A 144,179-nucleotide genomic window follows, 5' to 3' on the forward strand; every position below is an offset into this window, starting at 1 on the left:
ATTTTAAAGATAAAGTAGCTCCCTGCAGCTGCCTGCCCCCCCGTTCAGCTCCAGGGTGATGGGATTAAGATATGGCCCTCAGGACATGATAGGATTAGCCCTCTACCCATCTAGCAACAGTACTTACCACATGGTACCTGGGGAGATTGCATCACTCAGCAAGATTCAACTAAGCCTGGGACTCAAGACAACCTACAAAGTTACCCCTGCATGGCCCCATGGGAGTCTGACAACCAAACAGAATACATTTCTTACACAGGAACAGGAAGCTCCAAGGCAGGGCCCAAGAGAGTCTGGGTGAGAATCTCTCTCTCTCACCCATGTGCTCATTTTGCCCAGGACCCAAAAAACCCATGTGTCCTGTCCACCAGTAAACCATCTTTCCAAATAGCCTCCATGCTTCCAACGTCTTTCTCCCTACTTGGAACTGAACCCAGATGGACATTTCTTCCAACAACTGAGACAGTAGAACAAAAGAGAAAGAATCACAAAATATAGAGACCTATAAATGGAAGTAAAACAATTATGGCAAGAGATAGCAAAAAATAATGCCATTAGTAATAGACCTCTTGGGTGCAATCCAGGGGTGGGTTCTATTTACCTTTACTACTGGTTCGCAGCAGGACCGCACGCATGCTCTTCTGCGCAAGCGCAGAAGCATTTTGATGACGTCGGGGTTGGTGGGCGGAACCTCCCGCTGGTTTTACTACCGGTTCTATAGAACCGGGGGCAACCCACCACTGGTACAATCCCAAAACATCTGGAGCACCACTTGAAATATCACCATCAGTCAATTGCAAAAGGCACTTTTACTTAGAACAGTTTATATTCTGTGACATTACCTTTAACACTATCAAACAACAACTTTCGTCTATCCCGAGTTCCTAGGAAGGACTCAATTACTGGATAAAAATGCTAAATCGAGTCTAAATATCTGGCTGACTGTGCATCAAATCCTGACAAATCATAATACCATTTTGCGGGGAACAATTAAAGAGGCGCAAAGGAGTGTGAAACTTTTGTACTTTCTCAGAATTCATCAGGCTAAACATTATTAAAAGCACGGGTTAGGGAAGACCCAAAAAGTTTAAATATTTGACAAGATGTTTCAGCCACAAGAGCTGTATCTCATGGTCAATCTCAAGACCGAACACATGAATTCATGATAGGTTTTATCAATTGTAGGCAGACTGTATAATGGCAAAAAAACCAGGAATCTGCTAGCATATTTTTTAATTAATGAATATTATTAAAAGGCATACATTTTGCAAGCTACAGCTCACTTCATCAGATGTTATCAGAAGAATAACTTTATTGTCACTTTGAACATACACTGATTGGCATATATTAAAATGAAATTTCATTGCATACAGCTCTCAAAGGGTAATCACCTCCAATATACACTACATAAGCAAATACATGACAAAATAAATAAATAAATAAATAAATACATACATACATACATACATACATACATACATACAGGTACATATGACACAGAGAAATAACACAGTCTAGTCTGGATGTACATGGAGAGAAAAACGAATCTTGTGAGTTTACCAGACGGATGGTATAGGGAACAAAGCTGTTACAGAATCTGGTAGTCCTGTTAGAAATACTTCAAAACCTCCTCCCAGAGGGTAGCAACAGAAACAGACTGTGAAGTGGGTGTGTGGAGTCTCCAACAGTGCTTTGAGTTCTAAGCACATAGTGCTTATAAGCAGTATCCTGAATAACAGGAAGTGAGCTTCTTATAATTTTCTCTCGGCTGTTCTTACCTCTCTCTATATGGACTTTGTATCTGAGGCACTGCTGCCACCAAATCCAACAGTGATGCAGTTTGTTAAAACACTCTCAATTATGCCTCTGTAAAACGTGGCCAGGACAGAAGGAGAAAGATGTGCTCTCCTCATTCGACACAGGAAATGCAGACACAAAATAGATTATATCCAGTATTTAGGGAAGAAGAAAACCAAGTCCATTAGTCCTTAATCTGTCTCTTGTTGTAAGTGAAGCTGGTAAGATTCTGATCTGGCAGAGAGCAGCAGGATGTACTGTAGGAAAATTACGGTATAGTCCTTATCTGACCATGGTCATCACAAAACATTAAGCAGGGTCAGACTTGGTTAATATTTATATGACAGAGCACCAAATAACCCCAGCGTTGTGGGCAAATTGGAAAGTTGAAAAAATATTCTGAGAAAAAACCCAAAAACAAATAATTTCTATATCGTTTCCAGGAAAGCAATATGGACATGACCATGAATGGTTTTCAGGAATTGAGCTCAAATCAAGGTATGATTTTACTGTCTTTTACTTACAGGGGATATTTCTTATTCTTATGCTCATATAGCCCTAAGGCTGTGTAATTCTCCTTAATAAAAATCCAATTTATTTCATTGAGGATCAATACAGCTCATTCCCAGCAAAGTGCACTGATGATGATGTCAGCTAGTTGGTAATGAAACATCTGCAAAAACAACCAAGCTCAAAGAGCATCAAAGACTACACGGTTCAAACCTTAGCTACAAATATTCTCTTTTATTGTTGGATTATATGATTACACATTGCATAATTATGAAATCTCAAGTCAAACGGAGACTGCCTGAAAAATCATACAGAGAAATGTCTTTGCTCAGCTCTCGTTGTAAAGCTCCTCTACATAATGCAAAGAAAAGTAGCTTTTGGGAGATTTCATTGACCACTCCTTTAATCATTCCTGATCCTGCAATTCTGGTATGAAACGAGCAGGAGGGGGTTGGGGTGGTGGGGGTGGTGGGGGTGGTGGAAGCATGCTGGGTTGGATCTGATGAGACTGTAGACAAACTGACTCTCCATGACAGAGAATCTCAGTCAACTCTCAGTCACTCAGAGTCACAGTCTTAAGCAGTGGTGGGATTCAAGTAATTTAACAACCGGTTCTCTGCCCTAATGATTTCTTCCAACAACCAGTTTTCCAAACTGCTCAGAAAGTTAACAACCGGTTCTCCCGAAGTGGTGCGAACCAGCTGAATCCCACCACTGGTCTTAAGTCTACCTGGCAAGGTTATTGTGAGGATAAAAGAAAAGACTTATTTTGCACTGTTTTAAATTTATTGGAGAAAACATGGAGCGAAAAGACACAAAAAAGAGCTTCTGCTTCTACAGGTAGTAGAGATTTCAAGTATATGTCAGAATGTTCGTACCTCACCTATAATACAATGATTTTTGTTTCAGGAAGCTGTCCTTTAGATATATTTATTTTTCAAAAGTGTCTTTTGTCCTTTATTTTGGTCATTTAACTTTTACCAAAATAGTACCACAGTCACTCTGTGAGTGAGATGGGTGGTGACCAAATTTGATAATAAATAAATAAAACAAACAAACAACTTGATGCACAGTCTTTCACATTCATGTGAAAAATACTGAAATTGGCTTGTCTTTTTAAGCTAAATAAACATACAGTTAAGTATACTGTTGGATTTTAGATATTTTTATTAGTGTATGCATTTTTGTTTTTCTTGGCTGTGCTCTTGAATTTTCCTTTGTGAAGCAAAGTTATAAGCAAACTATTTTTTAAGCCTTATAAACCTCTTTGAGTTGTCCCTTTTTCAGGTTTACCCTTTATTTTTTCCCAAGAAAATATGGCCTCCATACCTATAATGGATATGAAACGTTCTAGATGTGACAAATAATATGTTTTTAAAAGTCTTCTGAGTTCATTCAGCATTTCAACCTCACCATTTAGCCGCTAGAGGGTGGCAAAGGCACAAAATATACAGACTGGGCATCCCAGATTTAAAAGCAAAGCATGTTATAATATAAGACAGCCTTTTCTTTAACTGTATTGACACAGGATAATTGAATGTATAGTAGGTTGAGGACAACAATCTACACTTAATCTTCTTTGTGTTCCATTAGGTTAGGAATAATTTTCCTACCAATTGGCAAGAAGTTGATAATAACATACTGTAGGTGCATGGACACAAAACCCAGATTACCAAACAAGAGTAAAATGAGAAAAGTTTAAAAGGAAGATGGGGCTCAGTGATTTATTACTTAAGTGAGAGCAGGTAAACAAGCATGGGGCAAAGCAACTGCCCTTTGCTGCAAAAGAATTGCACAAATGAGTAAATTTCAGAACTGGCACTCAGATTAACTAAGTGAACCTGGTACAAAATGGAATATTCTGAGCTCAGAGAATTTATTCTCATCAGCAGAATTGAATGGAGCTCATAGTTCTTCCCATATAAAAATCTACTAATAAACACAGTGTTTCTTGCATTTGGTAGTGGTAGTAGAAGAAGATGATGGTGAGTTTACCAGGGAATCCTGATTTATCTCCTGTCCTTTTCTGAGTTTTATACATTATAATAAACTCTGGTTATATATCTTTACGAAATTGTGTTAAAAATAACTCCATCTCCCTTCTATATTCATTCACTCTAGGCAAAGGTCTATCTGTCTGTGTGTCCATCCATCCATCCATCCATCCATCCATCCATCCATCCATATCTATCTATCTATCTATCTATCTATCTATCTATCTATCTATCTATCTATCTATCTATCTATCTATCTATCTAATGTAGATAGCAGCCCAGCTCAATCTTTGTGACTCTGGGAAGCTCACAATAGCACACATAAAAACAGGAAATAATTAAACAACATTACAGTATAAAGCCAAGGCCCTAAAACCTAAAAATCAAAGCACCGTTCTATGTCAAACTCTACTGACAATCTGGCCCCATCACCACCTCTTCAAGGTTTTTCAGGATTGGGGTTTTCTGGATCTTCAGGAGGATACAATTTTCTTGGCTAATTGTCATGCAAAGGCACTTTTCCCACTGGATGTCACCTTTTACACAAAGGGAGCCATAGCTACAGTAGCATACCTGCCCTGATACACCTGATAGACAATTTCAAAAGAAGTAAATAGGTACACTGAAGTACCTTAACACTGCCAGTGGTGCTGTATTCTGAACCAACTGAAGTTTTTGAAGGTCAGCCCCATGAAGAAAGCATTGCAAAAGACCAGCCAGCAAGTCACTAAGGCATGAGTGACCATGAACATTGCCTTCCAGACTAGGAATGGATGCAATTGGTGCACAAGGTGGATTGTTGCAAATGTTCCTGGCCACAGCTGCCATCTGTACCTCAAACAGAAACTGCAAGTCCAGAAGGACGCACAGATTGCATACCCATTTTACCTGGAAGAAAATTACCTCCTCAAGAGTTAATGATGGAAAACATCTAGACGCAGGAAGCCTTAAAACCCACAACCACCTAGACCTGTGATGGCAAACCTATGGCACACCTGCCACAGGTTGCACAAGGAGCTATTTGTGTGGACATGCGAGCCATCACCCTAGGTAGCTCCACTGCACATGTGCACGAGCCTCCCACTGGCCAGCTGATTTTCAGGTCTCTGCCATGTATGCAGTAAACACGCATGCATGGCCATGCCGCCCCTCCCCTCCCAGGATTCTCCACGCAGCCCATTTTGAATGCCAGGTAAGTACAGGGCTCATGTGGAGGCTCTGGGAGGGCAAAAAATGGGCCAACCGGAAGTCTGGAAACAGGCCATTTCCGGCCTCTGGAGGGCCAGGGAAGGCCGTTTTCACCTTCCTGGAGATTCCAGGAAAGCCTCCGGAGCCTGTGGAGGGCAAAAAACAGGTCTCCCGGAAGTACCGGAAGTCTGGAAACAGGTCATTTCCAACCTCCGAAGGCTTCATGGAGGCAGGGCATGGAGGGGTCGCGCAAGCCTGCGTGGAGGGGTGGGGGAGCACAGGGGTCGTGAAGCCAGCGCAGGAGGGCGGGACAATGCAGGGGGGTTGCGCACGCATACACAGGGGGTGGGACGTGTGTGGGGGGCATTGCATCATAGGTATGGGCACATGCGCGCTATTGCGTGCGCGCACACATTTTTGGCACCCAAGGAAAAAAAGGTTAGACATCACTGGTGTAGGGTCTCCTGCTTGGGTGGGGGGGTTGGACTAGAAGACCTACAAGGTCCCTTCCATTCCAATTCTGTTAATTTGTTAAAACTGTTAATTTCCTTGGCTATAATGTAGAAGTAGATTGCCATGGATTTGTTCCTGAATGGTTTTTCAACTTTCAAGTTGCAACTACTCTACAGATTTGCAATTCCCTGGATGTCTACACATCTGATTCAGCTTAGCTTCCCAGTTCAGACAAGGCAGTCCAGGACCGCCACCATCTCCAATCTCCTCCACCAAATGCAGGAATGAGAGCAGCATTGTTCAGTTTTTCTTTTTCTCTTTGTTATAGAGGCTATGTGTTTGTGTTCATTATGTTTAAAGTTAACTTAGTTTTGTTTGTGTTGGTTTCCATGCTACAGATAAAGAGAGATTCTTGATGACCTGGAAAGAGAGAACTTCATCTCTGGCTACCACACATAGGAAAGGAGGAATCTCAAGGTATAGGCATTTTATTCCAGTTATTCTCAAAATTAGGTCCGGATATTATTCTGTCATTTCCAGTCAGAATGAGCAATTGTCAGTGGTGATGGCAGCCATCAGGTGATTTATGATTGGAAGCCATCATGTTTCCTCTTTTAAGGTTTTTCAATTTTGGAAGGGGCAATTCAATCCATGTTTGTAGAAGGGAGATTTCCTTTAGTGGAATTGTTTAGTGATATAGCTAATCCAGGTAATGCACATTTAGCAGCCACAATTGGGACTATCCTCTGGATCATTAAATGAAGCAGTCACTAAATGAAACAGCAACTGTGCCTATGATCTTGCTTCATCTTTCATTTGTTTGCAGACCTGCAAAAGTCATACATATGAGGATTGATCACAAAGTTACTTTTTCATCACTATTGTCACCAAGAACGGTAGCTGCATGAGACAGTCACTAAAGAGGACTACCTATACCTCTTTAACCAGTAATAACATTACATCCAAGTGATCTTGTTTCAGCTATTGCATTAAGATCTATTTTCCATGTTTCTTTCTCTCTCTCTCTGAAAATAGGTGTAAGGAGAAGCAAGTACCTGAAGTTCAAATACAGACAATAGCACAAGTGGTATATATACAGTTCTCATTTTAGTGCATCAGTATTACTTTATAGTATAAATAATCCTCAATTTATGACTACAGCTGGGACCAAAGTTTCTGTTGCTAAACAAGAGAGTTGTTAAGTGGATCATGCCCAATTTTATGACTTTTTTTTGCTACATTTTTTAAGCAAATCACTCACTATGCAGTTGGTAGGTGATCATGCAGTCGTTAAGCAAATGCAGCTTTCCCCATTGACTCTGCATGTTGGAAACCAACTAGGAAAGTTGCAAATGGTAATCAGATGGCCCCAGGAGTTGTAAATATATACTGGTTGCCAAGCACCCACATTTTGATCACATAACTGGGAATGGTACAATAGTTGTAAGCATGAGATTTGTAAATCACTTTTTCTAGACTGTTGTAACTTGGAATGGTTACTAAACAAATGGTTATAAATCGAGGACTACCTGTTTGCTTTATGCAGGATTTATATTCAGGTTTTGGAGATAGTGGGCAACTGCTTTTCGTATCTCCTATTGCTGGCCAAATTCCTGGCCCCATATCTTACATAAACCTTAAATAGGACTCTTATGCAGACCTTATATCATTTTTGAACCTTGCATCTGTTGTGTGGGGAATGAGTTGCATTAAGAAATTCCTTTCTTATTGCTTCAATTGCGATTTCTCCATTTCTCTCATTTGAATAGAAGTGATCCCTTGAATGCATTCTTGGACTTGCCTTCAATATTTTCTCTTATTTTATATAACCGAAAGTGGGTGGGGTTTTTTTTTTTTTTTTTTTTTTTTGGCATCATCTAGCAGTAGAAAGGTCATAAAATGGGGGCAAAACTCACTTAACAACTGTCTTGCTTAGCAACAGAACTTTTTGGCTCAATTGTGGTTGTCAAGGTCTACTTACACTACAAATCAAGGAGTCAACAAGAGGAATCTGGTTGCTTAATTACTCGAACAGATAGAAGCTGGGGGATACTCTTGCAATAGTATCTCTAAGTATTTTTTTTTTTCCAGATTCTTCCATAAAAGCAAATGACTTTACTTTTCTCCCTGGAGGAAAATGAAAAAGCCACAGCAATTTGAGGAAGCCATTATGGTAGCACTAACACTGCTCTCTGCCCTGGATACTAGATAAACTCATTGGCAAGGATCTCGGGCATGTTAAATACTTACAGTATCTTGTGTATCTATGTGTACAGAACACATAACATTTACACTTATATGCCGCCCCATAGTGCTCTACAGCACTTTCTGGATGGTTCACAATGTAAGCATTATTTGCGTATTGCCCCCAACAATCTGGATCCTTATTTTACTGACCTCAGGAGGATGGAAGCGTCTTCATAAAAAGCCTCTTTAAGATACTTGCACTATATAAACTCCAGGTACATTCATCCACCTATCGTACCGATGATCACTTTTACGAGGAAGTAATGATTAATCCTGTTGACTTGGCAGCTTTTTGCTCCTAGAGGAGGAGGAGAAGGGCAGGGATGACTGGCAACGCAAAAAGGAAGTGGGTGTGGCAGAGAGAGCCCTGCTATCAAGACGACGGTTCAGAAGTCATAAACTATGGACAGCTCCTGCTGAACTGGAGTTGTCGGTCATTTCTCTTGCCTTCCATCCAGGCTGGGACAGTGAAGAATCTCTGAGATAGAAACTCAGAATCTCCTTCCTTATCAGGGTGAGTCTGCCCCTGCCTTGGGATTTCTTTTACAGAGTATAGCTCCTTTGCTTCTCAGGAATCTTTACTTCCAAGCTCATCCCTTTGCAGCTAGATCAGATTTTTTTCACAGTCAGGCCCAAAACACCCCTCCTCTCATTTTTTTAAACCTCTGTTACATAGGAAATCTACATCCTTGAAATGTTGTTGTTTGTTTTCTAGTCAGACATACTCTCTGTGTTATTACAACCCTCTCCCTATAAAGGAGACAGCTTTTGTCTGCAGGAAATCCTTGTGTAAAGTTTGTCTAGTTTGTGCTTTTGTGAGGAAGAGTTAAAAGCTTATTCTCTCTCTTCCTCCCTCCTTAATACTTCCTGGGGTGATGCCAAAAAGCATAAACGGAGAGGCAGATGTGTGTGTGTTTGTGTGTTATTATTTATATATAGTCAAGGACATGCTAATTAAAAAAGAAAGCACGAAGAGAAAGCAATCTGCTTCTGGAGCTTGATTGTACCTAATTTCTTAATAAAGGAGGTGTGGAGATCAAGTGTACAGTGGTGGCAACCACAATTCTGGTTTCAGTGTTAAATACATAGTAGGCACAGATTTTGATTAGTCGGCAATGCAGAAAAAGATTTTTTTTTCTTCTCTTTCTTACTGATGTAACCTTTTAGGACAATGGTTTCTTAGCTGAGCAAGTTACGGTTAGATGACATGGTTTCCCAATGGTTGAATAATATGCAGAGGGCCATCTATGTAGAAGGATGTAGCCTCTGGATGAGAGAAAAGATGGAGATCAGGGCATGTCCAGTGTGATTAGCCATAAGTTGGTGGCAAAAAAGAAACATGTGAATATGGGCTTTGCAGGCAGAGGAAAAGGCTGAAGTCTGTGGGCAGCAGCATCAACAATCTCAAGTAACTCACAGCTCATCAAAAGACAACATTTTCCTTAGAGCAGGTGAGAGGTTGCATAAACAACATGCCTGTGTTCTTTCAATGCATGGTTGGAACCAATTTTCTGAGATGTATGACAGAAATCTTGCGGTGGATTAGCCAAATTGCTAAACCAAGTCAGAATTCTGGTTTTTAAAATGCTGAACCTGAAGCTTGGAGGGAGTTCTCTGCTGAGAAATAATGTACAAATAGTGGAAGCGAATAATGCTAGTAGAGGTATGCTTGTCTACCAATATAGCCTTTTATTCATATTCAAGAAATTATTTATTTGGGGTTAATGGGTTGACCTAGCTAGAATTGTTGTTCTACAATGACTGTTTTCATTCATAAATACTCAAAGCATATTATTTTGGAAATAATATTTCCCAGAATGTGTTTTCAATAGCTGCAGTGAATGTTAGAATCTGTAAATAAAGCAGTTGTAAATAAAGCTATGATGGTCTGTAAGTGAGAAATTCCAACATGGAAAACTATTTCCTTTCCCCCTTTCACCCTTCCCCCTTTCCCCCCTTCCCCCCTTTCCCTCTCCTCTCCTCTCCTCTCCTCTCCTCTCCTCTCCTCTCCTCTCCTCTCCTCTCCTCTCCTCTCCTCTCCTCTCCTCGATCCTGAGGCGGCAGTATATTCTTAATACATGTTTATGTGTATTCTTTTCCTTTAGCCAATTTAATTTTTTCTTCTTAAAGGAACTGAAAGTAAAACAATCAAGGGTTAGTGCTAGTTCAGTTTTGTGACAAGAATGTTGTGCCAATACACAAGGTGAGCCTAAGCAAAGGGAAACTAGCATATGAGGACAAGTATTACTTCCTTACATCAGAGAGAAAAAGAGATTGTTATTTCTGCCTCTTTCAGCTAAATGACTAGGACAATGAACTTGCCATTTCTCTCCACTCCCGGCCATTCATCTTTCTCCTGCTCAGAAGTAGAACAATAAAGTGTCTTCCTGAAATTCGGCAGCTGTTCACCACTTGTAGGCATTTGTATTACTTCTTTTGTATTACCTAATTCAGCAAAGCCAACAATAATTAACTATGTTAATGGCTTCAGTCTGTAATGTTTAGCCTAAAGAGCCCTTTAATCATAAGGATACAAGAACATGATTGAGCTTTGCCTGTACTGGAGAACTTTGACTTGTTCATTCCCATTATCACCCATCAGATTTAAGAAGACTAATTATGTTCACGCTGCACACATGCTTTCTCCAAAAGTAAGCATGAGGCACTTCTTTGTTTCTGTGAGAATGACCTCCCTCTTAGGGTGGAATGCCGTGGCTTTCAGGAAGCGAAGCCAAGATTATACAGGTAGTCCTCGATTTACGACCACAACTGAGCCCAAGGTTTCTATTGCTAAATGAAACTTTTGTTAAGCGAATTTTATTTGTTTGTTTGTTTGTTTTATTTTATTTTATTTTAGGAAATTTATATTGCCGCCTATTCGCACATGGCGACTCAAGCCGGATTACAGAAATATAAATACTTCATATATAAAACAATAAAACGAATAAAAGAGAATAATCATATAATAAATTAATATAATAAAATAACGCCACGCCCCGTCAACAACACGTCACAAGAGCCCTTTAATGGACTCTATCCCGCTCTGCGTTCCCCAGGCCTGCTGGCACAACCAGGTGTTCAGCACCTTCCAGAAGAGTGTTAGAGTGGGGGCCATTCTAATCTCTGGGGGAATGATGTTCTAGAGACAAGGAGCCACATGGAGAAGGCCCTTTTTCTGGGTCCCACCAGGTGTATCTGCCTAGGGGATGGGACCCGCAACATTCCTTGCCTCCCCACTCTGGTGGGTCAGGTAGATGTGACCGGCAAAAGACAGTCCCTCAGATAACCTGGTCCCAAGCCATGAAGGGCTTTAAAAGTGACAACCAACACCTTGAATTGCAAATCGTAAATCGGTGACTATTTTACCCCATTTTACAACCTTTCTTGCCACAGTCGATAAGTGAATCACTGCAGTTGATAAGTTAGTAACCTGGTTGTTAAGTGAATCTGGTTTCCCCACTGACTTTGCTTGTCAGAAGGTCACAAAGGGGCAAGGCATTGCAACAGCCATAAATATGAATCAGTTGCCAAGCATCTGAATTTTGATCACGCGACCACACGGATGCTGTAACGATTATATCAAAAATGGTCATGTCACTTTTTCCAGTGCCGTTCTAACTTGGAATGGTCACTAAATGAACTGTTGTGAGTCGAGGGCTACCTGTACTCCATCTCCATCTCTCTTTCCTGTCCAGTGAGCTGTTGTCCATCCTTCCTCTGATTCTGACTTAAAGATAGATTCTGGGCTGCAAAAAGCTGGACAACAAATTATTAATGTTTTCTACATATCTAGCTGCCCAGAGTTACTCCATGGTAAGATGGGTGGCCAATAAATTATGATAGATAGATAGATAGATAGATAGATAGATAGATAGATAGATAGATAGATAGATAGATAGATGATAGATAGATGATAGATAGATGATAGATAGATAGATAGATAGATAGATAGATAGATAGATAGATAGATAGATAGATAGATAGATAGATAGATAGATCTAATGGCCATTTGGACTTTTGCAGCCAAGATCTGATAGATCTACCTATTCTCTGTGTAATCTCATGGATGCCAGACATTCACCCTTCCACCAAGAGCTTAAAGCCTACAATATATGTCTGAAGCTGGAGGGTCCATAGCTTGCATCCATGACAAGAGAAAAATAGACCTAAAATAGTTTCTGCTCTGTAAGCTGCTGCATGCTACACAGGTAGTCCTCGACTTACGACCAAAATTTATGTTGTTAAACAAGGCAGTTGTTCAGTGAGTTTTGCCCCATTTTATGACTTTTCTTGCCACAGTTGATAAGTGAACCACTACAGTTTGTTAAGTTAGTAACAAGGTTGTTAAGTGAACCTGACTTCCCCATTGACTTTGCTTGTCAGAAGGTCACAAAAAGTGACCCCCAAGGCACTGCGACCGTCATAAATACGAGCCAGTTACCAAGCGGCCAAATTTTGATCACATGACCATGGGAATCCTGAAACGGTTGTGTGAAAAATGGACATAAGTCACTTTTTTCAGTGCCGTTGTAAGTTTCAACGGTCACTAAATGAACAGTTTTAAGTTGAGGGCTACCTGTACTGTAAATTGCACAAGGGATTTCTTGCAAACTAGATAATGACATCCTCTTCCTTCATTCCTGGCTGTTGCCAGGGGAGTAAAGTATTACTTATTGCAGTTGGAGAGTTTATTTAAGCAAACCAGATAAGGTTATTGAAATATTATGGCTATGTGCGAAGTCCAGGATAACCTGACAAATCAAAGGTGAAGGCTGGCAGTTTTATGAAGTGCTATAAAGTAGGTGGTGCTCTAAAAAGATAGCTGATGGTATGTTGATCTTGGAACACTTGTAAGAATAAGTGCGTTTCTTTTCTTTCTTCTTTTAAAATTTTTCTTTATTCTTAAATTTATTTTTTTTTACTTAGTGAATTTTTGCTTTTTTAAAATTTTGTATGTTTTTTGGTACATTTTATTTTGTACAAAATTTTGTTTTGTAGTCCCTCCCCCCATTTTCCTATTCCCCTCCCCCCCCAGCTTTTTCTATTTAAGTTATGTGTTTTTGAAATATAAAAAGGAAGGAAGGAAGGCAACCATTATGTACAGATAATCAGGTATTTATCACAGATGGGCACTGGTGGGAGTGCTTCTTGCTTTCTAGCAAATGAAGATCTCTAGGCTTTCATGCAATTTTTCAGGGGCTTTTTCAACTCAAAGAATCGCAGGCTGTCAAGCTGGGAGAGACCCCTGCCCTCTCCTCCTAGAGCAAAGAGGAAGGTCCTATGTTGGTGGGGCTGTGGGTAGGGCTCCTGCAGTTCAGCAGTTCTGCACCCATGTGAAAAGAGTGGCCAGTCATTGGCCAGATGCCAATCTTCCCCAACTTGCCCTCTCCTGATACATTAGGATTATAGCTCTCAGAAAGAAAAGGGGAGGTCAACTTATTTTTCAAAACACTTGAGGGCAGGACAAGAAACAATGGATGGAAACTAATCAAGGAGAGAAGCCACCTGGAACTAAGGAGACATTTCCTCCCTTATATAAAACAGAATCAAGGCAGAGTTATGCTGAGGTTCTTTCTCATGTAAGTTCTCCTTTCCCAGCATTGAGCTGTTGTTTATTTAATGCTTTTGGCATTCTATTCCTCAAGGTTATCTCTATAGTCCTCTGAATAAAAGCAGGTCGAGTCAGTTACCATGATTGAATGATTGATTATGCGCCATCAAGATTTATTTTTTTTTTTGACTCCTAGTGACCCCATAGTTTCTACACCAGGCTGGTCTCCTTGGTGACAATGGCAAAGGCTTCATACTACACTGGAAGAGACAATAATCAACTGCTCCCTTTTTTCTTTTTACCAAGAAAACCACAAGGATAGGAAGTTACACTTAAGACTTCAATAATCTAAATCATGACTAAGAGGCAGTAAAAAGTTGGCTTTTTCTGACTCTCTTTGATCCCAGGTAATGGTCAGGTTAAGTTTTGTAGCCCAGCTACGATAGCTTTCAAGTGAAGTGCAACAATTAGTCCTTGACTTACAACCACTCATTTAGGGACTAAAATTACAACGGCACTGAGGAAAGTGACTTATGACTGTTTTTCATACGACCATTGCATCCCAATGGTCACGTGGTCAAAATTTGGGAGCTGGGCAACTGGCAAATATTTAAGGATGGTTGTAATGTCCCTGGGGTCACTGTGACCTTTTGACAAGCAAAATCAATGGGGAAGCCAGATTCATTGAAGAATTATGATAAGAAAACTTGTAAAATGGGGCAAAACTCATGTAACAACTGTCTTGCTTAATAACAGACATTTTGAGCTCAGCTGTGGTCGTAAGTCAAGGATTACCTATATTTTGTTGTAGGGCCAAAACATATTGTTAAATATGCACTTGATGTATAATAACCTTCTTGTTTTGCACACACATATACTACTGATATCCTGTTGAACATCCTGGTATTTGCTTGTGGTAGAGGCACCAGATTGTGTAAGTGTATTGTCTGAGCTTTTTTACTGGAAAGGTGATTCAAAACTATTGTTAGCTACCTCACAACAAAATCCTTCTTTTAAACACAGAGTATTCCCCTTTCCTTATTACAGATTTGTCCCCTTCGTTGTCAGTTTAGCTGAAGCTAAATTTTTGCCACATCTACTGTACTTTGTGTTACAACAATTTGGCAAAGGCGCCCAAAAAGTCTAGTCGTTTCAGAGAAGAGCAAGTGAGATAAGAAATAGTTTGGCATCCAAAAGACAGGGGAAATTTGCAGAAGAAGAGGAAGGAGTTAACTTTCCTCCAGAAGAGAAATCTCTAGAGCCTCTTTTTTTTTTTTTTTGTTAACATTGAGACACAGCAAGTTTAGCTTGAATTAAAGGAAAAGGAATTACTGGTCTAATTTCCTATCTATAACAATATGCATGAAATGGGATAAGTTGTCAGAGGAAATTGGAAGATATATTGTAAATAGGGTGAACAAAAGAACTTGAAAAGGAAGCCTAGCAGCCAATCCTCATATAAAGAATTGTCTCTCTGTCTCCATGCCTCACTGTCATTTTCTGATAGCCTCTCTCAATTTGTCCTCTTTTGAATTAGTTATAATTTGCATATAATCCAAGTGTCAAACACAACTGAATGGATAACCTCATCATTACATGTAATGGCAAAGGGGTTTTGGGGTAAGTGGAATGTGAAAAGAGAGCTCCCTTGCTTATTCAAAGGAATTTCTACAGGATGAAAAACTAATATCTAGATAGGTTTTGGGTGGATTTTCCTATATACAATATTTGTTTATATACACAGATAGTCCTCGACTTACAATCATAATTGAGCCCATAATTTTGGTTGTAAGTGTGCAGGTTAAGCGGGTCACCACATGACCTTGACTGATTTTATGATTTTTTTTAATGTGATGGCAATGGATGCTAAGTGAACCAGTGGTGGGTTCCACCCGGTTCCGCCTGGTTCCGCCAAGCTAGTAGTGGTGACAATATGATATCACCGAAGCAGTTCTCCCCTCCTGCCCCCCCCACCCCTGCGTTAGTCTTACCTTTTATTTGGTCCTACCCCCAATCTATTGCTGCCTCCTGAGTCCCAGCTGATGGCTAGAGGGAAAAAAACTCTTGTTTAAACTCTTGTCGCGGGGCTTCAAAGGGCCGCCCTACAGCTGATCAGTGTTAAAAGAAAACAAATAGACTGGTGCCTGCAAAAATACATGAGTAGATCAGTGCCTGCAAAAATAAATGGGTAGACCAGTGCCTGCAAAAATACATGAGTAGATCAGTGCCTGCAAAAATAAATGGGTAGATCGGTACAGCTCTGCAAGCAGTTAAAAGCCTGGTAGACCAGTACCTCTGCTAAATCCTAAATAATTGTCACATGATCATCAAGCCACACCCACAAAATAAGCCACACCCACAGAACCGGTAGTAAAAAAATTTAGAACCCACCCCTGAAGTGAACCCATTGTACAATGGGAAGTAAATGCCAGTTGGCAACAAATGTTGTAAATCACAATCACACAACTGCGGGATGTTGCAAATGACCATACATGCCGCATGACATGGGGGTGGACAGATGTCAGAACTTCAAAACCAGATTGTAAGTAACTCGGGGAAAGTCAATCATAACTTTGAATGGCTGCTAAGCGATCAGTTGTTAAAGTGAGGATTATCTGTATGTACAAATATTCTGTATGTTCTATATGGGGGTCTTGTAAGCCAATTATGGCAGGCAACCTTATGCAAAATGAACAAGCCCATAAAACGAACAAACCACATTGTAGCTTGGTGCAATGTATGAATTCTGTTAGCATAAGGTAGCTAAAAGTAGAACCTTACATCATGTAATTATGTTCTATAAATGGCTCTAACCATTTCAATTTTTAGTAAGTGATCTTTTATATCAAGGTCAAATGGAATTTGTTCGGATTCTAACATTCAACAATTCTGCCCTCTTGCCTCTAAAACGTCATGCTTAATTTGAAATTTGCTTCCCAGTCAGTATCTAAAAAGACTCTTAAGCTTGGCTGATGAATCTTGAGGTAATAATGTTAAAATGGAATGGTCAACTCAATTTTACTATACGCATATCTCATAATTAATTTTTTACAGTCGGCATTTGAAAACAAGAATGTTGAATCATATCCTTGAATTTATTTACTTGCTCAAATCCTCCTTCCAGTTTGTTTTGGTTTTATTTCACGTTTAAGCAGCACAACAATCTCTAACCAGGCAACCTGGTGGCTGGCTGTAAATTTCTGGAATGTATACTGTCAATACACATAGAGGACATTCTGTTGGCAGTCTTTATATGAAATATTAATTTGTGTGATCATAGGCCCACACACTAAGCCTGTCTAATATAATGTGCATGAGAAGGCTGCAATGAAAAGGTATTTCAGCTGTGTATTTTTTTCCTTCCAGCTGGCAGGTATCGAGACATACAATTTTTAGAAAAATTATAATTTCAAGAATTTATTAAAAAATTCTTTCTGTTTGGATCTGTGGTACTGGCAGTTGCAGTCTGCATTTGCGTATGCATGTATATTTTTTTCCCTTAGGATGCTGACTAAGGGTGAAATGGGAGAGCAGGGAGCCAAGGCAGACATTTTCCTGGCATGGCTTCACCATCCTTATGCAATCTTACTTAGCAAAGCATTTAGCCCTTGTCTAAGTTGAGTCAGTGGTTATTTACTCAAGAGAAGATTCAGCAAGAAAGTACGATAAAGCTCTGTCAGCAGCACTAATCGACTGGTCCCTCTTAACACGGTCATTAGAGCGGCCATAAAAGATCTTTATCACCAGAAAACAGATTGGATACTGCCATTTCCCAGTGGTAGTTTGTGCAATTCCTAGGTGAAAAAAGCCCATCCCTTTATATACTGAAGAACCTGTTTGGTAGACTTCAGAATATGGGTTGGTGCAAGGGTGAAATCTACTTACTTTCCCTACTGGTTTGGAAGTGCATGCATGCATGCGGACCCTCTGCGCATATGCAAATGATGACCAGGTGGGTGGGCGGAGCCTCATGCTGCTGTCGCTACCAGTTCTCTGAACCACCCGCCGCCATCGCTACTGGTTCAGCTGAACCAGTCCGAACCAATAGCATTTCACCCCTGGGTTGGTGATACTGAACATTACAGAGAGCAGAATCAGTGCAGGAGCTGGATTAGCTGAGCGGGAAGGTATTGCTTTTGAATTATTGCAGAATCCTTCTGGTCTGTGGCTTCCATCTAATAAAGCAGGGGAGAAATGTGATCGCTCAAGACTTTTTGAGGAGTGGTTCATAGCAGCGATGGCATTTTGGTTCTTTCAGAAGAACCAAAAGTAGAGGAAAGTAAGGATTTACACTTAGGCAGAAAAAACCAAATGTATAAGGACAGATTAGGTGAAATCTGGCTCAAAAGCAATAACTGTGAAAGGGGTATTGGCAGTGGTGGGTTGCCCTCGGTTCGCACCAGTTCGCAAGAACCAGTAGTAAAAATTTGTAGTAGTTCGGAGAACCGGTAATAACATTGGCTGGCCACGTCCCCGAACTGGTCCCCGGCCCGGTCACCTGCTCACTTACCCCGCCACCTCATCAGAGGCTTTTTTTTTTTTTTTACTTTTAAAAGCATTTTTTCTACAACCTCTTCGGCCAAAAAAATGCTTTTAAAAGTAAAAAAAAAAAAGCCTCTGATGATCGCGCAGCTCAGCTGGGATTGCCAGAGGCTTTTAAAGGCATTTTTTTTTCTACAAAAAAAAAAAAAAATGTAGGAAAACAAATGCCTTTAAAAGCCTCTGGCGATCCCAGCTCAGTTGCCTGATCGTCAGAGGCTCCTAAAAGCATTTTTTTTCTGCAACCTCTTAAGGTTGTAGAAAAAATGCTTTTAAAAGTTAAAAAAAAAAAAGTTGGCCACGCCCACCAAGTCACATTACACCCACCAAGCCACGTCCACAAAATAAGCCACGCCCACAGATCCGGTAGTAAAAAATTTTAGAACCCACCCCTGGGTCTTGGAGTCCTGGTGGACAATCATATAAATATGAGCCAGCAGTGTGCCAGAGCAGCCAAAACAGCTAATGCAATCCTTGGTTGCTAATGCTGGTAAAGAAGGAGGGATAGAGGCAAGATCACATGAAGTATTAGTACCACTTTATAAAACCTTAGTAAGACCACACCTGGAATGCTGCATCCAGTTTTGGTCACCACATTATTAAAAAGATGTTACGACTTTGGAAAGAATGCAGAGAAAAGCAACAAAGATAATTAGGATCCTGGAGATAACATATATGAAGAAAGGTTGCAGGAATTGGCTATGGCTAGTCTAGAGAAAAGAAGGACTAAGGGTGACATGATAGCAATGTTCTAATATTTGAGGGGCTGCCACAAAGAAGAGGACTAGTCAACCTAGTCTCCAAAGCAACCAGAAGGCAAGACAAGAAACAATGGATGGAAACTAATCAAGGAGAAAAGCGACCTAGAACTAAGGAGAAATTTCCTGACAGTGAGAACATTTAACCAGAGGAACGACTTGCCTTCAGAAGTTGTAGATGCTTCATCACTGGAGGCTTTTAAAAAAAGACTGGACAGCCACTTGTCTGAATAGTTTCTGCTTGAACAGGGGTTGGACTAGAAGATCTCCAAGATCCCTTCCAACTCTATTATTCTGTAGAAGCAGCAATACATTTTGGCGAGCACAGCCCACCTTCTAATACACCTTCTTGTAAAGATAAAATTCGGGAAGTGAACCAGGCTTCTTGGAAAAAAGGCAGGATAAAAATAATTACAGGATTCAAATCATTGTTCTCTAGTGGAGAGAGGGGGAACACTCTGCATGTTTGATAACTGCATCGTGGGCAAAAATGTGATGCTGAAACTATTTCTGGCATGGATATTCAGCAATGAAAAAAGCTTCAGCTGTGCGGTATAGTAGACATTAACGGCTGTCATTTGATTTATATACATTACTTCAGCTTTAACAACAAAACAGCTTTGATTGCTAATTCATTTCTGGCTCCAGTACAGGAGGATGGTATTTTCCTTTGAAGACTCCACATAGCTTGAGAGCAAAAGGAATCCTTTTCTTTAAGGCAAGCTGTCCAGTGACTTAAGTACTTCTACCAAAGTTCTAAGGGGTTTTTTTTCCTTTGGAAATGTATCTGTCAGGGCCAAGAAGACCGCTTTTTCAGTGGTGGACCCCAGCTTCTCAAATATTCTTGGCTAAGAAAGTGTGCCAAACATGTCTATAGTAGCCGTTAGACACTGTAGGAAAACATTTTTACTTAAGCATTTTAAAATCGCTGTTTCTCAACGTTGGGCTTGATTCTGAAGCTTTTTGATAGACATGGCTTATCACATGTTGTGATTTTTTGGGAAGTCTTATTGGACAAATGATGGAATAAAAATAATGTATATAATAATTTAGCAATATCCCGAAAGAAACCCCTCTTCTTGGGGTTCTGCGGTTCAAAGTGTATCAAGGCTCCCAGATAAGCTAAAATAATTGGATGTTAGGGCTTAAGATCTGTGGATGAGTTTGAGATTTCTATTCTGTCTTGGCGGTAGGCCCTTGCAGCATCCTTGGAGGGGCAGGCAAGAAGGAACCAAGCTGTCAAAAGCAGCATCACAGTGTCTCAATGCAAGTCCCGCCACTTTCCAAGTGCATTGTGGAGTCCTACACAGGCCCCCAAAGGGTGGAGCTTTCAACTGATGCCACAATTCTGCTTTCAATCTTTTGCTGAAGCCAACAGGATCCTGCAGATACAGCTGGTAGCAGTAGTGGGTTCCACTTACCTTTGCTACTGGTTTGGAACGGGGAGCGCTCACATGAGCGCGTGAGCATGGGGCACTTCTGCGCATGCACAAAACCTTCTGCACATGCACAGAGCATCCGTGATGATGTCCAGGTGGGTGGGTGGAGCCTCCTACCGCCACCACTACCAGTTTGCCCGAACCAGGGCGAACCAGTAGAAACCCACCACTGGCTGGTAGTCTCTAGATTTTGGACTGCAAGTCTAGGTGACCAGTTCATTTGATTTGCTTACAAAATGGCAATTCCTTTTGAAGAAGGCCCCAGTAGCAAACTATTCCGGGGGGAGGGTGTTACTTTTTGCAGGGAGCAATGCTTTGGAACCAGAAGGAAAGAGGTTAAATGCCACTGAGAAGCATGGGGTAATGGGCTGGCAAAGACTGAACTAGAGCAGGAAGTTGCATCACCCACAGCTGTCAGCTGGTGTAGGAATCAATGGGGCTGCAGGATGTATATGTGACGGGTGGAAGGAAAGAAGGAGATATACCCAAAACATTTCCGAAATGGTAGTCTTTAGGCCTTCCTATACATATTTCCCTTGAAAAACCAACCTAGCTATATTGATCAAAGAGAGAGAGGGAGGGAGGAATCCACAATTCAGAGCTGAGGAAGATTCTTGGATGATAAGCGAAACATCTTCAAAGAAAAACCAGAAAGTCCAGTTGCCTTTTGAAAAAGCATCTTTGGGTCCACAATTCAGAGTTGGGCATTACATTCTACCTCTCCACTTATGTTCTAAGAGGGAGGAGGCTGCATTCATTAGAATATTTGCTAACTTGTTCTTGCCTCTTCTATAAAGAGAATACCAGATGCTCAAAGCCACAGCATTGTTTCTTTTTGAATTAAAAGAATATAGAGCAGTGCTCCTACAATCGTTTACGGAACAAACCCACAGGCTAAACCATGAACTAGGATTTCAAGCCATAAACTAGCAATGTCTGGGGTGTCAAACTGGCAGCCCGCAGGCCGGATACATCACATGCAGGCCACACCCACACCGGCTTTGCAAAGGCAAAAAAGTTGCGATACATCACATGACGTCAGGTGACGCTATCAAGTTTCACACCCGTGAACTAGCTGAATATGGTTTTGCTTGGTTGCTCGTTTAATTACTTAATAAGCCTATCTGTCCACCCTCTCACTAAGCAACTCTGGAACAGCTAACAAGGTTTATAATCATCCAAAAAAGAACATTGATATAGTAATAAAATGAGATAAAACATTTTGTTGGCATCTTGAATAAACACAGCTAAAATCTTGTGACTTCTTAAAAGTTCGTAGCCCAGTATAACATGAGGCTGCTTCAACAGAAATATTGGTATGTTTCACTTGGTTGGAAGGGATGAGGTTTGTCTTATTGAAAGCAACAACTTTGCATCTCTAGTCCAAGAATCCCATAAAGGGCTACAACGGTTTAGAGGTTTTTGCACAATGTTAACTTAGATCCCCTTTGGAAATTTTAATGTAGAAATAAATATCATTGGCTAGTTGTTAAAGGAGGTTTGCGAAGAGCAGTGGAGAGAAGACGATCTGGCTGTCTACCAATCACATTTAGTGACCATCACAATCCTGAGGGACTCTTAATACTTCATAAAATAAAACTGGATAAACAGTACATAAAAAGCTACCCTCATGGGAAAATGCTATTAGATTTGTTAAAAAAAAAAAAAGGAGGACACTGGTAGTACCCTTTCCAAGTAATAAATTTACTTCGCAGATTTATTAGAAGGCTTAGAGTTTTGTGAACTTCGGGTAACTTTTTTGGATGCATAACATCTGTGAATGGACAAGATGTAACCAGACTCCTTCCAATTCCAATGTAGCTCTCCTCCTTCGATGTCTACAATGACTGCAAGGAATATAAATCTTTCCATTCCCCCTTGCCCCCACCATTCAGTCAGAACTGAAGGAGCTTTTTGGATGAGAAGCAAAATGTCTTCAAGGGAAATACAAAGAAAGTCCAGTTGCCTTTCAGAAAAGCACCTTTGGGACAACCATGACCTGGAATCTCCATAGACATTTACAAATCTTGAAGCAGTTTGAAGGAATGGAGAGAGTACCAAGCCCTGTGGCATGCCACAGAGGAGCAGCTGTGGGATGGACCTCTCACTCCCTATCAACACGGATTGGGACCGGCCTTGGAGAAAGGAGCCAAAACTGTACTGCCCAGCCCCAAACCCCTCAGCCAGTCCAAAAGGATACCCTGATGGATGATACCATAATAAGAGCTGCGGTGGGTTAGAAAAGAGATATAAATAAGTAAATTAATAGTTATATATAAAAATGCCACAATCAGAATATTTTGTTAGTGATGAATTGTTGTAATTGATTCGATGAGAACGAAGACAGAAGAAGTAACAAAAAGAAGAACAATTGGAGACAACACCGAGATGCCACACGGAAGGAATGGCTGATGTATTAAATGTTTGTTTGTTTTAAAAAATAAAAAGCTTTTAAAAAAAACAAACTAAGAGCTGTGGTGGTGCAGTGGTTAGAATGCAGTACTGCAGGCTACTTCTGCTGATTGCCAGCTGCCTGCAGTTTGGCAGTTCAAGTCTCACCAGGCTCAAGGTTGACTCAGCCTTCCATCCTTCCGAGGTTGGTAAAATGAGGACCAAGATTGTTGGGGGCAATAGGCTGACTCGGTAATCCGCATTGAGAGGTCTGTGAAGCACTGTGAAGTGCTATATAAGTCTAAGTGCTATTGTTATGGATGATATAGAAGATTGCTGAGAGATCAAGGAGAGCGAGGATGGTGGTACTACCCTCATCCCACTCTTGCCAGAGATCTTCAACAAGGGCGACCAATGCCATTTCTGTCCCATAACCTGACTAAAAAGGGTCCACTTAATGACCTCTTTGCGTAATGACTGAGTTGCTGATCCCAACTGTGATCACTAAATGAGGATTACCTGTATTGTGGAATAGTATAGTATGTGGAAATATTGCAGTCATAATTTCCTTGGAGATTATGCACTGAGGTATTAATAGTCCATTTCAGATTTCTGTGCTATTTATCCTGCATGGCCACATTGAGAAGGAAGATCAGGCTTGGTTCTCATTGTATATGCATTTATTGACTTTTCTGCATTATGTTTATGGCATGCTTACATATGCTGGTGCGTTGTGGATTGTGACTGTGTCCTCTGTTGTGAGGGGACAGTGGACTTGGTCCTGTGAATTATGTGTGAGATTCCCAATTTCTCTGTCCTCTCCCCTGTCCTTTTTAAGGACCCTCAGGATATGGTCATGTCTAGCCACTATGACCAAACTGTACTCAGCAGCGGAGCTTCTTGGTCTGCGAGACTCCCCCCTCTCGCAGGCTTGGCCCTCCACTCTATCGAGGGCCTACCTCGATGACGGGCTTTGGAACCCCGAGAGGTGGCATGTCGCAAAGAGGGGGTTGCGGGGTTTTTTAAAATTGTCTATGTCTAATCTTTTAAGGGGTTTGGGGAGGGGGGTGGGGGGTGGTATTGGAATTAGGGTCGTGGGTTTGGGGGATAACCCACCAAGGGGAGGGTTGGGCCCGGCCACGACGCGCGGCGGGGCGGGTGCGGGATCCGGGGGCAATGGAAGGGGTCGAGCTTGTTCAGATTGTGTTTTTACCATCAGTACTGTGAGTGGGAGGGGTAGATATGGCGGGAGCAGGGGGCCATATCATGTTAAGGGAGCACGCACCCGCTGTCTCCAAGCGGTAGGGTGTTCCGGCCCCCAAGGCTCCACCCGTTCGCCAGGTTGCACAGATCCTCATGGCCCGGGCCTTCGTCTGATGTTGTGCAACGCCAGGTCCGTAGTAAATAAAGCCCCCCTCATCTGTGATCTTGTTCAGGAGGGGGGAGCGGACCTGGCGGGTATTACGGAGACCTGGCTGGGCCCAGAGGGAGGGGTCCCTCTGGTAGAAATGTGCCCACCAGGCTTCCACGCATTCCATCAGCCGAGGTCACAGGGGAGGGGCGGGGGAGTAGCGGTTATTATTAGAGAAGGCCTTAGGCCGAGGGAGGCCACTGTACCTCAGACAGCTGGTTGTGAGTCCCTCCTTGTGAAGTGGGGCCATGGGGTTCAGATGGGTTTGCTGATCACGTACCTGGCTCCCTGCCACGTGGCAGCAACCCTGCCTGAGCTACTCAACGTTATCGCCGCGGTGGCGGTTGATACCCCCAGACTTATGGTCATGGGGGATTTCAACCTGCCGTCCGTGGGTGAGACGTCTGAGGTGGCTCGGGAGTTCATGGCTTCCATGACGGCCATGGACCTGACCCAGCTAATTCATGGCCCTACGCACATGGGGGGAAACACACTGGACTTGGTTTTTGTCTCTGGACAGTGGTTGAGTGATCTTGAGATAGGGGATGTAGTCATTGAGCCCTTGTCATGGTCGGATCACTCTCTCCTTCGCCTTGACCTTCGTACCGCAGTACCCCGCTGCAGGGAGGCGGAACCGATAAGATGGTACCGCCCCAGGCGCCTGATGGAACCCGATAGGTTCCAGACGGAGCTTGGGCCAATTCCTGAGGTTCTGGCTCGCGCCTCGACTGGAGACCTAGTGGCCGCCTGGGATAGGGCGGCCGCTGGGGCTCTGGATCGAGTCGTGCCTTTGCGGCCTCTGACCTGGCGTGGATCTCGCCTGGCGCCTTGGTTTACCGAGGAGCTGAGGGAGATGAAGCGCCAGAAAAGACGCCTAGAGAGTAGTTGGAGAGCTAGCCTTTCTGAATCGGACCGGACACTGGTAAGATCCCATATTAGGACTTACCTAGTGGCGATAAAAGCAGCAAAATGTACGCATTATGCTGCTCTTATTGCGTCATCAGATAATCGCCCGGCCGCCCTGTTTAGGGTGACCCGCTCCCTGCTTCATCAGGAAGCGCGGGAGGACCCCTTGGAGGGAAGAGCCGAGGATTTTGTTCAGTATCTGTATGACAAAATCACTCAGATTCGGGAAGGTCTGGACTCTGACTGGGTAGATCCAGCGAGAGCGACAGAGGCGGGTCTTGAGACTGTTATCTGGGATGAGTTTGATCCTGTGACCCCAGATGACGTGGACAGGATTCTGGGTAGATTGAACGCGACCACATGTTTGTTGGACCCGTGTCCCTCCTGGTTAGTGCTGGCTTCCCGGGAGGTGACGCGAGGCTGGCTCCAGGGGATTACAAATGCTTCATTGGGTGAGGGTGTCTTCCCCGCCGCCCTTAAGGAGGCGGTGGTGAGGCCCCTCCTCAAGAAGCCTTCCCTGGACCCGGCAATATTGGCTAATTATCGTCCAGTCTCCAACCTTCGTTTTGTGGCGAAGGTTGTTGAGAGTGTGGTTGCGGGACAGCTTCCCCAGTACCTGGATGAAGCGTCGTATCTGGATCCGTTCCAGTCGGGTTTCAGGCCTGGGTACAGCACGGAAACAGCATTGGTCGCGTTGGTTGATGATCTCTGGAGGGCTCAGGACAGGGGTTGCTCCTCTGTCCTGGTCCTGTTAGATCTCTCAGCGGCTTTTGATACCATCGACCATGGTATCATGCTGCACCGGTTGGAAGAGTTGGGGGTGGGAGGCACCGTACTACGGTGGTTCTCCTCCTTTCTCTCCGACCGGTCGCAGTCTGTGTTGACAGGGGGGCAGAGGTCGACCCCGAGGCCCCTCATATGTGGGGTGCCGCAGGGATCGGTCCTCTCACCCCTTTTGTTCAACATTTATGTGAAGCCGCTGGGCGAGATCATCCGTGGTTTCGGGGTGAAGTACCACCAGTACGCTGATGACACCCAGCTGTACATCTCCACCCCGGACCACCCCAACGATGCCCTTGAAGTGATGTCCCAGTGCCTGGAGGCCGTACGGATCTGGATGGGGAGGAACAGGCTCAGGCTCAACCCATCCAAGACCGAGTGGCTGTGGTTTCCGACATCCCGATATAGTCAGTTGACGCCATCGCTGACTATTGGGGGCGAATCATTGGCCCCCACGGATAGGGCTCGCAACTTGGGTGTCCTCCTGGATTCACGGCTGTCTTTAGAAGAGCATTTGACGGCCGTGACCGGGAGGATTTTTCATCAGGTTCGCCTGATCCGCCAGTTGCGCCCCTATCTAGATCGGGATTCTCTACACACAGTCACTCATGCCCTCGTTACCTCTCGTCTGGACTACTGCAACGCTCTCTACATGGGGCTCCCCTTGAGGTGCACTCGGAGGCTCCAACTGGCGCAGAGTGCGGCCGCGCGGGTGGTGATGGGAGCGTCATGGAGCTCCCATGTAACACCTCTCCTGCGCGAGCTGCACTGGCTCCCGGTGGTCTTCCGAGTGCGCTTCAAGGTTCTGGTTATCACCTTTAAAGCGCTCCATGGCTTAGGACCTGGTTATCTACGGGACCGCCTGCTACCACCAATAGCCTCCCACCGGCCAGTACGCTCCCATAGAGAGGGGCTCCTCCGGGTGCCGTCGGCCAAACAATGCCGGCTGTCGGCCCCTAGAGGGAGAGCCTTCTCTGTGGGGGCACCTACGATTTGGAACGAGCTCCCCCCGGAGATACGTAGGATCCCGGATCTGCGCACCTTCCGCCGCGCGCTTAAGACCTTTCTATTCTATCAAGCTGGCCTGGCCTAGTTTCTTCTCCCTTTTAACTGTGGAAATTTTAAATTTTAAATTCGTCTTATTTATAGGGCATGGGTATGGGGTTTTAAATTGGGGAGCCATTTTGGATTTAATTCTGTTTTAAACGTATTTTAATGTTTATATTGTATGTTTTTGAATTCTGGCTGTTCACCGCCCCGAGTCCTTCGGGAGAGGGGGCGGTATAAAAATCTAATAAATAATAATAATAATAATAATCTCTGCATGAGAGGAGGCAAAACCTGCATCTGAGGAGTTGTCCTTCCCACTATTACATACATTTATTGGTAGAATCATGAACATCTGGAATGATGTTCTGAATGATTGCAGATATCTAAATCATTATAAAGATACAGGTACCTAGGTACTACAGTCAATTAAGTCTGTAATGAGGCACTTTACTACAAACTCTTTTTATAAGAGGAAGATACATTTTTTGCTCATCAAAATGTCTCACGTCCAGATAATACACAGAATCGTCCAATTTAGTGTATTTCATCTGTGTTGCCACTTATACATTACCCTTTAAATCAAACTGCATCTCTAGTGAACTGCCCATTCGGGAAAAAAATATGAAGCACTAAAGAATATTTCCCATCTAGAATAACTTTTGACAGAACCGTGATAAACCTGTTCACCTGTAACCACGCTATAAATTTACAGCATCGTAATAGAGAAGTAACATTTCACTGATAATAAATTTAACAGTGGTATGTGCAAAGGAAATAGTATTCTAGTTATGTAATGACTGATGAAACTTAGTTCATAACATGAAGTTTAGGGAAGTATCAGTGTAATTGAGAGAAAGATAATAAATTGAATAAATATAAGAAAGATACTAATTTGGGATTTGTCTAGAGTCTGAAGTATAATTATTTTGCAAAGATATCCATTTATATGGTTAATTGATTGGTTGATTGATTGACTGATTGATTATATGTCATCAAGTCATTTTTGACTCCTAACAATCAGATAGATAGCCGTGGTGGCACAGTGGTTAGAATGCAGTACTGCAGGCTACTTCTGCTGACTGCCTGGCTGCCAGCAGTTTGGCAGTTCAAATCTCACTGGTTCAAATCCTTCCATCCTTCCAAGGTCGGTAAAATGAGGACCCAGATTGTTGGGGGCAATAGGCTGACTCTGTAAACCACTTAGAGAGGGCTGTAAAGCACTATAAAGCGGTATATAAGTCTAAGCGCTATTGCTATATGGATTTTCTCCATGGCAATCTGTCTCTAATCTGATCTTTCAGATCTTTGAATGGTACCCATTACCGCTGTAATTGAATTAATCTACCATGCTGCTGGTCATCCTCTTCTTCTATTTCCTTCCATTTCTCTCAGCATTACAGTCTTTTCCAGAGACCAAGATCTTCACATAGTGTCCAAAATAGGATAATTTAAGTCTGATCATTTATGCCTCAAGAGAACTCTGGATTGATTTGTTCAATGGTCCATCAGTTTGTTTTCTTGGTTGTCTATGGTATTCTTGGGATCCTTCTCCAAAACACACCCATTTATGGGCCATTCTCTAAATTGCATAGTTAGTCAAGCAGTGACCTAGATCATCTTAATTATTTGATTATTTCTACTGTTGTAAAACTCGCAATGGTCTTTATGCTTTTTTTTTTGCACTTTATTATCTATGGATTGTCATTGGTACCAAGAATGAAACCAAGAATCTGCAACTGTTTTTCATGAGTCATTGTGTGAAAAGCTCTTGATTGTGTGGCAAAAACATCTGGATTTAACCTGTGACTCACTCACTTGCAGGTTACTTTCCTCTGTGTTTGGAATCCCGGCCATTCTTGCAACCATGGAGAGCATGGCAGTGCTTGACTCTGTGGGTGTAGGAGACCTGGTGTTGTTGGAGCCGCTGACTGAAGACACATTGATGCAGAACTTGAAGAAACGCTTCGAACATCAAGAAATCTATGTAAGTGGAGATGGGGAGGGATACAGAGAACAACAGATCTGGGAGTCTTTTCGTTTAGGGTCAACAAATTAGAACCTGCAAAGATCTACTAGGATGCATGCAATCAGAGCAGATACTTTCACTGTCACAATGAACACTATGATCCTAAAAAGGAGGGAAAAAAGAATACAAGCAACACAAAGGGCCAAATGGTTTTCATAAATATTTTTCATGTGCTGATTATTATGCACTGCTGCAAAATGAAAAAAAAGTGCTATAAAAGGAAAGCAGGACATCTCAATAGGAGGATGATCCATGTATCTTCTGTTCCTTATTGTGGATGGACAACTTCCTCTGATTAAACCAGGCAATTCTTCAGATAGAGGTTACCTTCCATTTTGAAAGCAGTCACTTCTCAAAATTGAAACTATTATTGTTGTTGTTGTTGTTGTTGGTCGTATAGTCGGCAGACTGGTTTTGGCATTTTTATCTATCTATTGAGTCCATCCCAAGATTTGAGATAGACAGATATTGTTGTTAGATGATGTTAAGGGTACCCTCACAGGATGTAAGCTGCTTCAGATAGAGCTGCCTTTTGCAATTGATCGATGTTGATTTTGTCAATGCCGATGGTGTTCAAATAGTGCTTCAGAAGTCTTGGGATTGCATCCCAGGCGATCATTATTATTATATTTGTATCCTGCTTTTTCTAGATATAACTCAAGGTGGTGAATAGACCCAATGTTCCTGTCTCCTATTTTCCCCACAACCACAACCTGGGATGAGAGAGAATCCCAAATCACCCAACCAGTTTTCATGCCTAAGGGAAGCCTACAAGTCTCCATTTCCTGGTTTCCAAGCCAGCACCTTCACCACTACACCAAATTAACTTTTGTGCACAGTCTATTCAGAAGTACCTCTGCACTGTGTATTCAACCATAGGAAACATTAAGGGGGTTTCATCCTAATAATATTTGTATTTTTCATGGTCACTTTTTATTAATAAATTCTGCTTTAAAAGCCAAGGTAGGACTGGCCTTTAAGAGAATACAATGCATAGTCAGTAGAGAATAACTAATAGCAATGCAAAAATTAATGGAAACATTCAAGTCAACTTGCTTGTGCCTCCTAAGTACTAATAATTTGTTCCTTGTATCATTGCCATTTATTTATACAGAGTACACAAATATTTAATAAGGGATTTGGAATAAAGAGGTCCCAACCCACAGGAGTTTATTCCTTAAAAAAAAAATCCATTATATCCAGGTTTAACTGTGCCCAGCACAGAAGATCATTGGAAAATAAATACTGAATCTAATTGCCTCGTCTCATTCATGGCAGGTGGCAGCACCTTGCCAAGCTTTGTTGATCTCAAAAAACAAAGCAAAAGCAGAAAAAGAAACTTCACAACAGTAAGCAGAGTGAGACTTGGCTCGTATTTGGATAGGAGACACCTGATTAGACTGGGAAATTGGGGGGATTATTAAATCCCAGAAAGGGACCTTGGCAAAGCAGTTTTCATACCCCTGCAAAAAAAAAAAAAAAAAAAAAATGTCTATGAAATCATCAAGACCTGAGCTTGGTTCAAAGGAGTCTTAACTTTCTACCAGATGAAATAATCCTCTCTTTGAAGTCTTCCTGTGTGTTTTCCTTTTTCCCTGGTGCAACAAAAGTTGGAATAGTGCACAGTATCCATTGATCGGTAGCATGAGAGTTTATTCTTCTAGAATCATCAATTATCAGATGAGATGGAGTGGAGGGAAGATGAGGAAGTGAAGGAGCCATGGGAAAAGGCAATAAGGGAAAGGCCTGTTAAGTAGGGCAGGTGTCAGGCTTCAAAATCAAGAAAGACATGTTGAATTTCATATTGTTCCTCAGCTATAAACAGAAATCTTGCCAAACTAAAAATTCGCATCATAGCAGGATCTGACTTGGTCTTTTTTCTCCCAATCAAACTATCCAAACTTTTGCTGTCCCTTGCTTCTCTGGAATGCAGCACCTCCCTCCCCAGACTCCAGACTATATTCCACCACAGCAGCAAGGTCCCACTTAACCAGATTCCTCCTCTTCAACACAGGTAGTCCTCGACTTATGACCAAAATCGAAGCCCTAAATTTCCATTGCTAAGTGAGACAGTTGTTAAGTGAGTTTTGCCCCATTTTACGACCTTTCTTGTCACAATTATTAAGTGAATCACTGCAGTTGTTAAGTTAGTAACACTAACTTGTTAAGTGAATCTAGTTTCCCCATTGACTTTCCTTGTCAGAGGGTTGCAAAAAGTGATCACATGACCCCGGGACACTGCAATCGTCATAAATATGAACCAATTGCCAAGCATCTGAATTTCAATTGTGTGACCCTAGGGATGCTGCAATGGTTGTAGCTGTGAAAACCGGTCATAAGTCACTTTCTTCTGTCCTGTTTATAATTTCAAAGGGTCACTAAATAAATGGTTGTAAATTGAGGACTACTCGTACCTGATTTATAGTAATGGGCAGAGCCCAATTTCCCCTACTAGTTCTACAAAGCTTGGGTAACGTGACATGAAACAGTTAAAAGAAGAAAGATCAATGGAATTTATTAAATCTATCAGGCTCCATGTTATAGGACACCTGCAGTGGGTAGATCTTCTTTACCAGCATTAGCAGGACTGGACCAAGATATTATATTGCCAAATCCTAAACCCCAGAAGAGGCCTTCCCTTGGTCCATATACAAAACTGTCTAGTCTGGCAGATTGCTCTTTCTTATTGCCTTTGTTTTGACAGTGGTCGCTGAGCAGCTGCCTTGCTCTACTCAGTGAATGGGACCAGCCTATTTGCCCGCCAAGTAGATAAAAAATGATGAGCAAGAAGATCATGGCAATGAGGTCTGTTTGCTTCCTGGTTTCCCCTGGTCTTCCTGAGCCAGAGTAGGAAATAGGAATAGAAGCAAATGGCAATGGTGAACCAGAGGGACAGATGTCTATGGAGACTCTCAGTCATCCAGGTTATGGTTGTCTCAAAGGTGCTTTTTCAAGAGGCAACTGGACTTTCTGGTTTTTGTTTGAAGACGCTTCGTTTCTCATCCAAGAAGCTTGTTCAGAGCTGAAGAAGCTTCTTGGATGAGAAGCGAAACGTCTTCAAACAAAAACCAGAAAGTACGGTTGCCTCTTGAAAAAGCACCTTTGGGACAAAGGGACAGATCCAACCTTTGACTCTTTCTCCTACAGCCTGAGCGCTGCCATCTTGCTAACGAGAACAACCTATTTCTGCCTCACAGACCTACATTGGGAATGTGGTGATCTCACTGAACCCATATCAGCCACTGCCCATTTACTCGGCAAAAACAGTGGAAGAGTACAGGAACTGCAACTTCTTTGCTGTCAAGCCTCACATGTAAGTGAGATGGGAATGGAGTGGGAATTATCATACCTAACAACTCTCAGGAACGGATTCCAGGGGACGAGAGGGAGAAGGCAGGTCCTGGGGGAATCCAAAGCAACAACCCTCTTCACTCTTCTCCCTTGTTTGCCCAGTTATGCCATTGCTGATGATGCTTACCATTCACTGAAGGATCAAGACAAAGATCAATGCATCCTTATTACTGGCGAGAGCGGGGCTGGAAAAACAGGTGAGTGAGGATTTCTGAGTTCCTCAAGATGGGCAGAGAAAAAAGAAAGCATTGGCAAGAGGCAACTCCTAGCCAAGCTTGTCAGAGTTTGGAAGGGACAGGAGAAAACCAGGGGTGGGATCACTCATTATTATTATTTTTTTGCTTTAATTTATATGCCGCCTTTCTCCGGAGACTCAGGGCGGCTTACAATGCGTTAAGCAATAGCCTTCCTACTTTTGTATATTTATACAAAGTCAGTTTATTGCTCCCATAAACTGGGTCCTCATTTTACCTACCTTAGAAAGGATGGAAGGCCGAGTCAACCTTGAGCCTGGGGAGATTTGAACTTGCAGTAATTGCAGGCAGCAGATGTAAGTGGATGTTAATAACAGTGCTTTAGTCTGCTGAGCCACCAGAGCTCCTCTGGTGATCACTACAGGGTTGAGTTGATCACTACAGGGACAGGTAGGGGATGCGACTGAAAACACCAAAAGGGATGACTAAGTCTTCAAAGCAAGAGGATTCATTGCACAATCAACTTATTCCCATCCTCAAACTTTGTGGGGGGAGGACATTCTGATAACTTTGCTTAACATTTGAAATTCTGCATCTTCTGTCCTTTTTCTTGATAGTGTTAGGAGTTGTCTATTTGAAGTACTCAGAGATGAGCAGAGATCAATACGTTTTTCAACCGTCATCTAAATAGCATGGGAGCAGATCACTCTTGAAGGGCTCTCTTTAAATAAATACATTTTAATATGAGCTTTCACAAATCAATGAAGCAGAATATAGAAGCGGGAGAGGGAACCCAGGGGCAAAGTGGTTCATTAGAATTAGTTTAGTGGCACTGTCAGATGTCTACAAATTTAAGCAATTGAAGCAAACGTCCACAGCCTGTGTTGTATTGGGCTAGAATACCCCTCATCCCTAGTCAGAAAATTCTATTGGCCACTGGTGGGTTTCAAATTTTTTTACTACCGGTTCTGTGGGTGTGGCTTGGTGGGTGTGGCAGGGGAAGGATACTGCAAAATCCCCATTTCTTCCCAATCAGCTGGGACTCAGGAGGCAGAGAATAGATGGGGGCGGGGCCAGCCAGAGGTGGTATTTACTGGTTCTCCGAACTACTCAAAATTTCCACTACCGGTTCTCCAGAACTGGTCAGAACTGCTGAAACCAGGGGTGAAATGCTCCCGGTTCGGACCGGCTCGGGCGAGTAGGTAGCGATGATAGCTGGTGGTTCGGAGAACCAGTAGCAATGGCAGCTGGAGGCTCCGCCCACCCGCCCCATTCCCTGAACTCGGGAAATGCACCATTCCCGGACTCCTACTGCTCACCTTTCTCCCACAGTTGGCTGTCAGGGAAGGCAAGCGCCCAAAAAGTAGCGGAGTCGCTCATTCACCTTCTTGAATGAGCTGCTCTGGTTCACGCGCCAGTTGCGCAAGCGCACATCCAACCTGCCACTGAATTAAATAAACTGTGTGCTTGCGCAGCCGGCGCGTGGACCAGAGCAGCTCATTCAAGAAGGAGAGTGAGTGACTCTGGTACCTTTCGGGTGCTTGCCTTCCCTGACAGCCAGCTGCGGGAGAAAGGTGAGCAGTAGGAGTCCGGGGGATGGGGCGGGTGGGCGGAGCCACAGGAGAAAGAAATTTAAAAAGTTTTCCTACCGGGTTCTGTGGGCGTGGCTTGGTGGAAGGAAGTCTTGTGACTGAGTGGACGTGGCTGTGAGTGACATTGAGTTGGCCACGCCCACTCAGTCACAGGACACCCCCCACACCACCAAGCCACCCCCACAGAACCGGTAGGGAAAAATTTTAGATTTCACCCCTGGCTGAAACCCACCTCTGCTATTGGCTCCATTCCTTGGGATGATAGCAATAGCTGTGCAACCAATTTGGGACTACCAGGTTGGAGAGAGTTCCTCTACAATTGCTACTGCTTCGGTGGCAAGTTACATGGAAAGTATTCCTCCATGAGGGATATATTCTTGATTCACATGGAGTGATATAATAGATTTGCCCTCTCTCCTTCCCAAATAACATAAACCAGATGCCTACAAGCAATTCAGTTCAGCAATGAAGTTCTAAATGCTTTCTATGATCACAAGGAGGAATTTCCTCATGATTTAAGAGGGCTTAAGCAGTGGCAAAGCCTGTCTCAAACTGTGGGTCTCTTTGCAGAGAAATAAAAAGAATTATCTGGAACTAGATAGCCACCTACATTAGGGATTGTTTAGTAGTGGATTCCTACTGAGGATTTTTTTCTGAGTAGGGAACAAGACAGGATAGCGTATGCCCACGGGTGGAATTGAAAAATTTCAGCAACTGGTTCACTGCCCAGTTGCTAGATGGGTGTGGCCATGGGGGCATGGCCTACTTGGCCTCCTGCACCGCACCTGGGAGGGGGCGTTTTCACCCTCCCCAGGCTCCGGAGGCTTTCCTTGAGCCTACAGGAGGGCGAAAATGGCCTCTCCTGGGCAGCAGAGGCCCTCCAGAGGCCGGAAATGGGCACTTTTCCGGACTTCTGGTACTTCTGGTAGGCCCGTGTTTTGCCCTCCCAGAGCCTCTGAGTATGCCTTGCACTTACCTGGCATCCAAAACAGGCCGCATGGAGACTCCTGGGAGGGGAGTGGGGGGGTGGGCAGGGTCAAACAGTCCTTGGAACAACCGGTTCAACAAAGCAGATTAAAATTAACACCCAATTCGCCCGAACTGGTCCGAACCGGCTGAATCCCACCCCTTCTCCTCTTTGACATGTCCTTGTTTCCTTTTTAGGGACTAAGAGAGAGAGACTGGCTCAAGGTGACCCAGCTGGCCTAGGGAAGGACTTGATCACATTGCCTTCTGATTTTTAGCCTTGTGTCCTATTCACCTCATCAAAACTGGGTCTTTTTAAATATCCCTAGTACCAAGTTATATATTCTCTCACTGATTCTTTGCTGCTCACACCTTTTCTTCATCAGAGGCCAGCAAGTTAGTAATGTCCTATGTGGCAGCTGTATGTGGAAAAGGGGAGGAGGTGAATCGTGTCAAGGAACAGCTTCTACAGTCCAATCCTGTCCTGGAAGGTATGTACTCGCAGCCTTTGTAAGGGATGGGAAAGGGAGGGATCAATTCTATAGGAGCTGATCAGTACGTATAGGCATTCACTGGGCAATTACCTATTATCACATTTCCCCATAATGCAAAAACAGTATTTTGTTGCTGAGAAAGTGCACATCTCCCAACTGGGCACCTACACTGCATTTGCAGCGGTTATAAGGAGCGGTTGTTGGAGTTTTTCTTCACAGCTGAGTCAAAGATCTGTTCTCCAGCTCTTGAACTGGCAAAGAAAAGAAAAAAAAAACAGTACTGCATAAAATTTGCTGCCTGTAATGGCAATCCCTAACTTACCACTGGCATGATTTATAAGGCACAGCCCCTTATAAATGGGGAATGGCCGAGAGGCCGCAATGCAACTGTGATGCACCGAATCAACTATAACACATATAGTTCAAGAATTTCTTCTCAGGAAATTTGAGGGCACCTGGGATGATTTCATTGCAGCTGCACCAGAACCAGTTTAGCTTCTTTAGATATTGAATTATAACATCTATCCCATTTTGGACAATACAATATAGGAAATAATATCATCTATACACATACATACATAGATACACACACAAACAAATATGTATGTGTGTGTGTGTGTGTGTGTGTGTGTGTGTATTTATGTATATATGTGTGTGTGTGTGTGTGTGTGTTCATGTATGTATATGTATATATATATAGTGTATGTGTATGTGTGTATCAGTGGTGGGTTTCAAATTTTTTTACTACCGGTTCTGTGGGTGTGGCTTGGTGGGTGTGGTATGGCTTGGTGGCCATGGCTTGGTGGGCGTTGCAGGGGAAGGATACTGTAAAATCTCCATTCCCACCCCACTCCAGGGGAAGGTTACTGCAAAATCCCCATTTCCTCCCGATCAGCTGGGACGTGGGAGGCAGAGAATAGATGGGGGTGGGGCCAGTCAGAATTTTTACTACCGGTTCTCCAAACTACTCAAAATTTCCGCTACCGGTTCTCCAGAACTGGTCAGAAACTGCTGAAACCCACCTCTGGTGTGTATACATACACACACACACACACACAGACAGACACTTTATTTAAACTAAATTTGTATATCAGTGATTGCGTGGCCTCTATAGATGCCATATGCTAAATAAATAAATAAAATTTATAGGACAATGGGATTAATAGAGCATGGGCACTGGTAGATTCCCTGCTCTGTTTTCCTTCTGCTCCTGCCAAACATTTCCAGTTAGCAAGAAAACATCAAATAATCATGCTTCTTGGGACATGGGGGAGGAAATGCATTTATTTATTTATAATTTCAATTTCTAAAGTGCTCACTCATAAAAGACTCTGGGATAACAAGGATTAAAACCAAGTTTAAAAGAAATTCCTTTACTTTTTTTTGTTTTTGCAATTCTGGGAGCACTGGGATATTCAGTCTTTCAGTAAGAAAGACTGAAAGACCCTCCCTCCCTCTCCTTCTGGAATGGGACAATTTACCTCAGCCAACTCACTGTGGCCATCTTGCTGCCACCAGCGAACATGTTAAGGATACTTCTGGAAAAGTTGGAAAAGGTCAGTTCTCCGCAGCCAACTTGCTGCAGCCATCTCGCCACAGGACAGCTCGCCACGTCCAACTCATAGTAGGCCAACTCACCACGGAAAATTCCACGCGGGATAACTCAACACAATAAATGTTACTTGCCACGGTTTCCTCAACATTATTTCCATTTTTGTCAATGGATATAATGTCAAAGAAACAGTGCCAATTGTCGCACTGCATAGAATTGGCTATGTAGTTGTCCTGCAGCAAGATGGCCGTGGCAAGTTGGCTGTGGCAAAGTCACCTTTTCCAACTTTTCCAGAAGAATCCTCAACATGTTGGTTGGAATTCTCCCCTGTGTACATTGGCTATACTGGTTGGCTAATATGTTAGAAGGCACCAAATTGGGGGGAAACTGATGCACTGATAGTTGTTTATTGTTGGTCTATATTGCACCAGGGTTCTCCAAAGTGGTCGGTATTGACCCCCAGCTATCCATGGGATTATTCATTGTTGTTATTGTTGTTATTCATAGTACTATTAATTAAAGCAATATTTATTAAATTGTTTTCATATAATGAATGTTTGGGGGTCAATGAACAATCTGAAACTTCATGAAGGTGGTCAATGAATGAGCCCTTTGGGGACCCCTGGTCTATATTTACTGGTACATTGCCTCCCTAATTTTGCCTCATGGCTTTATAATGCTGTGCTGCCAACAGCTAGACTTGCCTACAAAATTATTCCTAGGGAAATGAGCATTTTTTCCCCCTCTTCTTTCAGCCTTTGGAAATGCCAAAACCATCCGCAATGACAACTCCTCCCGATTTGTAAGTAGTTGATGGAGAATTACTAGTGAGTGGATCTAGCACAACTTCGAATATTTCTTAAAAGATATGCGTTATAGATCTAGACTTGGGAGCAAATCTAGAGTTACAGTTTTTTTCAAATCCTGGGTCCTGCATCACAATTCTGCAACTCAAGTGGTGCACAGAGAAAAATGGGATGATCCGACCTGCATAAATGATAAGGGTCAATTAAACATTCTGCATAATTTATTCTGCTTCTGCTAGTCATAGAGGCAAGTAGATTTATCTTTTTACTTTTAGAAACAGTGGAAATGCTTCTTTATTCTCTCTCTTTTTTTCCCTCTGTCTCACACACAAACTTATTTGGACTTTTCCAGGTACACAATTCTATTTTTGCTGTTTTGAAGGCTAACATGTTTTTAAGAAAATTAGAAATAGAATTGTGACCCAACTTGTACAATTAAATCACACTTAACATTTACCCTGACTTCAGAAGAGCAGAGTGAATGACATAAACACTTCCTGGAATCTACCAAAACAATTCTTGTGTAGCGCAACATTTCATTTTTGTGTTCTACAGTCAGTTCCCCCATATAGAACATAATGAAATTGTGCTGTGAAGCAATTGCTATAGAAAAAAAAAAACCCGACATAATTTAAATGCATTTCTAACTGGACATGTTGTAGCTCATGAAAGTGCGTTAACAATGAAAGATGTGACTCAACGTTGCAGTAATGAGACTTTAGAGCAAAGAAGGAAAGGAGAATTATCTTAAGTCCCTCTAATGCCAATTCATCTAGATCCCATATGTAACTTTTACTTGTGCACTGCGGAATGTGTACATATCAAAAGTAATTTGATCCTTAGTTACTGCCTTCAGACAATTTCCAGAAGAGTAAATATGTCAAACCATTGCAACGAAGCCAACAGCCTGTAGTAGAAGAGCCTGTAGTACAGTGGACTAAAGCACTGTTATTAACAGATTAACATCTGCTGCTTGCAATTACTGCAAGTTCAAATCTCACCAGGCTCAAGGTTGACTCAGCCTTCCATCCTTTCAAAGATAAGTGAAATGAGGACCCAGATTGTGGGGGCAATAAGCTGACTTTGTATAAATATACAAAAGTATGAAGGCTATTGCTTAACGCATTGTAAGCCGCCCTGAGTCTCCGGAGAAGGACGGCATATAAATTAAAGCAAAAAAACAAACAAACAGATTGTTTTGTGTCACCTTAAATGCTAATCTGTATAGAGCTTTAAAATAGGAAATTCTTCTTTCAATCAAGATCAACTCCTGATGAGTTCAGGGATACAACCCGGCTACAACACAGAAATGGGCCGCTATTGTCTTTTGCAGAATGCTAGACTGAATATGGTCTAATCTAGAGCCGTGGTTATCTCCCATGCAAGCAGACTTAGCTTGGCTTCCAACTTCGAACAAGATCATTCAAGTGCTGCCACCTGCTGAGGCATTTATTGTTCACATCACAATAAGGAGATTAGTTTTTCGAATACCACCAGACTCCTCTGTTTTCAGAGAGTTAAGTTTCAAATGCACCCAGCTACATGTCTATGCAATACCTTGAACTAGCCCAAAGCAACAACAACAACAAAAAAAAGAAAGAAAAAAAAGGGTGGGGGTGGGGGGCAGGGAAGCCGTCACATCCATTAGGGATTCAAGGCTTCTCATTCCAATCTAAATGTTCCCCTCTGTTTCTTTTTCTCTCCAGGGAAAATACATGGATATTGAGTTTGACTTCAAAGGCGATCCTCTAGGTGGTGTCATTAATAATTGTGAGTATGGTCTTCCAGATCTTTTCAATAGGAGGGGAACATCTGCTAAAATTCGAGTCAGAATCAGACATGTGCTATTTACCATACAGGTAGCCTTTGACTTATGGCCATTCATTTATTGACCATTCGATAAACAATGCTGCTGAAAAAAGTAACTTACAACCGGTTCTTGCACTTATGATTACCACGGCATACCTGTAGTCACATGATCAGAATTTGACGGTTGCTCGACAACCATCAAGCGTTTACAATGCTTGAAGCATCCCGGGGGGGATTCTGACAAGCAAAGTCAATGGGGAAGCCGGATTCACTTAACAGCCACGTGACTCATGTAACAACTGAGGAAAAAAAGGTTTGTAAAATCGAGTCCTGACTCGATTAACAACTGCATCCCTTAGCGACAGAGGTTTCGGCCCCAACTGAGGTCATAAGCCGAGGACTTCCTGTACCAGAGGAACTCTTTGCGATCAGAGACTGAGGATATAAATTATTAACGATGCATATATGCACAGATAGTCCTTGACTTATGACCACGACCGAGCCCAACGTTTCTGTGGTTAAGTGAGGCAGTCGTTAAGTGAGTTTTGCCCCATGTTACAACCTTTCTTGACACAGTGGTTAACTGAATCATTGCAGCGGATAGGTTAGTAGCATGGTTAAGTGAATCTGGCTTCCCTCTTGACTTTGCTTGCCAGAAGACCGCAAAAGGGGATCACACAGCAAAGTGTGTGGGACACAGCAAAGATCTCAAGTATAAACCAGGTGCCAAGCATCTGAATTTTAATCACCTGACCATGGGGGTACTGCAAAGGTCATAACGGAGAAAAATGGTCATGTCACATTTTTCAATGCCGTTGTAGCTTTGAACAGTCACTAAATGAACTGTTGTAAGTCAAGGACTACCTGTACTTTCTAAATTAATGGCAGCCATCTTTACATGAAGATTTTGTGCCAAACTGGCTTCAGACCTAGTTATTGTTTCTGTGCTCATTCTGCTACGGTTTATTGAAAACTGGAGCAAAGTTGCTTTTTTTTTTCCTTTGCAATTTTGCAGCTTTGGAGGGCTTACGGGAGGATCTGTTTTCAAACCAGTGGAAATTCTTAATTTACCTCCCATCCAAATACTGGTCTACTTAGCTTTTTGAGACAAGCTAAGATGGGACAGGTGCTACGGAATTATCCAATGGGGCATATATTTGATTGCCAGCCAGTAACAGAAATTCTGTGTCATTCCAGGAGAGGCTGACCTCCAGATTTGCTAAGTGCCAATTTGCAACATTCCTCACCACTGGTCCAGAAGCTGGAAATGTAGGATTAAAGTTCAGCAATATCTGGAGGTCCAAAGCTTTTCTAATCCTGTGCTTATTTCCTTATTTAAATAATTTATATGTCTGCCCATCTCACAGAGGCAGAATAACACAGTTGGAAGGGACCTTGCAGGTATTCTAGTCCAGCCCCCTGTTCAAGCAGGAGACTCTATACCAGTGATGGGTAACCTTTTTGCCATCGTGTGCCAAAAGTGGGGGGAGCAGGGGGGGGTCGCACGCACGTGTACCCACACCTATAATTCAATGCGTCCCACCCCCCCGTGCATGCATGTGCGATCCCCCCCAGCACTCCCCCCATAGGCCCATTTTTCGGCCTCCCCAGGCTCCAGAGGCTTTCTTGGAGCCTGGGGAGGGTGAAAACAGCCTTCCCCACCCCTCCGGAGGCTGGAAATGGCCCATTTCCTGAGTTCCAGTGGACCCAGAAGACCCAAAAATCAGCTGGTTGGCACGTGCATGCGCGCTGGAGCTGAGCTAGGGCAACACTCACGTGCCCACAGATATGGCTCCACGTGCCACCTGTAGCACACGTACCATAGGTTCGCCATCACGACTCTATACCATTTCAGACAGATGGCTGCCCAGTCTCTTTTTAAAAGCCTCCAGTGATAGAGCACCCACAACTTCTGAAGGCAAGCCGATCCACTGGTTTATTGTTCTCACCGTCAGGAAATTTCTTCTTAGTTCTAGGTTGCTGCTCTCCTTTGTTAGTTTCCATCCATTGTTTCTTGTCTTTCTTGCCTTCCGGTGCTTTAGAAAATAGGTTGACCCCCTCGTCTCCCCCCTCTGGGAGGAGGTTTCAAAGTATTTCTAGGACGACTTCCAGATTCTGTAATAGCTTTGTTCCCTATGCCATCCGTCTGGTAAACTCACAAATTTGTTTCTCTCACCATGCACGTGTATATATACATCCGAATTAGACAGTGTTGTTTCTCCATGTCATATTGTATATCTGGATACATACATAATTTTGTATTTATTTATTTATCTTGTCATTTTTATGTAGTGCATAATAGAGGTGGGGACCTTTTGAGAGGTGGGGACCTTTTGTATGCAATGAAATTTCATTTTAACATATGCCGATTAGTGTACATTCAAAGTGACAATAAAGTTGTCACTAAGTTCTAAGTCTTTTTGGCAGCCCCTCAAGTATTGGAACACTGGTATCATGTTGCATGTCTAAGTAGCATACAGAGATTAAAATAAAAAACACAACACAAAATCTGTAGCGTCCAGAGCTAAAACAGTAAACCTTAATTACTGTATTTTTCGGAGTATAAGACACACTTATTCCCCCTCTAAAAGAGGATGAAAATTTGGGTGTGTCTTATACACCGAATGTAGCCCTGCCCACCCGCCGGCTCCCACCCTTCAGCCTCTGCCTCCCAGCAATTTGCCTCCTTGCAGCAAAGAGCAAACAGCCCGTTTCAGTTTCGGCACAGCCTGATTAGCACAAGCAGCTGATTGTCGGTTGGATTGGCCTCCCGACCATCAGCTGTTTCAGGCTTCAGGGATTGCCATTGCCTATTGCCGCCTCCGTGCACCCCATTTTCAGCCTCTGCTGTTTGCTGCAAGGAGGCAAATTGCTGCGAGGCAGAAGCAGATTTTTTTTTCTTGTTTTCCTCCCCAAAAAGGTAACTGCGTCTTATAGTCCAGAGCGTCTTATACTCCGAAAAATACGGTAATCACAAAAAGAAAGCACACCAACAACATCAGAGTCTACTTAATCTCCTGGTCCAGGTGCCTATATTGCAGTGATCACATAGTAATAACAGCATGGATGGATCAAGCAGGAAAAGTGGGTAAACTAGATAATGAACTTGAGAGCAAGCAAGCCCAGAGAACACAAAGGACCCCTCATTTCAACCCTGAGCTACAAATATTCTCCTTTATTGAGAGTGCCATGGTGTTCCTTGGCTGATAGAGGACATGTTCTAGCCATCCACATCCGCAGAGGGAACAACTTGGCCTTAAATTCTCCCTACTGATGCCTATGTGTTTTCATACTTTTTTTTCATTCTTGTCCTGCATTTACTTGCAGACCTGCTGGAGAAATCCCGAGTGGTACATCATGTGAAGGGCGAGAGAAACTTCCACATCTTCTACCAACTCCTATCTGGAGGCTCAGACCAGTTGCTCAGTATGTCCTTCACACTTGACTTGGGTGGGATTATTAGTCCCCATACTCCCTTCCCCCCCCCAAAAAAAGAGAGAAAAGGACATGAGATGGGGGGAGGTTGAAATAAGGGGAATGCAGGAACAATCTATTTTCTGGAATTTGGAAAACTTGTTTCAGGAAATGTTGAATCTTCTCAACTCATTTGAGGCGTGGCTAGCCAAAGATGCTAAAGCAATGGTTCTCAACCTTTTCCTCACCATGGACCCTCATAGATTATAGCAACGGACCCCAAAGATTTAAATCATAACATTTCTTCAAGTCTGCGGATCACAAATTGAAACCACTATGCTAAATAGGTCTATGACAACTTGCCATGGCCAATTTGCTGCACGACAACTCATTCTGGGACAAGAGTTACACTTATATCAAAGAACTGATGGAACAGAATCATTAAAGAAAGGATACAAAAGGAGGGACAGAATGAAATGTGAATGGCAAAAATTTAAATAAATTTTTAAATAATATTATTTAATATTTAATATTAAAAAATAAAAATATTTTTTTATTTATTTTAAATAATTAAATTGAATTGGTAAATTGTCCCGCAGCAAGTTTTCCCGCAGGGAGTTTGCCGTGATGAGTTGGCTGTTGCAAGTTGGCCATGGTGAGTTGGCCGCAGCAAGTTGGCTGTGGGAAAGTTGTCCCATTCCCATGCGAAACCATTTCTTCCCAGCAGCTGGGAAGACATAGAATAGCAGGAACCAAAGCGTCATTTCCATCCAGGTACATTTTATAAAAATCTCCATCATATTTCCCCACCAGCCTGCTAACTGGCTATGGTAGTTATAGACTAATGCATCTAGAAGATACCAGTTTATGATAAATGGAGTTATTCAAGTCGGTACTTTTGACCAAAAATACCAAGTCATATTAAAGGCAAGATAGGGAATCTCTGCATTTGGTTGAAACTGATTGGCACATGAGAACTGAAAATACATTATAGGTAATCCTCTACTTATAACCGCAATTGAGCCTAAATTTTCTATTGCTAAGTAAGAGATTTGTTAAGTGAGTTTTGCCCCATTTTATGACCTTTCTTGCCACAGTTGCTAAGTGAATCACTGCAGTTATTAAATTAGTAACACGATTGTTCAGTGAATCTGGCTTCCCCCTCGACTTTGCTTCTCAGAAGGTCATAAAAGGTCATCACATAACCCCAGGACACTGCAACCGTCATAAATATCCGTTGCCAAGTGTCTGAATTTTGATCACATAACCATGGGGATGCTGCAATGGGTGTACGTGTGAAAAACGGTCATAAGTCACTTTTTTAAGTGTCTTTTTTTTAAAGTAACTTTGGCCGGTCACTAAATGAACTGTTGTAAGTTGAGGACTACTTGTATAGCATCTGAAAAAAAATCTTGACTGGAGGAGGCGCCACTCAGGACTCCGTTTCCACAATTCCTTCTCTTCAACAGAACAGCTGAAACTTGAAAGAAAATTCAGCCTTTATAACTACCTCAACAAGGAGGCTGCAAGCCTGCAGGGCATTGATGATGCAGCCAACTTCAAAGCTGTTCAGGTATGTGTTATATTACATTCTTTGTGCAAGATATAATATAAATTATAATGGCTTAGCTCTAGAACAAAAGAAATGCTACGCATGCTAGCAGCTAGTAAATATCCAAAGTTTGACTCATGCATTGCAAAACCACAGTAACCAAAAGAGGGAGGCAGCAGCTAATTGCTGAAATTAGTGATCTATGAAACAACCTGAAAGAAAGAAAACAAAGGGAGAAATATCCCCCCCAAAAAAATAAAACAAAATTTTAATGGGAAACTGACCATGCCCCATGGTCAGAAAATGCTGACTGGTTGTTGCAAGGGAAAAACAGAGAAAATGGGTAGAAGGAGAATTCACTCTTCTGAAACAGAGCTTCTGAAACAGAAGCCATTCTGGTACATTGCAACGTGCCCTGTTGTTACAGGTCCCACTTTTAAAATTATTTTTCTATGAATCCACAAACTAGTCTCGAGACCAGTGGTGGGTTTCAAATTTTTTTTTACTACCGGTTCTGTGGTGTGGCTTGGTAGGCGGGGTATTGCTTGGTGGGCGTGGCTTGGTGGGCATGGCAGGGGAAGGATACTGTAAAATCTCCATTCCCTCCTTAATTCAGGGGAAGGTTACTGCAAAATCCGCATTCCCTCCCGATCAGCTGGGATTCGGGAGGCAGAGAATAGATGGGGGCAGGGCCAGTCAGAATTTTTACTACCAGTTCTCCGAACTACTCAAAATTTCCGCTACCAATTCTCCAGAACTGGTCAGAACCTGATGAAACCCACCTCTGCTCGAGACCTTTTGAACTCTATGTAGCTGAGCAATCTAAAGGAGTTCTTTTCACTGGGTGTTCTCTGAAAATACCACTTGACTTTCCTTTCTACCTCAGTGCTATTAGGCACACACGGCTTTCCTTGGATGCGGAGAGAGGTGAGTCGTGCTCTTTCTGAGGTTCATGCTCTTCCCTGAAACTTCTTTCATGCAGGATGCCATGCAAGCCATTGGGTTCACACCCTCAGAGATGACAGAGGTGCTGGAGGTGACGGCGGTCGTCCTCAAACTCGGCAATGTGCAATTTGGAGAGCAATTTCAAGCTGGTGGGACGCAAGCTTGTGTTATCCAGAGTGACAAAGGTAAGTAGGAGAGAAGGATCATTTCCAGAGTTACATAGGAATGCGATGGCATTATATGAAAAGAATTCTTTCCAATGGTGGGTTGCTCCCGGTTTGCACTGGTTTGCAAGAACCAGTAGTAAAAATTTGTAGTAGTTCGGAGAACCAGTAATAACATTGGCTGGCCACGCCCCCAAACCAGTTCCTGGCCCGGTCCTGCTCGCTTATCCCGCCCACCGTCATTGCCCGCATGCAGCCCCGGGACTCCGCCCTTTGCCAGCCAGGAGCGCTGCCACCAGTCATTCCTGTGCACCTGGCTGCCTGCCTGCCTCGTCACCGCCACCATGAGGAAAGGCCCCGAAGTTGTGCTGCCTGGGATCCACGTGGGCTGCCGCAGGGAGAAGCCAGGTATGGCTCGCTGGACGCTGCCCGGAGCTGAACTTGAGGCTGGCAGGAGGAGAAATGTTGCCTCTTAGCCATCTCGAACTGTCTACTGCCATAGCCTGCCACCATCCCCTCTCCCCTGCCAGCTGCTCCTGTGCAAGAACCACTGCCGCCAAGGGTGAGGGGGCGGTGGTGGCAAGGATGGGCCGTCCGGGGCTTCCTTGTCTCCCCACCCGAGCAGACTTCTGGCATAGCCCCGGCCTCTGGAGGGAGGGAGGGAGGGAGGGAGGGAAGCCCTGGCCTGCTGCTCCTGCTCCTGCCGCTGCCAGCCCGTTGCCAAGAGCAAGAGGAGTTCTCGTGCTGCCGCTTCTAAATAAATAAATACAATAAATAAATAATAAATAAATAAATACAAAACCCTCAAATAAATTCCCCCTCCTACTTTCCCACACATGAGAAGGTGGCAGCTTGGAAGCTTCTGGCCAAATATGGCTTCCAAAGCTGACACCCTTGGCACGCTACACAGAGAAGCCAGGTTTTCATCACCTTGAAAATAGGTTTGTATTAGAAGTTGCACATAACATCGGCTGCCGTGTGGAAAACAGCCAATAATATAAGGCTGTTAGGGAGGTTGATCAATTGTTCCAGAGGAACTTCTTCTTCTACTCAAAGACAAAGAGCTACATCTGCTGTCCCTTCTTTAATATCAGACTAAGCAATACGTGCCATTCATTTTGAGATGAGCTAAGATGGGACAGGTGCTACGGAATTATCCAATGGGGCATATATTTGATTGCCAGCCAGTAACAGAAATTCTGTGTCATTCCAGGAGAGGCTGACCTCCAGATTTGCTAAGTGGCAATTGGCAACATTCCTCACCACTGGTCCAGAAGCTGGAAATGTAGGATTAAAGTTCAGCAATATCTGGAGGTCCAAAGCTTTTCTAATCCTGTGCTTATTTCCTTATTTAAATAATTTATATGTCTGCCCATCTCACAGAAGCAGAATAACACAGTTGGAAGGGACCTTGCAGGTATTCTAGTCCAGCCCCCTGTTCAAGCAGGAGACTCTATACCAGTGTTGGGTAACCTTTTTGCCATCGTGTGCCAAAAGCGGGGGGAGCAGGGGGGGTCGCACGCACATGTACCCACACCCATAATTCAATGCGTCCCACCCCCCCGCGCATGCATGTGCGATCCCCCGCAGCACTCCCCCCATAGGCCCATTTTTCGGCCTCCCCAGGCTCCAGAGGCTTTCTTGGAGCCTGGGGAGGGTGAAAACAGCCTTCCCCACCCCTCCGGCCCATTTCCTGACTTCCAGTGGACCCAGAAGACCCAAAAATCAGCTGGTTGGCATGCGCATGTGCACTGGAGCTGAGCTAGGGCAACACTCATATGCCCACAGATATGGCTCCACGTGCCACCTGTGGCACATGTACCATAGGTTCGCCATCACGGCTCTATACCATTTCAGACAGATGGCTGCCCAGTCTCTTTTTAAAAGCCTCAAGTGATAGAGCACCAGGGCTGGATTTAGATGAAAAGAGGCCCTAGGCTATTCCACTTATGAGGCCCTTTCACCTATATATTAACATCTGCTGTCCCTTCTTTAATATCAGACTAAGCAATACGTGCCATTCATTTTGAGTTTCTCCAGCCTTGCCTCCAGCAGTCAGTAAATAGAGATGAAGCCAGAGAAACTTGCAATGGCTTGCTGTTGTTATATCAGACAATGTCTGTAGGAGATGACCAGGCTGAGCTCAAGGGAGGGGTCAAACACGTCATAAGTCATGAGTCCCTGCGTGCCTGCAAGAGATCTAAGTCCAGCCCTCCTTGAATGCCTTTCTTATCTCCCACTCATTTCCCTTGACTGTTTGTTGGTCAGATTCTTGTAGAGAGCTTAACCTTGCAAGAAATATTTATATTCATTTGAACTTCCTCAATTTCCTGATTTCCTCAGCGTTTAACAATATCTGGGTTTCCGTGGTGCATTTAACCAAGTCGATTACTGATCCAGTAAACACACTAAGATGACATACTATAAGCTCGGTTAGTTTTAACTGTCCTTAGAAATTAGCTATATGTCTTAGGATACTGTGATATACCCCCCCATTTAGGTGGGAAATGATCCTAACCTGGTCATACCCATCACAAACCCAAGCCATGCTCACAACAGTTCAAACCTTCCTTGCCAGTGACTCACTATTGCATGCATTGTTTCCTCCATATTCTACTTCTACAGTGGTACAAGAGATCTGTCAGCTGATCCGACTGGATGAAATGGTACTGGAACAAGCTTTGTCTTCTCGAACAGTGGAAGCCCATCAAGATAAGGTGGTGACATCCCTGAATGTCTCACAAGTAAGTGTTGGGCAGGTTTGTGTACATGAGATCCCTGAAATATGGCTGGTTCCCAAGCAGAAGTGTTAGTTGGGATAATTCTGTTAGTTGGGATCAGTGGTGGGATTCAAATAATTTAACAACAGGTTCTGTGGGCATGGCTAAGTGGGCATGGCTAGGTGGTCATGTGACTGGGTGAGCATGGCTAGGTGGTCAGGTGACTGGGTGGGCGTGGCTGGATGGGTGTCATGTGACTGACTGGATGTGGCCAACTCTACACCACATGGGTGGTGCCTTTATGGGATCGGCAGGGTTGGTGAGGGAATCCAGAGGTCTCTGGTGTGGGGGGAGAGGGAGGAAAGAAAGATCCAACATGTGTGTGTCTGCATGTGTGTGCAATCTTTCCACAGGGGAAGGGAAAGTTTTATCGGTGCAGGAGCGTCACTCGGGCATGCCCCTCACCGCCTGTCTCTGCCCATTTGTGGCAGAGCAACTTCTCCCTCACTGGGTGTTAGCCAAGGGGAAGCAGCAAAATCAGTTTTTATTCCTTTGCTAAAGCTGCCGTTGCTTGGGATCGCCAAACAGCGGAGAGGGAGAGGGAGAAGAGGGCAGCGGCGGCCATTAGCATTGTCTGTGGAGCTAGCAAGAGCAGCAGCAATGCCACCACCTTCTCCCTCTCCCTCCCGGCTACTGGGCGATCCCGTGTGAAGAAGGGAACGGCAACTTTAGCCAAGGAATAAAAATTTATTTTGCTGCTTCCCTTTGGCTAATGCCCAGTGAGGGAGAAGTTGCTTGATATTTCCACCCCCGCAGACCCCAAGGCCAACTGGCAGAGCCCAATCTTTCCACAGAGGAAGGGAAAATTTATTGGAGCAGGAGTGTCACTCGGGCATGCTCCTCACCACCCATCTCTGCCCGTTCTTGACAGAGCAACTTTTCCCTCGCTGGACATTAGCCAAGGGGAAGCAGCAAAATCAGTTTTTATTCCTTTGCTAAAGCTGCCGTTCCCTTCTTCACACGGGATCGTCCAGCAGCCGGGAGGGAGAAGGGAGAAGGTGGCGGCATTCCTGTGTGCTGCTACTCCTGCTAGCTCCACAGACAATGAAAGCAGCTGCCACTGCCCCCTTCTCCCTCTTCCTCTACATGGCCTTTTTACTTTGTCCTAAGCCGAGGGAATGCACTGGGCGCAGGTTACCATCAAAGGTATGGGCAGCCCAGCTCTCAGCTTCTGCTGGCCCTCCAGGTGGCTGCCATCCATTTGTCCTCCCCTCTGCCTCGGATCCTGCTGCTCACAAAGGGGAATGCACTTTCAGGCCAGCCTGGCTGGCGGGTGGGTGAACAGGCAGCCCACTCTGCGCCCGCTTCTCTGCTGTTGCTGATGGGCACAGACCACCCCTTGGGTACCACCAGCTTGGGTGCAAATGTACTGTGATAAAGGGCCGCCTGGAATGGGCAGCACAAAGGCAAGTTACACTCTGCACACTTCGGCTTCGGCATTCGCTATCCGCCCGCACCGTCCCCTCTTGTTGCCACAGCACCATTACCTTTAGGGAACTGCCTCAAAGATCACATGGCAAGAGAAAAGGCAGATGCATGTGCTGCCACTGCCTTCCAGACTGCCCTCGTAATTGGACTCCCTTTCTTCCAGCACTCGTGCACAGAACCCTGGAGCTTAGCAGCAGCATATTCCATGCCTTAACAAGCCCGCCAGTGACCTTAGTGTGCCTTTCCTCTAATTTCAGCAATTTAACAACCGGTTCGCCCGAACTGGGCCGAACCGGCTGAATCCCACCACCGGTTGTGATCATTCTGCTCCATGCTGAAAAGTGTACAGGATACTCAGCATAACATATACTTCAAGCACAGGTTCATTGGTTCAAATATAAAAACAACAGGATGCCAGGCATTTGAAGTCACAAGAGCCTTGGTAGTACAGTGGTCTAAAGCACCCTGTTATTAAGACCAGCTGCCTGCAATTACTGCAGGTTCGAATCTCGCCAGGCTCAAGGTTGACTCAGCCTTCCATCCTTTCTAAGGTAGGTAAATTGAGGACCCAGCTGTGGGGGCAATAAGCTGACTTTGTATAAATATACAAAAGGATGAAGGCTATTGCTGAGCACATTGTAAGCCGCCCTGAGTCTTCGGAGAAGGGCGGCATATAAATCAAATAAAAAAAAAAAAAGTTACTCAGATGTTTGCAGGTAACACTATATCTGGATTTAGTTTTCTTCTCCAGAAGAACTATCAGGCTAACATAAGTTGATTGGTAACTTATTCCAGAGAGTCTTTGAAAAGAGCGAGCCCAGGCAGCTTTCATTACTATGTTGCTCTTGAAATATGCTTTATCTTGTTTTAATATGGGTCACTGTGTGGTGAGTGTTTTGTTAGCTGACCTTAGGAAAAATACAGCCTGAGTGATGTGAATTTGATTTAGCGGGACAGGAACTGTTGAATTAATTAGATGCTAGACAAGCTACCAGTAATTTGAAGAGCATGAAGGAAGAAAACGGAGCAGAGGCAGAACTATACTGAAATAGCAATTCAGCATGAATATGATTTCTTTGGGGAAAAAACACAATTCTTTAAAGTTGAGCTCAACGCCTAGAGATTTCATGTCCGCATAGTTTTCTAGGCAAACACACAAAAGGGCTTTGCCATGGTCGTCTTCCAGGTTTTTTAGTTTCTTGTTCTTAATTTCCAGTCTAGCTCACAGCCAGCCCCTTCACTCTGGAACAGCTGGCTGACTGTAGTCAGCATGGTCTCATCCTGTTTTTACAAACTGGAAGGCAGTGAAAACTGTGATCTGTGTTAGGGCCTTTGGCGAGAAGAACCCCAATTAGATGGACAATGGCATTAGGCGATTTTGAGACATTGTTTTAAGTGGGATGTTTGTTACAGCTTTATAACTGTAAACAGGCTTAATTCAGAGAGACAGCAGCATTGAAACAGCTGTACAGTATAAGCAAACAAAGAAAAAATAGGAAACCAATCAATTTATCTGCCTCTACTCACCAAATGCCAGTTGTTTGTATCCATTCTCTGTGTGTGTGTGTGTGTGTGTGTGTGTGTGTGTATTAGAGAATATTAGTTCTGTATGCTAAAAATGGATATCAAGATTCTACAAGTTTTATGGGTATGCAGCAGTGGTGGGTTGCCCCTGGTTTGGACCGGTTCTATAGAACTGGTAGTAAAACCGGAGGGAGGCTCCGCCCACCAACCATGACGTCATCAGAACGCTTCTGCGCATGCGGCCCCGTTGTGAACTGGTTGGTAGTAAAGGTAAGTAGAACCCACCCCTGGTATGCAGAGAGTAACTGATGGAACTAAAATGTCTTTAAAAGTTGTTTAAACCTGAGCAATAGACATGTGCAGTGAATGTTTAAATCTGGAATGATTCTAACCCAAGCTCTAGTGCAGGGACTAATTCCCTTCCCCCCCCCACCCCCCCACACATGATTTTTAGTCTTTCTTAGCTTCTGAATGACTAACCACCACTGTCTTTGCTCCTAGGGCTACTATGTGCGGGATGCCTTAGCAAAGAACATTTATAATCGTCTCTTTAATTGGCTTATTAACAGGATCAACGAGAGCATCAAAGTGAGTATGCCTCACCCTGCTTCATAGTTAGATTCCATTCACAATAATTGAATGAGATCTTTTGAGAGAGCTTTTCTCGGAATTTCTAACTAATACTGTATGGCCATTGCCTTTTAAGTCAAATTGTAATCTAGGACACCTGGAGGCACTGTGTTGGATAAACCTGGCTAGAGTATTGTATTAGTTTTCAGTCTTTGTTGAAAAGGCAGGAGGTGTATAGAAATTAAAGCTTTTAACCATGGAAAAGAACACAAAGATGTTCCAGTTATACAAAGATAGCTTTTTAAAAGGTATGCAACAGCTGTTATGAAAACAGCAGCTTAGTCTGGAAAGATGGGAGAGGGGAGGAAGAAACTAAAAATTGCCATTCTTTAGTTCTTTTTGGTATAAGAGGGAAAGAGAGCGAAATTTTCAAAATTTGGTTTCAATTCCATGTGATGATAGAATAAATTTCTTGATGACATCATAGGAGAGCCATATCCAATTACGGTGCAAAAAATCAGGAGAAATCTAACAGGATCTTTTCCAATTAACACATTTTAATAAAAGCCACACGCTTTTGTGAATTGCAGCTCACTTGATCAGATGCACAGGGCAGCATTTGATGAAGTGAACGGCAGCTCACAAAGCCTTATGATTTTTAATTCCATTTGTTAATTAGAAAAGGTGTTATCTGATTCCTCCTGAGTGTTTCTTGCTAGGTCTGCTGACCTGGACTATCTTGAAGTAACACTGCCTCTTGCAGCCTTAGTTCACTACATGGAGGAGAAGAAGCTACATTAAGGATTCCCATTAAGGATTTGGAAGTTCCTATCAAGTAGAAACAGACATTTTGCTGTTATGTCACTGAGGGTCTTTGGGCAAGATGCCCTTTCAACCTCACCTTCTTCTTAAGCTTATAGAGAGGATAAAAATGGGAAAACAACACTTTGTTCCTGCTTTCGATAGGGCCGTGATGGCGCGGTGCCACCCTCTCTGCTGGCACCGCGCCATCGCCCCAGGTCAGACCTCCATGGCGTTTCTTTCGTGAGCTTCTGTTTCCCTGCAAATGACGAAACAGAAGCTCACGAAAGAAAAAGATCTTACCTCTTGCCTCACTGCCGGTGTTGGGATACCCTGTCTCCTGCCGGCCAGCTGGTCTTCGGGTCTCTGCTGTGCATGCATGCATGTGCGTGCACGTTCATGCATGTGTACGTCCGCACATACGCACCAGTGGTGGGTTCCTCCCGGTTCAGTCTGGTTCGGCCGAGCCGATAGCGGTGATGATATGATGTCACCGAACCGGTTCTCCCCCCCACCCCACCCCCCACCCCCAATCTATTGCTGCCTCCTGAGTCCCAGCTGATGACTAGAGGGGAAAAAACTGTTTAAACTCTTGCCGGGGGGCTTCAAAGGGCCGTCCTACAGCTGATCAGTGTTAAAAGCAAATAAATGAGTCGGGTCGTAAGTGCGAGGACTGGTCGTAAGTGCGAGGACCTTCCAGAAATGATTCTGAGCAGCTAGCCACACCCACCTAGTCACATGACCTCCAAGCCACACCCACAAAATAAGCCACGCCCACAGAACCGGTAGTAAAAAAATTTAGAACCCACCCCTGATACGCACCTTTCCATTTGGGCATGCGCGCGCATGCAGTTTAGGCACTTGGTGTCTAAAAGGTTCTCCATCACTGTCATAGAGGCTTCTAATTTTAGGCCCTGGTCTTATTTTTCCTTGTTTTAATGGTGTGAATTGCAAGAATTAAACCATCCTTCAATATTCAAATCCCTTTCACAATTGGCTAGAAATTGCATTTCAGGGGCCAAATTTAGTCTCTGAATCCCTGAAATGAATGCGCCATGCAGTACGGGGCCTGTCATGCTCTGTCATTTCACACGTTACCACTTTACACTGCCACTTTCTTTATTCGATTTATACAGCCACATTTATCTAATACTTGGCTTACAAAGATGAAACAAAATATAAAAACCAACAGTAACAAAAAAACCCAGCAAAAAACAAATCAAAGCAATTAAAAACAAGGAACCCATAAAACATAAAACATGAAATGAGAAATGCGGAAGAGTACCAACCAACACCTTAGGAACAATATAGCCATCTCACCAGCTCCATACAGCCATGAAATCCCCAGGCCTGGGGACAGAACCCTGTCTTCAGGGTTTCCCAAAAGGCCAATAGGGTTGGGGGCCAATCTAACCTCAATAAGGATGATGTTCCAGAGGACAGATGCTGTGGATTCAAATATCCTATGATCAGTGCTGGGATTCAAATAATTTAACAACCAGTTCTCTGACCAGCTGAGTAGACGTGGCTCGGTGATCATGTGACCGTGTGGGTGTGGCCAACTCAATGTCACTCACATCGATGGGTGCTTCACCTTAGCTGTTACAATGTAATAAGGGTTAACCAGAGAGGCAGTTTCTGTAAGCAGGGCAATACAGATTAGGCTAGAAACAACACCAGAATGTTTCCTTCCTGCCTTCCTTACAGGATTAGCCCTGTAAAGTGGAAAAAAACAAAATAAGATTTCTTCCAACAACCAGTTCTCCGAACTGCTTAGAAAGTTAACAACCGGTTCTCCCAAATACATGCAAACTGGCTGAATCCCATCATTGCCTATGATCCTTGCACATTGCTCATGCTGTCAGTGTTATGATGGGAGCAATAGCACATCCAAACTGTAGGGACCCAAGCCAGGCAAGTCTGCCGTATATGTTGCTTTGCAGCTACTTGGAATAAGATGGAACATAGCAATGAGGTGTGGGGTGCTTTTTCCCTTCCATGCTAGAATTGGTATTCACAATCTGGGTTCAGTATACAAGCGATGCCCTGATTAAAAGAGAAAATTGGGGATACTTTCAGAACATTGGGATTCTTTGAAATTAATCCTCATTTCCACACACACTTCCTCTTAGGTGACAACAACTGAACGGAAGAAAGTGATGGGTGTTCTGGATATATATGGTTTTGAGATTTTTCAGGTAAGTGTTGGATATTCCTGGAATTATCTTCCTGAACGCATGGATTTAATAAAGAACTACAAATTGGTTTCAGAATTAACTGAGGTTTAGTAGTGCTTTAAAGTGTGTGGGTTTGTGTCTGTGGGTCCATATGTGTGTGTGTGTGTGTGTGTGTATCTGAAAAACATCACAAGGGATTCAAATATTCCAAACTAATTTAGGTCATGTTTTGATGTATACTTGCCATGAGAACCTGTCAATTTTAGCAATAGTGCAACCTGTAATCACACATCCTACATGCTAGCTTCTTTTGAATCAATATTCCCCTATACAGTAGTAGCCAAAATTGTGAAAATCTTTTGGGAAAAGTGTATTTTTGAGGTTTGATGGTTAATAACACCAACTTTTTTGGATTTTTGAAATAATCATATTCCACTGCTGGAATGGCCTGGGAATAGCCCAAACCTTAACCCAATTGAAAATCTATAGAGCCGAAGAAACCTGTTATGTCAGAAGCGACCCAGCAATAAAACCCAGTTAATAGAAGCAATCATTCAATCTTGATTTCACATTATAACTAAGGTGACCAGACGTCCCGCTTTTGGCGGGACAGTCCCGATTTTTAGCAATTTGTCCCGCGTCCTGCGGCGTTTCAAAAAAGTCCCGATTTTTCATTCTGCCTCTTGAGCCCCAGCTGATGGCTAGAAGAAAAAAAAACTGTTTAAACTCTTGCCCGGGGCTTCAAAGGGCCGCCCTACAGGCAATCAGTGTAAAGAATTCCTGAAGCAGTTTTTTTCCCCCTAGCTAAGCTGCAAAAACGAAACCGAAACCAGGGTCTTTGGTGCAACGTGACAAAATGAGGCAGAGAGAGATTTATTTTTATTTTTATTTTTCCTCCCCAAAAAAGGTAGGTGAAAAACTGCAAACAATGGGAAATTTAGGAGGAGAGTTCAAGATTTTAAAACACAAAAGAAAAAAAAGCTGTATTTAACTAGGGAATTGTAATAATTGAGATACTATTAATTGTATATTGTGGTTCAGAGGAATATATGGGGGAAATTATTTGGTTTATTATTATTGGTAAATATAATTAATTGATTTGTAAGAAATTGGATTGCATGGAAATAATTGGAATATTCATGTTCATATTGATTAATATACAAAAAAGATAGTTTTATAACTAATTGATTTATATTAAAATGTTGAATTTGTATTAAACAACTGTATTACATAATTACATAATTAAACAATGTGAGGATGGATATAAAATAGATGACAATGGGAAGGGGTATAATATAGAATAGAAGGGAAAAATTGAATTTGATTAAGATTAGAGATGAGGATGAAGGGTAATATTGGTTTTTTTAAAAAATAGATGAGGAATAAATATGGCAAAAAGGAAATATAGAAATTGTAAATTTAATTGAAATGACTAAACGCTGTTTAAATTTGTGAACCAGCCAAATATTCTGTTCAAAGAAAATACATTGTATGTTTGTATGTGTGTTTCTAATTATTGCTATTTATTCATATTTGTTCTCTTTTATTCTTTAAAGTTTAACAACTCATTCTTTATCTTAATATCTTTATATTTGTTTGGGGTTGGCTTTCTTCCCTTTCATCTTTTTTATTGTACAGCAATCTTTCTCCTCAAACCTACCACCTCTCTCTTTTCTTTCTTTCTTACTTTCTCTTCCCCCCACCCTCTTTTTCTCCTCCCTACTTCCTCTTTCTTTCTCCTTCTCCTCCTCTCTTCCTCCCTCTCTTACCCTCACTCCTACTACTCCATTTCCATTACTTCATCCCGCTCTATTGCTGTAATCCGTTAATGCATATGGACTACTCAAAGGGCTGAAAAAGTTATTTTTGACTGGTCCACACACTTTTGACCAGTCCTCGAACTTAGGACTGTCCTCACATTTTACATTTTTGCCCTATCTTGTCACCTTGTTGAAGAGAAGCAGTTGTGAAATGAGTGACATGGTTGTTAAGAATGCTGCATGGGCATAAATGTGAGGATGGTCATAAGTGTGAGGACCAGTCAAAAGTGTGAGGACCTGTCAGAAATGACTTTTCAGCCCTCTGAGTAGTCCCTATACACATAGCCATGGCCACCCGGTCACATGACCAGCTAGCCACGCCCACCCAGTCACATGGACTCCAAGCCACACCCACACAATAAGCCACGCCCACACAATAAGCCACGCCCACAATGGTGTCCTTCTTACCAATGTTAAAATCTGTTCACCTTACCCTATAGACATAGCCATGGCCACCCGGTCACGTGACCAGCTAGCCACGCCCACAAAATAAGCCACACCCACAATGTCCCTCTTTACCAATGTTAAAATCTGGTCACCTTAATTATAACAGATGCAGAACTAAAAGACTTGGCTCACTCCATGGGAAGATGTTGTAAGGCCATAAATCATGCTAGAGGTTACCCAACTAAATATTAACTGATGTGATAATTTGAACTGTAGAAAGCGTTTGTAAAAGGGGCCTTTGGAAAGTGCACTGGTGTGAGAAAAACACCCCACTTCAAAGCACCGAAGCAGCTTTCCTCCGGAAAGGTTGGTGCAGCTTCTTTGAAATGTTTTCCTACCTTCAGAGAAGCTTCTACCTGTTTGCATACCTGTACATGCAAGGCACTTCCTGGACATGAACAGAGGACTGAGTCAGTTTTCAAAGGTATATACTGTAAGACTTTAAAAAAACTGCTTTAAGTGGCTGCTTTAAGAGAGGTGCACGTTTTCTTAATTTGTACACCAAATTACAGCTCATTTAGTGCGACCTTAAAAAAAAACACCCAGAAATTTGAAAAAATGAAATTGACAATCTGCAAAAGTAGTAAAAACTGAACTTGACAGATTCACACGGAAGAGAAACCAACACAGACAGATTCATTAATCTGTAATCAAGAGAGGAAGCTGTTCTCTATCCATTTTGGAACTACCAAAGATAGAAGATTTTCAGCTGATTGTCCCTCATTCTGCAGGCTATGACCAATGTTCTTTCTAAAAACATTATTAACTCCAAACTTGGTCATGTGGTGAGAAATGGCTCATTGAGCCTGCAAAATGCTAATAACTTGGTTTAAAATCTGATGTCCATTATATCTTGTTGGGAAAGGCAAAATAAGAACACTTGAGAAATATGGTGGTACATATAACACCTCTGCTATGCAAGCTGCATTGGGTGCCACTTTACTTCCAGATCCAATTCAAGGTGTTGGTTTACCCATCATGGCATGGGACCAGGATACTCGAGGAACCATTTTTCCCCAATTACATCAACCCATCCCATCAAGTAAGGAAGACATGCTGCATATCCTATCAGTCAAGATGTGTTAACTGGTGGGATCTAGGAGGAACCTGACTAGGTGGCTCAGTGGCTAAGACACTGAGCTTGTCGATCAGAAAGGTCGGCAGTTTGGCGGTTCAAATCCCTAGTATAGTTCTCCTGCGTGAGCAGGGGGTTGGATTAGATGACCTCCAAGCTCCCTTCCAACTCTGTTACTGTTACCTTCTCAGCCCTTGGGAGTACCTTACTCATAGAAGCAAGACGAGTCCCCTACTCTTCTGGTTTTCCAGAAGAGTGTTAAGATCTTTGGCAATAAGCATGGAGGTCTACAAATATGATGCAACCCTAGCAATAGCTGGTGGCCTAAGGACACTTCTACTGCCTTATTAACCTCCTAGCCTCTTGAATTTTGTACCTTGATTTTTGTAATCTTTACTTGGTAGATTTTAACCTGTTTTTAGTTCTGTTCTTCCTTTATGCTTTTCTTTGTGTATTTATACAGTTTTATTACTATGCTCAAAAGTCACTTAGGTGAGATGTGCAGTATAGAAATTTTATAATGTAAATGAATAAATAATAAATAAATGAGACACAGGTATGTCCTTGCCAGATCTGAAGAGTAATTCCCCAGTGGAATGCTTTCATAACACAGAGTATTTTGCCTGCCAATTTATCATTAGAGAGAGAGAAAGAAAGCAGATGTCAAGACATAATGTTCCTGTGATTGAACTGATTATTAGCAGTCCCTTCCATAATAAACAGTTGTAACATTAACATAACAGCCTTAAAACCTCTATAGTTGTTCACTCCTGAAGTACATATCCCTGAGGCTTGCTTGTAGCAGAGTAGTACAAATAAGCCATGGCAAGTGCAGAAAAGAAGAGGAAGCTAACCTAATCTCCAAAGCACCTGAAGGCAGGACAAGAAACAATGGGTGGAAACTAATCAAGGAGATAATCAACCTAGAACCAATGAAAAATTTCCTGTTAGTGAGAACCATTAATCAGTGGAACAACTTGCCACTAGAAGTTGTGGATGCTCTAACACTGGAGGTTTTTAAGAAGAGATTGGAGAACCATTTGTCCGGAATGGTATACAAGAGCCGAGGTATACAAGAGCCGAGGTGGCGCAGTGGTTAGAATGCAGTACTGCAGCTACTTCAGCTGACTGCTAGTTCAGCAGATCAGCAGATCAAATCTCACTGGCTCAAGGTTGACTCAGCCTTCCATCCTTCCGAGGTGGGTAAAATGAGGACCCAGATTGTTGGGGGCAATATGCTAATGCTAATGCAATATGCTAATATGCAATATGCTATATGCTAACTTTGTAAACCGCTTAGAGAGGGCTGTAAAAGCACTATGAAGCGGTGTAGAAGTCTAAATAATAAATATATGATCTCCTGCTTGAGCTAACTGATGGTAGATAAGGTTCAAATAGAAGACCTCGAAGGCCCCTTCCAACTCTTATTCTGTTAAAATATTCTCAGCAAGTGTCGAGTGCCTGTAGGAGATAACCAGGCTGAGCCCAAGAGAGGGGTCAAATCCCTTGGTGCCCACAAGAGATTAAGTCCAGCCCACCTTAAATCCCATTAACTCTTATCTACCATTAATTAGCTTTGACTCTTAGGAGTTCAGATTCTTGTAGAGTGCATAAGCTTGCAGTAAACGGTTGTATTCATTTGAAGGGCCTGGACTTTCCCCATGCTTGACAGTTTCTTTTCTAATAAAATTCTTTCGCAACACAGATAATCAGGCTTGTTGAACTAAGTAGAACTTTAAATGTGTTATTAGACCTCCTAGCTACACACATCCTTTAGCCTGTTGTCTTTGGTTTTTGATATTTGTCTTGTCTCTTCTTCCCAGGATAACAGTTTTGAGCAGTTCATTATCAATTACTGTAATGAGAAGCTGCAGCAAATCTTCATCCTGCTCACCTTAAAGGAGGAACAAGAGGAATATATTCGTGAGGTAGCCAATTATTTTGTATCTGGGTTGGGTTCAGTGATAGAAATATTCATATTCTGTGCCAAAAAAAAATTGACCAAGTAATCCAAATGTGCTGAGGTCTACCTTAAACTCAAGGTTAAATGGAATATTTTTAAAAAAAAAAAATAAACTGGGGTTCTGGTAGATTTTACACAAGGGAGGAAATGGCAGATTTGGCTGAATCGGTGATACAAAATGAAGTGATATCTGCAGGACAAATACGTTTCAGTGTACTGTAGTCCATCATGAAGAGCCAGTTTGTTCTACAGGTAATCCTCATTTAACGATTGCCTCGTTTAGTGATTGTTCCCAATTACAGTGGTGATAGCAATAGCACTTAGACTTATATACCGCTTCACAGTGCTTTACAGCCTCTCTAAGCGGTTTACACAATCAGCATATTGCCCCCAACAATTTGGGTCCTCATTTTACCTACCTCGGAAGGATGGAAGGCTGAGTCAACCTTGAGCCTAGTGAGATTTGAACTGCTAAATTGCAGACAGCCAGCAATTAGCAGAAGTAGCCTGCAGTACTGCACTCTAACCACTGCGGCACCGTGATGAAAAGGTATGAACAATCCTTTTATTTTTCTAAAAAAACAGTTTTATTAAAAGTTTTTAAAAAGAAGATTAAAAACCTATACGGACTAGTAAATGCAAGAAAGAAAGAAAAAAGAAATTAAGGAGAAATCTAAAAGTGCAAGAAAGGAAAAGTTAAAGAAAAGAAAAGAAAGAAAAAAGATACAAAGAAATAGCTTCCAATCTTCTTTGCAGCAGTTATCAGTATAATTATAAGTTTATCTCTTACTCCATGATTGCAACATAACTCTCTTCTTTCTATAATCTTTCCTGTCTAATCATCAAAACCATAAATCGTAACTTCATTTTTTTTCTGTTTTCCGCAAGAAGTCTATAAGGGTTTCCAGTCAGCAATAAATGTAGATATTGTCTTTTCTCTAATCAAAGAAGTTAATTTAGCATCTCAGCAACTTCCACCATCTTCACCAATCATTCTTCCAATATAAATATTGCCAAGTCTTTGCATCTTTGTGTGTATAATAATCTCGCTGCAATTATCATATACAAAACTGAAGTTCCATGGCTTTTTTTCAACTGTTTGTCCATCATGTTCCTGTCCCGGTGGCAATCATTCCCAAAAGAAAGGCCTCTGGTCTCAATTGTATACTGAGCCTTAAAATCTTTGGTATCAAAATATGTATTTAAATCCAATTTCTTTGGATTGTTATATGTTCATCAAGCATGATAATATTTCCAACATATATTTGAACCACCTTTTAAATGTTGCAGTCATCTTTTTGCCAAACTCTTCAAACATTTTCTGCAATAAATTTGATGAAATGCTCTTTGTCTGTAAGTTCTTCTAGTGAACTCTTGTGTTTTCACCCAATTTGGCAGCTTTGCTTGGTTGTTATGGAGAGAAAGTATGTCAGCTACTACTGTGAAAGTAAAAGCAGACTTCTCTCCACTCCCCCAGGGGTGGGCTTCAAAACTTTTAGCAAGGTGTTCTCTGCCCGGTTGCTGGGTGGGAGTGGCCATGGTGGGCGTAGCCTAGTTGGACTCCTGCACCATGGCGGGAGGGGGGCGTTTTTGCCCTCCCCAGGCTCCGGTGGCTTTCTTCAAGCCTCCGGGAGGGCGAAAACGGCCTCCCCAGGCTCTGGAGGCCCTCTGGAGTTCCTGAACTTCCGGTAGGCCTATTTTTCGCCCTCCCCGAGCCTCTGTGCATGCCCTGCACTTACCTGCATCCAAAACGGGCCACGTGGGGACTCCTGGGAGGGGTGGGGTGGGTTGATGGGGCCAGCCAGGAGTGGGATTTGGGGGCTCTCCAAACTGCACAGAATCTTAGCTAGAGGTTTTCCCGAACCCCTGCAAACCCCCAGCAGCCCCCCCTGCCCCCTATTTTGCATCTTTCTATCTTGAACACTTTTGTTCCAACTCTGTAATTGCAGTCCCACAATTTAGCTCATATTATCCTTCTTTTTTTTTAAATAATCCAATTACTACTATCCTTCAAAAAAAACAATCAACAGTCCTATGAAGTTCTGGTCTATTAATCAAATTAATTTTATTATTTTCAAAGGTACTTTAAATTATACAAAAATCCATGTCTCCTTTGTCCATTTAAAACTTTCTTAGATCATGATCTTGTTTATTTTTTTGCTTTTAAATTGAAACACTTTAAAATAGTGAGGGGGGTTCCTCTTCCTAATTTCAAAAAGAAGGCACTCACCGAGAGTCTTTGACCTTCACTGTTGCTCAGAATATCTCTTTTAGGATGTAAAGTAATTAAAAATCATAAAGTGTTTTAAAATGTGAAGCTTTTACCAGTCAAATGTCTCTGAAGGCTGCACAAAAATTAAGGGCACCTTGTAAATTTCACCCAAGGCATTCAACCCACAATCAACCACAAGAAACTAAATTCCTGGGCAATTCTGGAGCACCAGTGGGTAATCTCCTGATTTCTCCTTCCTCCAGAGAAATTTGAATCAGATCTAGGCCATTGATCAACCAGGAGTTGGTCTCAAGAGTTTCTCCCTGCCACTTCTCTGTCTTGGTCAGGTGTCATAAGAGTTTTCCACGCACACATTGTAATAAGCAGTATCATAAGACTTCCTTCTATTGCTGATGTAACTTTCTTTTTTCCTCCCTTCCAGGGCATTACCTGGACCCATGTGGATTATTTTGATAACAGCATCATTTGTAACTTGATAGAAGATGTAAGTTGCTTTCAAAACAAGGGAGGGTGAAGTAGGGGCAATGTCAGTACCAGCCAAATCTATTCTTTTTGATAATGCCTGTAGAGTGTCCAGAGTCTTTGCAATGTATTGCAGTGTTGGCACTCTGACTAAAGAAACCTGGATGCAAATCTGCATAAATTGTTGGGAATTTGATAGCTTAGAGTAGACCATTATTCCCTGACCTTAGCATTCTGCAGATATGGGCATTTTAACTTCCAGAAATAGTCATGCTGGTTGGGGAAGTTTGGATACCTAGAATATTTATTTATTTATTTATTTATTTATTTATTTATTTATTTATTTATTATTTTTTATTTATGTATTTATTTTGTCAAGCACATATTAGATAATATATATATTATCTAATAATATATATAAACATGATTTGAGTACATAAAATGAATAAAATAGAGGAAACATTAGGACAGGATGTTAGGCACGCTGATGCACTTATGCACGCCCCTTACAGACCTCTTAGGAATGGGGTGAGGTCAACAGCAGACAGTCTTAGGTTAAAATTTTGGGGGTTTTGGGATGAAACCAGAGTCAGGTAGTGCATTCCAGGCATTGACCACTCTGTTGCTGAAGTCATATTTTCTGCAATCGAGTTCGGAGCTGTTCCCTTGAAGTTTGTATCTATTGTGTGCTCGTGTATTGTTGTGGTTGAAGCTGAATTAAGTCATTGACAGATAGGACATTGTAGCAGATAATTTTATGAGCTACGCTTAGGTCAGACCGAAGGCGGAGTAGTTCTATGTCCAGGTTGGGGGATACTTGTTAGATGTAAATGCCTTATTCTCTAATGTGTAAATAGTGTATATAAGAACATCAAGAGTTAATTCATTCTATGGTCTCTAATGTATTCATGACTCATAACCCATCTTCATGACTCCACCCCCTATGTATATAAGGAGCTCCTTTCCACAAGCTCCCCGCTTCTATCTATGAATATTCAGCGAATATAGAATGCCTTTGTGTAAATAAAAGGAGTTATATTTGAACTCTTAATTCTTTAATAATTTATTGAGTCTGATCCAGAAAATATCGCAACAATCTGGTAGCAGAGGATGGTTGGATTGACTCAATAAGAACTTAAACATGTCTAAAAAAGATAGGCCCAACACCAGGGCATACAGCAAAGAAATGGAAGAAGATCAAGAAATAATAGATGAACAAAAAGAAAAGGAATTGAAAAGCAGTCCTCTCGGGTCTGAGATATTAAAACTGCTAAGACTCAAAGCAAAAATCAAAAACGTCATAAAAAGCGAAGGAATGACAAAAGGAAAAGAAATTCACACAAATGAAAATAAGGACTCGAAAACGGTGAGCGATTTACCTACAAATAAAATTACAACGAAAGAGAGAAACACTGATCCCGCGCAAAATTTTGAATGGCAGCCATCTTGTTCTCAACAAACTTCCAAGATGAGCGAAACTGAACCAATCAAAGGACAAAATTCAAAATCTCTGGCGCGAAAAGATCCTCTCGATGCTGAAAACGAAAAGGAAAGACTTTATAACTCAGAAAAACCAGACACGGAAATTGAAGAAACACCAACAGAGATACAAATAGAATCAGCAATAAAAACACTCTTTACTATATTTGGGCCAAAATTAAAAATCACCAGGGAATCGCCGAAGAAGCAAGCGAACAAATCGATGCCTCGAGACCTGCACGCCTCCACCCCAACTTCAAGAGCGACGACGCCAGAGCCCAGGGAACCTTGCCGATTCCTTCCTACTCCAAAAACAGAAGCAAGCGACATATCCAGAAAGAGAAAGAAAAGGGCGATCGCAGTTACCAGGACACCAAAAACCGAGCCAGAGACCGACTCATCGGGAGAGGAGCCGAACGAGCAAGCGGCAATGGAGAGAACCTTCCACGACGGAGTCAAGGGCAGAATGAGCAGTGCGCATGCGCGAAGTCAGGAAAACAATCCGGGAAGATTTGAATTCGTAAAGGAACCACACAGACTCGTTGCTGACATCCCTACACCATTCTGCGAATTTCTACACTTGCAAGACCACGAACTGCCTCAGATTGTAAGTAATGGTCAAAATAACACAGGAGACTTGCCTAGTGACTTCCCAAAGTTAAGAATTGATGGTATTAATCTACAAGAATGGTACCAGCAGCTTCAAGTTATTTTCATGAAAGAGAACTTATTATTTTTTATCACTAATCCTCCAAGAAGACCTTGGACTTTAAAAATAGATAGGTTACACCATAGAGCCTTTTTTCTAATAATAGCCAGCATATCTCCTGCAATGTATTATAGCATCAAATCTAATCTGACTGTTTCAGAAATTGTTCAATATATGTTTAATTTATTCCACAGTGACAGTGTAGCCACTACAACAAGGATGTCCAAGGAATTCTTTTCATCTAGAGTAAAACCAGGGGTTTCTATAAGTGAGCATTTAATATGTTTAAACAAAATAAGGGCTGAACTGCATTTAAGGGGAGAAGTTATTTCAGACCAAACAATGAAAAGTGTTATTATTAACTCTCTTGACCCATCATGGGACAATTTCATGTCACATCTTGATACCATTAACTTAGGATATTTGTCAATAGAAAGTTTATCCAACAAATTGATAGCTGAAGACAATTCGAGAAAAAATCGATCTAACAATCACTCAGAACTTAGACCTGTTAGGGAAGTAGCTTTCCAAGAAAAATATAATGAAACATATAGATGCCATAATTGTGGGTCCAAAGAACATAACAGAAGAGATTGTCCCAGATTCTCAAAAGAAAGGCACAGACCAGAATACATGAACAAACACAATCATAGACAGTCTTCTATAGAAAGGCATAGATATAGAAGCCCACCAAATTATAGAGAAAATAGAGGGGGCAGAGAAAACTTAAGAGATAAAAAATCTGGTTCACTAAATGGATTAAATAAACATGACAATACAAAATCCCAACAAAATGAAAATAACAATTGGCTCATCGATTCTGGGGCTACAAATCATACCACTAACAATAAAGATATACTGTCTTCTTTTACAGAAGATAAATTTGTAATAAAAGTAGCCAATCAAGAAAAGGTTCAAGTACTAGGCAGAGGAAATGTGATTTTATCTGGTTTAGGAAAAATAGAGGGGGTATTGTTAATACCCGAAATACCTCATAACATATTGAGTGCCATAAAACTAAGTAAAGACTCTGATATCAATATAACTTTCTCAAAGGGAGAAGCATTCATAGAGAAAAATAAAAATAAAATAGGCACTGTGATAATTAAAGGGGGCTTGCCCTACCTCATAACAAAAGAAGAATGGTTACATAATATTGATTCAAATGTTAAAGAATGTATGGAAATAGATGATGAAAATGTTAGCAATAGTGACAATGATGATTGTATGATACCACATGATCAGAATGACGTACCCAACATAAAGAAACCAAAGATAGGTAAACCAATCCATGATGAGTGTGCTCACATCTTACATAGGAAGTTAGGCCATGCCAGTTTTCCTGTAGTACAAAAAATGACTGAACACGCAGAAGGTGTCAAAATAAAAAATTGTGAAAATTATTTGGAATGCTCAGTATGCAAGTCTACAAAACTAAAAACTAGCCCTAGACCAAAAAGATCTGCCAGATCAACTAACAAAATTTTTGATTTAGTACACATGGACCTAGTAGGACCACTTACTCCATCAATCACATATAGGAAACGTTATTTTCTAACAATAGTGGATGATTATAGTCGTTATGGTTTTGTTTACACATTGAAACATAAAGATGAGACTTTTCAAAAATTTAAGGAATTTTATAAACGCATAGAAACACAGCATAATATTAGAATAAAGCAAATTATGACAGATAGAGGATGTGAATTTATGTCTAGAGAATTCTCTCAATGGCTAAAGGATAGAGGAATGCTACATTACACTTCCAGTCCATTTTCTGCATTCCAGAACGGAATTGCAGAGAGGAAAAATTCCACACTACAAACTATGATTAGATGTACATTAGAGGATGCTGGTTTAAGTAAACAATTTTGGTCAGAGGCATTACACTATTCAAATTATACACAAAATAGAACCTGGTCCAGTATTATAAATAAAACACCATACGAAGTAATGTATAATAGAAAACCAAAATTAGCACATATGCATATTTTTGGGGTCACTGCAGACGTACACATACCCAAACAATTGAGAAGAAAGGGAGAAAATGTATCCAGGAGACTTAGATTCATGGGATACGAAACTGGTACAAAAGGATATAGATTCATTGATGGCAATAATAAATTTATAGTTTCCAGAACAGCCGTGTTCCATGAACAGGCCAACTGGTCTAAATTACATTTAAATGAAATATTTCCTAATCAACACATAGAAACAAAATATCACAAGGAAGGAACTGTAGATAAACAAAGTACAAATAAACATGAAAATAAGACCAAAACCTGGACAAATAGCCAATACAAAATAAAAACTGATACACTAACAAAAAAGGAAGCAAGATACATGCATGACAACAATAGTAAACCAGAAAGAACAATTAGGAACAACAGGAACAAAATGCCAGACAAATATAAAGATTACGTAATGAATGTAAATAATGAACCAATAACACCCAATACATACGAAGAAGTACTAAAACTTCCTCGTGAAGAAAAAGAGAAATGGGAACTAGCCATGAAAAAGGAAATGGAAAGTTTAAAAGGATTAAATGTATTCACTCCCACAATCGCACCTAAAGACAAAACTGTTATTGGTACTAGGTGGATATATAAAATTAAAAATTTGGAAGGAGGCAATAATCTGTACAAAGCTAGATTAGTTGCCCAAGGCTACGCACAAAAATACCCAGAGGACTATACAGACACATATTCTCCTACTGTGAGGACAGAGAGTGTCAAAACAGCTTTGGTGGTAGCATCAGCACTTAACCTTGATGTATTTCAATATGATATACAAACTGCATACCTACATGCAGAGTTAGATAAAGAAATCTATGTAAGGGCCCCTCATAGCCAATACACAAATAAAAATGAAACTTGGTTGTTAAACAAAAGCTTATATGGATTGAAACAATCCGGTAAAAGATGGTATGATTGTTTGGTAAAGGTGCTCAAGACTATGGGTTTTAGCGCCACATCTGCTGATAATTGTTTTTTTGTCAAAAGGGATAATGACTGTATAGAATTTGTATTAATTTATGTAGACGATATTTTATATATTGGAAAACACAAAGAAAGTAGAGAAATCTTTGTGAACAAGTTGAATGAACACTTTTCCCTAAAGTCTTTGGGTAAGGTAAATAAATATCTTGGTGTACAGATCAGCAAAACAAAAAAGGGTTTCCAACTTACTCAAAAAGATAAAATTGTAGAACTTCTAAACAAATGTAATTTAAATAATGCTAAAACATGTGATACTCCCATGCAGACTGACTTCCTCAGAAATACTGATGAATCATCTCCTGAATTTAAGGACAACACATTTTATAGATCAATCATAGGTTCACTTCTTTACATATCTAATTGGACTAGGCCAGATATAGCTTTACCACTTAATTTACTGTCCAGATATGTCAGTAAACCAACAATGTATCATTGGGAAGCTGTCAAAAGGATTTTGAGATACCTGAAGGGCACTTTAGATTTTTGTCTTATGTTAGAACCAAATGATAACAAGGAACCAAAACTCATATGTTATGCAGATGCGGATTGGGCAGGAGACACATCTTGCAGAAAAAGTACATCAGGTTATATTTTCTTTTTAAATGATTGTCCAATTTATTGGTATACCGGCAAACAAGAACTGGTATCTACTTCAACTACAGAAGCAGAATATGTCTGTTTATCCAAATCTGCTAATAACCTCGTGTGGTTTAATGACTTAATTTCAGAAGTTTGGAAGAAACCTATTTTACCTTTTATCATAAATGAGGATAACAAAGCAGCTATTGAAATCTCCAGATCTGATGCTATTGGACAAAGGTCCAGACATATAGATATTAAGTTTAAACATGTAAGACAATTATCCCAAGACGGTTTTATAAAAGCTGTGCATTGTGATACTTCTGAACAGATAGCTGATATTTTAACAAAGCCTTTACCATCCAAACAACATAAATATTTAACTTCTAAATTGTATGTATTGTATTGTCCTGAATCTGAATGTAATTGATATTGTATAAATAATCGGCATTTAGAGGGGGATTTGTTAGATGTAAATGCCTTATTCTCTAATGTGTAAATAGTGTATATAAGAACATCAAGAGTTAATTCATTCTATGGTCTCTAATGTATTCATGACTCATAACCCATCTTCATGACTCCACCCCCTATGTATATAAGGAGCTCCTTTCCACAAGCTCCCCGCTTCTATCTATGAATATTCAGCGAATATAGAATGCCTTTGTGTAAATAAAAGGAGTTATATTTGAACTCTTAATTCTTTAATAATTTATTGAGTCTGATCCAGAAAATATCGCAACAATACTGACTTAGAATCTATGCCAAAGTAACTTTGAAAATTGATGGGTAAGATTTTCTAGCTGTCTGTGAGCCCCCACCCCACTCCATATCTCTCCATAGCTTCAAGGAGCCCCTATCAGCAAGATGTGGTGTGGTCTGGAGAGCTTCAGGGTATATAGATTTTTTTTTAAAGATCACCACTGCCTTTTTTTTTTCTGAAGTTTTGGACAATTGTTCAAACTGTGCAAGGTCTGGAGTGAAAAAATACAGGGAGAACAGCATTATAATTGGTACCTCTTTTAACAGAACAAAAGCGGAATTCTAGCTATGTTGGATGAAGAGTGCCTTCGCCCTGGGAAAGTGAATGAAGAAACATTCCTGAACAAACTTAACCAGGTCTTTGCAACACATCAGCGCTTTGAGAGCAGAGTTACCCAGAATGCCAAGCGCATCATGGATGCCAGCTTACCTGTCAACTGCTTTCGAATCCAACACTATGCTGGAAAGGCAAGTACTGTTGGGGGTCGTTTTCAGTTCTTGGAAGCAAAGAAGGAAGAGAATAAGAAGACCACTGTATGTGGGGACGCGGGGCACATAAGCCAGTTTTCTAAACTTGGTGATCTTGGGTCTCTTTGGAGAGGTTCTCAATATTATTAGTGATACAGTCCCTAGCACTATAAAACTAATTAAAAGAGTTCAGTCAGGGAAGTTAGATGAGTATTTTGTGTCCGGACTGAAATGTAAGCCAGACAAGGGTAGATATCAAAGGGTAGATAACAAAATGTATGATGTAACGATGTAGAATGAGTGAGAACTCATACATATGTAGATGCATACATGAATGTATATATATATATTATATACATTAAAATATTTCTCTTTGGGAGTAAATAATATTATGCAACATGTAGAATAAGAGTAAAGGGTAGTGAACAAATACTTTAAGGCAAGAGATAATAAAGAAGGGATTTGAATCAAATGGAAAAAGGAGCATATGGTTATAGTAGTATAGAAAAGGAAAATGTGACACAAACTTTATTATCTCTAGTGTCATTAAAAATGGGAAGGAAGCAGTGGTGGGATTCAGCCAGTTCGCACCACTTCGGGAGAACCGGTTGTTAACTTTCTGAGCAGTTTGGCAAACTGGTTGTTGGAAGAAATCATTAGGGAAGAGAACCGGTTGTTAAATTACTTGAATCCCACCACTGGAAAGAAGACACAGGAATTATGTACCAGGAACAAAATTCATAGTCATGGAAACTAGATAAGGGCTAGTTTATCATAGAAACAGACACAGTTTGGGGAGCAGGAACAAATTTAGAAATCTGAGAGCACTTTCATAAATTGGCTGCTACCTTGCAAACTGGTAAAATTTATGACATGGTAAGTCAGACACAAAGCTTCGCATTTACCAGAAAGTAAACGAGATGCCCAGGATGTTCTCCACCTCCGGGACTCCTTAGTGGGGTTCCAAGGCATAATAACAAATAATAAATAAATGCTAATAAATATGATGCTAAAAGCAGATTAAATTGCAGCACAGAGAAATACGTTGTGAAGTTCCTTTAGGAAAAATGATGAACAGAGTTGTGGGCGTAAGCCAGAATATTTAGTAACCATTTAATGGTGGACGTGATGCTTCCTTTCCGTGAGTTTCCTAAACACAATGATAGATGAAGCACTGTGCCTGCCAAAGGATATGACTAAAGCCAGTCTCTCCCACAGGTAACTTACAACGTGACTGGATTCATTGAGAAGAACAACGACCTGCTCTTTCGAGACCTGTCACAAGCCATGTGGAAGGCCAAGCATGTCCTATTACGCAGCCTCTTCCCTGAAGGGGACCCCCAAAAAGCCTCACTCAAGCGCCCACCTACAGCTGGTTCTCAGTTCAAAGCCTCTGTGTTCACCCTCATGAAAAACCTCTATTCCAAGAACCCCAATTATATCAGGTAATGAATGCCTACTTCCATGTGAGGAACTCCAATTTAGGATTGAATTGCATTGGGCTTTAGCTAAACGTATGGATTAGTTTATTCTGTCTCAACAAGGCTCTGCTCATATTCCCTCTGCTGTCAGGTGTATCAAGCCTAACGATAACAAGATGCCGGCTGTATTCACCGATGGTCTGGTCCGAGCACAGGTGCGCTACCTTGGGCTGTTGGAAAATGTGCAGGTCCGGCGGGCTGGCTATGCCTTTAGGCAGGCTTATGAGCCATGTCTGGAGCGTTATAAGATACTCTGCAAGGAGACCTGGCCACGTTGGAAAGGAAGTGGAAGGTAGGCCAAAGTCCTGTGCTAGAGTTGTTGTTGGCAAGGCCTTGTGATAACCTTCAGTATTCAACAGAAAGTCCAGACGGTGAAAGCTTATGGTTTAACACAGTATAATGTGCTTCAAAGGAATTTTGAAAAGTTGTGATGAACAGATATGGTTGCAGAGAACATGACAGGGACATCCCATAACTACAGGTAGTCCTCAACTTAGAACAGTTCGTTTAGTGACTTATGACCGTTTTTCACACGACCTTTGTAGCAACCCCATGTTCATGTGATTTAAATTCAAGTGCTTGGCAACTGGTTCATACTTACGACGGTCGCTGTGTCCCAAGGTCACGTGAGCCCCTTTTGGTCTTCTGAGAAGCCGTCAATGGGGAAATGGGGATTCACTTAACAACCATGGTACTAACTTATCAACTGCAGTGATTCACTTAACAACCTCGGCAAGAAATGGGGCAAAACTCACTCAACAAAGCTCTCACTTAAAAACAGAAATTGGGGGGGGGGGGGGTCAATTGTGATCGTAAGTCAAGGACTACATGTATTCTAGGCACGAGTCTGTATAAAATTGAGACACTATCTGGGGAATTTAGTTGGTGGTGGCGTAACCAATACCTCTTGATGTTTGGCCAAGGAACTGTGGACACACAGTTGTTTGCCGAACTTGTGACCACAGCACTTATTTGCCTACTTAAACAATATCTGATCTCTTCTCCTTTCTGGTACAGGGATGGTGTTCAAAGTATCTTGAACAGTTTGCCTATTGACCTCAAAGAACTGGCATATGGACACACCAAGATTTTCATCCGAAGCCCATCCACGGTGAGCTAATGGTACTTCAGGGCAACAGAGGCTGAAGAGATCATGATCGCTATGCTAGTTAAAAGGAAAAGAAGATTTTGCTTGTAGGACTCTGCTGGATAACTCCTCGCTTTGAATTTCCTAGTTGAAAGCAGGGATTTTAATGCCTCCTAAAAATATGCCTGTGCAGCTAATCCATTTTTTTCGTTTATATTCTCTCGCTTCAGTGATACCAGACTCTTGCCGCTGTTGCGTCCTCTTTTTTTTGATTCCACTGGTGTATTGATTACACAGTGAAAGATTTGCTCATCATAAATGTGCTCAACCAGTTTTGGCTGTCTAATTACATACGGAGAACAAGAAAGAGCAATTGAAACAAATGTTTTGGAAAGAAGTGCTGAAATAACATACAAAATATTGTCAACCCCGCCAGCACTGTTAGAATAATTATCGCTTAGCTGCAACTGCTCATATTTATATAGTGTGATATGAATAAATCTAAAGAATATTACTGCTTCCTGCTGAGTCTTATCAATCCCTTAATTAAAGCAAAAGGGGGAAAAATGACAAAGCCTTTCCAGTGCTCTTCCAATTCCTTAGGAATTTATTGTAGTTTTCTAAAGTTTACATTAACTAACCCAGAACTGAACTACTGAAAGGAGTAATGAAACCTAATGAATCTTGACTGGCCTAGAGTGATAAGCAGGATCAGATTAGCTGGGTTGGAACCATCAAGAAATCCTAGTGCTGCAGGCAAGACAGGGAAATCAAAAAGCATTTCATAAGAAAGCAATGGCAAAATCCCTTCCGGGCCATGCCAAGAAAACTGTGTGAAAGTGTTGAAGGAGATATTACAGATAGCCCTCGACTTACAACAGTTCATTTAATTACCATTACAACAGTACTGAAAGAAGTGACTTTATGACCGTTTTTCACACTTTAGGACCATTGCAGCATCCCCTTGGTCACATGATCATTGCCATTTCAGATACTTGACAAGTGACTCACATTTATGACGGTTGCCGTGTCCCGGGCTCATGTGATTCCCTTTTGCGACCTTCTGACAAGCAAAGTCAATAGGAAAGCCAGATTCACTTTACAACCATGTTACTAACTTTAACAACTGCAATGATTCACTTAACGACTGTGTCGAGAAAGGTCGTAAAAGGAGTAAAAGTCACTTAACAATTGTTTCACTTAGTGACATGCATTTCGGATTCAATTGTGGTTGTAAGTCGAGGACCACCTGTAATTGGTAGCCATACTGGAGATGTTTCCTTGAAAAAAGAAGAAGAAAAAAGACTGTGTTGAGGAGAGAAGAGGGACATATTCTTAAACAATGAGAAAGGGGAAATTTTGCAGGAAATAATCTTCCAAACCTCACAATGTTCACGAGATTCTCGAGACAAAACCCACAAAGAATAGGACCTACTGATATTTAACCAATTAGGCCTGTGATGGTGAACCTATGGCACGTGTGCCACAGCTGGCATGCAGAACCCTCTCTGCGGGCACGTGAACTGTCGCCCAGCTCAGCTCCGTTGCACATGGGCGCGTGCGCCTCCTGCTGGCCAGCTGATTTTTGGGATGCGCAGGGGGCGCGGTGCATGCGGGAGACCCGTGCAAATGCGCGGGGGGTTATGCACGCATGCACTGGGGGCGAGGAGAGCATGGGGGTGTGGTGTACCCCCCACAGCCCATTTTTTGGCCCAGGAGGCTCCCAGGAGTCTCCACGCGGCCCGTTTTGGATGCCAGGTAAGGGCAGGGCCCACACGGAGCCTGGGGAGGGCAAAAAACAGTCCTCGCAGAAGTTCCGGAAGTCTGGAAATGGGCCCGTTTCTGGCTCCGGAGGGCCTCCGGAGCCCGGGGCGGCCATTTTTGCCTCCAAGAGGCTTGAGGAGAGCTTCCAGAGCTTGGGGAGGGCAAAAACGCTTCCCCTCCCCACTGTGGTGCAGGCGCCCGAGTAGGCCAAGCCCACCATGGCCATGCCCAGCCAGCAACCAGGCAGAGAACTGGTTGCTAAAATTTTTGCATGTGCAAGGGTGCAGGGGGTTGTGGGGGGGTCATGCATGCATGCACGGGGGCATTGCATTATGGGTGCTGGATGTGCACGCACTGTTGCACATGCATGGGTGCACTTTTGGCACACAAAGGGAAAAAGGTTAGCCATCCCTGAATTAGGCTTAGGTTAAAGAACTACAGAGAGCCCTTGACTTATGATCATTTGTTTAACAGTTGTTCGAAGTTACGATGGTATTGAAAAAAGTAACTTACAACAGGTCCTAAGACTTACAACCCTTACAGCATCCCCACAGTCATGTGGGGTATGTGGCAACCGGCATGTATTTATGCCGGTTGCAGCATCCCAGTTCACATGATTCGCATTTATTACCTTCCCAGGGGGTTTCAGACAAGCAAAGTCAATGGGGAAACCTGGATGACCGTGGTGATTCACATAACTGTGTCAAATATAGTCATAAAATCAGGCACAGTTCACTTAATGACCACATTGCTTAGCGACGGAAGTTCTGGTCCCAATTGTGGTTGTAGGTCAAGAACTACCTGTGTAAAATGCTACCTGTAGTCAAATCTCAGTCCATCTTGGTGACTTTCCAACCTTCTTTACAGCTTTTTGATTTGGAGAGGAGACGCCAGCAGCGAGTAGAGGAGTTGGTTGCCTTAATCCAAGCAGCTTTCCGAGCATGGAAGTGTCGTAAGCATTACCAAGAGATTCGCAGGAGCCAGATCCTTATTTCGGCTTGGTTTCGGGGCCAAAGAGTAAGACGCAAACAGACACTGCATTGTATATGTTTAGCTGCTTTTAACAAGCAAAGTCTAGTGATTTTGGTGCAGAGAGTGCAGAGAAGAGCAGCAAGGATGATTAGGGGACTGGAAGCTAAAACATTTGAAGAAGAGTTGCTGGAATTGGGTATGTTTAGTTTAATAAAAAGAAGGATTAGGAGTGACATGATAGCAGTGTTCCAATATTTCAGGGGTTGCCAAAAAGAGGGAGTCAAGCTATTATCCAAAGCACCTGAGGGTAGAACAAGAAGCAATGGATGGAAATTAATCAAGGAGTGAAGCAACCTAGAAGAAATTTCCTGACAGTGAGAACAATTAATCAGTGGAACAGCTTGCCTCCAGAAGTTGTGAATGCTCCAACACTGGAAGTTTTTAAGAAGAGATTGGACTGGCCATTTGTCTGAAATGGCATAGGGTTTCCTGCCTGAGCAGGGAGTTCAACTAGAAGACCTCTAAGATCCCTTCCAACTCTGTTATTCTGGTTTTGCAAAGGTCTCTATGGCAGTTCAGCTTTAAGTCTTTGTGTAGCCTGTGCCCATAACGACCAGTGCCAGATCCACCCAACTACACTGTACTTTCTTGGGTGCGCATCTCTATTAGGATTTACCTTCTGTGCTGAGAGCAGCCTTCAGAAATTATTGAGTTTGCTTAGTGGCAAGATATGGAGAATATACATCCAACTCCCACTGTAGCATGGGGACAGAACAAGAAAAGGCAACATTTTAGGGGCTACTGACCATATTCTATAATGCAATTAATTTCAGTAACAGGACTACAATGGCAGGATATCACACGTACTGAAGATAGTGTGTGCTTTTCCTCTCCATTTTCATGTTGAAAAACCATATAAAATTGCACTTCTTGTACAATCCTGTCTCTTGGGTCTTCAAGGCGGGAGTGGGGGGGGGGATTCAGTAGCCACATGATATCCATAGGCTGACGATCACACACACGTGGAATAGAACTTCTGCCAGGATGAAACTAAGTAAATGTTGTTGTGCACCAGTGGTGGGTTTCAAATTTTTTTACTACCGGTTCTGTGGGTGTGGCATGGTGGGTGTGGCATGGCTTGGTGGGCATGGCTTGGTGGGCGTGGCAGGGGAAGGATACTGTAAAATCTCCATTCCCTCCCCAATCCAGGGGAAGGTTACTGCAAAATCCCTATTTCCTCCCAATCAGCTGGGATTTGGGAGGCAGAGAATATTTGCTGGTTCTCTGAACTACTCCAAATTTCCGCTACCGGTTCTCCAGAACTGGTCAGAACCTGCTGAAACCCACTTCTGGTGTGCACAATATCTTTGGCTGCTATGCGTGCAGATCAAACAAAAAACTGGTTTGCCTACTATCTGTTTCTGCATCTCTCTAGTAAAGTAGACGTTTTATTTTGCAGGAAAGGAAGAAATATTTAAAAATCCAAACATCAGCTATTCTTATTCAGGCCTATATCCGAAGTTGGAAGGTAAGGAATTGTGTGTAATGGATATAGCCAGGCACTTAGAGATTCTGGATTAAATGCAAAGTTAACATTTGTAATTAAGAAATTGGAGATGTGTTGCTAAATTTATCTTTATTTGCCTTATTTCATATTCAAACCATTACAGAACAAAATGTGCAATCATAGTATTCTGTTCTTTTGAGCATAGTCAACATAGGACAGTCTTCTGAATCCTGTTGCCTTTTAGATATCCTAAACTTAATGTTCCTAGTTTTCACCAAGATGCTAAACAGAAGGATGAATAAATGAATTTTCATACAATTTCCTGGATATTGATAACATGCTTTTGAAATATGCATGCAAACCACAGATGTACAGTCAATGACTTTGCAGAATGTCAGGGTAGAAACTAGATATAATATGTGATGCTCACTTGTCTATGAGAAATAGGAATGAATTCAATAGAAATGAACAAACAACTCAATCCTTCCCCTCACCCCCCCCCCCCAAAAAAAAAGTCTGTTCCATATACAAGACACAATATGGGAAATAGATATCACAATTGGTGCAGGACTGGAGCTAATGTGATTATTGTGCTAGATAAAATATGCAGCAGGATTTTGTTGACCGTATAGAAAATCTTGGTTATTCCTGGTTTTCCAGTGATATCTTCAGTTGCATTTTCATAATTTGAAGGGCCTTAGAATCCTATTTCCCATTGCCTATTATATTTGAATTGGTGCGATCCAATCAGTAGAGCAGGACACAGAAATGGTTAATGATGAAGGGAATGAAAGTGGTTTTCAGAGACCTTGAACCAATTCCAAATGACACAATAGGATCATGCTATCAAAAGAAATTGCAAAATGCCAAATGTGAGGTGAGGAAAACGAAACCACTGCTTTATTTACTGGCACAATATACTTAATGACAGGATTCCAGTTATACTATGATACCCACATCTTATGAAAAGTCCTTTCTTTTTTCCTGAAACTTGATTTCTATAATACTCAGTTGCTCCTGTACACATCTTCATCTGTGAATTCAGATGAAGTAGCAATAAAGTTTATATCACACAATGCTATACTTGCGAATGTCCCATCTGAAGGGTGTAGTTTGCTCCATAATGGAGAAGAGTCTTATCATATGTTACGTTGTGTGCCAGCTAATTCATTTTCTTTTCAATTAGCAAATTGTCAATTTTTCAAGTGGTTGTGTTTGTATTATGTTTAATTAATTATGTTTCTAATTATGTTAATAAATAATTTATATTTATCATAAATATTCATAATATATATTTATATTTATAATATCTATTTTACAATATTTTATTATATATAATATTTATATATATATATACACACATATGTAAAAAGTTAAAATCTCGGGTGTATATATATGCATGCATGATGTGTGCCCAACACCGGACTCAAGATAACACATGACACCACCACCAATCATCCTCACCAGATTCAAACCCAAACCCATCCCATAGATGAAACACAACCACTATCCAGAAGCCAAACCACGGCGGCATCACCAGCTGCTGCACCCCCCTCCGATCCCCGCACAAAGCAAACTGACACACGCCATGAACATATGGCAAGACCTCAAACTCGGAGCCAAACCAAAGCCCGGGATGTGGTATCACAGCCGTCTACTCAGGACATTACATCAAAAAACTCAGGATATCACAACACTAGAACTCAGGATGTTAACACACAGCCCATTACCCAGGTCGTTAAAACAGAAAAGACTAATGGGCACACATCAAGGACCTCATCCACACAGGATGTTACGAAACAGCTGACTAATGTGCAAACATTAACTCCATCAACCAATCACGATGTAACAACACAGACAACCAACCCACTCACAGCAACAAAGCCAGCACCCCAAACCTCCCCACCAGTATTTATAGAGAGACGGCAGCTCCGATCACGCTTTCCTCGCACAAGCACAAAGCCGAAGACACCAGCCTGAAGATGACGAGTGAGAACTCGTAGAAACATCGAAAATAAGACCCTGTCTTATATTTTTTTGAACTCTGAAATAAGCGCTTGGCCTTATTGCCATGCACTCAAAAGCCCAATTGGGTTTATTATCAGGGGATGTCTTATTTTGGGGGGAAACAGGGTATACACATATATACACACACACATATATATATAATATGTATATAAATATAATATATATTTATAAAATTATTGAATTTTTATAAATTAAAGTAACATAATTAAACATATTAGGTTTAATTATGTTAATTTAATGAACATATGAAGAACGGTTGCAGGAATTGGGTATGGCTAGTTAGAGAAAAGAAGGACTAGATGACAGGTCTACTGTGCCACAGTTTACACAACAAGGAGTCCTGTGGCACCTTAGAGACTGAGTACTATAACAGCAACCTCAAGACAAACTATGAAAATGGAATCTGCTCATTGTCTCTCTTTTTCTATGGGCTCCTTTGGGTTTCTTATCTATCCTTTCCTTTCCTCTACAGTCTCGTAAACTCCTGCGAGAGTTAAGGCAACAGAAATGTCGAGCTCAGGCTGCCACCACCATTTCTGCTTACTGGAAAGGTTATCAGGTATGGTTGGGGAACATGCCTAGATCTAAGCACAGTGGCCCTGATTAGCCCTCCCTTATTCATACCTCTTTAGTCAGGGGTGAAATCCAAAATTTTTCCCTACTGATTCTGTGGGCATGGCTTGGTGGGCGTGGCAGGGGAAGGATACCGCAAAATCCCCATTCCTTTCCCACTCCTGGGGGAAGGATATTGCAAAATCTCCATTCCCACCCCACTTTGAGGCCAGCCAGAGGTAGTAGTTGCCGGTTCTCCGAACTGCTCAAAATTTCCGCTACCGGTTCTCCAAAATCTGTTAGAACCTGCTGGATTTCACCCCTGCTCTTAGTTAATTCTCTGTTTTCAGGATGTTCAGCTTAAAACCTAAGATACTCTTCTTTATGGAATGCAGAAGAATCGGCATGAATTAGAATTAACTCTTGCCTTTGTAACACAGTTATACTGAACATTACCTATGGTAATAGTATAAAATGAGTCCCAATTGACTTTCCCAAGCATTTCTCCCCTTATGGGAATCTATGCAGTACATTAAAAGATATAACTTTGCAGGAGAAGTTGCTTCTACATTCACAAAACCTTTTCCCCAGTTTTCTGAAAGAAGAGGCAAAAGTGACATCCACATATATTTATATTAGTTCAGTACAGATTAATAGTCATCCCTTTTTTTTTTTTTGTTCTCTGGTGTTCTAGCTTGGTGGAGGGTATACTTTTCTTTAGAGATCCTATCTTCCTTCCTGTCACCCCTCATATATTCATCTAGTCCTCAAGTTACAACCATTTGTTTAATAACCATTCAAAGTTACAGTGGTGCTAAAAAAAAAAGTGATTAACAACCAGTCTTTGCACGTATGACCATCAAAACATCCTTGCAGTCATGTGATCAAAATTTGGACCCTTGGCAACAGGCATGTTCTTACAAAGTTTGTAGCATCCTGGAGTCATACAATTACCATTGGTAACCTTTGCAGGTGCCTTCCAACAAGCAAAGTCAATGGGGGAAGCTGGATTCATTTAATGACTGTGATGATCAGTGGTCCCTGATGTTGTAAAATCAGGGACCACTCACTAAATGACTGCATCGCTTAGCAACAGAAGTTCTGGCCCCAATTGTGTTTATAAATTGAGGACTGTATAGTACAATTCCCACAATGACCCAGAGAATAGAAACAAGGTAGCTACTTCCAGAACTTTAGAACTGTGCAGGAATGTAGCCTTAAGAATACAAGAATATAAAAATAAGAACAACAAATGTAAATATTATATATAAGAGCCATAAGGAAGAAACAATTGTTCAGTCCTGAATGGTATGCTTTGTGCACAAAGTCACAGATTCACTACCTGGTGCATTACCCAATAAGAAATGTTAGCAGATAAAGATCAGACAGCAGATAACATCAGAAAGTATGAATAAAAACTCTGTCCATGGTATTCCTGTAATATGTTGCTAACATCTATTTTTCCTCCTCACAGACAAGGAAGGAGTATAAGAAATATTTCCGCTCTGGGGCCTCTGACCGTATTGCCAATTTTGTTTACCAAAGACTGGTAAGTGTCTCCCGGAATGACTTCAAAGTGGAAAATAACTAGCAAAAAAAAAAAAAAGTCTATTGAACCTATAACTAGTAAAAAAAAAAAGTCTGTTGAAACAATCCATTGAACCATAACTAGCAAAAAAAAAGTCTATTGAACCATAATTAGCAAAAAAAAAAAAAAACCCAACCCTCTAGGAATTGAATACCTAGAACCTTTTGGGCTCAGCGTATCAAAAATTCGGACCATGCCTAATTTGACTCTCAGTTTGTCATACCCCCTCACCCACAAACAAAGGATCTAGGCCAACTTAAACAGCGGCCCTTGGCGGCAGCATTCAGGCTGGGCCTGAAGTAGAATCTCGGTCCGCAACTCAGGCCTAACACCACCACCGCCACACTCAAAAAGAGCACCTCACACCATCCCCCAAAGTATTTGGGTCTTGGGGAAACAGCACGATTGTCTCCATGGCCCAGCACCCTCAGGGATGTAGCGTGTGCTGCTTACCTTCGAGCAGTGTTCCCTTTCTGATGACAGGCCCTTGCTGCCTGTCCGAGGCTGCTCTGGGTCTCACGAAGGTCTTCGTTCTCAAAACAGCTTTGAGAAGTGCTCTTATATGTCCTCTGCAGCATCCAAAAACCACACAAAACTGTGCCCCATTCTCACGTGTCTTTCAGTGGTTTTCGAGGCTACGCAAGAGTTTTACCCAATTCCCATACAACTTCCATGGCTTCCAACTTTTGCATAAGAACAGGGCGTGCTTTTGGGAATGTTTGCTGTTAATTTTGATTTATGCTGATATTTATGCTGTCACTCAGAACGTGGTGTGGCAACTTTGATGTTTACCATTACTGACTTAGAATGCCTTTATAAGAGGATGCATAGACATAGCTGCATATATACAGTTTCCGATACATGACGTCCAGTGGTTAGCCAAGGAACAGTCTATAGCTCAGGATAAGAACTTAGGAGATTCAGTCTTTGGAACCTACAGCCATGGTAAAAGGACTCTGACCTAATCTTTGTGAACTGCACCATTTTCAGTAAACAGATTCAGTTTGTTAAATAATCATATCAGTGAAAGTACCTGCATGTGTGCAGTTATTCTTTCTCACAAGCCATCTTACTTACGTTTATCTTGTTCTGCAAACTCAGAGATCTTTGGCTTAAAGCAGGGGTCACCAACCCTTTGGACCTCAGGGACCACTAAATTCATAATTTTAAATCCCGCGGACCACTAATATGAATGTTTTTAAAAGATAAATAGTACTTAGTGCAATATAAAAAATGCAAATAATTTTTCTGCGGAAAAATTTTCCGCAAAAATTCCACCAAAATTTTCTCGCGGGCCACCAGTGGCCCATGGACTACCAGTTGGTGACTGCTGGCTTAAAGTATCTCCATGCACCTTAAAGAACCCATGAAAACTCATTTGCTGTCACTAGTAGTACATGATGTACTGCAACTTGGAAAACTGCCAGCAAGACATCGATGGCTGATTACAAGTTGCCTAATTTAAGAAGAAGGAGCAATTTTAGCATATATGCTTAAACCCAAGATGCAGATCTTGTCGTGCTTTGCCCACAGCCCCAAAACTGTATCTTTGCAGCCCCAAAACAGTCAAAGTAAGGAAGCAATAGCTGCTTCTTGGCTAAAGATTGAAGATACATTGCATGTTGTAATTCAAGATGCTAGAAGGAAGCTATGTATGCAGTTTCTTTCAGTTTAGGTTCAATAGCAGTGGTGAATTTATAAACATAATGTAATCAGAATATCCAAGTACAAGTAGTCCTCAACTTAGGGCCACAATTGAGCCCAACCTATCTGTTGTTAAGCGAGACACTTGTTAAGTGGGGCTCGCCCCATTTTACAAATTTTCTTGCCACCGTTATTAAGTTAAACACTGCAGTTGATAAGTTAGTAACCCAGTCATTCAGTGAATCTAGCTTCCCCATTGACTTTGCTTGTCAGATGGTCACAAAAGGGGATCACATGACCTTGGGACCCAGCAATGGTCATAAATCTGAATTTTGACCACATTATTATGGGGATGCTGCAACGGTGGTAACTGTGCAAAATGGCCATGTCACATTTTTTCAGTGCCGTTGTAACTTTGAATAGCCACTAAATGAACTGTTGTAAGTCAAGGACTACCTGTAACCTTCTAACACAGGTCTCACAATTTCTGCTTCTGTTCTGCTTCTAGGTACGAAAATTCTTCTTGGGCCTGAAGGACAACCTCCCTTCCATGTCAGTGATCAATCAAAATTGGCCCCCAGCCCCATACAAATTTCTCACAAATACCAATCAAGAATTGAAGAACATATTCCACCACTGGAGGGTTAGGCACTAATTTTGACTCATTCTATTCATTGCTCTTTCAATCTAAAGCAGGCTCTTGGGGTTTGTTCCTTTAAGGGGTTCAGAAGCAAGTTTATATGTTTCTGGCCTGTATTTAATAGTGATATGATGGATGGGTTGGGAGGATGAAAGCTTGCCTCTCACTTTGCTTAATCTTAACATGCTGCAATGCATTCTTCTCCCTCTGTGTTGAAAAGAGATGGCATTGCAAGATCAAATCTGAAAATGCTTCACCCCTCCCTCATTTTATCTTTCTATCTTTCTATGAACTAAACACTAAACAGTGGCAAGTGCCAGGCATTTTCTCAGGTTGCTTGGAATGATCTTAATCTTTGCCCTGATCATGGATCTTCTAATGTCAGCTGTCAAAGGGAATTCTATGTTGTTAGCTAAAACGCCTGGCTGATTTGTTCAATCCAGGGTGCAATACTTAGGAATGATGCTTTAAAAAAAAAAAAAAACTTTATTTCTGCAGAGATTTATTTCATCCATATTACAGAAGATTGAATTGAGCATGGAGCAATTCCTACTACTATAGTAAGAAAGAAGGATTTCTTACTCACCGATGTCCTGCGATGCGCGGCATAGGTGGAGTGGATTTCCTTTTTCGCAGACATTCTGCGAGCTCCAGAACTTAAAATTTTAAACTAATTAAAAATTTTAATTATTTTAAAATTTTAAGTTCCGGAGCTCACAGAATATATTAATATGCAGTATCTAATGTTCTCAAACCACTTTAAGCCTTTTGGGTGGGGTCTCTGTACTTTATAAGAAGGAATGTCGCATTTTGTCCCCTCCCTTGTTTGCTCCATGCCTTTCTGGTACAGTGTAAGAAGTATCGAGAGCAGCTTTCCCCAAAGGATAAAGAAGCCTTGCAGGACAAGTTGTGTGCCAGTGAACTTTTTAAGGGGAAGAAAAGTTTGTACCCTAAGAGGTGAGTGCAAAGCATGAAACTTACACCACCCAGGCCAAGAGGCCTTGACTTCCCCAGGAATGGGGCAGATCACAATCCAGATTTTATGCTTTTACAGCCTCCCCCAGCCTTTCCAAGGGGAATACCTTGGGTTGAAAGAGAACCCCAAATACCGCAAGCTCCAAACCACTGCCAACGACAAGCTAGTGATGGCCGACCATGTGAAGAAAGTCAACCGAGGTGATGGAAAGGTGGGACATGTCTCTTTAACTTGCTTTGGCTTCCAAGGGGAGGAGACCAGGAACTACAACAACAACATGCACAGTTTCTCTCACTTTGCAACTGCCACCAACTCATAGTTATCACCCATAAAGCCCACCATGGCGTAGGGCAGAGGTGGTATTCAGCAGGTTCTGACCAGTTCTGGAGAACCGGTAGCGGAAATTTTGAGTACTTCAGAGAACTGGTAAATACCACCTCTGACTAGCCCCGCCCCCATCTATTCTCTGCCTCCCGAGTCCCAGCTGATCAGGAGGAAATGGAGATTTTGCAGTAACCTTCGCCTGGAGTGAGATGGGAATGGAGATTTTACCTGCCTGTCACGCCCAGCAAGCCACGCCATGCCATGCCCACCAAGCCACGCCCACAGAACCAGTAGTAAAAAAGTTTGAATCCCACCACTGGAAGAGATCCTGGAATGAGCAAATACTTTGCAACATGTTTTGCAGTAACATTTGGGAAGCTACACCCACATAGATTTCACACTAAGTTGATCTCCTCAACAATCAAGATAATAATTATCTGATAATAATTCATTATCAGGACAGGCTTCCTTGTGGCTAAAACTATTTTTTTCTCCACCTCATCTTTTTCTTCACTTATGTCTGCCATCGCTGAGGCTAAAATAAAATACGGCTGCTAGAGTCCCATCTATGAGAAGGTTCTTATCAGGGGATCGTTTTGGGGCATTTGCAAACACTCACTGCGCTATTATAGCCATTGTGGCAGGCAATCTGGGGGAACTCTATGGTCATCCAGGTCATGCATATCTAACAGAAGCATTTGGACAGAAGCAATACACTTGGTTTGTATTAATCTTGAGGGAGGAGATGTTTTCGAGTTGCATAGCATGTCATGCAAGGTTTATGGGGCAATATATAATGCACATGGAAATAATGGTTAATTTAGGAATTGGGTTAACCGCATTGCATGAAAGAACCCATAATAGCTCCTTCTGTTTTATCAGCCGCATGTTTAACAATAATGTCAGAAATCATGGTAGAGAATTGTTGTTTTCTTGCTTGGAAATAACCCATGATCCTTACAAATACAGAGGAAATAAACTTTCAGCTCAGACCCACAAGTCTTTTTTCAAAAGGCAATTGGACTTTCTGGAAGGATTTATATTCCTAATAGTAATCCTTCTATTCTCCACCATCCAGTCAGAGCTGAAGAAGCTTCTTGGATGAGAAGTGATACGTCTTCAAAGAAAAACAAGAAAGTCCAGTTGCCTCTTGGGGGGAAAAAAAGCACCTTTGGGACAACCATGTCCTGGATGACTGAGAATCTCCGTAGACTTTCAGCTCAGACAAGCAGATATAGTACATGAAATAGGAGCTTTTCCTCTCTTCGTTTCAGACTTCTTCTCGGATACTCCTTCTCACAAAGAGTCACATCATCCTGGCTGATCTCAAGGCTGCTCAGCCTAAAACAGTCATCACATTGAATGACATTGAGAGTGTTTCTGTCAGTTGCTATTCAGATGGGCTTCTTGTTCTGCACATTAGAGAGGTAAGTGGAGGGGGAATGGGAGGGAGAAGAGAAAAAGCCTTCCTCTTTCAAGATTGGTGGGGAGAGAAGGTATAACCGATGACAGGTAGTCCTTGATTTACAACAGGTCATTACGGGCTGTTCAAAGTTAAAATGGCATTGGAAAAAGTGATTTATGATCACGAGACGCAACAAGAGCTGTGGTGGTGCAATTGTTAGAATGCAATATTACAGGCTTATTGCAATATTACAATATTCTGCCATCTGCCAGCAGTTCGATTCTCACCAGCTCAAGATTGACCCAACCTTCCATCCTTCTAAGGTGGGTAAAATAAGGGACCCAGATTGTTGGGGAAAATATGCTGACTCTGTAAACTGCTTAGAGAGGGCTGTAAAAGCATTGTGAAGTGGTATATAAGTCTAAGTGCTATTGCTATTGCTATAGTTTGTTCTAGTGCACCACAGTTGCATTGCGGGCTCTCGGCCATTCTCCACTTAAGGGGCTTTGCCTTATGATTCTGAAATTGGAAACAATATATATAAGTCTACGTGCTATTGCTATTTTCACCCTTATAACCATTGCCACATCCATATGGTCCTGTGATCAAAACTCAGATGCTTGGAAACTGACTCATATTTATGATGGTTGCAGTGTCCCTTGGCTACGAGATCACCTTTTGCGAACTTCGGACAAGCAAACTCAATGGGGAAGCTAGATTCACTTAACAACTGTGGCAGGAAAGATTATAAAATGGGGCAAAACTCACTTAAAAACTGCCTCACTTAGCAATGGAAATTTGGGGCTCAATTTTGGTCAATAAATCGAGGACTACCTGTGTTAAAGAGGAGGAATCTGGTTAAGTGGGACCCTGCTGCTGTGGTGGATTATAGTCTGGAGTCCAGGGAGGGAGGGCCCGCATTCCAGAGAAGCAAGAGAAAGCAAAAGTTTGGATAGCTTGATTGGGAGAAAAAAAGACCAAGTCAGATCCTGCTATGAGTTCTCAGAGTATGTTTTTAATGATGCGAACAGTTTGTTTTAATTTGGCAAGATTTCTTGTCTACAGCTGAGGAACAATGTGAAATTCAACATGTCTTTCTTGGTTTTGGAGCCTGACACCTGCCCTATTTATATTCAATTATATGCAACGTAATTTTGGGGCACAATTGGATTGCACGTTCAGGATTACCTGTATTGTAGAACAGCGGTCCCCAACCTTTGCAGCTTGGCAGCCCAGCAGACGGGGGAGGGGGGAAATGGGTCGTGCGAGCAGCAGACTGGCATGGATGCGCAGCTCAACTTGTGCAAGTCGAGCTATGCGTGCATGTGCATGCTCACCGGCCCACTGCTTGTGCAAGTCAACCTGTGTGTGCACGTGCGAGTTGCAAATAGGCCACAGCCCAGTAATGGGCTATAGCCCCAGGGTTGGTGATCCTTGCTATAGAAAGCTCCCTATAGACAATTTTATTTGGCTTATAGCTATTTGCTTTGGAATAGCATAGCTATCCCCATTCAAAATGTGAAGTTGCATCAAGTTTAGGGTTTGGGGAAGAACATATTTATAATGCCACAGTTGAAATAAAAACTCACTTGAGTTTGAAAAGCTAAATCTGATGTTCAGCTTAGTTTCTTAAAAATCGGCTTTGAGGAACATACCTTTTTGAAAGAAAAGACTGGGTGTACATCACGGGTGAAATGCTCCCGGTTCGGACTGGATCGCCCAATCCGGTAGCGATGGCGGCGGGTGGTTCGGAGAAGCGGTAGCAAAAATCCCTCCCCACCCCCATGCCCAGCTGAGCCGCTCAATCATCAGAGGCTTTTTATTTTATTTTTAGAAGCATTTTTTCTACAACCTCTTCAGCCAAAAAATGCTTTTAAAAGTAAAAACAAAGCCTCTGCTGATCAGACAAGTCAGCTGGGATGGTCAGAGGCTTAAAAAAAAGGAAAAGAAAAGCCTCTGCCGATCAGGCAAATCAGCGGGGATCGTCAGAAGCTTTTAAAAGCATTTTTTTTACAATCTCTTCAGCTGAAGAGGTTGTAGAAAAAATGGTTTTAAAAGTAAAAAAAAAAAAAAGTTGGCCACGCCCACTCAGTCATATTACCCCACCACCACCAAGCCACGCCCACAGAACCAGTAGTAACAAATTTTACATTTCACCACTGGTGTACATCAAAGGCTGTCGACTGACTGAAGGGACTTAAGTAGCAGTACTACATATATAAGTAGTCCTTGACTTACGACTAGTCACTTAGTGACCGTTCAAAATTATGACACATCCCGAAAAAAGGATCTTATGATCCACATTCACTGTTCCAATGTTTGCCACCACCACCTCCAGTCACATGACCACAGTTTGGGCACTTAGAAAATGCCCTGCATTTTTGGCCATTTGCAGCATCCTAGGATCATGTGATTGCAATTTATGACCTTTTTAGCAGAAACTGACATATACTTCGAATTTCCGGCAAAAAACACCATGTAGCAGACAATGGGTTCACTTAACGACTGTGGTATTCCCTTTATGACAGTCACTTTCACTTAATAGCAATAGCACTTAGCACTTAGACTTATAGATAGCTTCATAGTGCTCTACAGGACTCTCTGACCAGTTTACAGTCAGCATATTGCCCCCAACAATCTGGGTCCTCATTTTATCCACCTCAGAAGGATGAAGGGCTGAGTCAACCTTGAACCGATCAGGATCAAACTGCTGGCAGTCAGCAGAATTAGCCTGCAATACCACAGTCTAACCACTGCACCACCACGGCTCTGTGGCTAATGACCACCACAAAAAAGGTATAATTGGTGCAGTCATGGGATGACCTGCTTACAGCTGTCATGATTTATAACTGAAATTACAGACTAGTTATGGTCATAAGTCAAGGAAGTCTGTTTTTAAGGTATGGTTTTAAAGAGTGGGACTCTACGGCTGGGTAAATATATTAGGGTATGTTTTTAATTAATTAAATCACATTTTTTCTCTAGGAAATTTATCATTGAACTGCCAAGTATCTCACTGTTTTCCCCGAAAATGTTGAGGTGTATTTTAGTACAAAAGAGAGGAAGGGAATAGAATAGAATAGAATAGAATAGAATAGAATAGAATAGAATAGAATAGAATAGAATAGAATAGAATAGAATAGAATAGAATAGAATAGAATAGAATAGAACAGAATAGAACAGAACAGAACAGAACAGAATCAGATTTGGAAGAGACCTTGGAGATCTTTTAGTCCAACTCCCTGTTTAGGCAGGAAACCCCATACCATTTCAGACAAGTGATTGCTCAATCTCTTCTTAAAAAGTTCCAGTGTTGGAGCATTCACAACTTCTGCAGGCAAGTTGTTCCACTTATTAATTGTTCTAACTGTCAGGAAATTTCTCCTTAGTTCTAGGTTGCTTCTCTCCTTGATTAGTTTCCATCCATTGCTTCTTGTTCTACCCTTAGGTGCTTTGGATAATAGCATGACTCCCTCTTTTTAGCAACCCCTGAAATATTGGAACACTGCTATCATGTCACTCCTAATCCTTCTTTTTATTAAAGATGTTCTTTAAATGTTTTAGCCTCCAGGCCCCTAATCATCTTTGCTGCTCTTCTCTGTACTCTTTCTAGAGTCTCAACATCTTTTTTTACATTGTGGTGACCAAAATTGGATGCAGTATTCCAAGTGTGGCCTTACCAAGGCATTATAAAGTGGTATTAACACTTCATGTGATCTTGATTCCATCCCTCTTTATGCAGCCTAGAACTGTGTTGGCTTTTTTGGCAGCTGCAGCACACTGCTGGCTCATATTTAAATGATTGTCCACTAGGACTCCCAAGATCTCTCTCACAGTTACTACTATTGAGCAAGGTACCACATATACCTTGCTCAATAGTGTTGTGGATTTAATAAGACAAACACAACTTTTGGGTTAATCAGAGACAGATTTTATATATATTGCGCAATAGGTTCAAGGCTCTGTACATGAAGCATTGAACAAAGACAGGAATTAGGTACAATGGTTTTATACCCTTCTAGACAAAGGATTCTTTTGAAGTCAGCAGTTCATATGGTCCTATACATTTATCAATTTTTAATTGACATCACAGAGTTTCTTTGCAAAACAGTCATAATTCTTTTTGTAGATTACTGAAGCATCTCTTTTATCTTTTGACGATGGACAACTTTTAACTCATGTGGATCCCCTTGACCTAACCAACCTTTAAGCTGTATGTCATTAGAATGTTCCTTTCTTCTGACAACTTAGAGGCCTCCTAGAGGAACCAAAAGGATTTTGGCTGAGTTTGTACTTTTTCCAGCCGGATGCATTGCTTTTTAGAATAGAGTGAATAGAAAGTTATCCAGTGGTCATCCATCAGAGCCCGCTTCATTACATTAATAGTAAATGCATTTACATGCAATGTGCATTTTGTTTTTCTTGCCTAAATGTAGAACCTTCCTTTTTTTCACCATTGGATTTCATTTTGTTAGATAGCGCCCAGTGTTCAAGTCTGTCAAGATCCTTCTGTACCTTAAGCCTACCTTCTGGAAAGATATTGAGTATCTCCAACACATGTGACTACTGTTCTCTTACAGTCTTCCACAGCGGACACCAAAGGGGACTTCCTCCTTATTAGCGACCACGTGATTGAACTGGTTACCCGGCTTCACCAGACCATGCTAGAGGCTACGAAGCAAAAACTGAAACTCCAAGTGGCTGATGAGTAAGGACGGAGTTGGTCACGGGTGGGAAAAGGGAAGGGTTTGGATGACAGCTTTTATTTAGATTTTTTCTACCTTGGTTCTCTTGTACTGGTATTGAAAACCTAGCAAGATTTAAACTGAAAGGGTTCTGAAAACCCAGACATTGAAAGTCCTTTTCATCCTTTCTTGGAGCCTCCATGAGGGAGTCACTCCATTGGAGACCTCTGACTTTCAAGGGGACAAAGGAGGCTTTGGATCCAATTTTGCCAAATCTTTCCTCCCCTCCCCCCACACTTAAAAAGCTCTGGTGTGTCAGAAAAGGAAAAGGGGCCTGCCTTTCGCCTTACTGGGTTTAAGGAAGCAGGCCTTGATGTCAGAAGCTATCTGAATACGCAGATAAAACTTGCCACCAAATTCCCATTTTGGTAATAACAAGCTTATGTAAATTATATATTATGGCCTGTACATCTGGAGCTTGTACACCCCTAATTATAGTTTCCGTGGTTTGTTGCATTGTATTCAGGTTGTTTAGCTGCAGCAATTAATACATTTCACATCCCTTTTCCAATTACAGTAACTAATAATTAAATGATGAAACATTTTAGCTTCAAGAGCTTGTAAATATAATTGTAAATCTGATCATCCCCACAGACTATTGAATATTATACCCTATTTGACTGAAAATACTACACCGCAAACCTACTACTGTATTTCTTTATTAGGGACAGGACAGTTCCCAAATTGTCCAGCAGTGACCTTACATTGGAGTTAAATATGTTTGCAGAGTTAATCTCCCCCAACCCTTCTTTGAAATCCATAGTTCACTTGATAAGGTTTCAGAAGTAGTTTACCCTTGTCTGCTTCTTAGGGCTCAGAGAATGTGACTGGCTCAAGGTTACCCAGCTGTCTTTGTGCCCAAAGCAGAATTAGAACTCACAATCTCTCAGTTTCTAGCTTGATGCCTTAAACATTAAACCAAACTGGCTCTAATCCTAAAATTAAGCCTGCCTTATAGTCAAGGGTGGGCTTCAAAAACTTTAGCAAGGGTTTCTCTGCCCAGTTGCTGGGTGGGCATGGTCATAGTGGGTGTGGCCTAGTCAGCCTCTTGCACCATGGTTGGGGGGGGCGTTTTTGCCCTCCCCAGGCTCTGGAGGCTTTCCTTGAGCCTCCAGGAGGGGGAAAATGGCCTCCACAGGCTCCGGAGGCCCTCTGGGCCCATTTCTGGCCTTCCCAAATTTCCGGTAGACTTGGTTTTAGCCCTCCCTGAGCCTCCGCATATGCCCTGCACTTACCTGCATCCAAAACGGCCCGCATGGGGACTCCTGAAAGGGGAAGGGTAGGCTGGACGGGGCCAGCCAGGAGCTAGAGGTTGTCCCAAACCCCTGCGAACACCCAGCAGCCCACTCCTGCTTATAGTTGTACTCCCCACACTTGTATATAAGGTTTTGATCCAACATGGCATGGAAGCCTCCACAAGACAGACAAATTGTGATGCAAAGTTAAAACAAGGGTTGTGTTGTGTTGTGTTGTTTTGTTCAGCTGACCTTTGATTTGATCTCTTACAGATTTCTGGTAAAGTTTAAGCAAAGCAACATCACTGTCAAACTTGTGAAGACAGATGAGACACAAGGCACAGCTCCTGTTTGCAGGAAGAAAGGCAGCCATAGGATGGAGGTGTTGGTCCATTAAAGTGAAGTTATTGCTGATTCAAAGGCAGCTACCTTGGACAGTGGATCACAAAGTATTGAGAATATGATTTAGACTTGACCCACTCCAGGCATTGGTGCCTTCTAGGTTTCTCATCAGAACGTTTACAGCATGGAGCAACATGAATTGCATACATTCCAAGGCCAATCAATACATTTGCAGAAAGTGTAAATGGCACCTTCCTCTGTCTTGTCAATATCTTCAGAAATGGCTTCTTTCTATAGATGATTTAAGTGGAAAATTTGGGGAGAATGTCAATTAAAAACAAACAAATGGAATGAAATGTCAACTCTGCTTTGATTTAAGCTGCTTCGCAAGGCTATACTATCTTTAAGGACACCAAAGAATCCAAAGCTCGAATTTGGCTACAGGCTACAATTTTTTTTGAAGCTACCTGAATAATCTACATCCCATTTTGAATTTTATTTATTTATTTATTTATTTGCTTTTCTCCAGAGATATCCAACCGGGCAAGTGGCAAAGTCTGATTGATTTATTCTTTGGTCACACTAGGTCTCTGCTCGAATTTAATTTTAAAATGAATGGGAAACTAGCATACTGAAAATCACTAATTGCACACATACATTATGGGCTACATAGACCAGAAACAGTTTTAGAAAGTGAAATGGTGCAGAGGTAAAAATAAAGGTAAAGGTTTCCCCTGCCCAGTCAAATCCTGCTCTGCTCATTTCCATTTCTTAGTTGAATGAAGATACTTCCACTGTCCTCTGGCCAGTATTGCTCAAAGGCACACAGAAGGCTGTTACCTTCATACAGAAGTGGTGCCTATTTACCTACTCACATTTGCATGCTTTCAAGCAACCATGTTGGCAGGAGCTGGGGCAATGCTTTGCTTCCCTTATGGGTATTTTTCTGATCAGCTATTCCCATGACACATCTCAAAATTTCACATGTAGAATTGGTCAAAAAGCTTTGGGTGGGTGCCTGGCTTTTTCATACATAGCCAGCCTTTCCACTAAGAAGCCCTAGAATAGTGATGGCTAACCTTTTCTGAACTGAGTGCCCAAAACGCGTGTGTGTATGCCCGAACCCCCAAAATGTAATGTGCATGCCCCACATGCATGGCCCCTGCCCCCACGTATGCGCGTAACCCCCCTGCATGCACCCCCTGTGCATACGCATGTGACTCCCCTGCATGTACCCTCCCCCCCACACGTGTGCATGGGCCCTCACATGCGTGCACAGGCCCCCTGCATGCGCCCCACACCCATGCATGCACACGTGCCCCCTGTGCACCCCGCTGTGCATGCATGGCAGAGACCTGAAGACCAGCTGGCCAGCGGGAAGCGTGCAATCATGCATGGCAGAGCTGAGCTGGGCGATAGCTCGTGTGCCCACAGAGAGGGCGCTGCGTGCCATCTCTGGCACGCAAGCCATTGGTTCACGATCATATGCTTAGGGTCATCCCTGATTTATTCTTAAAATAATTCTGTGAAATCGCTTAAGTTGAAGGAAAGGGATTGATTCAAAGTCATTCAGTGAGTTCAATGGTCAAGTGGGGATATTTTAACTATTTCATCACATCAACATATTGTGGTTTATTTCATCACATCAGCATCAATGGTGGGTTCCTTCCGGTTCAGCCTGGTTTGGCCCGGTTTGGCCGAGCCGGCAGCAGTGACGATGTGACATCACCGAACCGGTTCTCTTTGTCCGAGAGCTGGGCCATCCCGCCCCCGCGTTATTTCTACCTTTATTTCTTCTTTTTTAGCCCAGCTGATAGGTGCGGCAGAGTGGATTGCTGCACTTCAGCTGGGCAGATACCTAACACACTTGCGCGGCACGTTAGTTTGGCGCGCATGTGAGTGAAGCAAGCATGTGCGCAGCGATCGCGCACAAAGCATGTACACGAAGAGAACCGGTAGTAAAGCTGGTTGGAACCCACCACTGATCAGCATATTAAGTGATTTTTGTAGCACTTGCATACTTATCCTATTCATGGTAACTAATTTACTCAAAGTTGAGCAGATCAACAGCAGAAAAGCAAAGGGATATCAGTCAGAGTTTCTGAAGCAAAGGCTTCCCTGAGTCATTTTGCTTCTCACAGGAGTCTGTAGAAAAGTAGCCAAGATTCAATCCAAATTTCAGAGAGCCAAACAAGGTTTACCAGCCTGTCCAGGGCCCAGAACAGTGGTGGGTTTCAAAAATTTTTACTAACAGTTCCGTGGGTGTGGCTTGGTGGGCGTGGCAGGGGAAAGGTACTGCAAAATCCCCATTTCCTCCCGATCAGCTGGGACTCGGGAGGCAAAGAAAAGGTGGGGGCGGGGCCAGTCATTATTTACCAGTTCTCCAAACTACTCAAAATTTCCACTACTAGTTCTCCAGAACTGGTCAGAACCTGCTGAAACCCACCTCTGGCCCAGAGTTTTAGGCTTCTTACACAAATCAAAGGCAATGACACACCAGACACAAAAAATCAGATGGTTGTTTGGGTCAAAGCCACGTCTTAAGTCAGTTTTCAACCAGATGTTAAGACAAGACGATTTATTTGGTAAGGAGCCTCATTGAATATTATTGCTGTGTGCCAAAACCAACTACTTGGGAGCCATGACCTAGTCATTCTGTTCCTGCCTGTGTTTGAACCTCACGTAACGCGCATACAAATCACATGATTTGTATCTTCTGAGACTGGAATTCCACTGGTGCAACTTCTTCAGATTCAAAGCCCTGGTCCAAGACACTATCTTGATCTGTGAAAAAGTATAACCTTTCTCCTTGAGAATAAGATTGTAGGAGGTGAAAGAGTCATATTACAAAAGTCTAATGAGATGCATGGCTTTCCAAATAGCCATTTTGAAAGAGTATGATATAAATTTGCTTTCATAATGTTTAACTAGGCCTCTTTGATACATTTAGTACAGATATGTATTAAGCAAGAAACACTGGAGAAATAGCTCCACCAAGTGGCAAATGGCATTTTGCCCACCTTTTAATTCGAAAAGGCGGAAATGTTTATTGTACGGCAAACTGATCTCCCTTTTATAAAATGGGCTTCCTGGAACAAAAAGGGAAATTCACAACATAGTACACCATGGAAGATTACAGGGTTTCTAAAGATGTCATTTAACAGATTAACAGAATTGGGAGCAGTGGTGAAATCCATTTTTTTTTTACTACCGGTTCTGTGGGCGTGGTTTGGTGGGCATGGTGTGGCTTGGTGGGTGTGGCAGGGGAAGGATACTGCAAAATCTCCATTCCCACTTCACTCCAGGGGAAGGATACTGCAAAATCCCCATTCCTTCCCCACTCCTGGGGGGAGGATATTGCAAAATCTCCATTCCCACCCCACTCTGGGGCCAGCCAGAGGTGGTATTTGCTGGTTCTCTGGACTACTCAAAATTTCCGCTGCCGGTTCTCCGAATTGCTCAAAATTTCCACTACCAGAACCTGTCAGAACCTGCTGGTTTTCACCCCTGGTTGGGAGGGACCTTGTAGGTCATCTAGTCCAACCCTCCACCCTCCACCATTTCTGACACATGGCAGTCCAGTCTCTTCTTGAAAGCTTCCAGTGATGAAGCTCCCACAATTTCTGAAGGCAAGCTGTTCCATTGATTGATTGCTCTCACTGTCAGAAAATTTCTCCTTATTTCCAGGTTGAACCTCTCCCTTGTTCAGTTAGGAGGAGTTCACATTGATCCAGTGGTGGGTTTCAATTTTTTTTACTATTGGTTTTGTGGGTGTGGCTTGGTGGGTGTGGCTTGGTGGGCGTGGCAGGGGAAGGATACTATAAAATCTCCATTCCCACCCCACTCCAGGGGAAGGATACTATGAAATCTCTATTCCCTCTCCAATCCAGTGGAAGGTTACTGCAAAATCCCCATTTCCTCCCGATCAGCTGGGATTTGGGAGGCAGAGAATAGATGGGGGCAGGGCCAGTCAGAATTTTTACTACCGGTTCTCCAAACTACTCAAAATTTCCACTCCTGGTTCTCCAGAATTGGTCAGAACCTGCTGAAACCCACCTCTGCATTGATCCCTATCAATCTGATCCCTATCTCAAGATTAATAATCTGCTCTGGAAAATGAAGGAAATCTCCAGGGAGCCCTGGACTGTTTGACTGCCTCAGACCAGTTTTCAAAAAAGGGTGCCATAGGAAACAGATGACAGGCAAATTTAGGATTGAGCAAAGGGTGCAAACTTACCATTATGACCAGCTGATGTCTTGAGGGTAATAATGCTTCAGAACTGAACCGTTCTTTAACATAGAAACGGAAAACTGATGGCAGAAAAAGACCTAGTGGTCCATCAAGTCTGGCCTTTGAGGGTTGTTTTTTTTAATCGAAAGTTGGACATGTGTTTGTCTCAAGCATATTTAAACACAATTACTGATAACCCATCAGTAATTTCTAACCAACACTGGAAGTTGGTTCCAAGCTTCCACTACTCTTTCTCTGAAGTAATACTTTCTAAAATTAATAGTTCGTTACAGGTCTTTTAATTTAACAGGTCAGGCAGATGGGCCTTCTTATCTTTTCTGATGTGTCCATGGGAGCAACTTTAGTTTAATAGTAACAGCAGTCATCAGGGAGAAGGCTTGCAAACAATGGGATTCTCCATTCTATGCATGCTTATTCCTGTACTGACAGATAGGCCACAGTCAGTAAGGATGGGATCTCACCATTCCTCTACTCTGATACTAAGCACAGGAGCCCCCCAGGGTTGTGTGCTAAGCCCTTTCCTTTATTCCTTGTACACACATGATTGCACCCCATTGTATAACACCAATGCAATTATTAAATTTATGGATGACACAACAGTGGTGGGGCTCATTAATAAGAACAATGAGTCTGCTTACAGGAAGGAAGTACAAGGGCTGACATTGTGGTGTAAAGAAAATATTCTTACACTTAATACCAAAAAAACTAAAGAACTTATAATTGACTTCAGGAGAGATGTACATTTACCATTGTACATAAATGGTGAGGAGGTGGAAAGGGTTGGTAGTTTTAAATTTCTGGGCATTTATATCTCGGAGGACCTCTCATGGACTATGAATGTTAACCTGCTTGTGAAGATGGCACAGAAGAGGCTGTACTTCCTGAGAATGTTCAGGAAGATAAATCTATCTCAGCATCTACTTCTGTCCTACTATCGCAGCACCATTGAGAGTGTCCTGACATACGGCATTCTTGCATGGTATGGGAGCAGCTCTGTAGCAGACAAAAAAGCTCTATAGAGAATCATTAAAACTGCCCGGAATATCATCGGACTCCAGCTACCAGCCCTGGATGACATCTTCGAATCTTGCTGTTTGAGAAAGTTGCATAACATTCTCAGAGACTCATCCCATCCTGCTTACAATCTTTTTGGACTGTTGCCTACTGGCAGAAGATACAGAACAATTAAAACTCGGACCACATGTTTTCTGAATAGTTTTTATCCCAGAGCTATAATTGCACTCAACAATGAACTAAAGGGCCACCATCAGTGAGCTGTTGGACAGCATTACTTGGTCTGTTGTGTGGATGTTTGGGTGGTTTAGGGGTGGGGAATTGTGGTGGGTGGGAGTGTGTTTGGGGATTGTTATATGTGTTGGACCAGGTCTTTGGGTGTTAAGTGAATTTTGTTGTATGGGTATACGTACAATGACAATAAAGTTATTATTATTATTCATTGCGGTGGAACAACTTGCCTCTAGAAGTTGTGAATGATCCGACACTGGAAATTTTTAAGAAGAGGTTGGACAACCATTTGTCTGAAGTGGTATAGGATTTCCTGCCTGAGCGGTGGGTTGGACTATAAGACCTCCAAGGTCCCTTCCAATTCTGCTATGGTATGCTATGGTATGCTATGCTATGCTGTGCTATTCCCTTCTTTACTGTGCAAATAGGCTGTATCCAGTAACTATTGAGTTGAAATTGCTAAATAAATCTCTTACGTGTACTTTTGACAGTCTTTCACAATCTAACATTTTCTATACATAACCCATCATCTCCCATTGTGACTGAAGGGGCCAAGGAATTATAGACGTACAGGTAGTCCTTGACTTACAACTACAGTTGGAATTTTGGTCACTAAGGGATACAGCCATTAAGCAAGCCATCATATGATTGGCCCCAATGTTTATAATTTTTACTGCGCTTGTTAAGTGAATCAAACTTGTCCCATTGACTTCGCTTGGCAGAAGCTGGCTGGGAAGGTCCCAAATTGTGATCATGTGCTTCAAACCATCATTCAGCAAATATTGAGGACTACTTGCATTCCAGCTTCCCTTGCGGGGTCAGTATCTTGGGAAGAACAGGATATTTTCCATAAGGCCACAAATAGTTCAATATGATTTGAAGTTTTCCTGAATCCCAAGGCATATATGTCATAAATGCCAAAAGAGGACAGGTCTATGAAGATTCTCAGTCATCTAAGTCATGGTTGTCCCAAAAATGCTTTTTCAGGAGGCAACTGGACTTCATATTTTGTTTTGTTTTTAATTTTGAAGACATTTTGCTTCTCATCCAAAAAGCTTCTTCAGCTCTGCCTGGATGGTGGGGAATGGAAGGATTTATATTCCTTGCAGACAGCTGGTCACTTGCATTCTTTTTAGAGAGTCATTGAGGCCACTTGGAGGTTTATCTGTGTCCTCAAAGTCACCTGAGTAGTGCAAATGAGTGTGGAGCCTTCTTGGCTGCAGGATGTTTTCTGCCCTGTGTCCTGCAGGCTGTTGGGGATGAGTCCATCCTGCCTGTATCTCAAACTGAAATGCAAAATGGTTCCTGTAATCTGGTTTTTTTCCCCCCTGGAAATTCATACTCCTGCACCATTCAAAGGGTGTTCATCCCAAAGTGCATAGCTAAGTCTGTGGAGATTCTCAGTCATCCAGGCCCAAAGGTGCTTTTTTAGGAGACAGCTGGATTTTCTTGTTTTTTTTCTTTTGAAGATGTTTCACATCTCAGCTTGTTTTTTCTTCTGAAGACGTTTCGCTTGTCAGCTGAAGAAGCTTCTTGGATGAAAAGTGAAACGTCTTCAAAATAACAACAACAAGAAGAAAGTCCTGACAAAAGAGGACAAGGTATATGGCATGAAAGATGACAAATTATATATTAGTGTAGGCAACAAGATAATGTTGGGTATTAGTTTGTCCACACGTATTTCCCTTGGCCTCTGCCAGGACTCATTCCCAGGTTATTTTGGAAATTCTTTTAATTTAGATAAGAAACAGATAAGCTTCAAAATAAAGTGCCACCATCCTTTAGCTCCGCATAAGACCCAATGGCACTTTTATAAAATCAAAATGATGGACGGCTAAAACCATGGCTGAAATAAGCTGCATCTAATGTTGGCATCATCTTGTTTTCTAATTCTAGGTCTGTTTTGATAGTCAATATTAGCGATGGCCATTTTGTGACAGCATGTCCAGCATTCTTGCAACCTTCCCATTATTTTTTTTTTAAAAAAAGACAGGCACAAGGAAATCCATAGTTTTATTCATTTTATCCATTCACAATGACTTACATTTTTAACAAACTAAGAATGAAAGAAAATGATAAAAAGCATCGATGTCTTTGGCAACTTATGGTCTCCTCAGGAACTGAATGCTTTAGCTCCTGTTCTCCATCCCGGCATACAAACCAGGGGTTAGCAATGACAAATGAGGTTTTATCAAAAGGATGGGGATTGCAGGTAGTCCTTGAAATATGACTGTAATGGAGCCTGCCCATCATGATGGTAAGTTGTAATGGTTGTAAAACATTACCGATCTGATTTTGTTATTTTTTTGGGTGGTGGTCATTGTGTAAACACAGTGGTCATAAGTGCATACCCATTGTGGTGCAGTTTTGCTGGAAACCTTAAAAAGAAGTCACATCACTGTGGGACATTGCAAACAGCTCTAAATGTGGCCGTGTTGCCAAACGCCTAAACTCAGGTCACATGACCACAAAGGGGTGGCGACATTCAGAACTTCAGATCTGCATGTAAGTTCCTCTCCTTTTCAGATTGGTTGTAACTTCAAATGGTTGCTAAGCAACCAGTTGTAAGTCAAGGACTACCTATATTAGCTTTCCAGATATTTCTAAACTGCAGTTCTCAATACTTTTCACCATTGTTCCTACTGCCTGAGACTGTAGTCAATCAGACAGCTTTTCCACAATCCTCAATTGATTTCACAAGTTCTGTAAGATAACTGAAGAAGGCTTAGCTTCTACAGCTTTTTCAGGACATAATTCAATGGTGAAATCCATTTTTTTTTTACTACCGGTTCTGTGGGCGTGGCTTGGCGGGCATGGTATTGCAAAATCTCCATTCCCACCCCACTCTGGGGCCAGCCAGAGGTGGTATTTGCCAGTTCTCCGCTACTGGTTCTCCGAACTGCTCAAAATTTCTGCTACCGGTTCTCCAGAACCTGTCACAACCTGCGGGATTTCACCCCTGACATAATTGTCTCATTTGTGTTATTTGTTTTTGCTTTAGTTGATATGCTGCCTCCTTAACCTGCATGTACAAATATTTCTAAGGATTGTTGGATTCTTTAGTGTGAGATTTTATCATATGCTTTTAAATTTCCAAATACACAAATTTTATTGCCATCCTTGAAACATTGCTGTAATTTTATACGTATTTTGCTAAGACCTATGGTTGCATATACATGTTTCAAATACAAAAATTACAATGTTAATCTATCCTAGTGCCTGCTAAATATTTTGGACCAAAAGTCTCATTATTATTAGTCCAATTGGTCACCTATCAATTGACAATGCTAAGAATAAGATCTCCGATTGAGTGAAGCTGGCTATTAAATCACTGTCATCTACCTGTTTAATAGATATCAAACTACAGATTTCTGTTCTCTTCCAACCCTCATGCTTTTGATAGATTTTAGACTTTAAAAAATGTGGAACAATGATGTGCCCTTTGCCTTCTTCCCAGGTGGTTTTGGAAAGTCCTCGTTGCAAGCTAGCACCATTTTGTATGTTTTCAGAAGGCCATCATACTGCATTCACAGCTATCCTCTACTACCAGCATGGCTTAAAAACCAGCTCTGTGTTTTCCTCCCCTCCCTTTTTTTCCTGGATCATTATAATTCTTTAAATTTTCAGATTGCTTCACTTTCAAAGGAAGAAAGGTTCACATGTGCCACATCAATTTAATTACTCTGTTTTATTCCACGATGAGGTTACCATGTTTTTTTTTTAATTATCATTTAAAACTGAAGCTAAGACACAAATTGTTAATATTGTGATTTAAACAATATAGACAAAAGGGAAATTGTGAAATCGCTCCAACAAGATTAATTTGGTTAGGACTTATGGTGATCAGCATTAAAAAGTAATTCTGAAAGAGCTGCAAATAGGCTAAGCAACAAATAGTAGAGCTGGCCTTCACAAGGGCTCTGGAAGATGGAGAGTCTGGGAGTAACTCTGTAGTAGAAAATCAAGTGAGTAAAAAATGTACAGAAGTGTAAGAATTTCCTAAGGGTGCCTGAAATAGTAGTCTCAGAGCAAGTTTTCCTTGTAGATTAGTTCTCAAATTAATAGAATGCAGTCAGGAGGACCATCTACCTACAGACTGTTGGGATTATCTGGCTGGAATCCTCTGCAGACTTTGAATCCATCCTGAACAACGGGCTCTATGTCATATTATTGCACAGCTATGGCAGTCCAGGCGGCTGTTACGTATAAGTTGGGTTGACAAAATCAGAAATGAGGAAGTGATAAGCCGCCTGGGAAAGCTAAGGGAAATCATCAAAACCATAAAAAAGCGAAAGTTAGAATATTTTGGACATGTGATGTGACACCCAGAAAAATACAGCATACTTCACTTAAACCTCCAAAGAAAGATTGAAGGCAAATGAGGTCCAGGCAGAAGAAGAACATCATGGCTTCAAAATCTAAGGGACTGGTTTGGACAAAACTCAACAGCACTTTTTCATGCGGCTGTGGATAAAAACAGGATCGCCAACATCCAATGATGGATATGGTACAAGAAGAAGATTGCAGTTCCCAACCATAGTTTAGTGACAGACATTTGGAGGTTCATCCTTCCTGCCACCAGTTATCAGGACCTCAAAGATCCAAGGTTACACGCTAAGTTGGACAGATCAATGGTCTGTTTGGTTTAGGGAAATTTTGTACGCTCTTGCCCTGATAATACTTTAGAGTCAAAATCTAGATGAGCATCACTCCTACAAAAGATAGAACAGGTGGATGGTGGGAATACCCATATCCACAATAACTATGTAACAAGGAAACTGGCCTGATGTAATGAAAGATAATTTAGGATATACAGTATTCTGGAAACAAGCATCATATAATAAAAGGACACCCTATAAAAACCCACCCAAGAATGAAAGATTCTAAAAAGAATATGTTTCCAAGCCCAATCCACCAGTGTCAAACCTTCCTCTTGAAAACTAACATTTCCCCACCCTAAGTGCTCTCTTTTGGTTGAGGGTAAGACCACAAAAATAGTTGATCTGTTAGCCTAGTTGGCAAGTAGCTTACAGGGAGGTAAAAGAGTTTGGCATCCCAACCAGCTGAGTAGCGGAAGCGAGGATGCACAGCAGTCAATGCATGTTCCATGCAGTCGGTAACCAGATGAAGTTTAGTATTGCAGTTGGCTTGCAACTTAGAGGTTCCTTCCATCACTACCGAAAGAGAGATGGGGAAAAAATGAAATAAGAATACATTTGTTCTTCACGAAATATAAATTAGAACCACCCTAAGCTCTCATTTAACAATCCTGTATACAAATGGCCCAGGCCATACCTATTCTTTACAACTATAACTTTTGCTCATTACAAATTTAGGTGCCTGAAATTAATATCCTGAGAAGGGTGGGTTTCGTTTATAAAATAGTCAATGTGGTAAGAATGCATTCAACCAGAAATAATGCTCAGGGTTACAGCGTAATTCGAATATATAGAAGACTTTCTGTAGATATGTGGCTCACTGTACCAAATGCATTGGCCCCAAGAAGATCGATCTCTTTCATCCAATAAACAGGGGAGGTTCTAACTAAGTAACTTCCACCCAGGCATACATCATGGCCACAGCTGCTTAGTAATTGGTGTGTTCCAAACCTCCAGGAGTTCCCAAAGAAAGCTAGGATACTTCAGAAAACTAGGATAGTTCATATAAGTTAGTTATTAGAAAACAAATATCAAACGTTCCAAAACTGTGTGTAATTTTTGATACATAAGACAGAATCTAGACACAGAGGGCAAGCAGATACAGACATCTATACCAGCAAAACATTTTTCATGGAACTAATTTGATTCAGCTTCATATGCTCCTTATATGAGTCATATGGTTATTATGTCCTTCTTTCTTACAATTTCCCCCTAATATTATGGACATGGAGGACAACATATTTATTTTGGAATCCAGCTGAACAAAGTTAATGTTTGCACCCATTGTTCTGATTATTAAAATATTTTATTCAAGTTTCTGGCCCTTATCATTGCAAGGATAGGTATGACATTCTTCAGGTGGTTTCCAACAGGGTTTTTGAAGCCTACATATAAAGATAGTCCTCAATTTACATCCAAAGTGACTTACAGTCAGATCCAGAAATATTGGGACATCGACACAATTCTAACATCTTTGGCTCTATACACCACCACAATGGAGTTGGAATGAAACAAACACAATGTGCTTTAACTGCAGACTGTCAGCTTTAATTTGAGGGTATGTACATCCAACTCAGGTGAACGGTGTAGGACTAACAGCAGTTTGCATATGTGCCTCCCACTTGTTAAAGGACTAAAGGTAATGGGACAGAATAATAATCATAAATCAAACTTTCCCTTCTTAATACTTGGTTGCAAATCCTTTGCAGTCAATCACAGCCTGAAGTCTGGAATGCATAGACATCACCAGACGCTGGGTTTCATCCCTGGTGATGCTCTGCCAGGCCTCTACTGCAACTATCTTCAGTTCCTGCTTGTTCTTGGGGCATTTTCCCTTCAGTTTTGTCTTCAGCAAGTGAAATGCATGCTCAATGGGATTCAGGTCAGGTGATTGACTTGGCCATTGCATAACATTCCACTTCTGTCCCTTCAAAAACTCTTTGGTTGCTTTTGCAGTATGCTTTGGGTCATTGTCCATCTGCACTGTGAAGCGCCGTCCAATGAGTTCTGCAGCATTTGGCTGAATGTGAGCAGATAATATTGTCCGAAACACTTCAGAATTCATCCTGCTGCTTTTGTCAGCAGTCACATCATCAATAAATACAAGAGAATCAGTTCCATTGGCAGCCATACATGCCCACGCCATGACACTACCACCACCATGCTTCACTGATGAGGTGGTATGCTTAGGATCATGAGCAGTTCCTTCTCCATACTCTTCTCTTCCCATCACTCTGGTACAAGTTGATCTTGGTCTCATCTGTCCATAGGATCTTGTTCCAGAATTGTGAAGGCTTTGTTAGATGTTGTTTGGCAAACTCTAATCTGGCCTTCCTGTTTTTGAGGCTCACCAATGGTTTACATCTTGTGGTGAACCCTCTGTATTCACTCTGGTGAAGTCTTCTCTTGATTGTTGACTTTGACACACATACACCTACCTCCTGGAGAGTGTTCTTGATCTGGCCAACTGTTGTGAAGAGTGTTTTCTTCACCAGGGAAAGAATTCTTCGGTCTTCCACCACAGTTGTTTTCTGTGGTCTCCCGGGTCTTTTGGTGTTGCTGAGCTCACCCTTGCATTCCTTCTTTTTGAGAATGTTCCAAATAGTTGTTTTGGCCACGCCTAATGTTCTTGCTATCTCTCTGATGGGTTTATTTTGTTTCTTCAGCCTAATGATGGCTTGCTTCACTGATAGTGACAGCTCTTTGGATCTCATCTTGAGAGTTGACAGCAACAGATTCCAAATGCAAATAGCACACTTGAAATGAACTCTGGGCCTTTTATCTGCACATTGTAATTGGGGTAATGAGGGAATATCACACACCTGGCCATGGAACAGCTGAGAAGCCAACTGTCCCATTACCTTTGGTCCCTTAACAAGTGGGAGGCACATATGCAAACTGCTGTAAGTCCTACACCGTTCACCTGAGTTGGATGTACATACCCTCAAATTAAAGCTGACAGTCTGCAGTTAAAACACATTGTGTTTGTTTCATTCCAACTCCATTGTGGTGGTGTATAGAGCCAAAGATGTTAGAATTGTGTCGATGTCCCAATATTTCTGGACCTGACTGTATGACCTCTTTTCACTTTTTATGACTGCTGCAGCATTCACATGATCAAATTTAGGCACTTGGCATGTTTATGACAGTTGTACTGTCTCGGGGTGATATGATCACCGGGGTGGCACAGTGGTTAGAGTGCAGTACTGCAGGCTACTTCTGCTGACTGCCGGCTGACTGCAGTTCGGCAGTTCGAGTTTCAACGGCTCAAGGTTGACTCAGCCTTCCATCCTTCTGAGCTGGGTAAAATGAGGACCCAGACTATTGGGGGCAGTATGCTGACTCTGTACACCACTTAGAGAGAGCTGTAAAGCACTGTGCTATTGCTATTGCCATGTATAATCTTTCCAGCTAGCTTCTGACAAGCAATGTCAATGGGATGGGGGGGGGGGGGGACTGATTCCCTTAACGACCTCTTGGCTCACTTAACAACTGAAGTGATTCACTTAACAACTGTGGCAAAAGTTTGTAAAATGGGGCAACAGTCACTCACCACATGCTCCACTTAGCCACTGAAATTTTGGTCCATAAGTCGAGGACAATCTGTACATAAACTCACATACTACTGTATAGAACAGGTAATGAGTAGTGCTACCTACTAAGGGATCTGCAACCTTAAACACTTAAACAAGAGCCATTTAGACCCATTTCCCAAAGAAACGAAAACACCGGGAGCCACAAAACCTGGGTGGGTGTGGCCAACTCAACGTAACTCCCACCCAGTCACATGAACCCCCAAGCCATGCCCACCCAGGTTTTGTGGCTCCTGGTGTTTTCTGTGGAAAATATCTCTCTCTCTCTCTCTCTCTCTCTCTCCCTCCCTCCCTCCTTCCCTCCCTGACATCAGATTTGAGAAAATAGGAGAACCTCACTCACGTGATTTATAGTAATCCTCTCCATACGCTTCCTTGGTTTCTTCTGGAAGACGCTCCCAGAGGTTCCTGAAGTTCTGGTGCAAGATTTTTTCATTGGTGATTGCAGTTTGGAAGTAACCTGGCTCTATTATGCAGACTTTCACTCCAAAGGGGGAGAGTTCAAGCCTGAAAAAAAATTAATATTACCTACCGCAGGTTCTGGAAGATAATTATGGCTGTGACATCTTGAAAAAAATGCGGGAGCATGGACAAAAGGAAAGAACGGGGAGTAAAAGAAAGGGGAAAGGGAAAAATACAAAAAGGAGAAAGTACAAATTCTACATTCTGTATGAAAAAGTATTATAAATATTATTTATTATTAATAAATATTATTAATATTAATAAATATTATTAACCTCCCCAAAGAAAGCATGGGAAATAATGTTAAGGCTCTTCTATACACTACGCTTCTACAGCACATAATATAATTCTTTGTACTTGAAAGTAAAAAGTCTGTGTTATAGAAGTACAGGTAGTCCTCTACTTACAACAGTTCATTTAGTGACCGTTCAAAGTTACAATGGTACTAAAAAAATGACTTATGTCAGTTTTTCACAGTTAAGAATTTTGAAGCATTCCCATGATCATGCAATCAAAATTCAGATGCTTGGCAACTGGTTCATACTTATGACTGTTATGGTTCATACTTATGACCGCAAGTATGGTTATACAGTATGAACGTAACTGGTTCATACTTATGACCGTATGTCCCAAGGTCATGGGATCCCCTTTTGCGACCTTCTAACAAGCAAAGTCAATGGGGAAGCTAGATTCATTTAACAACTAGGTTACTAACTTACCAACTGTAGTGATTCACTTAACAAATGTGCCAAGAAAGATTGTAAATGGGGGCAAAACTCACTTAACAAATATCTCACTTAACAAGAGAAATTTTGGGTACAATTGTGGTCACAAGTCGAGGACAACCTATATGTGGTGTTAGACGAATGGGAAGTATGAAAAAGGATGCTTGGTGAAATGATGAAACAAAAGTGACTGTGAATGAGGGATGGGGAGAAAAAAATGGAGGACAAGAGAAAAAAATGTGACAAAGAATATACTAGAGGAGTTAGGAATAGCCCAGGATAAGAGAGGTAGAGAAAATGCAGAATGATTATGACAGATATAAAAACATGTTGTGGAAGTAGGGGAAGAAAGGATAGGATGCAACAAATACAAATCTGAAAAGTGAATAGCAAAAGTTAGGTTTGATGGGGGAAATGGAAGTTATATCTATACAGAAAGAAACTGGAACACGTCAATTATTTTAGGTGCCGTGCTAGAATATTTACTGTTCTTCTGTCAACTCTATTATATGGAAGTGAGAATTGGATATACTGTAATATAATACATAAAAATGTAAAAATGCAGTAGGAATTATCTTAAATACCCCATCCCTACTATTGTATCTTGGTATGTATGCATGCATGGGTATGTCTATATAGTAAAGCAAGAAGAGAGGGCCCTTTTTTAAAAAAACAATTTTTATCTTATTTATACAGTTTATAGGCTGCCTGATTCCTATCTCTGAGTAACTTACAATTGAAACTTTAAAAAAAAAAATTACAAAAGAAAAAAAAAATAATGAACAGCCCAAAAACAATATAAAACCAAAAACTTTATCAAATAGGGGCTCAACTTTCACTTTGCCCAGCCTGGGAGAACAACCAGGCCTTTAATAACATCCCCCAGGTGGGAACCATCTAGATCTCTAGGGGGATATAAATCCAGAGGGGAGGCATGACCCATTGTGAAAGAACAGATTGCTTAAGAAAATTGCAGGCACCTGTGCCACCTTAACAAAGAAGGCCTGCTTCCTGCAATATGACACTACTAGATTAATGGCATCCATACCATGTTCCCTCTGGCCAATCTCGCCAAACAGGCAGAAGAAAACTAGAGACAGGTGGTCACTCGAATAACTAGGCCCTACGCCAGTGGTGGATTTCAAATTTGTTTACTACCAGTTCTGTAGGCATGGCTTGGTGGGCGTGGCTTGGTGGGCATGGCAGGGGAAGGATACTGCAAAATCCCCATTTCCTAACGATCAGCTGGGACTCGGGAGGCAGAGAATAGATGGGGGTGGGGCCAGTCAGAGGTGGTATTTACCGGTTCTCCGAACTATTCAAAATTTCCACTACTGGTTCTCCAGAACTGGTCAGAACCTGCTGAATACCACCTCTGCCCTACGCCATGGTGGGCTTTATGGGTGATAACTATGAGTTGGTGGCAGTTGTGGCTAGAAGAGCCTTTGCACAATTTTGTTTTGTGCACCAGTTGTGCCTTTTCCTGGATTTGAAGTTCCCATGCTCAGTCCTTCAAGCCCTGGTCATCTCACACTTGGACTTCTGCTGGTGCAGAACACAGCTGCATGGGCAATTCTTGGGGCCCCTAGCTTGGCTCATGTTATACCACTATTCCATGAGATACACTGACTGTCAGTTTGCTTCCGCATCCAATTCAAGGTGTTGGTTATCACCTTTAAAGCCCTTCATGGCATGGGTCCAAGATATCTTGAGAAACTGGCTCACCCCAATGGCATTAGCTTGCCCCAGCTGTCCAGATAGAAGGAGCATACTGTGAGCCCCGTCAGCCAAGAAATTTTGGCTGGTGGATTCCAGAAGAGTCTTTTCTGCCATGGCTCCTGAACATCATGCCCCCCCAAGGTCAGATCTGCTCCCACCCTTTTGGCCTTCTGAAAGTCCTTGAAGATGTGGCTATGCCAATTATCCTGGGGCCCAATGGGACTGTGGCAAGTTGGAGGTGTCTAATGAAGTGGAGAACGTTACACCTCCTCCTGTGTGCACTTTGCTCCCTCCCTCTCCATCCTGCTTAGTTTTATTTTAATTGAAATTTTATTTCAATTAAAATGAAACTAAGATCTTGATTGTTTTAATGTTTTACACTGCATTTCATTCAATATCTATAAGTTGCCTACAGTCGTCTTTGGAGAGACAGGCAACATACAAGTTTGATAGATGATAGACACAGACAGACAGACAGACAGGCAGAGATAGGGAGATAGAGATAGATAGATAGATAGATAGATAGATAGATAGATAGATAGATAGATAGATAGATAGATGATAGATAGATAGATAGATAGATAGATAGATAGATAGATAGATAGATATTATTATTATTATTTATTTTATTATTTATTAAATTTTTATACCGCCCCCTCTCCCGAAGGACTCGGGGCGGTGAACAGCCAGAATTAAAAACACACAATACAAATATTAAAATACATTAAAAAAATTAAATTATCTTAGGCTTCTCCAATTTAAAACCCCATTACCCATAAAATTCACCCAATTAAAAATTTTTAACCCAGCCCGGCTTGCTGAAATAAAAAAGTCTTCAGGGCCCGGTGGAAGGTCCGGAGGTCCGGGATTAGTCGTATCCCTGGGGGTAGCTCATTCCAGAGGGCGGGTGCCCCCACAGAGAAGGCTCTTCCCCGGGGGGTCACCAGCCGACATTGCCTGACAGACGGCACCCTGAGGAGACCCTCTCTGTGGGAGATAGATAGAAGATAAATGGATGGATGGATAGATGGATGGATGGATGGATGGATGGATGGATAGATGATGGATGGATGGATGGATGGATGGATGGATGGATGGATGGATGGATGGATAGATGATGGATGGATGGATGGATGGATGGATGGATGGATGAATAGATAGATAGATAGATAGATAGATAGATAGATAGATAGGACCGACCGACAGACCGACCAGGATTATGAATTGTACCTGGAAGTCAAATGTTAACCACTGCAGCTCCTGAAGTGATGGTGTCATGTGGGCATAATGAGCCATGCTCATCACTGCCCATGTTGGTCCCTTCCGCACCAGCTGGTGCTTCCAGGTGATCATCAAGAGAAGCCCACATGAAGTGCATTTCAGTAGTCCATTTGTACAGTGACTAAGGCAAGAGTGATTACCTGAAGAGCCTCCCAATCCAGGAGAGGGCGCACAAGATACACAGTGCAAAGGCTCTCTTTGCACATACTTCTATGAGTATTGAATGCATATGGATAAAAAGAGTGAGCAGTATGAAACAAGTACACCGAGATAGCTTGATCATATAAAGATGACTTTCTATCATGAAGATTTTTTTAACAGTCTGGCTTACAGTTCTGAGATTTCTTGACAAGTCTCCATTCAAATATTACCCAACTCTGTCCTGGTTAGATTTTGAGCTCATCCAAGATCCAATATTTAGTTTCCAGTTAAAAACAATAGCTATATTTGATTTGATTTATTTGATTTATTTAAATTTGTACACCGCCCTTCTCCCGAAGGACTCAGGGCGGTGAACAGCCCTGTTCAAGATATATGAATATATCTTATTCTTTTGGCTAAAAACAACATTCATCAAAGAGAGGGAAATCATTTATACAAACTTTGTTTTGACTTCCCTCTTTCCTTTTTAAATTTGTTTCATTATTCTTGGTGTTTAGTTTATTTTTTATTTATTTTTAAAACTTATATGTCCCTTAGAATTCAGGCTACAGGCTTAAAATGGCAGGTCTGAATATATTTTTTTCCCCTCGGTGCTTTGCAGACTGCAGACTGAAAAAGTCTGCAGACTGCAGATTTTCTGTCGAGTATTTGCAAGCCATTGGCACATGTGTCATATAGACACCAGTGGAGGCAGAGAGTATCTCCACCCCTATGTGGAAAGGAGAGGCTTACCCTGAGTATAAAACCCCCTCCAACTTTTTCCACCCTGCTCTCTCTCTCTCTCTCCGTCTCTTCTTGCGTTTGGTCCTCATGAGACTTGATCTCTGATCAGGGTACATAGTTTGTACAGAGTTTGTACAGAGTTAATATGATTTATTATATGAATAAATACATTTAAGACATTTATTCACGCATCTGCCTCTGAACTCTTCTATGCTCTTCGGTGTTTCTATGATCCCAACTCCACATTTTCTAGTCTCTAATTCTTCTTTTTAATTTAAACTCTGCTTGTTTCAGATAGGCTGAATAATAAGTTAACTCATTAATAATTGATAACAAACATTCAATAAAAGTCCAAGAAGGACTCTGAAGCAAGATCAGTGCAAAGGTTTTCTATTTTCTGTTTCCACCTAAGCAGCCTGATGCCTCAAAACAGACCAAACCAGAAATGAATTTTGCATCCTCATGCTTGTGTTGCACAACAGCTGTTCTTTCAAAATATCTCACCTTAGATACTGGTGGCAATACTGAACCGCAAGGGCTAGTAGCCATGTATTCATTTAATTTCTTCTAAAAGTTGTTCATGCCGGTGATTATTACTACACCTTGTACTAAAATATTTCCTTATCTCTTCCTTGTTTAAATGCAGCAGTCAGATAACAAACCTCCAGATATTTTGGAGGTGAACTAATTTTCAGAAAGAGTAATGCAAATTTAGAGCAAGGGTGGGGAATCTTGTTCATCTGCCCGATTCCCTTGGGGGTATTGTCTAAATGGTTCTTGCTTGTCTTGCTTGTCTGCATGTTCCCAGGGAGTCATTTGTGGGTTTGAGTCTACAATAGTGGGATAACTCTAAAATTTAAATAGGCCAGCTCTGTCTTTTTTTTTCTTTCCCCTCCCCCCCAGCCAAGGGCCCAGACCAGAGGTGGTATTCAGCAGGTTCTGACCAGTTCTGGAGAACCGGTAGTGGGAATTTTGAGTAGTTAGGAGATCCGGTAAATACCACCTCTGACTGGCCACGCCTCTATCTATTCTTTTCCTCCTGAGTCTCAGCTGATATGGAGGAAATGGGGATTTTGCAGTAACCTTCCCCTGGAGTGGGGTGGGAATGGATATTTTACAGTAACCTTCCCCTGGAGTGGGGTGGGAATGGAGATTTTACAGTATCCTTCCCCTGGAGTGGGGTGGGAATGGAGATTTTACAGTATTCTTCCCCTGTCACGCCCACCAAGCCACACCACGCCACCAAGCCACACCCACAGAACTGGTAGTAAAAATGTTGAATCCCACCACTGACCCAGACTTGTCCAACCTGGTTCCCCCCCATGCATAGGGCTTTACCTCTTATAACTCTGACCAGCATGGGCTTGAGGGTTAGAATTGTGGGAAGCCAAGGCAAATGCATCTGGAGGAGATCAGACTGGGAAAGACCAAATTAATTCAAGCTGTGCAAATTTAAAATCTCACAAGGGATTAGCTATTCACACTGTGCTAACCATAAGGGGTTTTGTTTGGAACTCATTGTGAGGCATGAATTCAGTCACTGTAGGTTGTAATGTCATGTCTGGGAGCCTTGATGGAGGGGGTCATTTTTTTTTTAATGTAGCCCTCCAATTGCATTTTTAACAATTGCACACACACACAAAAATTCTGCCCTGTCATAGTTATGACAAGTAAGGCAGTTGCTAATCAATTAAGCACTCCAGTGATCAGCTCCCATCTTGGCTTGTAAAACAAGGGCTATGGCATTGCAACGAACATTTTATAGTGACCAGAACGGACAAGATTGCTAATACTACAAATATGGTTTTGCAAATAAAAAACCATCTATGCTGGGGAATTACTCGGTTTTAGAAAAGCATGTGCTTGAAGCAGGTAGAAAGCTGGAGAGAAAAGCAGGGGTATTCTGTGTGAACTATTTCTATATTTTGGATAGAAATGGGTGACAGGCATCTGTTTCAATGGGAATAAGTTGTTGGCGCTGGAACCCAGAACTTTTGGGAGAAATCGACATTTACGATGCTGTGTTAACGTCATTTTTCAGAATGTATGCATTTGTGTATATTTAATAAAGTTTTACCTGCAGGCACAGGTAGTACTCGATGTACAGCCATAATTGAGTCTGGGATTATGGCTGTAAATTGTGTCGGTCGTTAAACAGGTCACCAGATGACTGAACCCGATTCTACAACCTTTTTTGTCGTGGTCATTAAGTCACCATAGTTATTAAGTGAAGACACCACTTGTTCAGTGAATGCATTGTCTGCAATGGTGTTTTTTTTTTTTTTTGTCAGAAACCAGAAGTGCTGCTTTCCAGCAAAAAAGTCATAAATTGCGGTCATGTGATTGCAGGACAATGGAAACAGCTGTAGATGCAGGCCAGTTGCTGAATGGAGTCACGTGTGTCTATGTGTCTGTGTGTGTGTGTATGTGCACGCGCCATCAGAACTTCAAATCCAGGTTGTAAGTAACCTTGGACAGGTCTGCCACAAAGGGTTCTACCTGTATTCGACTTTGTTTTTTAGCCAGCAAGATTTACACTGATGTTTTATGTTTGTTATGCCTCTCCCATGTACCTGGATCTAACTGTCAGTTCTTTTGAAGGACAGCTCACTCAGTTTTACTCACAAATCAGTCTCCTTGCACTTGCAAAGGTTTAACTCAATTTAATTTTCTGTTGGATTACAGTTCAAAACTTTTTCTTCTTTTAGCCTGAGCCAAACATCCATGAGTCACACACTCTGTTACTATTAGCAGAGGAGTTTCAACATGGCGATGGCCAAACATTCTTATTACAGTAATTAATAATTATCAATCATCTGTTTATGTACCAATTTTTCTCTTACTGTAACATTTTTTTTTAAAAAAATAAAGCAATTGGGACATGTGTGATGTGTCAGGAGGGGGGGTATCAAAATCCCTGGCTGGAACATAAAAGTTTGCCCAGCAGTTTCGAATGTTGGTACTTATAAAAGTAGGGTCCATGTTTGGATTGTAGACATTGTATTTAACTTTGGTGCTAAATGAGAAAATTGATCGGTCTGCAGTTACACTAGTGTTGTATCCTGCAACACTTCTGTAAACTAACACTTATTACTGCGACAGTGGCTTTTGTATTCTGAAATGCATCTGTTTTATGAAAGAATTCACCCCACCATCCTAGAAACATTTGAATTTTTGCCAATACTGTTAACAGAAAACAGCACTTACCTGAGACTATCAGAGAAAGATTCCACCCCATATTTTGAAGGACAGTAGCCTCCGCCAAAAAGACTTAATCGGCCCATTATGCTGGCAATGTTGACAATACGTCCCTTGGCTCTTCTCAACAATGGTAACATATGTAACGTCACATCAATCACCCCAAGTAGATTGATATCTATGACTTTCTTGAAGTCCTCCTTGGTGAGCCACTCATTTGGGGCAGTCGGGATAGAAACACCGGCATTATTTACCAATCCCCAAAGTCCTAATGAGAAGAAGAAAAACAGGGGACATCAACTAAGTGATAAGAGGTCTCTACAACAGCACCTCTCTGGAATACCTTCTCTCGTTATACGTTAGGCAAGCCAATCTTGTTCTTGAAACATGTGAAGAAGACAGCTTAGAGATCTAATAGCAATAGCACTTAAGACTTATATACCGCTTCACAGTGCTTTACAGCCCTCTCTTAAGCAGTTTACAGAGTGGGCCTATTGCCCCCCAACAATCTGGGTCATTTTACCAACCTCGGAAGGGTGGAAGGCTGAGTCAACCTTGAGCCGGTGAGGATTGAACTGCCGAACTGCTGGCAGCCGGCAGTCAGCAGAAGTAGCCTGCAGTACTGCCTTTTAACCACTGCGCCACCATGGCTCTAAGACATCCGTACAGTATCCATGAAAACAGAACAAAATTAAGTAACTGATAAATATTTCTTTCTCCTCCAACATCCTCCACTTTGTTATATCAAAACATTGGAGTTCATAAAAGTAAGGGGGAAAAGGACAGCTCAAACAAATCTAACTAATATTATCTCAGGGGTCAAACGGTTAAGGTGTTGGGTGAGGACCCCGAAGGCCCATGTTAATAAACTGGATTTAGGTATGCAGGGTCCAATTCAGCTCTCAAGAACTGGGATTTATGGAAGCCTAATCTCAACTCACAGGCTTGGGAAGGTTAAGTAATATTTTTGATACCTCTCCCTAGTAAACAATAAGACACATTGCAATAAATATCTTGGTCACTTCTTTTAAAGTTATGTTTGCTTAAAAAGGATTAAGAGCATTTTGGTTTTGGCCATGTATTTTCCTTCTCATTAAAACCTGTTTGTAACTCAAGGTGGGGTACTCTTGAGCTTGCTTTCATTTTCCCTACAAGAATAACCCTTGACAAAGATTAGAGGAAAGTGACTGGCCCAAAGTCACAAAATGAGAATAAACTAGAATCTGGGCCTCCCTACTCTTAATCTTACATTTTAATCACATTGGTCCACTGGTGTGAACCGCACTGGTTCATACACGTCTCTGTTATGATTTCATGCAACAACCAATTTAAATATGATGGACATGTTTTTATTTGCCTTGGCATTTGATAGTTAATAACAAAATCTTTCCAGTACTTGTGGTCATTATTTGCAATGGTCTGTGGAAATATCCTTGAGAGACAGGAGGAGGAGGAGCTGCTGCTGCCAGGACAGTAGTTGCCAGGGTTCCGACAAATGCCCTAATTCAGGGGTGGGCAAATGTGGCTCTTTTACAACCTGTGGACTTCAACTCCCAGAATTCCTGAGACAGCCAAGCTTGGCTGTCTCAGGAATTCTGGGAGTTGAAGTTCACAGGTTATAAAAGAGCCACATTTGCCTACCCCTGCTCTAATTAAATCATGAGCCTTGAGCCATGGATGATTTGCAAGTTGACAATAGTCAGGTAAGAGACATCTCAGACCTCAGGAGAATGGAGATGTGGGACATGTCTTAGAAGAGACCCTCTCTAAGCCCTTGGAAAGTAAAGCCAAGGGGAAGAAATGTGCTTTCAATTCCATTATAGCAGCCTTCTATTGAAGGTAGTACTCAGTTTTGCAAGTCCATACAAATTGGGACAGTGTCCAAATATTGTCAGATCTGTCAATCTGATATATGCCTGGCATGACAAATACCCACTGCTGCTGGAAGTAGTAGTAGTATAGTTAGTCCTTGTTTAGCAACCACTGAATAGCTATAAATCTGGTTTAGTAGTTATGGCACCATATAAGAAACCACAAGATGTGAATTCTAGTCCTGATTTAGGTATGGAAACCAGCTGTATCACTCAGCTGTCTCTGAGGTCAATTCACCTCACAGAGTTGTGTGGGGAAAAGCAGAAAAGGTAGGAACATTAGGTACAGTATATTCAGTGTCTTCAGTCATTTATAAAAAATAATGAAGGCAGGATGAGAACTTGAAAAAAATTGAAATGGACAAGTTGATTGTTAAGTGAAGCAGTCACTAAGTGAGATCACCACTGCGCTTACGTTCTTACTTCAACTTTCCTTTGCTTTACAAACTTGTGAAAGTTGCAAATACAGGCTACAAAATTACTTTTTCATCATCATCATAACTGCAAATGGTTGCTATCCAAGGCAATCGCTACTATTGATAATAAAAATACTAACTGATGGGTAAACAGCTAGCATTGAATCTGGATGGGCAAGCAAAATCACTTCAGTATTTAAGTTGGTGTATTCTTTTCTGGATAAAACAAAGCTGGCCATATCAAAAGCCAGTGTATGTTAATGGATTTCCATGTATAATTTTTGAGGTTGGAAGGCCACCTTGGCCAAGATCATACCATAAATGCCATGACATAACAATTAACTGCTATACAATTACCATGAATCGAGGCAGGAAATGCTGGCTGCATTTAGTACTGAAGCCAGCAAATGTTAATAAAAAGTGAAGGCTAATCTTATGGGATGTATGTACTATATTTCAAGATTAGTGGGACAAGGGAAAAATTGAGCTTTCCTGATGTAGCTAACACATGGCTGTGTTGGTTGGAGCTGCATAGAACTTACACAACATCTGCATGGCCACGACAACCTGATTCAACCTGTGGTCAGGCATTCATATCTTTATTACCAATTGCAAGGTGCAATTACTACTTCCTGAAACCGCTTGTGAGAAGAAAGATCAGCGGCAGCCTCAGAAGACACAATGAGCAAGAACAAAATCGTATGTAGTGCAGGGCAAGCAACTTGCAGGGGGGTTCTGGACAACTCCCGTAAATGTTTGCCATCGTCTGTACTCAGGCTGATGGGAGTCTAAAACACCTGGAGCGTATTAGGGCAACCGTTCTGTCCAGTTTAGTACTGGTAATACTTGTCTCCGGTACATACTGTAATAATGAAGAGGGTTGCACAACGGTCACATTGCCCAATATATACAGAGTGGCAATGTGTAGAGATGAGATTAAAAGAAATGGACTTCAGACCTAGAGAAGCTAAGGTCAAAAGCTCCTGCTTAGTATCTTTTTTTTTTTTTTTTAATTTATCAGTTTCAGAGGCCTGTTGTCACAAAAAGTGGGGCAACTGGTCCAGAATGCGGCCGCGCGGGTGGTTATGGGCGCAACCCGTTGAGCCCGCATGACACCCCTCCTGCGCGAGCTGCACTGGCTCCCAGTGGTCTTCCGGGTGCGATTCAAGGTGTTGGTTACCACCTTTAAAGCGCTCCATGGCATAGGACCCGGGTACCTTCGAGACCGTCTTCTGCCACCAATAGCCTCCCACCGACCAGTCCGCTCCCACAGAGAGGGTCTCCTCAGGGTGCCATCAGCCAAGTTATGTCGGCTGGCGACACCCAGGGGGAGGGCCTTCTCTGTGGGAGCCCCAGCCCTGTGGAATGAACTGCCCCCGGAAATACGTAAGATCTCCGACCTCCGGGTGTTTCGTTGCGCATTGAAGACCCTGTTGTTCCGCCAGGCCGGGCTAGCAACATAATAATTTTAATTGGGGTATTTTAAATTTTTGGGGTTTTAATCCGGCCAAATTTATTTAATTATTTTAATTTTTAATCATTGTTGTGTCTTGTGTTTTTAAATTGGCTGTACACCGCCCTGAGTCCTTCAGGAGAAGGGCGGTATAGAAATAAAATTATTTATTTATTTATTTAACCCTTCTAAAAATTCACCCTAATTTACACAAGAAGACTATTATTCTATTTTTAGTCAAACCCTAAAAAAAACCCAAGACGGCCTGAATTCTGTGCCAACCTTTGTCTCCTACTTGGCTTTTCACCCATTCCGTTGCTTTGTCCAAATTTTCTGTGCTGTTGACGTCTACGAGATTGGTCTGCAACCGTTCTGAAGTGGCTTCTTTCAGTTTTTCTGCACCCTGCTGGGTGAGACAACCTGCCAAGACCCGAAGGCCTTTCGCATCCAACTGCCGAGCCAGGAGATTGCCAAATCCAGAGTCACAGCCAGTTATGAAGACATATTTTTCTGTCAGGTTTGGCAAAATCTGTTTTTCACGGTACCAACGGAACAGGAAATAGAACCCCAGCAAGGCCACCACATAGAACCACATGGTCTTCTAATATTTCTGTGGCTGGAAGAGAAGAACGTTACTGGAAACGTCAGATTATCGACCGAGCGGAGGGAGAGGAGGAGAGAATAATCCATAAACAATTATTTCTTGAATAAACCACATGCTTGGATTCACACAAGTTTTTTATTATTATTATTATTATTATTATTATTATTATTATTATTATTATTATTATTATTATTTTAATTTGATTTATATGCCGCCCTTCTCCGAAGACTCAGGGCGGCTTACAATTTATACTATAACTCAAGTTTTACAAACCAGAGTGGTTAAGAGTTCCCACTCTACCGCAAGCCAAGCAGCTGACGGTAATGTCATTATCTTTCAATGGTTTTTTTATCTGCTGTGTTTTTATAATGAATGATTTTAATGTTTTCATTGTTGTTATACTGTAAGTTGCCCAGAGTTATTGGATACGAGATTGGTGGCAAATAAAACAGATAGATAGACAGATAGACAGACAGACAGACAGACATAATAATGATGATAAATAAATGATGGTAGATAGAGATAATAATGATAGATAGAGATAGATAAATAGATAGATGATGATGATAGAGGTAGGTAGGTAGGTAGGTAGGTAGGTAGGTAGATAGATAGATAGATAGATAGATAGATAGATAGATAGATAGATAGAAAGAAAGAAAAGAGAGGAAGAGAGAGAGAGAGAGAGTTTCTTTGCTAATCTGACCTTGCATGGAAGAGAGTGAGCCATAACTTCAAAATCCCCAGCTGAAAGGTGACATTTGGCCAAGGATACACAAAGTCGACTTCAGCAAAGGACTTCTCCCTTGCTGAATTACATTGCTTTCTGTTATAAAGACCACCCCCCAAAAATGCTGTTATATTACTTTCCTACTTTAAAAAAAACCTTGAGAGATGATGCATGAATCTCTTCTCTCTCACACACACACACATGCATGCCTGCATGCCTACACACCCCAACACAACTACACATCCATCCACCACACCCATCACCACCACTTTATCCCAGTGGCTGTTCTGTAAAATCAGTGAAGCTAAAAAAGATGATTGTCCCAAAGCCATTCAATCAGGCTCAGGGCTAAATGGGGACTTTGAACTCAAGTCTTCTCAATTGAGGTCCAACACTGGTTTTTTGGAATAAACTCTTGATATAATTCTACTTATTAATAAAAAGCATAGCTGAGAAATTCTTCAGGATGCAGGAAACCTCAGCAGGCTTTGCTCTTCTGGTGGATTCCCAACTGCTTACATTATTGCCCAAACCAAGAGACAGCTGTCATTTAATCACCTTGACTGGCATTCTGTATAAATCTACCATATAACAGCGGCCATTTAATGACAAATATTGGCGCCGGAGTTAATAGCCCTTTTCTCTCCAAGGGAGAAGTAGGGCACAATTACGGTTGTAATTCACCTCCTAGCTGAACTCCACCATTCATTTGTAAATGGGTCAGCCATAATCGTGTAACGTCTTGTTTTACTCCCTTTGGGAATAAAACAAGACGATACTATCTTTGCAAACCAGATTGTTCAGCCATCTTCAATACACTGACCAAGGAAGCTGCAAATGTTATTCTAGGAAGGGATACATTTCCCTGCACCCAAATGCTTAAATAGGACAGCTGGTAATCACACTTTTTTTTTGGGGGGGGGGGGCATTATTGTTGCTGTTGAGGCAGTTGTGGAATCCTGGCAACTGCCTGAACAAGAAAAACTGCAAGTTATCTTGGCAAGATTTTCTGAAGTGAATTGCCCTTGCCTCTTTCTTAGGGCTGAGAAAGGAGTGAATGTCCCAAAGCGAACTTTGTGAACTAAGGTGGAACTAGAACTCCCAGCCTCCCAGTTTTTAGCCTGGTGCTTTTAACTACTCCACCAATTCAAAGGATCACAGGGCCTGAAAGATACTGACAGGGTTCATAATCTCAGAATCAGTTTGATATGAGAGCCAGTTGGGTCTAATGGGTGAAGGCATCAGGCTAAAAACCAGGAGATGGTGAGTTCTAATCCCACAAAAAGGGATGCAGTGGCTCAGTGGCTAAGACGCTGAGCTTGTCGATCGAAAGGTCGGCAGTTCAGCGGTTCAAATCCCTAGTGCCACGTAACGGGGTGAGCTCCCGTAACTTGTTCCATTTCTGCCATCCTAGCAGTTCGAAAGCACGTAAAAAATGCAAGTAGAAAAAATAGGGACCACTTTTGGCGGTAAGGTAACAGTGTTCCGTGCGCCTTATGACTTGCACATACATGCGAGGGGAACCTTTACCTTTAATCCCACTTTAAGGCGTGAAAGCTGCCAAAGTGAGTTTGAGCCACTCATTCTCTCTCAGCCCAACCCACCTCACAGGCTTGTTGTTGAAGAGAATTAGGCATATTTGCCACCTCACAGGCATTTGTAAAAAATAACAAAGCTGGGATAATAAATAACATTAAATAAACATAACCTTTTGTTAACTGAATGTCCTCCAGGGGGGCATCGAACGTCAAATCTCACTGGAATGACTGAAGGCTGGTTTAAAGTATGACATTCAACAGGCATTCCCAGATTCATTGCCTCAGCAGTTAAAAAGAAACTATTTACAAGGTCTGGGAATCCCTGAACAAAACCAAACCAAGGAGAGTTCAAGGTGGCATATGGTGGTTATCACCGTTCCTATTTTACCTTCACCAGCTGAGGTGGAAGTTTTGTGCTATGAGAAATAAATCAGGTGAAGGGAAGACTGGATATAAAACAAGTAAATGTGTGTGGGGGTGAACCCTAGGAGCTAAAAGACTTCTATTTGAGACCCTTTAATTAGAGTTTTAAGAAATTAACAAAACACTGACTTGAAGCATTAGTTAAAGCATTCTCCCCATTTTTCCAAAGTGAGCTCAGCTAACCTCAGCAGGATTGGGGTTTTTGGGGAGAGGCGGTTAAAGGGGAGACGAAAGAGACCAAGAATGGATTCAATATTTCATAAACCGTTTCAGGTTTACTCTACTTTGAAAATAAGCCGCCCTGTTCAATTTTACAAAAACGGACCACTTTTCGCCATTTCTTCTTAGCTAAAAAAAGAGGGGAGCCGACATACACCCAGCAATACCGCACCGTTTAAATCACCGTAAACCCCATAAAAGAAGTTACCTGTTCAAACGTCCCCTTGCTTAGCCGAAGCCACGACAAGCGCTTCAGGAACCGCGATCGTCTGACTTGTTTTTGCCGATTTCTTTGCATTGAAAAACTGAAACTAGGTGGAGTTTATTGCCCTCAGAGCCCGCCCACTCAACTGGAAAGGCAGGCAGGGATCTGAATGGGGATTCTGTCACTAACGTCTTGTGTGTAGCCTGTTGCCTACGGTAATTGTTTAAATAAACTATATTCATTACAGTAGGAGGAGAGACGCTAGAACAAAAGATGTGGCTGCAAGACCGATGAAGCCATTGTGCCGATTGGCCAACAGTAGAGATGTAAATGATTAAGTTTTGATAAGGCTGGACTGAATTTATATTTATATAATTTTAATTTTATCAATATAAAATGATTTACAGTTTGTATAATTTTAATTATAATTTATATTTATGTAGATTTATAAACCGAATGCAATTTATATAAACTTAAAATATATAACTAAAACAGAATACCAGTAAATAGCCCGAATCTACAAGTCAGGAAAGCCTAAGTCTCAGAATTTAGTAAGACTTGCAAAAAGAATTTAGTAAGACTTGCAAAAAATGCCAAAAAAAAAAAAAAAGTTTTTTTCAACATGTAAGAAACAAGAAAAAAGCCAAAGAAATATTGGTCCACTAATGGGAAAAGATGAGCCAAGGAGGTTATGGGTAATAAGGATCTACAGTATATTGCATATAAATGCCACAGAACTGCATCCAATTCTGGTGACCAAGATACAAAAAAAGATTTTGATATTTTACTAATCCATATGATGAATGACTGAAAGAACAAGGTATGTCTAATCTGACAAAGAGAAGGACTAAGGTTCACCCCTGATTCAGGGGTGGGTTCTACTTACCTTTACTACAGATTTGCAATGGGGCCGTGCACACGCCTGCATGCGCAGAAGCATTTTCATGACGTCAGGGTCAGTGTGTGGGGCCTCCCGCTGGTTTTACTACCGGTGCTATAGAACCGGTGCACAAACCGGGGGCAACCCACCACTGCTAAGGTTGATATAATAGCAGTCTTTCAGTACTTGGGCTGTCACAGAGAAGAGGAAGTCAGTTTATTCTCCAAAGCACTTGAGAGCAGAATAAGAAGTAACAGATGGAATCATATCAAAGAGAGATTCAACCCTTTAAGAGAAATTTCCTGGCAACGAGAATCATTGGAATAACTTGCCTCCAGGAGTTGTGGGTGCTCCATCACTAGAGGTTTTCAAGAAGAGACTAGACAATCATTTGTTGGAAATGGTATAGGATCTCATTGGCAGGGGGTTGGACTAGAAGACCTCCAAGTTCCCTTCCAACCCTATTGTATTCTATCAATTGTTTAGATCTATGTCAGCCAGGCTTCCAGATGGGTTGTGGAAAACAAATTGCTTTGGCTAGAATGAAGGATGGCCTTGGCTGAGAGAAAGCAGAGTATGGTAGGGTCATGCCAGGGGTGAAATCCAGCAAGTTCTGACAGGTTCTGGAGAACTGGTAGCGGAAATTTTGAGCAGTTTGGATAACCGGCAAATACCACCTCTGGCTGGCCCCAAAGTGGGGTGGGAATGGAGATTTTGCAATATCCTTCCCCTGCCATGCCCACCAAGCCATGCCCACCAAGCCACACCACACCCATCAAGCCACGCCCCACAGAACCGGTAGTAAAAAAAAATTGGATTTCACCACTGGGTCATGCTAATTCTCTTTGATCGCCTAACAGCTCATATCCTTTTCCATTGCTGTATAGATAGTGTGTGTGGGGTGTGTGTGTGTGTGTCTTAGTGCTTTCTGAACTTGGTGGTTTTCTTGCAGATGTTTCGTTACGAAACTAGGTAACTTGCTTTATGGTACACTTCAAAGTTTGAGCAGGCAAGTCTATCTCTCTCTTTGGAATTTTATTTGACCCCAAGTCTTTTTCTGCTCCACATGAGGAGGAGGAGGAGTTGGAACTGGGACTGTCCAACAGGGATGGGACATCTCCCTTGGCATGTTTGGAGAAGCCAGGGGCTGAGGAACATGCTGTCCCAGGCCCCTCAGTCATTGGGGGAGGTAGTCGACTGGATGGAGAGCTTATCTGCTCTCACAAACACAGGGAGGATTGGCTGCTGACAGGCAATGGTGCTGATAGGCAGCAGATCCCCTCTGAGGACAAACAGCTGCCTCCCCCACTCGATCCAAGGGCACAGAGAGTGGAGTGTCGGCAAGCATAGAGAAGGGCTGCAATGCTACTTGGGAGAAGGTTGCACCACCCATTCTCATCAACACCTGGAGTAGAGTGACTTAAGGAGAAGCTGTGGGGAGTTAGTTTTTGCCAGGAACAATTGTTTGTTTTGCATTACACTCCCCCACCTCCCCGGCTTTGATTCAAGGACTGCTTTTTTTGCCTTTGCTTTGAGGACTGCCAGGGATGTGGTGCCTCAGTGCCTAAGACGCTGAGCTTGTCGATCGAAAGGTCGGCAGTTCAGCAGTTCGAATCCCTAGTGCCGCGTAACGAGGTGAGCTCCCATTACTTGTCCCAGCTTTTGCCAACCTAGCAGTTCGAAAGCACGTAAAAAATGCAAGTAGAAAAATAGGGACCACCTTTGGTGGGAAGATAACAGTGTTCCATGCGCCTTTGGCGTTTAGTCATGCCGGCCACATGACTGTGGAGATGTCTTTGGACAGCGCTGGTTCTTCAGCTTTGAAACAGAGATGAGCACCACCCCCTAGAGTCGGGAATGACTAGCACATATGTGTAAGGGGAACCTTTACCTTTTACCTTGAGGACTGCCACTTGTCTTGCTCTAACCTCGTGGACTGTTTATGCCTTTGCTTTGCGTTACCTTCAGAACTGCCTTTGCCTTGTATCTTGTCTTTGCCCCGAGGACTGCCATTTGTCTTATGCCTGGGCTTTGCCTTGTGGACTTTCCTGGTAATATATGGGCTGTTGTTCAGGGGACTGAGGCAGGGGTGAAATCTAAATTTTTTTGCTACCGGTTCTGTGGGCGTGGCTTAATTAGTGGGCGGGGTTTGGTGGTAAGGTGACTGGGTGGGCGTGGCCAAGTCAATGTCACTTCTTTGCCCTTTTTTAACCTACAAAACACAACACAACACAACTGGCTCACCCACAATGTAAAAGCAGCTGTGCTAGACTCAAAATGGCCCCGCAACAAGCAGGAACCTCATATAGCCACAAAAAGCCCAAAAAACCAACGTTCACACTTTACACACACAAAATTCCACATACAGCTTTGTGAGATTTGTGTGTTTGTGTAGTTAGAGTGAAACACTACAGAAACACACTAAATCTCAGAAAGCTGCACAAATATTATTTTATTTTAATTTATTTTTATTTATATATAAAAGCAGCTAAATTTAAAACTTCCTAAACTTTAAATGGCTAGGTCTAAAAAAAGAACAACTAAAAAAAACCCCAATTAACTATTTTTTTAAAGCTGCCAAAGGGGAAAAAAACTTACCCAATAGAACAGGGGTCTCCAACCTTGGCAACTTTAAGACTTGTAGACTTCAACTCCCAGAATTCCTCAGCCAGCTTTGCTGGGAGTTGAAGTCCACAAGTCTAGGCAGGAAGGCAGGCAGGCAGAAAGAGCTGCTCACCGATGAGCTTGATTGCAGGCAGGGAGATTCAGTTGCTTGCTGATTGCGATCGTCATGCGATCAGCAGCTAAGGTAAGCAAGCTGGAGGCTGGGGGGGGGGGGAGAAAAAAAGAAACTTTTTTTCTTTTACATGGCTCTGGCGATCCAAGCTGAGTTGCCTGATTAGCAGGCAACTCAGCTGGGATGTCAGAGCTTGGCTGGTCAGAGCCATTTAAAAGGAAAAAAAGGCTCTGATGATCGTGGGGCTCAGCTGGGCATGGGGGGCGGGGGCAGGGATTTTTGCTACCGGTTCTCTGAACTGCCGGCCACCATTGCTACCTACTCACCTGAGCCGGTCCGAACCGGGAGCATTTCACCCCTGGACTGAGGGTGGCTGCCTTCAGGGTAGCATAGGTGGAGCCTTACTAGTCATTGGAGGGGCATTCGTTGAACATTTCTTGAGGACAATAAAGGACTCTCTAAAAGGCCTGCCTTGCTTTGACCACTGGGTCATAACAATCTCTTGCCCCCTCCTCCATCAGGCAACAGAGATTTACCTGCCTATGGACCTGGGACTTGAAACTTCCTGCTGGTTTCCGCACTGACCTTTATTGTGGGAAGCCAGCAATTAGAAGCCTCACCTAATGACTGTGAGTGTCAGCCTTGGAAGCCATCTTTTGCATTAGATCTTCAGACCTGCCACATTTAGTGCTGTGGGAAACTGGGAGGGGGTATTGTATGGAGCAGGGGAGATATATAGTCATAATAACATTCCTTTCTCTGAGAGTCAAGGACATCTTGCCCTTGCCCCTGGAATGGTGTGACTGGAGGCATCTCCAGTTGGGACGGTGCAATGATTGGGCCATGTGATGGACATGTGGGTGCAGAGGGAAGGGACCTGGACTTTCTTTTGGGTGGGGAAAACCTGGAGGCTTTCAGATTCGGGTTTTCCCAGATGTGCCAATATGACATCTCTAATAAAATGGAACTTTGAGGAACTTCTAGCCTTGGAGTCTTCTTTCGTTGGGGGAGTTACTTGGAACCCTGACAGTGAGATTCAATTATTGATAACAGATGGGATGGCAAGATTTCCATCACTAAGCAACATCATCATTCTTTATGATCACATCACTTAGCAATGAAAATTCTAATCCAATTGTTGTCATAGATCAAGGATTATGTGTATACCATGTTAGGAATGGGGCAATTAGAAAGTCCATCCATTAATGGGACTGAAATAAACCTTGTTTATATGTTGAAGAAGTTGGATCAGTGGTGGGTTCCTCCGGTTCGGCCCGGTTCCCCCGAGCCGGTAATGGTGACGATATGATATCACCAAACCGGTTCTGCCCCCCCCTCTCTCCACCCCCCCCCTGTGTTATTCTTACCTTTTATTTGGCCCCACCCCCAATTGATTGCTGCCTCCTGAGTCCCAGCTGATGGCTAGAGGGAAAAAAACTGTTTAAACTCTTGCTGCTGGGCTTCAAAAGGCCACCCTACAGCTGATCAGTGTTAAAAGAAAACAAATGAGTAGACCAGTGCCTGCAAAAATACATGAGTAGACCAGTGCCTGCAAAAATAAATGGGTAGATTGGTACAGCTCTGCAAGTAGTTAAAAGCCTGGTGGACCAGTACCTCTGCTAAATCCTAAATAATTGTCACATGACCATCAAGCCATGCCCACAAAATAAGCCACACCCACAGAACTGGTAGTAAAAAATTTTAGAACCCACCCCTGAGTTGGATCACTATCTGGGTAGTCATCAGATTTAACTGAGTAATGACTGGATGGCAGCCGAAGATACAGCAGAAGAAAAAAATGAATATGATGGAACTTGGCTATGCAACTTTATTGTTGTATAATATCCATTGTAGCAGATGCCCTGAGGACTATATGAAGGCCCAGTGTGATTTTAATGAACCCAGGCAGAACATGCATTCTTATTTATTTCAGTATTTCTTTTTGTAGCTGTTATGCACATACAGAGGGGATTTTGCAGTACAAAGTAGGGCAAATGATTTCTGACTTTACCCCCATCTTAGTATTTTACAGGGAGTCCTTGACTTACAACCATTTGTTTAGTTATCATTAGAAGTTACAACAGCATTGAAAAAAGGGACTTATGCCCGTTGTTCACGACCATTGCAGCATCCCCTTGGTCGCAGGATCAAAATTTGAATGCTTGGCAACTGGCATGTATATATGACGGTTGCAGTGTCTCAGGGTCATGTGGTCATCTTTTGCGACCTTCTAACAAAGTCAATGGAGAAGCCAGATACACTAACAACCATGTTATTAGCTTAATAGCTAAAGTGATTCACTTAACAATTCTGGCAAGAAAGATTGTAAAATGGGCCAGATTTCACTTAATGACTGTCTTGCTTAGCAACAGAAATGTTGGGCTCAGTTGTGGTCATAAGTCGATGACTACTTCCTATCGCCCATCTCCTCCCAACTTACGACTGTATGACTGTAATCTTGTTGCTGGTATCCTTACGATTTATATTGACTGTTTCCTAATATGATTTGATTGCTTATTTTGTACCCCATGACTATCATTAAGCATTGTGCCTTATGATTCTTGACGAATGTATCTTTTTTTTTATGCAGACTGAGAGCGTATGCACCAAGACAAATTCCTTGTGTGTCCAATCATACTTGACCAATAAAGAATTCTATTCTATTCTACCTATAGTTGTTCAAGTAACAAAGTAAGCCTTTAACACTTTAATACCATTGGCTTTTTTTCCCAGTGACAACTCTATCTTCTATGTAGCTAAATTTGTGTGTAAAACAAACTGGGACACACAGAGAGCAGAACTTTCTTGTCTGAACTAATTGAACGTTTAAAAGATTTGATATGGTGGCATCTTTCTTGGAAAACCTTGGAGAAGAACACTCCATATCAGAGCAGGGTGGGAAATTGATTTATTGAATCTCTTCCAGTCCTATGATCACATGGCGGTCCACAGTAAAATGTATTTATTTTTACTTTGTTTATTATATTTGTACGCTGCTCGATTCCCAACAATTCTGGATGACTCATATGTAAAAACATTTTTTAAAATACAATAAAGGTAAAGGTTTCCTATGTCCAGTTGATTCTTACTCTAGGGGTGATGCTCATTTCTGTTTCTTAGCTGAGGGAGCCAGCATTGTTCGAAGACACTTTCCATGACCATGGGACAGCATGATTATATGTGAGGCACATGGAATGCTGTTACTTTCTTACCAAAGTGGTACCTATTTATCTAATGGCAGCTTTTCAGATGACAAGCTCAGAATCTTTAACCGCTAAGCCTCCGCACCCTCTAAAAAATACAATGCCATGCCATGCTGTACCGTACCATTTTATTTATTTATTTTATTTATTTGATTTGATTTCTATACCGCCCTACTCCCGAAGGACTCAGGGCGGTGCACAGCCAAACAATAAAACATACAAAATTTAAAAGTAGAATAAAATCAAATTAAATAATTTTGGCCCCGACAAATTTAAAACCCCAAACTTTTAAAACCAATTTAAAATTGAATGTATAAAATACTAAAAGATATTTAAAAATTAAAAATCTTTTATAAAAGAGGGGGAAAATTAGGCCAGGCCCGCCTGGTGAAATAGTAAGGTCTTTAAAGCGCGGCGGAAGGTGCGCAGATCCGGGATCCTCCGTATCTCTGGGGGGAGCTCGTTCCAGATAGTAGGTGCCCCCACAGAGAAGGCTCTCCCCCTGGGGGCTGCCAGTCGGCATTGTTTGGCTGACGGCACCCGGAGGAGCCCCTCTCTATGGGAGCGTACCGGCCGGTGGGAGGCTATTGGTGGAAGTAGGCGGTCCCGCAAGTACCCAGGTCCTAAGCCATGGAGCGCTTTAAAGGTGGTAACCAAAACCTTGAAGCGCACCCGGAAGACCACCGGGAGCCAGTGCAGCTCACGCAGGAGGGGTGTTACATGGGAACGCCATGTCGCTCCCATTACCACCTGCGCGGCTGCACTCTGCGCCAGTTGGAGCCTCCGGGTGCTCCTCAAGGGGAGCCCCATGTAGAGACGTTGCAATAGTCCAGGCGGGAGGTGACAAGGGCATGAGTGACCGTGCATAATGAGTCCCGATCCAGAAAGGGACCATACTATACCATACCATACCATACCATACCATACCATACCATACCATACCATACCATACCATACCATACCATACCATACCAGCAATGGATGGAAACTAGTCAAGGAGAGAAGCAACCTAGAACTAAGAAGAAATTTCCTAACAGTTAGAACAATTAATCAGTGGAACAACTTGCCTCCAGAAGTTGTGAATGCTCCAACACTGGACCTTTTAAGAAGAGATTGGACAACCATTTGTCTGAAATAGTATAGGGTTTCCTGCCTGAGGATGGGGTTGGACTAGAAGACCAAATCCTATCCTGTCCTGTCCTGTCCTGTCCTGTCCTGTCCTGTCCTGTTCTACCCTACCCTACCCTACCCTACCCTACCCTACCCTACTCTTTCTTTTACACCTGACTCAAAATATGAACTGGTAATTTTTGGATACCCAAAGCATTTTCCTGCCAGAGGTTATATACCCGTGATGGCGAACCTATGGCACGTGTGCCACAGGTGGCATGCGGAGCCATATCTGTGGGCACGTGAGTGTTGCCCTAGCTCAGCTCCAGTGTGCATGCGCGTGCCAGCCGATTTTTGAGCCTTCTGGAAGTTGGGAAATGGGCCATTTCCGGCCTCTGGAGGGCCTCTGGGGAGGTGGGGAAGGCTGTTTTCACCCTCCCCAGGCTCCAAGAAAACCTCTGGAGCCTGGGGAGGGTGAAAAATGGGCCTACCAGGCCCACCATGCCATCACATGCCAAAAGCGGGGGGAGTGGGGGGTCATATGTGCATGCTTGGGGCGCATTGAATTATGGATGTGGGCACGTCCGCACATGACCCCCCCTGCACTCCCCCTGCTTTTGGCACGTGACAGCTAAAAGGTTAGCCATCACTGTTATATACAGAGGGGCAAAAAGCTACCAGTTAGCTAACAAAACGTGGTCTGTTTGCAATCTTAAAGCAGACAATTTATTCTCTGGTAGCTGTAGCAAGATACAGAGGCTAATCCCTTCCCAGATTTACAGCACAAAGGTCCTCTGGGCTGTGGGAGATCTTGTTATGCCCCAAACAAGCAGATTGTATTCTGGTTCTGTAACTCTTCTTCTCTCAACAGCTGCAAGATTGCAGTTTCTAGCAGGCAGTGCAGAAGTGGCTGGCACATGCTCCTATCTTCACTTTAAGCTTCAACTTGTATTGATTGTCAGCACTTCAAATTACATTCGTTCCAATGCTGACATAAGGAGGAGAAGAGGGGGCAGCTGGCAAGAGGACGCTTGACTTTTCACCTACTTATTTTCCCTGAAGATAATATCCCCTAGGAGATGGGTTGGGAGGGGGGACATTCCTGGGAGCTGAAGTAGTAGATATGAGGAGAGTGATTTGGAAGATGGCCAATGAGACGCAGAGAATGGGGGAATGGAAAGGGAAGGTTTGGAGTCAGGAAGTCAGTGTTGGCTTCGACATAATCGGGGACAGATTGTCGTGCTTAATAAATGAAAGATTTCATCAAAGACTATCTGTTTGGAAATGCAATTTATTTGAGACGACATCGAAACCTGACATTGATCCAAGAAAAAAGATAAATCTTTTAAAGCCAAATCTCCAGTTTTGCCTACCTCTATCAAACAAAAGCAGCTGAAATGCTGCCAGTGATGGGAAGTTGTTCACAAGAAAACACATGGAAGCAGCCGTTACAACAAAAAGAGTTCCTTACCAATTACTGTAGTTTTAACCAGGTAGACAAAGAAAAAAAGAGAGAATTCTGATACATGTTAAAAGAAAATGGGTATTTGATTAATGTACTTTGGGGTGTCAAACTGGCGTCCGCGGGCCAGATGTGTCATGCGCAGACCATGCCCACCCCAGCTCCGCAAAGGCAAAAAACATTGCGATACAACATGTGACATGATTGAGTTTTACACCCGTGGCTGGAGATTGATAGTAGTTGCAATTCTTACAGCTATTATTTAGGTTGCCTTATTCTTACTGAGTAGTGTTATAAATCCCATTTGGCTCACTTTTCCTGTTCCTAAAAGCTTAGTCCAGGAACACCCTTCCCCCAGGTTCCTTGTTTAACTTGGCTTTAATCTAAACGTAATTAAACTGAAAGAAAATGGCTGTGTTGCAAAGCAAAATGATCTAATAAGTGAGAGAAACAAAGATGTTATGTTCCGATAATGTGGCTTGCTTAGCTGATAACATTGGTCGCTATTCATTATTAGAAACTATCTCTTTATATCACAGGGAATCGATAGATGCTTCTTGTCTCCTCTAACAGGTGCCTGAAGTTCTTTCCTGAGATTCTTGTTTTTCTTGACCTTGTTTCTAGTTGGTTTGACATCCAGTGTGGTTGCTTGGTCTTTGGAAGTCTCTTTTCACATTCATTCTTAACAATTTCAACCAGAATACAGCTGAAAGGGGCCTTGGAGGTCTTCTAGTCCAACTTCTTGCTGAAGCAGGAGACCTTTTACAAATTGAGGTTGTCCAGTCTCTTCTTAAAAACCGCCAGCCATGAAGCACCCACAACTTCTGAAGGCAAGCTGTTCTACCTGTTAATCGTTCTTACTGTTAGGAAATTTCTCCTTAATTCCAGATTGCTTGTCTCCTTGATTAGTTTCCATCTATTATTTCTTCTTTTGCTTTCTGGTGTTTTGGAAAAATAAGTTGACCTCAAATGCTGCTATAATGTCACCTCAGTCCTTTTCTCTAGAGTTTAGATTAACCATATCCAGTTCCTGTAACCGTTCTCCATACATTTTAGTCTCCAGGCCTTTAATCATCTTATTTGCTCTGTTCTGCACTTTTTCCAAAGTCTCAACATCTTTTTTTTATAATGTGGCAATTTTAATTTATTTGATTTCATTCTGCAGTTCTTCTGGTTCAGGATTTCAAAGGGATTCCTGATGTTCCTCTATAAAATGTGTGTCTATATGTGCAAAATCACATTTAGAAACCGGTTGGTTTTGTTCTTTAGCTTACGTTGGAACCTGTGCAAGAACAATATGATTTGTTCCAGTCAGCCCTGGGATAGATTTTCCATTACAACTGAGCTCTTAATTTCCTTGCGCAAATTATACAATCAATTTGATTTATGTGTGCTTTGTCTGTTGATGCCCAGGTATCCAGGGTGAAATATTTGGAAGATGTGAACCAGGGGTGAAATGCTCCCGGTTCAGACCGGATCGCCCGATCCAGTAGCAATGGAGGCGGGTGGTTCGGAGAACTGGTAGCAAAAATCCCTGCCGCCCTCCCCCCCATTGCCCAGCTGAGCCGCACAATCATCAGAGGCTTTTTTAAAAAAAATTTAAAGCATTTTTTCTACAACCTCTTCGGCGAAGAGGTTGTAGAAAAAATGTTTTTAAAAGGAAAAAAAGCCTCTGCTGATCAGGCAAGTCAGCTGGGATCGTCAGAGGCTTTAAAAAAAAAAAAGCTTCTGCCAGTCAGGTAAGTCAGCTGAGATCGTCAGAGGCTTTAAAAAAAAAAGCTTCTGCCGATCAGGCAAGTCAGCTGGGATCGTCAGAGGCTTTTTTAAAAAAAGCTTCTGCCAGTCAGGTAAGTCAGCAGGGATCATCAGAGGCTTAAAAAAAAAGCCTCTGCCGGTCAGGCAAGTCAGCTGGGATCGTCAGAGGCTGTAAAAGCATTTTTTTTACAACCTCTTCAGCCGTAAAAGTAAAAAGTAAAAAAAAAAAAAGTTGGCCACGCCCACTCAGTCATATTACCCCCACACACACTAGGCCACGCCCACAGAATCAGTAGTAACAAATTTTACATTTCACCACTGATGTGAACTCTTCTTTTTTATGTACATCAGTAACAAACTATGGCTGGAAAAGATTGAGAAACAAGTACGTTCATCTCAAGGCATAAACTGTACAGTCAAGACAGGCACAAACCTGCAGTCAAGAAAGTTCCATTTTTAAAAGTATTACACGAAATACACAGGGGTGGGTTCTACTTACCTTTACTACCAGTTCGCAACGTGCGCAGAAGCTTCCTGATGACGTTGGGGTCGGTGGGTGGAGCCTCCCTCCAGTTTTACTACTGGTTCTTGCGAACCGGTCCAAACTGGGGGCAACCCACCACTGGAAATACACAACAAAAGGCATATATGTCATAGTATTTTCATATAAATAAGCAGCCACATATATTAGATAGGAAGATATAGGAAGATGCTGGAGATGGCTGATTATGACAAATGCATAATTTTCTACTGCATGAGAGAAAGCAGTGGTAACTGAATTTTACTAAGAAAAACCATTTTATTCCCCTGCTCCCATTTTTGAAACAGCTTTAAATAGAATTCTTCTGTATAGGTAATCCTTAAAGTTAACATAAACAAAGGAAACTATAGAAACAGTGGCAGAGGGCACATCCTAATAGGATTTAGGGGTCATGAGGTTGAACAGCAATTAAGAGCGGTGCTAGACACAACAATTCACAGTCCTTATTGAGTTTCAGCCACTTAACAAAACTCTTGAGGAGTATAAACAGGAAGACTTTCAAACAATGTATGCTTTTAGTGAGGTAAAGGTTAATCTCAGTTGAGCTCCATTTGAAAGACTTAATCCCTTCAGTAGTAGAAAAAAGATCTAGTAAATTTAGGATGCATTGGAAGAATAATAACACAGGCAGACCTTGACTTACGACCACAATTGAACCCAAAATTTCCGCTGTTAAGGGAGACATTTGTTAAGTAATCACCACAGTTGATAAGTTAGTAACCCAGTCATTAAATGGATCTGGCTTCCCATGGATTTTGCTTGTCAAAAGGTCGCAAAAGATGATCACATGACCATGGAGAGACCATGTGACAGCATCGTAACAGTGCAAAATGGTCATAAGTCACTTTCTCAGTGCCGTTGCAACTTTGAACCGTCACTAAATGAACTGTCGTAAATTGAGGACTACCTGTAGTTCCAGATTAATCTGTACATGCCTTTTTAAAACTTATCTAAGCACTTTGCTATATCCTTTTGAGCAGGTAATAGAAGGGGTGATCAGACTATCTGAAAACTCATAGACTTGCTCTAGCAGTGATGTCTAACAGCTAAGAGCCAATTTGGTCTAGTCTAGTGGTTAAGGAAAGTGGGAGACTATGAGTTCTAGTCCTGCCTTAGCTATGAAAGCCAGCTGGGTGACTGTGGGCCAGTTATCAAAGTCATAAGAGGATTGTCATCTCACAGGGCAGTGGTGGGTTTCAGATTTTTTTACTACTGGTTCTGTGGGTGTGGCTTCGTGGGCATGGCAGGGGAAGGATACTGTAAAATCTCCATTCCCTCCCCACTCCAGGGGAAGGTTACAGAAAATCCCCATTTCCTCCCGATCAGCTGGGACTTGGGAGGCAGAGAATAGATGGGGGTGGGGCCAGTCAGAATTGTTATTACTGCTGCTCTGCTGCTACTCAAAATTTCCACTACCAGTTCTCCAGAACTAGTCAGAACCTACTGCAACCCACCTCCGTCACAGAGTTGTTGTTATGGGAAAAATAGGAAGAAGGTGGTATGTTGGATAAATGTCCTTTGCTTTTTCTGGATAAACAATGGCAATAATTCCTTCTTGCCATGCTACTTCCACTGAAGATGTAGATCTTCATCTTCCCATGATTGTTAGTATATTGGATCTATTTCACTATCCTGTATGGAGCCTGCCATTTTGCCTGCCACTATCACATTCTTTAGTCCTTCTCATTTATCTATCAAATTTACAGTTTCTGATACTCTTCTTGGCTGCCTACTAAGTAGCTTCAAAAGAACAAAGCCCAAAAGAGCCACCTTGCTATATGCAAAATAACAAATTTGGGATTGACTGTTTAAGATCCTTCCTGTCCCATTTGTGACTGGTTCATCCAATTAGTCAAATAATCAATATGATAAGGGGGTGATTAGAATTGGTTCCTATTCCTATAATCCTTGAAAAGACAGATATGTATCTTTAAAAAAAAAAACTGACTGCAAATCTATATACCTTGATCCATTTGGATCTCATGTGGTATCCTCCTTCTACTGAAAACAGTGGCTGCTATTTTCTTAGATGAAATGTTTCTTAAGGAAACTGCTTCAGGATAATGAGTAGCAAGGTAAATTGGCACCAGATAAAAGTCAATGGACTTCAAGGCGGGGTTGTACTTGGGGATTAGGGAGTCCAAATAGATGATGCATTTGACTCCACCCTTTGGCTCAGCCTGGTCATTTCCTACAGGTGATCAGAGAAAGTACATTTCCATTCTAGTTCAAAAAGTGTCAAAAGTAGATGAATGGGCAGGGGAGCCCATAATGTATTGGCATCTCCACTTTCACTGGTTTAGAAACCCAAACAAGCAATTGTGCACAGTGGGGAGAGGGCATGCCCAGCAGGTCTGCTGCAGCCTCTCATAAGCAAAGAAATGAGCCTTGGTAAACAATGACCAATAGCTGATATCCCCAAAATAAATTGTGTTGCACAGGAAAGCTCCATTTACCTTTAATGTTAGAATAGGAGCCCGGCACATCTTAAAATGTGAAATGCATGCAGGATTTTGAAATATGTGCTGGGATGAGATGTGCACAGCCACTAGGAGGTCACAGATCAAAGGAACCTGTGACCATTCAGTGTTTTTCCAGTTTTTCCTGTATTCTCAGGGACCTTCTACAGACACACTGAGAACCACAGATCTTCCCTCCCTCTCCATATGGGTGAACCATAAGAAAGCAAGGAATATCAAGGACCCAGGATACTAAGTGATCTGCCACCTTGTATATATTGTACTTGTTGCCTGGGAATGCATATATGTGCCCAGGAGACAATGAAGTAGGAAAAACGATCTCCCTCTCCCTCTCCTCTCTCCTCTCTCTCTCTCCTCCCTCCCTCCCTCTGTTGGAAGAAATGTCCTTCTGGGTTCAGTTCTAAGTGGGGGGAAAGACATTGGAAACATGGTGGCTGCTTGGAAAGATAGTTTTAATGGTGGGCAGGATCACATGTCTTGAAGAACTTGGGTGAAGAAAAAAAGGGGAAGAAATGCTGAGAGTGCCTGGGTTTTATGCCCTCTGTGGGCTTTTAAATTTGAGCTTGTATTGTGATTGGTTTTCAGACTCCCATGGAGCCATACAGGGGCAACTCTGTAGGCTGTCCTGAGTCCCAAGCTTGATTGACTCTTGCTGGGTGATGATGTAATGAAAGGACTTTGGGATTCGTATTATGACTCTACCTGAAGGAGGTAGATCTTTGTTAGGTAGAATAGACTGGCCCAGGCCTTAATGGCCCATTGACAAAAGTGTGTGTGGAGGGGTAAGTTTCTGCCTCCTTTTAGGGGAAATATTCTGCCCTTTTTAATATTTCCTAAAATATCTCATTTTCCTAGGAGAGGGGTGGGTGCTAACTTCCTACAATCCCCTCCTTTTTTTCCAAAACATGTGAGTGGAACACACATGTTCTTGGCAAAAGAATAAAAATTGATCCGATCAGGGAGACTTGATGAGTGCTTTTAATTTTTCTGATGCAAAGGGGAAGGCATTGATAGAGGAGCAGCAGAAGGATTCCTTCAGTGGTGCACAAAGGGAGAGCTTCTAACCATGAAAGCCTAGCAGCCAGGGCAAAAATTCTGGAAAGAAATTTACAGTATCCAATTTTCCATGCCAATTGTTTTCAGATGTTTGATATTACTTTCTGTGAGCTTCCAGACAGGTTTCAAGCAAGCACAAGTCCCACAATTCTTCACAGCCATGGTTTTCCTTTAAATTACAGGCTGCCCATTTCCAAAGGATAGTTACTAAACATGCCCTAGCTCTTACTTTTGTGAGGCCAAATTGAGGTTAGCCTTTGTGCAAACCAGGCTATTTAGTATTTTTAAAATTACACATAATGGGCCCTGGGACTCCTACTCATGAGACCACCAGTGCAACATATCCTGCTTTACTGGGAAGCTGGGCAGCATCATTTGTGAATCACAGTCAGGGCTTGGGTTTTGGAGATCTCTTTTCTGCTCTCTCTCTTGAAGTGAGTCAACTGCCTGAGGGTGATGCGCCTCCCCCATGGAATTAGCAGGAAGTGGCTGCTTGGGTCCTAATGTCACAAAGCAAAAACAAACCTAGCTTTGTGTGGAGGTAGGTGAAGGAGATCGTTTCAATCTAATTCTGAATGGGGTGTCCCTGTGTGTGTACGCACATGTGTATGCAGCTACTTTTACAATACAGGCAATGCAAACATGCTGGACAAATTTCCCTACCACCAGATGTCCAAGATGTTCAGAACTTGCTGTGCCAATCACTCCCAAATACAATCTGTCCAAGCATCCATTTAACTCATTACAACATAAGTGAGACAAGAAAGAAAATCTTACAATGAATTTCTACCCTCCCCCATAGTTTTCCAGCTGTCTTCTGGGGATTGAAAAGAGTCTTTTAGTCTTTACTTGTCTATCTCAGAATCCTTTCTTTCATGTCTGCTGGGTGCCAAGGCTGGTCAGTCAGGCTTGGGAAGGTCTGCTCCACTCTGGTTGCTCTGATTACTTTCTAGTGGAGAGCTGGATCCAAACCCAATTCCTGGATCAATAAATGGAAGGTTTCCTCTGGAGGCAGCATCTGGATCCATGTGCTTTGCTTCCACAGGTTGCAGAGTCATCTGTGCAGGGCTGAAAGACATGAGAACAGGGTCCCCTCCCCCCATTTGTGGGTGCGGAAAGGCATTGTAGGGGAATAAAAGATGGAGAGATAGAGTGTGGGTGGGTAGATGGCTTGCAGGCAGAGTTTGAAAAGAAACAACAACACATCAGTATTGCAGTTACTAAACAGATAAACTGGTAACAATATGGGGATATCACAGATGAGAAAAGGGAGCAGGATTCACCTGCTTCAGGAAAGAGATAAACAGGTAAAACCATTTAAATACATACAGTAAGTGCAAGACTTAAATTTTTCTGTAAATGAACTTAAAACATTCCCTCATAATCTTGAGTTGTTACTTTAAGGTACAGAGAGGCAAGGAAGAATTTTAACAAAGGTTTTTCTTCTCTTTTCTTTTTCCTTCTTCACTCAGTTTTGTGAGTGAAGGCCATTTCTGCCAGTTTACTCTTTTCTTCCTTTGAACAATTTAAAATTCTTGTCTTTTTTTTTTTTGGATTGGAGACATTTTACAATTGCAATTACCTCGAGGGCGCACAAAGACTTAGACACACATATACACAAGGACAAGGAGAAAATAAGAGGGGAAAAAAACCCCAGAAGTCTCAGGTTTACACACCCTAGTTATTCTCACCACAAATCTGAATTAAATTAGGAAAGGCACAGATCTTAACAAACATACCACCTGGTTGCATAGAAGACAGAGAAAGAGACAAACAAACAAACAAACAAACAAAACCCAATGTTCCTATTTATATATTTCCCTTTTCTTTTAAGTACTTTTATTTAGCCAAATTTGTCTTCCTGTGTCATCCCTCAGCAAAGCCCATTTTTTGCATACTTCTCTTGCTCCCAATCCTTGAGCAAATCTCCTAGCGGACTCCAAATTGTCACCTTTGAACCGCCACTTCCCATGCTCTCTCTCAGATGTGGGGCTCACTCTGGCTCAGTCAGGCACAAACAAAAAGGAAAAAAAAAAACTTCAGCCCACGGTTTTTGGGCAAAAAGGCATCCACGGGGACTCCAGTTCCCTTACAGAGTCTGGCACCCCCTTTCTAGGGAACTATCTGGATCCGGGAGGATCTCTGCCTTTGCGGTAGTACTGGCACCTCCTATCGGCCCACGGCTTTCAGACCCCTTGATGGATCTGGGAGGACCTTTTGCCCCCTTTCTATGCAGTAGATACTGGCACCTCCGGAACTAGGCTTTGCTTTTGGGCTTTCACAGGAAAAAACAAAAACAACAAAATTTTCCTTCCCACCCTTCAATCACAGCCCTCTCGGATTTCTCTTTTTTATACAGAAGGTCCCACACTCTGATGCCCCCCCCCCCTTGCTGTCCCTGTTCTGTTGGTCACGGCTCTAGCAACAGGCAGGGGTGCGGCTAGAGACCAAACAGAGAAATGAGATCCAGCTACTATCCAAGGGTGAAGCCACTCTCTCTCTCACACACAGGCATGCGCACATTTCCCATACTTTTCTGGACTATAAAATGTAAACTTTAGAAGTACTCACCTTCTTTCCAAGCAGCCTTTGAGCTCAAAACTCAAAACCCCTTTAAAACCTTTCTTCCAAATGGCCGAGGTCCAGGAAAACTCACCCACAGACTCAATGGGTGTGTGCCGGCAAGGGAGGCTTACCTGGGCCAAGTCCATTGGTTAGGTTAGCTTGGAGTCCCATCTGGGGTGCTAAATTGTTGGAAGAAATATCCTTCTGAGTTCAGTTCCAAGTGGGGAAAAAGACACTGGAAACATGGTGGCTGCTTGGAAAGATGGTTTTAATGGTGGGCAGGATCACATGCCTTGAAGATATTGAGTGAAGAAAAAAAAGGGGAAGAGGTGCTGAGAGTGCCTGGGTTTTATGCCCTCTGTGGGCTTTTGAATTTGAGCTTGTATTCTGTTTGGTTGTCAGACTCTCATGGGGCCATGCAGGGGCAACTCTGTAGGCTGTCCTGAATCCCAAGCTTGGTTGTCTCTTGCTGGGTGATGATGTAATGGAAGGACTTTGGGATTCCTACTATGGCTCTGCCTGAAGGAGGTAGATCTTTGTTATGTAGAATAGACTGGCCCAAGCCTTAATGGCCCATTGATAAAGGTGGGGGGAGCTGAGTTTCTGCCTCCCTTTTAGGGGAAATAATCTGCCCTTTTTAATATTTCCTAAAATATCTCATTTTCCTAGGAGAGGAGTGGGTGCTAACTTCCTACACCTTCCTCCCTCCCTCCCTCTCTGTCACACAAACACACACACAAATATGCAATTGGAGTAGAAGAGTATGTTGACTCGACCAAAACTGATTCTCTTGGGAAATGGTTTTCAGGAAGGAATAGGAAAGAAATATTCAGAGACAGAATAGCACTGAGAATGTTCTGATAGAGATTTATCTGCCTTGTATTCTAATCAGCTTTTCTGATCAATCAGGCAGTCTGTTTTTGGCAGTAGGGCTGTGATGCTGGTGGCGCAGCAGACTAAAGCACTGTTATTAACATCAAGCTGTCTGCAATTACTGTAAGTTCAAATCTCACCAGGCTCAAGGTTGACTCAGCCTTCCATCCTTTCTAAGGTAGGTAAAATGAAGACCCAGTTTGTGGGGGCAATAAGCTGACTTTGTATAAATATACAAAAGTATGAAGGCTATTGCTTAATGCATTGTAAGCCACCCTGAGTCTCCGGAGAAGGGCGGTATATAAATCAAATTTTTAAAAAAATGTCTTGGTTGTTCAACATAGGATATCACTCTTCTATTTCTCTGATGGGACTAGAGATCTCCCAGGATCTGAAAGATCTCTAAATGGCAGCAGATCTATAGGAAAATAATAGTTTTATTAGAAATAGTATGTACAGTAGAAGGGAAAAATACATTACTTAGAAACCACCTTGCCTTAACAAATACAACCAAAAAGCAAGGAAAAAAAACATAACAGTGATTACAAGAAATTAATACATTGATTAATATGAATTAAAATCGAAGGGGAAAAAAGGATAGCAGTAGCATCTGCAGGGATTCGAAACATGTCAAAATGGTGGCTCACGTATGTGTGCAAGCATGTGAATTTAACAGAGCCAGTTTGATGTAATGGTTAAGGCACCAAGATAGAAATTGGGAGACCGTGAATTCTAGTTCTGCCTTAGGCATGAAAGCCAGCTGAGTGACTTTAGGCCTGTCATGCTCTCAACTCAATCCACTTCACAATGTTGTTGTTGAGGGGAAAACAGGAAGAAGAAATTGTATTAAGTAAAGTTCACCACCTTAAGTTACCGGTATTTATAAAAATAAATAAATATAAATATAAATATATAAAAACAAACAAACAAACAAACAAACTCATGTATCAAAGAGTTGTGATTGGTTATGGCTGCCCTCTTGACATTTATTACCCTCTCCACTTTGGAAACACCTTTGATCCATATAGTATTAATGGAAATGTAGCTCAATCCTTGAACATGCCAGTTAATTTTGATCAGTGGTGGGTTCCTCCCGGTTCGGTTTGGTTCGGCCGAGCCGGTAGCGGTGACGATATGACATCACGGAACCGGTTCTCCCCCCTGCCCTCCCACCCACCCACCCACGTTATTCTTACCTTTTATTTGGTCCCACCCCCAATCTATTGCTGCCTCCTGAGTCCCAGCTGATGACTAGAAGGAAAAAAACTGTTTAAACTCTTGCCGCGGGGCTTCAAAGGGCCGTCCTACAGCTGATCAGTGTTAAAAGCAAACAAATGAGTCGGGTCGTAAGTGCGAGGACCTTCCAGAAATGACTCTGACCAGCTAGCCACGCCCACCTAGTCACATGACCTCCAAGCCACACCCACAAAATAAGCCACGCCCACAGAACCGGTAGTAAAAAAAATTAGAACCCACCCCTGATTTTGATTGATTATGGCATCAGACAGGGGTAAAATCCAGCAGGTTCTGACATGTTCTGGAGAACCGGTAATGGAAATTTTGAGCAGTTCAGAGAACCAGCAAATACCACCTCTGGCTGGCCCTAGAGTGGGGTGGGAATGGAGACTTTGCAATATCCTTCCCCCAGGAGTGGGGAGAGAATGGGGATTTTGCAGTATCCTTCCCCTGGAATGGGGTAGGAATGGAGATTTGGCAGTATCCTTCCCCTGAAGTGGGGTGGGGATGGAGATTTAGCAGTATCCTTCCCCTGCCATGCCCACCAAGCCACACCACGCCCAACAAGCCACGCCCACAGAACCGGTAGTAAAAAAAATGGATTTCACCACTGCCATCAGGTCATTGTCCACCCTTATCGACCACATTGATAGAGTTTCTTCATGATGATCTGTCTCCAATCTAGTTTTTCAGAACATGTTATGTTAATATTCCTGAAACTGCCACGCATTTAATTGTGTAACAACAGCAATCATGAGGTAAACTATGGAGGCCTAATTTATCTCAAAATGTTTTCTTTCCAACTCAAGTGCAGGAAGGAAGCACTTTAATGTGCCCATGAAAAATAATCTTAACTTCCAACTGGTAGAAAACAAAGCAGTTATGAAGGACTGCTTTTAAGGGCCTTTAGAAGTAATGTGTTGGTAACTGCTATAGAGTCATTTTTAAAGGAGCAGAAAATGAGTTGTCTCCTGCAAGAGATCATCAGTTAGGGCAACCAAGGCTAGGTGTTGTGTTTCAAAATCAGGCCTGAAGTCAGACTTAAAACAATTAAGATAACTGGTATCTAAAAAGGACATCTTCAGCTTTGTAGATACCTAGTTCTTTAAAACATTGTTGTGGTTACAAGGGCATCTTGTGTCTTTAAAATACCTCCAGCTTTTAAAATGAGCAAGAAATCAAGTGATTTAAGAATTGTTAGGTTTTCTGTAGACATTTTTCCCCTAGTCATGATACATTTGAAGATGGCCCATTCCACATCAGCAATTGTAGAAGGAGAGTTGTATTAGTCTATAGTAGCAAAATAAATAAATTAGGAGGAGTCTGGTAAGATCTTATCTAACTAACACATTTTATTAAAAGGCATAAGCTTGAGGTTCACTGATGATATTTTCATCATCTTGACTCATGGAAATGAATCTCTCATCAAATTCCATAATGACTTCAACAATTTGCATTCATCATCAATCTTAACCTCATCCACCATTAATCTACAGAACAAGTTCATTTCCTTGATGTCATGATAAAAATACACAATGGATCCACAAGCACCATGTTATAAAGAAAACCTATAGGTTGCCATGCAGACCCACGCTTCCCTTTCCACCGAGAACAATCCCCCAAATCTATCAACTATAGCCAGTCTATAATGATACAACTACATTTGTTTTAATCACTTGATAAAGATGCTCAACTGGTAGAATTAAGCCAGGCATTCAGGAGAGTGAACTACTTACCCTACAAGATCAATGCAGAAATCAATAGAACCAGATTAATTCTCAGAGTGGGCCTATTAAAATACAGACAGAATCTCAATAACTGTCACCTGTAGCTCATGGTGCAAACCAATCAAATGCATTATTAATAAACTACACCCCATAATTCACCATGATACTGCACTTTCTTAAGCATTGGGTGGCAAGCCCATTATTGCACCCAGGCAGCAATCCAACCTGAAGGAGATTTTCAGAAGCAACTAATCAAGGCAACGATGTTAACTTGGGAGGTAAACAACCTCACAACAAACTAAATATGTACCCACACACACACCTACAAGTTCAGCACCATCACAGGCCAAAACAAATAAACATACAAGATCAGAGGTGCCTTCACATAATTTTCCTCAGAATGATAGGATCTCTTCCTTGAGCAGGGGTTGGACTAGAACAGGGGTCCCCAACCCCCAGTTTGTGGACCAGCACTGGGCCACGGCATGCCAGAAACTAGGCCGCACAAATTAGCCCCATCCACAGAACTGATCCCTGGTGCCCAAAAGGTTGGGGGCCTCTAGATTAGAAGATTTCCAAGGTCCGTTCCAACTCTGTAATTCTGTAACTGGGTGAGAGACTGTTGAATTCAGATA

At 42.1% G+C, this 144,179-nt stretch overlaps 2 protein-coding genes across 2 annotated transcripts; one reads left to right on the forward strand and one right to left on the reverse strand.

Annotated features, from left to right (window-relative positions):
• Positions 1 to 8,551: 8,551 nt before the first annotated feature.
• Positions 8,552 to 92,791, forward strand: LOC117666477 (unconventional myosin-Ia-like). Its single transcript, XM_060688963.2, has 29 exons — positions 8,552 to 8,703; positions 28,836 to 28,998; positions 32,238 to 32,353; positions 32,494 to 32,588; positions 35,530 to 35,634; positions 37,945 to 37,991; positions 39,702 to 39,765; positions 43,132 to 43,230; positions 44,688 to 44,791; positions 45,753 to 45,900; positions 48,505 to 48,623; positions 52,113 to 52,199; positions 55,115 to 55,180; positions 60,325 to 60,429; positions 63,119 to 63,181; positions 69,955 to 70,155; positions 71,374 to 71,600; positions 71,728 to 71,928; positions 72,654 to 72,747; positions 75,355 to 75,504; positions 76,919 to 76,987; positions 79,467 to 79,553; positions 81,021 to 81,095; positions 83,287 to 83,421; positions 84,269 to 84,375; positions 84,473 to 84,605; positions 85,993 to 86,145; positions 90,704 to 90,831; positions 92,377 to 92,791. The coding sequence occupies exons 2-29, from the start codon at positions 28,879 to 28,881 to the stop codon at positions 92,498 to 92,500; spliced, it is 3,222 nt and encodes a 1,073-aa protein (XP_060544946.2). The 5' UTR covers positions 8,552 to 8,703; positions 28,836 to 28,878; the 3' UTR covers positions 92,501 to 92,791.
• A 7,147-nt stretch (positions 92,792 to 99,938) lies between these two features.
• On the reverse strand, positions 99,939 to 122,227 carry LOC117666476 (retinol dehydrogenase 16-like). The gene is made up of 5 exons (XM_034419137.3): positions 121,923 to 122,227; positions 118,486 to 118,819; positions 114,473 to 114,731; positions 106,537 to 106,700; positions 99,939 to 103,116 (listed from the first exon to the last, which is right to left on the reverse strand). Exons 2-5 carry the CDS (start codon positions 118,796 to 118,798, stop codon positions 102,899 to 102,901), a joined length of 954 nt encoding a protein of 317 aa, XP_034275028.2. The 5' UTR covers positions 118,799 to 118,819; positions 121,923 to 122,227; the 3' UTR covers positions 99,939 to 102,898.
• Positions 122,228 to 144,179: the final 21,952 nt, after the last annotated feature.

Source organism: Pantherophis guttatus, chromosome 2 (assembly GCF_059756535.1).
Source record: "Pantherophis guttatus breed Tessera chromosome 2, ASM5975653v1, whole genome shotgun sequence".
NCBI lineage: Eukaryota > Metazoa > Chordata > Lepidosauria > Squamata > Colubridae > Pantherophis > Pantherophis guttatus.

What these genes read in the sequence shown, in the direction of transcription:
- LOC117666476 (XM_034419137.3), bottom strand. Translation starts at nt 118,798, where the DNA reads ATGTGGTTCTATGTGGTGGCCTTGCTGGGGTTCTATTTCCTGTTCCGT. An exon ending in AAGCCAAGTAGGAGACAAAG is followed by an intron (nt 114,732 to 118,485) that starts GTTGGCACAGAA and finishes TCTTCTCATTAG; the next exon opens with GACTTTGGGGATTGGTAAAT. An exon ending in TCTTTCTCTGATAGTCTCAG is followed by an intron (nt 106,701 to 114,472) that starts GTAAGTGCTGTT and finishes ATTTTTTTTCAG; the next exon opens with GCTTGAACTCTCCCCCTTTG.
- LOC117666477 (XM_060688963.2), top strand. Translation starts at nt 28,879, where the DNA reads ATGGAGAGCATGGCAGTGCTTGACTCTGTGGGTGTAGGAGACCTGGTG. An exon ending in TCCAACACTATGCTGGAAAG is followed by an intron (nt 70,156 to 71,373) that starts GCAAGTACTGTT and finishes TCTCTCCCACAG; the next exon opens with GTAACTTACAACGTGACTGG. An exon ending in CGTTGGAAAGGAAGTGGAAG is followed by an intron (nt 71,929 to 72,653) that starts GTAGGCCAAAGT and finishes TTTCTGGTACAG; the next exon opens with GGATGGTGTTCAAAGTATCT.